The sequence below is a fragment of the Ceratotherium simum genome, chromosome 9 (assembly GCF_057802395.1).
Source record: "Ceratotherium simum simum isolate JZ-2026a chromosome 9, ASM5780239v1, whole genome shotgun sequence".
NCBI classification, from domain to species: domain Eukaryota; kingdom Metazoa; phylum Chordata; class Mammalia; order Perissodactyla; family Rhinocerotidae; genus Ceratotherium; species Ceratotherium simum.
The window spans coordinates 2,664,418-2,808,596 of record NC_141908.1 but is presented as its reverse complement, the minus strand read 5'-3'; the positions used below and the strand labels follow the sequence as shown (position 1 = coordinate 2,808,596).

The window sequence follows — 144,179 nt, the reverse complement described above, 5'->3', positions numbered from 1 at the left end:
CCTCAAAAAATTAAAAATAGAATTACCATATGATCCAGTAATTACATTTTTGGGTATACCCAAAACAATTGAAAAGAGAGTCTTGAAGTGACATCCATGTGCATGGCAGCATTAAGCATAATAGCTAAAATGTGGAAGCAATCTAAGTGTCCATTGATGGATGAGTGGATAAGCAAAATGTGGTGTATATGTACAAAAGAATATTAGCCTTAAAAAGGAAAGAAATTCTGTGATACGCTACAATACAGATAAACCTTGGGAACATTATGCTAAGTGAAATAAGCTAGTTACAGAAAGACAAATATGGTATGATTCCACTTACATGAGCTACTTAGAGTAGTCAAAATCATAGAGACAGAAAGTAGAATGGTGGTTGCCAGGGGCTGGGTGGAGGAGGGAACGGGGAGTTATTGTTTAATGAGTACAGAGTGTGAAAAATAGATAAGGAATCCTGATGTAAAATGGAGTTGAGAAGCCATTAAGGGAGAGCTCTCACACAGATACCATTCATCTCAATTTGCATAAACCAGCAGGAAGAAGGAAGATTTCCGCATCCCTCAGTAACAGCAAACTGTCTGGCACTTTGGCCAATGAGAAACCACCACAACCCTGGATTCTCTTGTTCTCCTCTAATGAACTTTTGTTCAAAACAACTGTCCCCAATTTCCTCCTAAAAACTAATAAAAGCTGACCATCACTTTGTCTCCATGGATTTACTTATGGTTTGCCATAGTTTGCTTGTTCCATATAGCAATTCCTCTGCTGTTCCCGAATAAACTCATTTTTGCTTAAATAAAATTGCTCTTTGTTCCATACAAGGTTGACATTAAATGGTGTCAAAAGTAGCATTCCAAGGAGGTGAACCATGGTGGAACTGACAACCCCCAGAACAGTGTGCAGTACCCACTTGAGCCCTTGTGCTCTCCACTTGCGTGAGTTGTCTTCTTCCTTTTGGTTCGGCAAGTCTCCTCTTGGATTTGAGATCCCTCCCTTTGGTTGAGCTCTCTGACTTTATTGGGGATCTATTTTTGTGAAGGCACCCTTCCTGATGAGTACTCTTTTGTTTACTAAACTCCAATTTTTGAGTTATGGTATCCCAATCCTCTGAGCACTCTTAACAGGGCCCTCCTTCTAGGACTCCACCTGGTTTCATGTACAAAAATTATGGTCCCTCCTCATGTGCGTTCTTAACTAAATGGACCAACCTACCATAGGTAATTGAGAACTTCACTGGCCATTATGGGGAACATTTGATCTCCCCAAACCTGTTTTTCTCAGAACTATGTTAGAAGACCACGGCACTAGAGTGAAACAAACTTAGTGGGATGCCTCTTTTAACTGGTACCTTTAGGTTTCCAAGTGCATTCAAGCTTCCAAAATTGCCTCTTTACAGAATACAATTTCTGAATTAACCAAGGCAAATAGGTAATTGAAAGAAGACAAAAAGGCATCAGAAGCCTCTTCTTCTCCTTTGCCCCCAACACTAACTTCCTCTTTCCCTACTGTGACAACCCCATGTGCTCTGTACCCCCCACTTCCTCATTCCAACCCTCTCACCTAACTTCCCTTTTTCTCTGAACCTCTCCCCACTTCCTCTTCATTCAAACCTATCAGAACCTGCCTTTTTAAAATTAGACCTTCTGAAGATCCTAACACTAAGCCCCTAAGTTCATATGTCCTCTGGACTAAGGCTGAACTGTGAGCTATAGTCAAGGACTTCCCTAAAGTAATTGAAGAACCTCATAGATTTTCCAAGGAATTTAATATAGTTGTCCAGACTTACCAACCCAGACTTACCAAAGTTTCTCAGACTCACATCAACTAGTCCATATGTTTGTTGGTGAAGGCCAAGCCCAACACTGGATGAAAACTGCCAATTGGGGATGATCCTGAAAGATCTCTAGAATTGCAGATGAGAGAGCCTGTTATATGACCATCCTCATGGAATTGCTAAATGACCCTACCAGGCAATTCCTAGAGCCTTCCCCAGACCTGTTGATTGGAATAACATCCAGGCTTGGACTCAAAAGCCACATGAGCCACTGCATGACCATTATAGTTGACTCCAGATTGTTTTTAATGAAAATTCTGGTCTTCCCATGGATGTTGAATCCACATAGGTAGCTTTTAACTCCATGTTCATTAACGGGCTAAACTGAGATCTCTCCCTTTTGGTAAAGAGAACTAGAGTAGAATGGGAAACTATGTCCACACTGGACTTAGTTAATTTAGTAAATCAATTAGCCCACAGCCTAGATGATTCTACTAGGAAAAAGACCACAAAAATCCTTAATCTCCAACTTCAGCAGATGGAGGCCCCTAAGCAAAATCCTCTTGGTCTCTATCATTATTGTAAGAAGCTGAGACTTTGGAAAAAAGACTGCTATAAACTAAAATGCTCCAAGCATCATCAGTCATCCAACTAATCCTTCCAATGTCCTCCCACTTCCCAGTGATGGGACTTGGAGGAATCACAGGGGTGTTTTGCAATTCTTCCTCTTAACCACCTTGGAGAAACAACCCTCCAGATTGGAAATAAATCTCTATTGAACCTTATTGACACCAGAGCTACACTCCCAGTGCTCAACCCCACTGCTATTAAAAAGCCCCTGCCTCGGAGTACCAAAACAGTTCAAATAGTGGAGGTCTCTAACAAACTTCAACAGCTTCCTGTTTCTGAACCATTCTTCTTTTGTCTAGGCCCTCTAAGAGATACCCATCCCTTCCTACTTAGTACCTCCACCCTTATCCATCTATTGGGTTGAGACTTCTTGGAAAAATATCATGCAGGGATTTCTTTCTCCCAAAAGGAAGAAATAATTTTAGAATTTGACAGTAACAGCCAAATAGCCAGTGCAATGAATCAAAGACTCTTTGACATCCTTTATTTGCACTGTCTCTGACAAGACTAAAGCTGATACTGAACATGCTAACCATTTGCTTCTATTGGATCAATTGCCACCATCCCGATTGGCGAAATCATCAATCAATATTGGTGGAATCCATAGTGCTCCTCCTATTAAGATCCAGATTGATCTCTCAAAGCCTCTCCCCAGACATAATCAATACTTTATAAAGAAAGAGGACTTACAGGGAATCAGACCAATCATGAAGGATTATAAGGTCCAGAGACTCATAATCCCTTGTACCAGTCTCTGCAATACCCCTATTTTACCTGTAAAGAAACCCAATGGCTGCGCATGGAGATTTGTCCAAGACCTCTGAGGCATAAACAATATTGTTATCACTCATTACCAAACCTTCATACTCTATTAGGCTCCAACCCTACCAAAAGCAAAATTTTCACCATAATTGGTTTGTGTAGCACCTTCTCTAGCATCCCTGTGGATAAGACCAGTCAATAGCTCTTTGCCTTTACTTTGGAAGGACAACAATACACCTGGACAGCAATGCTATAGGGTTTTACTGAAAGCCCTTCTTACTTTTCACAAACTTTAAAAGCTGATTTAGATGATAAAAAATTTCCTGGGGGCTCTGCCCTATTACAATATGTGGATGACTTGCTTTTCTGCTCCCCTTCCCAAGCCTCTTCACAGGAAGACAGCATCTACCTGTTAAAACTTTTAGCCTTAAAAGGACACAAAGCCTCTGAGGAAAAACTGAAGTTTGTTCTCAAGTTTGTTATTTAGGACATTTAATCTCAGAACAGGGGCTACCCCTAGATCCAGACAGGCTCCATGGCTTCCTGAACTTCCCAAAGCCCAAAACCAAACGTCAATTGTGAGGTTTTCTCGAATAGGCTGGCTATTGCTACAACTGGATTCCAAACTTTTCTCTCATGGCCCAACTCCTATACATTTTGTTAAAAAACACCAAACCTGACCCTATTATCTGAGAAGATATGGATGACATGGCCTTTCGGACCTTGAAAGAAAGTTTAATAAATTTACCAGCCCTTGGGCACCCCAATTACCAACTTCCTTTTTTCCTCTTCATATATGAAAAGAAAAGAAACGTCCTTGGGAGGCTTACTCAGAAATGTGGAGATCATCATTGACCAATAGGGTATTACAGTCAACAACTAGACCCTATGGCTTGAGGATACCCTCCTTGTCTCAGAGCCATCCCTGCTACTGCCCTCTTGGTAAAGGTCACTGAAGAAATAGTCATGGGATCCCCTCTAACTATCTTTGCTCCTCATGCTGTTGAAACTCTTCTAAATTCCTGCCATACTCAACACTTTTCTGCAAGTCATCTTACTTCCTATGAAATTCTCCTGCTGCCTGCACCTCATGTCACTCTTTCTCATTGTAATAACCTGAACCCTGCCACCCTTCTTTCTTCTTCCGTGGAAGAAACTCCACATGACTATTAAATTTTGACAGACCACCTCTTGATGCCCCGTGATTACTTACAAGAAACCCCTTTAGCTAATGTTGAGTTTTCATGGTTTACTGATGGTTCTTATTTGAAAGATGAAAATGGTAAATATAATAATAATGTGCTGGGTATGCTATTCCAACTCCTTTTGAAGTCATCAAGGTGGCATACTTGCTTTTGGCTACCTTGGCCCAACAGGCTTAATTATACACTCTTACTTAATCCTGCATTTTAGCAAAAGACAAAACTGGAAATATTTACACTGGTAGTTGGTATGCCTTTGGGATAGCACTTGATTTTAGAATGCTATGGAAACAGGAAGATTTCCTTACCTCTAGTGGAGATAGGATAAAGAATGGCCCTTATGTCCAGGAATTAGTAGATGCCATACTCCCATCAGCTGCCTTAGCTATTATTAAGGTTCCTGGGCATTCCAAACTTGACTCCCTGGAAACTAAAGGAAACCATCTTGCAAACATTTCCACCAAGAATGCTGCTCTCAAAGGAACCAACAACCAAACCTCTGTCATGATCCAAGGGGATGTTCCCCTAAATGATAGTCTAGAAAAATTGACCAGATACTGGCCTGAGAAAAGGAAAAACAATATTGGAAATCTAATAACTGTTAGTTCAATGAAAAGAGAGAACTCTGGTTTGTGCCAAATAACAATCCAGTCCTGCCAGAAACTCTAAAATTCCCATTATTGTACTGTACATGCATTGAATCATTGGTCCACTGATAAAATGGTAATCTTTGGGGCCAGCCTCGTGGCATACTGGTTAAGTTTGGTGCGCTCTGCTTTGGCAGCCTGGGTTCATGGGTTCAGATCCCGGGCATGGACCTACACCACTCATCAGCCATGCTGTGGCAGTGACCCACATACAAAATAGAGGAAGACTGGCACAGATGTTAGCTCAGGGCTAATCTTTCTCAGGCAACATACAAGGAAGGGCAACAGATGTTAGCTCAGGGCGAGTCTTCCTTAGCAAAAAAAAAAAGTATTAAAAAAATGATAATCTTTATGAAGCAATACTGGTGGGGAAATATCAATAAGGCCACCAAAAGTGCCTACTTTGTTTTCCCCACCTGCCAAAAATACAATCCAAGAGAACCTGTCCACACTGCCCTCAAACACTTCAAATTGCCCAATGGATCATCTGAGGTTTGGCAAATGGATTTTATCCAGCTCCCCCCACCTCAGGGATATTAGCACATTTTGGTGATGGGTTGTATGTTTTCTCACTGGACTGAAGCTTTCCCTTGTAGATAGTCTACTGCCTTTTCCATGACTAAAATTCTATTAGAAAAGATCATCCCTACCTGAGGAACCCCCTCGAACTTCATAGTGACTGAGGAACTCACTTCACCAGTCATATGCTTTGACTAGTCTGTGCCATTTGGCTAGTTCTACAACATTTCACTGTGCTTACCACCCTCAATCTTCAAGACTAGTTGAACGTAGTGATGGCATCATTAAGACTCAACTGGCAATATTTGTAGAAATCCTTCAAATACCCTGGCCAAAGGCATTGCCATTTGTCCTTCTAAATCTCAAATCTACCCCTTTTGAAACCCATACACTCGCACTCTTTGAGACAGTGACAGGACACCCAATGCACCTAGCTCCTGCTTCTTTTGCTCCACAGCTGATAAAAGGGGATATACATCAATATTGTAAAGGCGTAATTGCTTCTATTGAAAATAACCTTGTTGTAATAGATCAGTCTTTTCACAGAACACTCCCAGGAGACAAAAACCTTAAGCACCACACCTTACAACCCAGAGATGCTGTTTATTGGAAAAGACATCTCCAGAAAGACTCTTCAACCCAACTCTTGTGCTGAATAGACTCTTGGATCCATGTGTCACATCTAAAGAAAGCACCAAACCCTGACTGGACCTGCATGCTAACTGGTGACCTAAAAGTAAAGACTTCCAGGAATTGAAGCAGATGACAGTTGAAGGAGCCTTCAACTCGCCCTGAGCTTTCCCAGGATGACTGGACCAAGACTGTATACCCTTTTTCTATTGTTCCTCTTACTTTATTCTCTTCCTCTCTTTCTTAGAAAGACAATGCTCTTAGCTACATTTCTCAATCTACTACAAAAGGGGGAAACTTATCTAATTGTTGAGTTTGCCACCAGAAACTCTGCTCCATCCACAACAGCAGTGACCCTTTAGTCCATCCTGTAACAAGTTTTTCACTTGTCCCTAATGCCACGGCAAATTTCACCCCACTTCCCCTCAACGTTAGCTAGAGTAAAACTTCTGTCAACCTCCCTTCCCACTCCCTGTTTCTTCCTAAACATTCCCATTGACTATGGCAATGATAGCACCATCCTAGATAATCTTAAAAATACGACCGTACTGCAACCACCTTGCTCATGCCCTTACCTTTATAACCTTTGTTCAAAAAAACAACTCAAACCCAAGAAACTTATGCCGTCACATTAGAGGACAGTCTTTTTGACTTGGAGGAATCCTCTCAGAATGCTCTCAAAATATCACTGACCCCTGGTTTACTAATGCTAATAGGTCCATTCCCATAGATTCACAAATAAATAATGATACTTTAGCTGGAGTCCTCTGCACTCCACTTGGTTTCATTTTTATCTGTGGAGGATAGCACCACTCCTTGGCCTATGAATGTCTAGATAGTTGGAGAACAGGAGGACAATACTTGTTAGGAGCAACAAAATACTTGTTGCTCCACTGTCCATTCATAGCCAATCTGAAACCAACTACTGGTCTAACCCCTCAGGCCTACATCAAAAAATCAAACATGAACTGCCTGATGGGGTCCATGACTCCGGGTATGCCTCTTTAGGCAGATCCTTCCTCCTACTTTGGCTCGTAGGGGACAAAAATGAGAGCATGATTACAAACCTATTTAGTACCCTTGGTAACACAGCTGACTCCACTGCTAAAGCAATATCAGCCCACCAACAATGGGCACTAGATTCCTTAGCTAAGGTGGTATTGATAACCAAATTGCCCTTGACTATCTCCTAGCTGAACAAAGTGTTGTATGTATGGTAGCAAATATTACTTGTTGTACATGGATAAAATCCTCTGGGGAAATAGAAACCCAATTGCGCAAAATCAGGGAATAAGCGCACTTGTAACTGGTTACAAGTTTCACCTGACTCTCCATGGTCCTTTGACTTGTTCAGTTGGCTACCTTCGGGCCTAGGTTCCTAATTCAGGACAATTATGCACACTAGATTTGTCATATTACTTTTAATCCTGTTTTGCATAATCACTTTTAAACTTTGTACTGGTTGCCTATCCAGTCTCTGCAGAAATGCTGCACCAAATAGAATAATGTTAGCTCAGAGTTTTGAGATGATTTCCAATGTTTATGACCTAGACAAGATATTAAACATAAGAGCAGAAAATGCTGGAGAGACCCTCCTACCTTCTTTCTTGTTCAAATGTGGCCTCTATAGTTTCCAGTCACCACCTGCCCTCCCCCATCATGGAACATGACTCTCCAGAAAGGTCCTTCTCAACACTGAGGGACACAGATAGAGAAAAGCACTTAATAAATAAATAAATAAATAAATAAATAAATAAATAAATAAATAAATAAATAACCTGATGCTTGATCAGTGATGCTTTCAGAGAAAGATCTTGATCAATAGGTGGCAACATGAAAAATGGATAAGGAAACCTGATTTAGAATGGAGTCAGGAAGCCATAAAGGGAGAGCTCTCACGCATGTACCACTCATCTCAATTTGCATAAACCAGCAGGAAGAAGGACGATTTCCAAATGCCTCAGTAACAGCAAACTGACTGCCACAGCAGCCTATGAGAAACCACGACAACCCTGGATTCTTTTGTTCTGCTTTAAGGAAACAAAAGTTCAAAACAACGCTCCCCAATTCCCTTCTAAAAGCTAATAAAAGTTGACCATCCCTTTGTCTCCTTGGACTTGCCTATGGTTTCCCATAGTTTGCTTGTCCTGAATTGCAATTCCTCTGCTGTTCCTGAATAAACTCATTTTGGTTTAAATAAAACTGCCCTTTGCTCTGTTTAAGTTGACAAGAGTTTTAGTTTCACAAGATGAAAAGAATTATGGAGATGGATAGTGGTGATGGTTGCACAACATTATGAATGTATTTAATATCACTGAACTGTACACTTAAAAATGGTTAGGATGGTAAATTTTATGTTATGTGCATTTTGCCACAATAAAAAATTGGGAAAAAAGTAGTGACTGTAAAGGAAGGGACAAAGTTCTTTTTATTTCTGACGAAACCTGCAAGTTCTGCATGGGATCTTGGGGTTCCAGAGCTATGAGAAGCCAACACACAGCTAAGGCTGGTTCACAATAAACATAGCTGCCTGTGGGTCTCCCTAAGGCCTGAGGGACAAGAGCATGAGTGCCAGGAGAGCATGCTGAGGTCTTGGTGACACCTTTATGGGGGCACTCGCACAGTTTCAGCTTCTGCTCTGGAAAAAGTGTAGTAGAGAGACAGAATGCTCAGAGACAGGGTCTGAAAACCTTATACAACAGCCACTGAATTGGGAGTTAGTAGAATCTAGTGTTAACAAAATTTCTTAATATTAAAAATATCCTATAGTATGTCTACTGCCTTGTATTGGGCAATTCTAGGAAAAACCTGGCAAGGCTTAATATTCCTTTTCTTTTAATGTTGAAATAAAATTTTAATAGGTAAGGATTTTTATTACATTGGAGTACAATAAAATATACCATAGCCTTAAGACATTCCAGGAAAAGGGAAAAGAAAAGTCAGGGAAATTCAGTTGAACTAAACAACCACCACATTCAAAGGCAAAAGATAAAGATTCAATTGGCAAGTTACTCTGATAAAAAAAGGACAGATGGCAAAAAAAGACAAAATAAATGAAGACATTACATTCATCAAATTGGAGAGAGAGAAAAATGAGGACTCAACGTAAATTGAGTATGATAAAGAAACAATTCATTCAGCAATCCCAGGCTTTGTTATCAATAAACTGTAAATGTATTAGCATGCATCTCTGTGTTAGTGTGGTCAGCAGAATAACAGTCCCCAAAGTTGTCCACACTGTAATCCCTGGAATCTGTGAATTTATCCTTACATGGCAAAAGTGACTTTGCTGATGTGATTAAGGGTATGGAGCTTGAGATGGGGAGCTTACCCAAGAGGGCACAATCCAATCACAAGTTCTTAAAAGTGGAGAACTTTTCCAAGTTGCAGTGGGAGAGTTGCAACAACAGAAGTGTCAGAGAGATGGTAGCATGAGAAGGATTCCACACCCTGTTACTGGCTCTGAGCTGCAGGAGGCTATGTGCACGGACCAGAGAGAGGCATCTAGGAACTAAAGGCAACCCAAGATGACAGCCATCAAGGAAACAGGGACCTCAGTCCAACAACCACAGGGAATCCAACCCTGTCTGAATGAGCAAGGAAGTGATTTGTTCCCTAGAGCCTCCAGAGAGGAATGCAACTCTGCCGGCACCTTGATTTTAGCGAAGCAAGACCTGTGTCGGATTTCTGACCTATGGAATTGTAAGATAAGAAATCTGTGTTGTTTTAAGTTTGTCGTAATTTGTTACAGCAGCACAGAAAACTAATACAGGCGGGAAACCATATGCTGCATCTATTTAAAAGGTTAAAACTCCTAAACCAGTGTTTTCGCGTCTGTGGATCACAATCTGTGGGCTGCAACAGGTATTAAAAAAAGAACAGAAAATATCACAGAGCATTTCACAGATTCTTACCCCAAAACTGCACCCATTGCAACAAATATTGACACCAGTTGTGACAAATTAGTGAGTGAGACAGTGCAAGAGATGTGCATTGGCTACAAATGGTGTTTCTAACTTTTGTTTACAAAAGCTTTATTTGTTTGTCATTTAATTCACTGGTAAGTGATGATTAGTTTGACCACTGACAAGCTGGAGGGGGTGGACTTGTAGAGTTTAATTTTAATCTTAACATAAGGCACAGCTGTGAAATGCAGTAGACTCTTATCTGCAGTTAGCAAGTATGAGACTTGCCACTCTGTTTTCGTTATGGATGTTCACATTAGTCTCAACCAGATATGCACATAGTAGCCTTGTCCTTGAGTGTTCTGGGCTGGAATAAATTTGTGAACAGGCATTAAACAAAGTCATTCCTAATTTTGGTTTTTGTATTTTTTTTCTCCCAGGTTACATACATATGTGAATAGAATAATATTTGATATGAACTTTGTAACGTTTTTACATGATCAAATGTGCCAGTGTAAAGTATTGTTTCATAACATATTTTTCAGTTTTATAGCTATGTTTATGAGCATTAGGTCACAATGTGAAATGTCTTACTGTGTGTCGCAGTTTAAACACTGTTCTAGATCATTTCATTAAAATGCAGCTGCTATGGATAAATCTTATCTCGTGATCAAACATTCTGGGGTGTTGGATTTTTCTTTTTGCTACAAGACTGTTGATAAAGACAAAACATTGAGAAAAAAAGAATTCCCAGTGAGTAGAGGGCTTGTTTTCCAGTCATCCTTGAGCTATAGGCCTCAGGGGACCATGTGGGCTAAGGAGTCCTCAGAAAGCACGTAAAACCAGCATGCACTGTCCCCTCAAATCTCTATTTCTGCTCAGAGTAACGAGAATACAATTTTCAGCTGCTGCCCTTACTCCCCGCCTGGGGACCCCTTACCCATCCAACTCCGGGTCTGCCTGGGTTGGTTCACCCGCGGCCACTCTGTGTGCATTGGCACAGGGCCACATTCCTTTGTGAATAAATTTGTGAACAGGCATTAAACAAATTCATTCCTAATTTTTTGTTTTTGTATTTTATACATACATAAGTGTCTCTGTTGCTACTGCCTAGCCCAAGACAAAATATACAGTACACCTGACAATGGGAGTGAGACAGCCTGGGGATAGGCCAGTGAGATTTTCTGGGAGGCTGTCCTATTTGCTAGAAGGCATATGGATCTTCTAAGGGAACTCACTTCAGTAAGACAGCCTGTTTGCCAGCAGTTATCTTTCACCTTCCCTAAATTCTAGGAATTGGAGAGAATCTGACGCCTCAAGATCTCAGAGAGCTACAGTCCCGACCCAGTGACTCTCCATCACCCCCCATATGGATCATCTTCCCCTCTGGAGTAGCCTCTGCTTTTCATGGTTGGACAAGTTTCCCCTGGGATGGGCAGTCTGCAGAGAGTAATATTTTAGTGACCACATCACTTTTACATTATTCTGTCTCACAAACTTGGAGTGTAAGTGACAGCCTTCTAACCTATCACCTTTTTCATATGTGCAATGTGCCACTATAAACATCTGTTGACTTGTACTCCTTTCCATCTAGAAAAGAAACATTTAAAATTCAACTTTGCTTTCCACAACCAATTTCTTTGACGATCTCAGATTCTTACTGTTCCTAGCAAGTTTCATGTGATATAGTCAAGCTTATCCAAAGGCATACATAGAGCCCTCTAAGTAGTGAATCCAGTTTTCTGCAGATTGCTTTGCAGATTTTACAATACCCCCACCACCAACCTTATAAAAATCTTCTCTCGTTTGTGTAAATTGGGTTTCCCAGCTATGGCTCCCTTTAGAACCTGGTTTCTGGTTTCCCCTCTCTTTCTCTGAGCATATTCTTTTTTCCTCCTCCCTTTTCCTTTGGTCACTGGTAGTTCAAATGTTTAATTCCTTCCTCTTTTTTAACCAATTTTACACCACCCTCCAACAATTCAGTAAGATTGAGGAACCACGTGGCGCTAGATAGCAGTAGCTACACAGGTGGTAGAGACAGTAAGTGCCGAGAGTTCCGAGGACAGGTGCAGACCAGATTTCCTTAGCAGTGACCAGGCGCCTCACTGCTGGAGCACATGCACACTACAGAAATGGGCACCCACGCTCGCTCAGAGAACCAGAGGTCAGGAAAGGGTGAGGCACAAGGGCCCACAGAAGCCTGTCGTAAAGCAGACACTGCCCATCAAGTTCTCTGAAGTGATACACTCAACAACTGAAAGCTCCCAAGGAACTTCAGTTCCTTTTTATAAATAAATGGAGCCATTATGGGGCCGATCAACAAAGATGAGAATAAGATACTGGACCAAAGATGTAAAGTAAGAATTGGTTTGACAAAATAATACAGAGAGCTAAATCTCCCGGAGGAAAGATATGTAAGTGTAGTCATAGATATAACAGTGTAAAATGCTTATAGTTAGGTATTTATGGTTAACTCATATAGCTATTTTTAGATACTCTGTCTTTATTATGTTTATGAAACTACTTTTGGGCAATTTCTTTTGCCAGAAGTTTCTTCACTGGGAACTCTAGTAAGGCTTACAAGGTTGGCTTACAAGGTTGGGTGGCCTGGGTCTGACTGTTGGGTCAGCACTCCTGCAGGACTTAACTCTCCCATTGGGTCTGCCTGCTCCTGAGCCCCCTGTTAAGGGAAAAGCACAGAGTCAACAGAGGCTATAGTTTTCTGAATGACAAACAGAGTTTAAAACCTGGAGGATTCTGTGCTGTGTCTCTCCAGCAGCTGAAGGGTATTCACTGATCTCAAGGCGCATCCTTCGCCCACAAGCTAACTAAGTGAGAGCAGTGGCAAGGGTGGGGCATCTCCCGGCTGAGCGTGTCCTCATGGACGAGGAGGGTGGTGCAGCTGGAACCCAGCAGCCCTTATTGGTTGAGTACTCTCCTAGGGGCTAAGAGTGTAGCACTGAACTAGATAATGTCCCTGTCCTCATGGGGTGACATCTTACAGGGGAATGAAGACTATAAACAAACATGGAATGTAAAAAAATGTAGGTGAAGGAGCAGGAAGGTAACAGTTTAGGGGCTGGATTTTAGATGGGGGAGTCAGGAAAGGCCCTCTGAAGAGCTGATATGACAGAGACCTAAATGAAGAGTATGAGGAAACCTTGTGGGGAGAGGGGTGCCTGCATGCTCAAGCAATAGTCCTGGTGAGGGCGAGCTCAGCTTATTATTATAATTAATTTTTTGATGAGGGGTGGGGGTTAGTAGAGAGTCTGTGGCTATCGAACACTTGAAATGACCAAATTGAGATATGCTATAAATGTAAAGTGCATATTAGATGTCAAATACTTAATACTCCCCAAAAGTACAATATCTTAATAATTTTTTTATAATTACATGTTTAAATGATAATGTATTAGATATATTGCTTAAATAAAATATGTATTTAATTTCATATATTTCTTTGTACTTTTTTAATGTGGCTGCAAGAAAATTTAAAATTAGTTATGTGGTTCACATCTTATTTCTATTGGACAGCATTGGTCTAGAGACCTGGTTCTGCTCTTATAAGGTCTGAGTCTTAGACCTCTGGTTTCTGCTCTATATGGAAAGAATTTGGAAGTTGTCTTTCCTGCCCCCACAACAAGAAAAAATGGAATTAACTGAAAATCAAGGGAGAATTGAGGTCAGATGACAAACCACCGCCCCCAAAACTGGAGAGATGGGCAAATAAAAAGAACACAATTCAGCTTACCTAAGGCAGAAGCCACTGGAATCGGTAGCTGGTAGGAACACTAAACGGAGTAATTTGGGTGAATTTCTAGAGGCTGAGTCTAGACTAGTTTGAGACTTAAATACTCCTGGGGGCCCAGAGTTAGGTAGGGGGGCTCCCACACTTTTATGAGGTTTGCTTTCAGGAGCCCCACTAGGTTCTCACTGTGAATATCCTAGAAAAATCCCCTCATATTTGGCCAAGGGGAGGGGAAAAGTAACCATTTTGAAATAAGCCCAGAGAATTCTCCACAACAAAGGCCTCTCAGCAAGGAGAATGCCATTACCATAGCTTTACCTGACTTGGAGGGAGGGAAATTACCCAACTCTATTCACCTCTAGTCTTCCTGTCTCATATAAATGGGAAAAGCACTCGTGAAGGTTCCAGCCCAGGGGCAGAGTCCTATTATAAGACCAAATCCTAATTATAGGATTATAGAACACTTTCCCTCCCATCACCCTTACCACCATATCAACACAGCTCCTGTATAATAATGTAGGTTACAGCTGAAAGAACTATAATGCTCTGACTCTATTTAAGAAGCCATTTATAGAGAAACCCAAATACAAAACAGGAGACAAAAACAAGGACACTAGAGGAAATTGAGGTCTCTGCCATGTACAGCTACAGCAAACAGTGGCCTCACTCCTAACCAGGAAAATAAAACTTCACACTAAGGCCTATTTACCTCAGTTCCTTTTACCCACTACATCATGTCTCAGTTTCAAGCAAAAATTACAGGCATATTAAAAGGCAAGAAAAAATACAATCTGAAGAGATGAAGCATCCGAATCAGATTCGGATATGGCAGAGATTTGGGAATTATCAGACTGGGATTTGAAAGTAACTTTGATTAACATGCTAAAGGCTCTAATGGAAAAAGTGGAAAACATGCAAGAACAAAGTTGTAATGTAATCAGACAAATGGAAACTCTAAAAAAGAATGAAAGGGTAAACTAGAAATTAAAAACATGGTGACAGAAATGAAGAGTGTTTTTGATGGGGTCATCAGTAGATTGGAAACAGCCGAGGAAAGAATCAGTGAGCTTGAAGATATGTCAATAGGAATTTCCCAAACTGAAATGCAAAGAGAAAAAAGAATTTAAAAACTAGAACAAAATATCCAAGAACTGTGGGATAATTACAAAAGATTTAACATATGCATAATAATACCAGAAAAAGAAAGAGAGAGAGAAGCAGATGAAATATTTGAAGTAACAATGGCTATGAATTTTCCAATATTAATGAAAGAAAACAAATCGCAAATCCAGGATGCTCAGAGAACACCATGCAGCATAAATAAAAAATTTACACCTAGGCATATCATATTCGAACAGCAGAAGCCAAAGACAAAGAGAAAATTTTGAAAGAAGCCAGAAAGAAAAATCACTTTATCTATAGATGAACAATGATAAGAATTACATCGGACTACTTTTCACAAATCATGAAGGCAGGAACAGAGTGGAGTGAAATATTTCATCTTGAAAAAAAATAATCAGCAACATAGAGTTTTGTATACTGTGAAGTTATCTTTCAAAAGTGAAGGAGAAATAAAGACTTTCTCAGAGAAACAAAAACTGAGGGAATTTGTCTCCAGTAGACTTGCCTTGCAAGAAATGCTCAAAGAAATGATATAGTTCAGAAGCTTGGATCTATAGAAAGAAAGGAAGAGCATGAGAGAAAAAATAAATGAAGGTACAAAAAAATATTTATTTTTATTGTGATCTGATCTAATAAATAACTTTCTCCAGAGTAAGAACAGCAACAATGCACTGGTTGATTATAGCAAATGGATAAGTGAAATGAAGGGCAGCTATGCAGTAATGAACGGGAGGGAGGAATTGGGAATATTCTGTTGTAAGGTATTAGTACTACCTTGAACGGTACGGTGTTATTTGAAAGTGGACATGGATTACTTGTAAGTGTATATTACAAACTCTAGGGAATCCCACTAAAATTTTTTTGAAAAAGAAGTTTAATTGATATGCTAAGAAAGGACATAAAATTGAATTGTATAAAATGCTCAGTTAAAACAAGAGGTGGCAGAAAAAGTGGGGAAGATTTAAAAAAGAAACAAAGAACCAACTCAATGACTAGAAAATAATTACAAACATGAAAGGATAAACAAACTGTGCTACATCCACACAATGGAATATTATTCAGCAATAAAAAGAAATGAGTGCTCAAGCCATGAAAAAACGTGGAGGAAACATAAATGAATAAGCTTAATAAAAGAGGTCACTCTGAAGGCTACATACTGTATAATTCCAACTATTTGACATTTTGAAAAAGGCAAAACTATAGAGATGGCATCTTAGTCCATTCGGGCTGCTGTAAAGAATACTATAGTCTGAGTCGCTTTGAAACAACACAAGTTTGGGGACCAGCCCGTGGCATAGCGGTTAAGTGCACGCGCTCCGCTTCTGGTAGCCTGGGTTCAGATCCTGGGCGCGTACCAACACACCACTTGTCAGGCCATGCTGTGGCAGCATCCCACATAAAGTGGAGGAAGATTGGCACGGATGTTGGCTCGGGCCAGTCTTCCTCAGCAAAAAGAGGAGGATTGGCATGGATGTTAGCTTAGGGCTGATCTTCCTCACAAAAAAAAAAACCAAACAAAAACACAAGTTTATTTTTCACAGTTCTGGAGGCTGGGAAGTCCAAGATCAAGACTCTAGAAGATTTGATGTCTGCTGAGGGCCCACTTCCTGCTTCGTGGTCAATTGGCTGTCTTCTTTTTTTGTTTTTTTTTTTTTTTTGTGAGGAAGATCAGCCCTGAGCTAACATCCATGCCAATCCTCCTCTTCTTGCTGAGGAAGACCGGCCCTGAGCTAACGTCTATTGCCAATCCTCCTCCTTTTTTCCCCTTGTTCTCCCCAAAGCCCCAGTAGATCATTGTATGTCATAGTTGCACATCCTTCTAGTTGCTCTATGTGGGACGCCGCCTCAGCATGGCCACACAAGTGGTGCGTCGGTGCGCGCCCGGGATCCAAACCTGGGCCGCCAGTAGAGGAGCGCATGCACTTAACTGCTAAGCCACGGGGCCGGCCCCCAAAACAAGGTTATTTTTAATAGAAGCAATTAGATATTTGCAGTATTGGAGTGTATCTCCTTTTATCAGCTGTGGGTCAAAAGAGGCAGGAGCCAAGTGCATTGTGCATCCTGTGACTATCTCAAAGGTGAGAGTTTATGAGTTCCAAGCGGGGTGGATCTGAGATTTGGAAGGGCAAATGGCAATGCTTTTGGCCTAGGTATTTGGAAGGTCTCTACAAATTTTGCCAAATGAGTCTTAATAATGCTGTTAGTGCGTTCGACTAAACCAGAGGATTGAGGCTGGTAAGCACAGAGAAAGTGTTGCAAAACCAGCCAAACAGCACAGACTCGTGGAAGCACCTGACCAGTAAAATGGGTTCCTCGGTCACGATGTAGCTCGAGCAGAGTTCCCAGTAGGGATGATCCTTTCCAAAAGGACTTTAGCCGCAGAAGAGGCTGTAGCCTGTCTGCAAGGGAAGACTTCAGTCCAGTGAGAAGACACACAGACCATGACAGGCAGTTGTATGAAATCCACTTGCTGAACTTTGAATGGTCCAGTAGGCAGTTTAAAATGTCCGGGAACAGTATGAACAGGCTTCCCTGGATTGTATTTGGGACAAGTGGGACAAGTGAGGTAGGCACTTCTTGCTGCCTTGTTAACATTTCCCCACCAATATTGATCCATGAATATTTTCATGAATATTATCATTTTGTCAGTAGACCAATGGTTAAATGCATGTACAGCGGTTAGAAGTGGGAATTTTAGAGTCTCTGGTAGGACTGGATTGTTATTTGATCTGAACCAGAGCTTTCTCTTTAATCAACCCAACAATTGCTGAATTTCCAATTTTGTTTTTCCTTTTCTGAGGCCAACTTTTGGACTTTTCTAGTCACTTTTTCTAAGTTATCATTTGGGGAAATATCCCTTTGGACCATGACAGAGGCTTGGCTGCTGTTGGTTTCTTTAAGGGCTGCATTTATTGCAGAAATATCAGCAAGGTGATTTCCTTTAGCTTCCAGAGAGTCACATTTAGAATACCCCGGGATCTTGATAGTAGCTAAAGCAGCAGGTAAAATATAGCATCCAATAATTCCTGAACATAAGGGTCATTTTAAATTTATTTCTGCTGGAAGTAAGGAAGCCACATTGCTTCCACAACATTCCCAAATCATGAGCTACTCTGAAAGCAGGTCTGTCATCAGTATAAATATTGGCAGTTTTGCCCTTGGCTCAAGTACAAGCCTGTGTAAGAACATATAATTCAGCCTGTTGCACTGAAGTAGCCATAGGTAAGGCGCTGCCTCAATAATATCAAAAGGAGTTGCAATAGCATACTCAGCACGATATCTGCCATTGTCATCTTTAAAATAAGAACCATCAGTGAACCATGAGAAGTCAGTGTTACCCAAATAGTTTCCCGCAGATCATCAGGAGGAGTCAGGAGGAGATCCACCAGCATTAGGCAGGAATGAGGGACTTCATCGGTAGTGGAGGGGAGAAGAGTGGCAGGGTTGAGGTTACTACAATGTAAAAGAGTTATGTGAGGAGCAGTTAACACAAGGAGGTGAAGCAGCTGGCTGAAATATGTTGAGTGTGATGAGAATTGAGGAGGGCTTCTACTACATGTGGTAGAAAAATAGTTAAAGGAGATCCCACAACAATTTTCTTGGTGGCCTTAACCAAAAAGGCAGTGGCAGTAATGGCTCTAAGGCAAGGGGCGTATGCCCATGCCACAGAGTCCAGTTGCTAGCTATAATACCCTATATGTCAATGGTGTTCCCTGTGTTTTTGGGTGAGTATCCCAAGGGCATTCCCTTCCTTTTCATACACAAATTTGGCAACCTTAGGTCCCTTTAAGGCTAAAAGCTTTAGCAGGTGAATGCTGTCTTCCTGGGAGAGACTTGAGAGGTAGAGCAAAGATGCAATTCTTCAGCACATTGCAACAAAGCAGAACACCTAGGGAACTTTGTATCATCCAGATAAGCCTTCAAGATTTATAAAAAGTCAGAAGGGCTCTCAGTAAAACCCAGAGGCATTACTGTTCAGGTGAATTGTTTTTCTTCCCAAGTGAAGGCAAAAAGATATTGACTAGCTTCATCTACTGGAATTCTAAAGAATTTACTACATAAATCAATTATAGTAAAGAATTTGCATCCAGTGGGAATGGATGTTAGTGGCATGTGAGGGTTGGGAACAACCGAGTGTTGAGGGATAACAATGTTGTTTATTACTCAGAGGTCCTGGACAAACCTCTGCCTTTGGCCCTTGGGTTTTCTCACAGGTAGAATAAGAGTATTACAAGGACTAGTACAAGGGATAATGAGGCCCTTGAGACTTGTAATCTTCTATTATGGGCTTTATATCTTGAAAGGCTTCTTTAGTTATAGAGTATTGATTAATGCTGGAGAGAGGTTATGAGGGATCTATTTGAATCTTGATGGGAGATGCCATGTGAATTTTACCAATATCAGTTGGAGATTTTTGCCCATAAGGAGGGTGGCAGCTGATTCCATAGGGACAAATGATCAGTGTCTCCAAAATCAGCTCTAGTACCATCAGAGATGGAGCAAACAAAGATGTCAAAGGGTCATTTAATTTACCTAGTTGGCCGTTTTAAATAGCTACTGTCAAATTCTAGAATTATTTCCCCCTTTCGGGAGAAAGAAATTCTGGCATTACACCTTTCAAGAAGTCTTGGCCTAAATAAATGAATGGGGCAGAGAAACTAAGGAGAAAAGGATGTGTATCTCTCAGAGGGCCTAAACAAAGGGGAATAGGTTCAGAGGCAGGAAGCTGTTGAGGTTTATCGGAAATTCCCACTATTTGAACTATTTTAGTACTCCAAGGCAGGGGCTGCTTTACGGTAGTGGATTTGAGCACCAAAAGTGTGGCTCCGGTGTCAAATTAGGACAGAAAGAGATTCATCTCCAATCTGAAGAAATGTTTTTCCAAGCCAATTAAGAGGGAGGATTGAGAAGAGCCCCTGTAGTTCCTCAGAGCCCAGTCACTGATAATTCGGAGGACTTTGGAAAGACTGGTTAGAGGGCTGAATACGCTTGAAGTGATTAAACGTATAACAATCTCTTTTCCAATGTCCTGGATCTTTGCAATAATAACAGAAGCTAGGACTTTTTTTTTTTTTTTAAAGATTTTATTTATTTATTTATTTCCCCCCACAAAGCCCCAGTAGATAGTTGTATGTCACAGCTGCACATCCTTCCAGTTGCTGTATGTGGGACGCGGCCTCAGCATGGCTGGCGAAGCGGTGCGTCGGTGCGCGCCCGGGATCCGAACCCGGGCCGCCAGCAGCGGAGCGCGCACACTTAACCGCTAAGCCACGGGGCCGGCCCAGCTAGGACATTTTTGGTTTCATTTAGGGGCCTTCATTTGCTGGAGTTGAAGATTAAGAATTTTAGAGGTCTTTCTTTTAGGTGACTCATCTAGAATGGGAGACAGCTGGTTTGCCAGATTAACCAAATCTGGAGCGGATATAGTTTCCCATTCCATCCAGGTCCTTTCCACTAGAAGGGAAAGGTCTCAGTTCAGCCCACTAATAAACACAGAATTAAAAGCTACCTGGGTGGAATCAACATCTGAAGGAAGACTAGAATTTTCTTTAAAAACAATCTGAAGTTGATTGTAATAGTTATCAACAGGTTCATCAGGTTTTTGTGCACAGCCTGAATTTTGTTTCAATCACTAGGCTTTGGGAAAGCCCTAGGAATTGCCCGAGGACGTCACCCAGCAATTACCAGAGCCTGATCATACAATAGGTCTCCTGGTTGTAACTCTAGAGACCTTTCAGGATTTTCCCAATTAGCAGTTTCCATCCAGTGCAGGGCCTGGCCTTCACTGACAAGCACATGAACTAGCTGACATAAGTCAGAGAAACCAGGTTGCTAAGTTTGAAGGACGATATTCAATTCCTCAGCAAATCTGTGAGGATCTTCGATTACTTTGGGAAAATCTTTGACTATGGCTCACAGTTCAGCTTTAGTCTAGGGAATATAAGACACTAAGGGCTTAGGCCCTGGATCCTCAGAGGGCTTAATTTTAAAGGGACAGATTCTGATAGATTCAGAGGAAGAGGGAGTGGGGAGAGGTTCAGGAAGAAGGAGAAGTTTGGCAAGACTGTTAGTATGGGGGAACTGAGAGTACAGAGAAGATGTGGACGGTATAGAAGGGAAGGAGGAAGATGGTGCCAGAGGTGTTACTGAATCAGGTTTGTTTTGCCTGCCGCCCAGAAAGCCAATCACTGAGACCACGAGATTGCAGAGAGAGAGGGTTTAATCACAAGGCAGCCAAGTGAGGAAACGGGAGAACGAGTTTCAAACCTGCTTCCCCGAAAATAGGGACTAGGGGATATTTATGGAGTAGGGGGCAAGGTGGTCTGAAATAATTGGAGGTGAGGAGAGATGAGGTAATTGATGATCTGCGCAAGCGTAATCAGGCTTCCTGCCTCTTTGTAGGACACATGTTCACAGAATGGCGGTATTAGCATGACCTGAGGGTGGAGTTCCAACCTCTTGCAGTCAAAAGGTTGCTTATTGGACACCTGTCTGCTTATCAGACACATGTCTGCGTGGGCCCAGTTGATGGGTTTGTGGTCTCAGTATGGCCTGAAGTGGACAAGGGGTTCAGTTCCTGAGAAAAAATAGCTCAAACACCCATTACCATGGTGACCTCGGCTCCAGGGGGATGTTACCCATAGGAACCTAGTGGGAGTCAGATAGCATATTGCCTAAACAGCGCAGTTAACGCTGGGTGGGGGAACAACTGAAAGCTACAATCACTAATTGCAAGAAGGAAAAAAAAACTTTAGTTCCTAGCTACTTAATCATCAATGGCTAACTGCGGATTTCAGAGGCAGAGCCTGAGCACCGGGAGCCGGGGGAGAGGGAAATGATGGTGCTGGAGGAGAGGAACATGAGGCTTCGGAAGCCATTTTATCCTTCTTTAATTGTTTGCCTCAGTTAATCTTAAAATTTTATTTTGCAAAGAGACGATTTTAGACTCCTGGTAATGTTTGGAAGCTCAAAATTCCAATTGAAATAGGCATTCCATACAGTTTTGGAAATTACAGAGCTATGGGTGTCCAATTCCGTTTTAAGAAAAGTAAGTTTGAGGAGTTCAGAATTTCCCTGTTATGGCCATTGATTTTCTAAACTACTTTTGGTTAAACTGGTCCATTTGGTTAGAAATGTGCACGAGGAATGACCGGTGTTTTTAAACATAAAATTGGCTGGGGTCCCTGTTGGGGGGCACTCTCAAAATATTTAGATAACTGAGCTCCCATTTCTTAGAGGTTTTTCTTTAGAGCAGAAGAATAATTCTCAAACAGCCTAAACAGCTCAAATAGCTTAAATAGCCTGTAACTCAAACAGCTTGAACAGCTTAAATGGCCTGCAGGCTTAATACCAGCCAGTTCCTAAGGAAGAGTACTACTTCATTAAGATGAATGGAAGGTCAAATCAACGCAATTTCCAAAGAACAGTCCGGTTCCCAAGGGAATTGGACTGAAGGTGATTGACACAGTTCTAAGGGACAGTCTTCTCCCAAGAGAGTCAGGCTGAAGGCTGGACAAGCACAGTTCCAATGAATTGTCTGAAAATCAGACTGAAAGTTAACCAGTTTTAGTAGCAACAGTCCGGTTCCAAAAGGAATCAAACTGAAGGCTAGTGCCATTCAAAGAAACAGCCTGATTGAAAGAGTCAGGCTGGTGTGCTGAGTACTCGCAGACAAACAAGGCCTTAACCAAAAAAAGACAAAGCCTCAAAACAGATCCTGAACAAAGCCTGGAGAGCCTCAAATGCAAAGGAAGTGGAAGCTCAGATCCAGGAGAAAATACTTACCCTCAAACTCCAGGGTGGGTGAGAAAAGCTGGGAGCTCAATGGGCTCTTTCATGGGTACTGCACCTGTTTGCTCAGCAGCCTCAGAGTTGTCAGGGTTCTTCTCTGAATCTCTGTACTGGCCACCAAAATGTTGACCTTAAACAAACAGCCAGTTATCTCTCCAGCAAAAATGGGTTTATTTGGGATCAGCAAAGAATTGCAATTTGGAATCTACAACTATAGTGAGCACCGTGCAAGTCCCCCTCCCTCCCCCCAACCCCCCCCAGCCCACCTCCAAACCCCCCCCCTGCCCCCCGCAGCAAGGGAGGAGAAACTCTTTTACAGAGGGAAAGAGGAATTTGGGAGGGCTATTGTAAACCAAGAGCCCACTGGAGGAATTTGATGTGTAGCGGCTTTTCATTGGCTGAGTTGTGACAGTCTCTCACTGGCTGAGATTCTTGCTGGTCAAGAAGAGGACGTCTTTCTTCTTCCTGTTGGGCTCTGCTCCCTTTTGGCCTCCCAACTCCACTTTAATGAGGTTTCCCTTTATTAATTTGACAAATTGGTGAATCTACATTGACATATCCTTATCACCCAAAGTCCATAGTTTACGTTAGGGTTCACGCCCGCTGTTGTACATTCTATGGATTTGACAAATGTGTAACTACATGTATTCATCAGTATAATATCATACAGAATAGTTTCACTGAAGTAAAAATCCTCTGTGTGCCACCTATTTGTCCCTCCCTCCCTCTAACCTAACTGAGATCTTTGTTAGGCTAGAATAGTTTTGTATCTTGATTTTGGTGGTGGTTACACAAATTTGCACATGTGATAAAATGAAAGACCTATACACACACATTGTACCTATGTCAACTTCCTGGTTTTGCTACTGCACAAAATTGGGGTTCTCTTGCCCAGTGCACATAAAAAACGTGCCAATTATTATGGCATCAGCTTTTGGGAAAAGAAAACAGTTTTATTGCTAGATCAATCTGCAAGGAGACAGGGGCATCTTCTTTCAGACCTGTCTCCCCAATTCAGGGCTTTGGGGTAAAATTTATGGGATGAAGGGCACAGTGACCTGAAGTGTAGAGATAGATGATTGGAGGTAAGGAGAAGTGAGGTAATTGATGATCTGCACAAGCATAGTCAAGCTTCATGCCTCTTCATAGGATACATGTTCACAAAATGGTGGTGTTAGCATGATCTGAGGGTGGAGTTTTCATTCCTTTGACATCAAAAAGTTCACTTATTGGGCATTTGTACAGGCCCAGTTGATGGGTTGGGGGTCTCAACTGGTCTGAACTGGACAAGGGGTCTCAGTTCCTGAAAAACCAGTCTTACTTACTCTGTTGATGAGATTGAGTCAGTTGAACTGGTCCTAGAGTGTTGGTGCTTACAGTTTTGACATCGTACCATAGTTATTGAGATGTAATCACTGGGGAAACCTGGCGAAGGATATATGGGACTGCTCTGTACTATCTTCGCAGCTTCTTGTGATCCTGTAATTACTTCAAAATAAAAAGTTAAAAAATATTTTAAAATATGTTTTTGTTCAAATAAAATAGCTCTGAATTGTCTGAAAAAGGTTCAGAAAAAGAGAAACTCAACTTTCTTAGAAGCTTTGCACTATCTATAGTTGTATGTTGTAACTAAGCAAACACTGGTGTTGTTCACGTATCACAGAGCAGAAGACCAAGTTAAAAAAAAAAGTAAAAAACCAACTCTGCAATGCGATGAAATAAAAAACAATTACTTTTTTATGGAAGCATCACCTGAAGGGATTTAAAGAGGGGTGGAAAACACAGTGGAAAGCACTAACACAAAAGCTCCCTCAAGAAATGAATTTTAAAATGCTCATTTTCATTCCTTAAAATTATTTTAACCTCTTTTGTTCCAGCAAGGAACAGAAAACCCAACAGTCAGCAGAGGGGAAGGGGGGATGGAGAAGGGTGAAAGGGATAATTCGGCACATGTGTTTGGTGATGGGTTGTAATTAGTATTTGGGTGGTGAACATGATGTAATCTATGCAGAAATAGAAGTATAATGATGTACACCTGAAATTTATACAATGTTATAAACCAATGTTACTGCAATAAACAAAAAATTAAAAAAAAAAAAGAAGTTCTTAAACAGTGCAGATATACAGTTATTAGAGTAAGGAAAGCATTTGTAGTCCTTGTTCTGGCATTCTCAGGGGAAGGACTTTGTCAATGAAAATAATCCATAACCAATCTGTAAGCAAAATTGGGGTGAGTTTATTATGACCTAGATCTGAGGACCACATAGGCCAGGAGAGTCCTTTCACAAAGGAATGGAGCTCCCCAAAGAAGTGGGGTTGTACCAAGTGGTCATATACCATCAAAGGGCATGTATCACATATGATTGGAACGTCCCTTTTACAATAGTCACAAGATTGCTTTCCCAGCACAGCAGTTCACACAGCAATTGATGAACACAGCAGGTAGCTAAGTCTGTGGTCTTGAGCTGGGTGTTCACAGGGTGAACGCAGCAATCAATTCCCAGCCTAGGGAGAGATGCTTATCCTTAAGGGAATGCTGATGTGGCAGAAGTCACATCTTTATCTTACAGGGCATTGTTCTTGTCTTTGGGACTTAGTAACTGCTTAAAGCAGATATACAATGCATGCTTAACAGCCATGTCCTGCCCTTTTGGAAAAACAAGGTCAGGCCAAATTAGTTTTGCACCAAATGGCTCCCTCATATACTCCAATATATGCTATTGCTTGTCATTTATTTATCAACTGTTTATGTCACATAGTCAAAAGTCAGTCAATATTTTACACTTTATATGTACTTTTTGAGGTACATATTTTGGTTTTTAGTTTACTTTGACTTAGTTGAAAATATACCCTCCAAAAAGGTATTCATTTCTGGGTGGGTAAAGTAATCTGCCCAGAGTCACACATTCTAAAACAATTTTACACAGTAATTTATATTTGCCAAAAAAAAAAAAAAGAAAAATCAAAGGACAAAGTAATTCCTGCAGATTGAGTTGCTGCTGCCAGTATAAAATAAGCTAAATCATCTCACAAAATTTAAAAAGTCTTCCTTTCTCCATGCTCCCTGGAACAGACGCTATCATAGTTTAGGGTTTAAAATAAAGTCTAAGATGATCAAAAAGTTTAAGTCATTTTGCCCTTCATTGTGCAACAGTGCTTTTAATAGACGGGTTACAGGAAGCAGACTCTGAAGCGCCCGGAGTCCAAACCTTGAGAACCCTGTATCTGGCAGAGCTTTCGGGTCTCAGCTGTGCACCGCGTAAATCCCCACAACCCCGGAAGGCGCGCCCTCAATCACACTGAAGGGCGGGAGCAAGGATAGAGGCGGGGCATCCCCGGATAGAAAATGGCGGCGGCGCGACGCTCTGGGCTGCCCCGGCCACGATTCGGTAGCCGGAAGTCCTCCGGCCCTCGCCATCAGGAAGCGGAAGTAAAGGGCAGCGGCGGCTGAGCTACTGCCTTGCGACGCCGGCTCGTGAGCGGAGCGGCGGCGAAGGCGCGTGTCGGCTGCTCACTGGCGCAGCCGCTGCCGCCGCGGCCGCCGCCCCGCCCCGCCCCGGCGTTGTCGCAGGCGCCGTCGCGGACGAAGCGCGGCCCCGGCTTGGGCAGGAAGGGGGACGCGAGCGGCGCGTGTGTCGCGGCTGCGCGGCCGGTGACAGGTACCCTTGGATGGTGTGGGAGGTCTCGTGGACAGGGAGAGGGTCTGGGGCGCGAGGCGACTCTGTGCCCTGGTCACCTTGAGCTTCCGCCTCTTCCTTGACTCAGTTCCCCTTCCCATGTCCCAGCCCTCTCCCTATTTGCGAGTCCCCTGAGTTGTTCCTCGTTGGTCTTCTGGGCAAAGTATCAGTTCTGCGAGGGTGGCCGCGGGCTCTCCTTAGCCGTTCTGAGCCTTCATTGAAGAGCTTTGAGATCCACGTGGCCAAGTACAGAAGGAGGTGGGGGAAGTGCCCTAACGTGAATTTGGACCATTCCTGACCCGAAGTAGGTTGAGAACTAGCAGTTTGCAGGACTCTGATTGGAGACTGACCTGATCTTTTTCTAGATTTTCGCTAAAATGAATTCGGGTGATGCATATTGGTTGCTGAATAATACGAGGATCTGTTGGCTGGAAATTAGATGATCCAGTTTCACTTTGAGTGCCAGGACCTGCCAGAAGAATAAGATCTGTGGACAGCGCCAATTAGTTATGGATGTGAACTGTTCTTCTTCCTTGGCCAGTATCTCTAGATTGTTTTGTATTTCTTGCCAGATTTGAGAACTAGCATATTTTGTTCATTTGAAGTCTTGGGGTCTTACGCCTTACTGTGCTGCACTGTTTTGGAAACATTCATCATGAACTGCGGCCTCCCGGGTTGTCATGTGGAAGGACTGGATGGCATGGTGTAGCAAAGCACCTGACCCAATGCTTCCCCGGAGTAATTGCTCAGTAAATGCTGTCGTCACTGCCGCCTCCCTCCACTCTGCATGCAGTCAGCCTGAGGTCACTCTGCAGTGGCATCCAACTTCTCATCCGGAATCACCACTTTTGGGGGGTTACGTATCTAGGCCCCTTCAGGAAAAATCGCAAACATAGCTGTAGCATAATACTACTTGAATATACTCTGTCTCCAGCTTAGAAACTTAGTGACTTTGGGGGAGGATTTTTTGTTTTTTTTTTTTCCTCTAACCACAGAGGGTATATTTCCAAGGCATATTTTTGAGGCCATGTAATAACGATGTAATTTAGAAGATGATTTTCAGCTTCTTTTCCCTATAACATATTTCATAGAACTGATTCTGGTATAGTACTTGGCACTTTACAAAGTGACTTCATATTGCCTCTACTTTCTCACGGTCACCTGTTGTTCCTATTTCAGAGTCAGGGAGACCAAAGGCCAGAGAAGTTATTAGGTAACCTGCTTACGGTTAAACTGCTAGTAAGGAGCAAACTCTTGTTGATCACAGATCCCCAACTCTAAAAGGTTTTTTCTTTTCGCTAACCATGTTCACTGGTGTGGGGAGCAGGTTTCTGAGGCTACAGTCCATGGACCTGTAGGGAGGGTGTCTACGAATAGTCCTAAGAGGTCTTGAGTGGTCTGAAATTTTATGTAAAAGTTTGGGTCCCTGCTTGCTCCTCTGCAGGAAATGTGAGTACCTTTTGCTCGATTCCAAAAGGGGCCACATCATCTGCCCCACTCCCTGCCGCCACAAGCCAGGAATCGCTGCTAGCATGTTTCGTTGTCAGAGATGTAGTTTGGTTAACCTTAGTCTTTATAAATGTTGATTTTTCAAATACTTATTTATAAATAGGATGTTCGTATTAGTTTTTTTTTGTTTCCAAAGAAGCTAGCAGAGCCTGAACTTAAAACTCTTCTAAAACTAACTTTTCTATTTGGTATAATTTATTTTGCTTTTGACCATTGTTCTTTAGAGATACTGTGTTTTATATGGAGCAGGATGTTGGCACAGATGATAATGCTTTTTGTGAAAAGAAGATACTGACTGGTTCCCCCCAGTATGGGCTGTCTCCCCCAATAATAGATTTTATAATCAGTATTGAGGAATTGGGGTGAGCCTGACCGGACGTTAGCATTCAGAAGCACAAGTTTGGTTTAGTGTTCCCCACATATTCGCATCCCTTTTGGGTTCCCGTTCAAATGGGTGGGGCTTGGATGCCAACTTTTATATAGGCTGGGGGCAGTCTGATTAGGGTTCTGTTAGGCTGACTTCTGGGATGAAAAATCAGATCAAAAAGTCTGCAGCTGGAGACCGTTTTCTGAAATGATCTGGACACTGAGGATCTCAGCGTGCCTGGGGAGGCTGCTGCCAAGAGTTCAGGAGGCCTGCATTCTTGGGCCATGCTGATTTACTAGTGACCCCAGCTTTCTTATTTTGTAGGTGGGGACCCATTGAGTTCTTATATTTCCTTGTTCCAGAACCTGTCTTTGAGTTTACATTCGAGACCCATCGTATTAGCTTCCTAGGACTGCCATAACAAAGTACCATGAATTGGGTGGCTTAGAACAACTGGAATTTATTGTCTTACAGTTTTGGAGCCCAGAAGTTCTAAATCAAGGTGTCATAGGACCGTGTTCCCTCTGAAATCTGTAGGGGAGGATCTTTCCTTGCCTCTTTCGGCTTTTAGTAGCCCCAGGCATTCCTTGGCTTACAGTGTAATTCCAGTGTCTGCCTCCCTCTTTACATGCCATTCTCCCTGTGTCTCTGTGCATGCCTGTCTCTGTGCCCAAACTTCCCCTTTTTTATAACACTGGTCATATTGGATAAGAGCCCACCCTAGTGACCTCACTTGAACTTGATTACCTCTGTAAAGACTCTAGTTCCAATTAAGTTGACATTCTGAGGTACTGGGGGTTAGGACTTCAAGATATCTTTTTGGAGGACACAGTTCAACCTGTAACACCCATTATTTACGTTTTTGTCTGTCTCAGCTTTATTTACTCTCATGCTTCATGAAGTATGGTTGTGTGCAAACTGCTGTGCCCTCAGCTGGCTTTTATACCTGTGTGTAGTATAGACACCCCAGGAAATGAAGTGGAGCCTTTGTAGGAAGGAGTGTAATGAACTATACACCTTTCGTTATGGGTCAGTCACTTAGCAAATATCTCTCGAACTATCAAGGTGCTGTTATATTTTGGAAGCATTTCTTTTTCTATGATATTCATGTTATTTTGTGTCCCTAAGTGTTAAGATTCAGGTTTAAACATTTCCTTGTAGCGAAACAGTTTTTTTTTTTTTTTTTTTTCCTTTTTAGGGATTTGCTATAAAATGGGACTTCTGATTGTACTCACTGGACTGTGGCTGTTTTCCTCAGTAAAGGCTGATTCAAAAGCCATTACAACCTCTCTTACAACAAAATGGTTTTCCACTCCGTTGTTGTTAGAAGCCAGGTAAGAAGACATGTTTCTCTTTCATATGTTTGAGTGAAAATGTAGGCTCTGCTAGTGACTATTTTGGAGCTTTTTAGGAAGTGAGATGATCATCATCAAGTGCATTTAGTAAGAGTCTCTTTCAGTGTGCACTGTGCTATGTGCTGTTCACAGGCTGTTAGAACACAGCATCTGTCTGTCAGTAGGATAGGACTGTAATGATTCCTAGAGATACATAGGGACTTCTTTACACAAATATATTGAATTGGTTAAATTATTATGCTATCTTCCAGGAAAAGTATAAATGTGGTAATAGGGAAGAGAGAGTTGTACTTAAAGGAAATTTTCTATTTATTTGAATTAGGTTTAAGAGGTGTTTAATAAAAGGAGGAGAAGAGAGCTTGGCAAGGTGGGGGAAAGAGGATGTGTTCCTCCTAAGAACTTGGAGACCCCAAATTAAGAGAGTGCAGGGAGAAGCTGAGGAAATGACCAGATTTGTCTGTTCTCAGATGTTCACGTTCTACATTTTAACATCTCCAAAATCAGCATGCATTTTAAATGTAAAATTAAATTTCATTCTTAGTATTTCATAAAACAATGATATGTCTTAAAATTGACAGTGTCTTAAAGTTAATAAAATACAATATAGTCAATGATGTCTTGGAAATTTTGTATTCCAAGTGTACTGTTTAGTTAGTGTTTATAACATAAATATAACCAGATCCTCTCTTTCATCAATTTTTTAATGTTGACAGATGGAAACTTACTTTTATTGTATCTCAAAGAATATATAGTTAGGTATATATCTTTCTAAAGCATAAATTTAGGTAGTTGAGAGCAAGCAGTTGGTAAGTCTCAGAATTTGATAATGCTAGAAATTTGAACTGTTACATTACTTCACGTAACTTTGTGGTCTGCTTTTGTGATCCTCAACCTAGAATTTTGCCTTCTAACATTTTCCCCTTAATCCCTAGAAAAATGTGAATGAAGAGTTTTGTTATGTTGGTTGTGTATATGAATAGTTGCATCTCCTAAGGAAAAAGCCTCATTTGGTATTGATAAGAGGACCAGTGGGAAAGTGAGACACGTAGGAGCTGATCTTGACTTGCTGAGCAGCCTCACGGACTTTCTGCTGAACAGACTTTGTTCTGTCACTTCTCTGTGCCTCCCTTTTCTCAGCAATCAAATGGCAAAAAAAAAATACCCATTGCATGTATTTCATAGTGATGTTACAATGGCTAACTTGATGGATGGGTTGAGCCCCTCGCATGTCAGAACTTGATTAGATAGAAGGTAGTTGTAGAAGTGGAGTGAGTGAAGGTCTTGTGAGATCCTAGATTACCTGAGCCAGGACATTAATAACTGAACTTTTTTCCTCTTTGCTAATCTTATTTTTGATCATTTGTCTGGTGTAAATCTAGGTCATTGAGATTTACTATCACTTTCTAAATAATTTTGTACAATTAACTATAACAAATGTTTTATGATGTTCTGCTTAATATTCATAACTGAATTACTTTCCAGTACTCTCTCTTACACTAAGTAGTTTCTTGCTTTTTGTACACTGTTTTAGAAGATTCTTATGGCATATACTTATGGACTGTTGAGAATTATGCTAAAATTGTCAACCTTAATTGATCAGTTTTTTTCAGTTTCTTTGATCTCTATGAAGTGAGTATTGTGTACTGTTTCCTTCACCAATTTCTCCATCACAAACATCTCTCTCCCCTTTTCATGATCTCCTGGCCATTTGTCATTTTGGTTCACTACTTTTAGTCCTCTTCTGTGGCTACTTGCAGACAGTTTGCCAAGGTAATGGGACATGTAGGCAACTCAAAAATGAGCTGTGCTTATTTGAAACCACTCCACAGTCACCTCCAGAGGTAGCTGGGCCGCCATTCTTCCCTTCTAGGTCAATGGCAGACATTGACGGTGGATCGCAGCACTGTCTATCTCGGCGAGAGTGAAGGGACAGAATCTCTCTCCACACCTTGAGGCATGCAGTTACCACAGACCTTTTGCCTTCCTTGCATCTAGCCCTTAAAGACTAGCCCTTAAAATTCCTGTGTATATTTTTAGATTGGGCCTGATGCTAATGAAGGGGTTGTAGCTTTGTGATTGTCCATGAAGTGATATATATTTAATTGAAGTAAAACTGTAAATGTTTTTTGAGCAGCTATAGTTCCTAACAGAAATATTGTGCAAATAAAGTACTATTATTAAAATAGAAACCAATAATCATTTATTGAGAGCTAGATATTATAATGGCCCAAGAATGTAGCCTGATAGAGATATAAATCAAATAGGTTTGAGTTTATATTCCAGATTTTTCATTTACTAATTCTGTGCCCTTATGCAAGTTAATAATTTCTCTGAATTACAGTTTCTGTATTCTAAAAATGGTTATAACTCAGGGTAGCTGTGAGGATTTGAGGACATGGGTGACTGTGCCAAGCGTAGTGCCTGTCACATAGTAGATCTTCCTTAAATGTTCATTTCCTTTCCCCTTCTGGATCTGTATAGAGGGAAGACCAATTCTGATCTCTCACAATAACTTTGGAAATCTAAGAAAACAAATTTACTACCAGATTTATGCGATTTGGTGGACATTCAGGTTGTTTCTAGTGTTTCTTTGCTTCTGCCGTAGATTTAAAACTTTTTGTTATGACATTGAGAAATGTTTATAAGTGGAGAGAATGGTATAATGTGCTCTCCCTCTGCCTGTCACTCAGTTTTTACAATTATCAACTCAAGTCCAATAACCATCACCACCACCACCCTCCTGTCTTCCCCTGCTGGAATATTTTAAAGCAAATCCCAGACATCATATAATTTCATCTGTAAAACTAGATTTTTTACTCATAGAATAGGTATAAGAAGCTAAAAAACAATTTAAAACAAAAAGCAAACAAACTTAAGCGTACTGTAAACAAACGGCAGCATTCCTTTTAATAATATCTTGTATTGTTTTTATCTTCCCTGGATTAGTTCAGCAGATGTAGTAATTAATTTTATTAAGATTGTTCAGAACTTAGACGTTGTAAGACTTACGTATGCAATGAAATGGTGAAGAAAGTATGTTTCAACAAGTTTTGCTATAATTATATGAAAAGCATGTATTAATTTGCATATGGCCTTTATAGGAGGGTCTTAGCCTCAGTGAGTCCTTGTTCTCACCACTGCAACTGTTGAGTGTATTATCTTTCCCCTCTTCTGCTAGCTTATCTTGTGAATGCGCTTTTAATTCATGAATTTAGTGTTTATTTGCATATCATAATCTATCTGTCTTAGTACCTATTTTCTTAGACTATAAGCTATTATGAGGTTGGTATGATGTTTATGTCAGTTACTAGAAAGCCTAGAAAAATGCCACACTGAAGGAGGCACTAAATAATGTAATACATTATGATAATGGGTATTTTCAGAAACCTATTTTTAGAGAAGCTGTGCGTTACCAGGAAATGTTTCTTATTTTTCCCATATTTCTGTGTCTAGCTGTGGAGTAGAGTGAGAGTTGTACACCCCAGTGTTGACAAGTAATGGCAAAGTCTTCCTTTGGCTAGGTAAGCTGAGATCCAGATCTGTAGTTTGCTTTAAGACAGTGAAAGATCACCACTACGTTAGTATTATGACTTGGAGGAGAAGATAAACAGTTTACATGAATCATTCAGTTAGTACATCTATTTTCTTTTAGGGATTTTAGACTCTTGAATGAAGGGAAGTTTGGAAGAGCCATTATTTTAGGTCAGTAGTATAAAGTCAAGAAATAAAACTAAGATGGCATTAAGTTCTAAGACCTGATTTTATTAAATCAGTGCTAAACTTAAACTAAAATTTGGTGATCTTGAAAATTTGGGTATATGGATTTTAAAAGATTAAAACATGCTGTCTTTAGTCTCCTAGAAATTTTTCTAGGGTTCGTGTTTTCCTTGAGAGAACCTTAGGTAAAACATATTTTTTGTTCTTTGTAAGGTCTTCCAGAAAATAAGTGAGCAGAACTAGTACTAGAATTATCAATTCCTAATTCTGCTTCCACTACCAGTAGCATTTTCACAAATGGGGTTTCATAAGCTTTGTTTGTATTGGGACTTGCCTGTTGTTACAACATTTTTATTATTCTAGGTTTCTTAAGGAATACCTGTTAAGCTATTAAGTGAAAAAACTACTAAGCTAATTCATTATTTATAGCTAATAAGCTAGTAAGACTTGCTTATCATTAAAAAATATATATTATACGTGTTTGTGTATAATATATATTGTAAATTAAAAGCCAAACTGGACATTTGGAAACTTAAAAACCTATTTTTACTCTCTTTAGTAATACAGCTTATATTAGAGGATTTTATTAAATTATTTTATTTCTGATATTTCCCCCTTTTCTCCCAGTGAGTTTTTAGCAGAAGACAGTCAAGAGAAATTTTGGAATTTTGTAGAAGCCAGTCAAAATATTGGATCATCAGATCATCACGGTAAAATTGAAGCAAATGCTTCTTTGACTTTGGTGTCTGGGAAAATGTTAGAAAAGATGGTATCTTTCAGAGTGTGTGGCTTGGCAGTTAATGGAAAACATTTTTATCTTGAATGACTAGAGTTGTAATGGTAGCTAGCAGCACCAACACAAACGAATAATTGTTTTTGAAGTAGTTTATAACTTTGGTTATAAGCACTACCTCTGATTTTTTTTTCCCCTCTTGTTTTTGTTCTTTTGTGTTCTTTTCTCGAAAGTCCTATGTGAATATTGTGTGGAAGTCAAATTCATTTAAATTCATTTAGTATTAACTTAATAACCATCAGATTTGATTCACTCTGTTTTCTTATGAGTGAGTTACACAGCTGATCTGTTATCATTGATTTGTTATCAGTCTGATTTGTTATCACTGATCGGTTAACAAGGATCATTTGTTATCAATGATAACAGTGATTTATCATCATTAAGTTAGTGCCATTCAAAATGTTTTCCATTATACCTGCCAGCTACCCACAACTTGAGTGTTAAGGTATCAAATGAATGACAGTGTAGACTGTGTCACTTGTTTACAGTTTATGATGTACTTTCACAAACATTTTCTAGTTCAATATAAGCTAAGTAAAGTACAAACATTAGTAGTCAGAGATGCTGATATGTGAGTAGCTAAAACCTTGAATGTTAGATTGACAGGCATAAGTCCTTGCTGAAGAAGAAATGTGTGAAAATTATGTGACTGCTGTTAATATTTAGCTGAATTGATTTTTAACTTTTTGATTTTTTTTTTTTTGTGAGGAAGATCGGCCCTGAGCTAATGTCCATGCCAATCCTCCTCTTTTTGCTGAGGAAGACTGGCCCTGAGCTAACGTCCAGGCCGATCTTCCTCTACTTTATGTGGGATGCCGCCACAGCATGGCCCAACAAGCAGTGCGTCAATACCTGCCTGGGATCCGAACCTGGGCCACCAGCAGCAGAGTGCATGCACCTAACTGCTACACCATGGGTCCGGCCCCTTTAACTTTTTGATTTTTATTAAAATAATACATATTTTAAAAGTCAAGTCTGAATCTCTTTTTTGTGATATAAGTACATAAAAGTTTTGAATAAGCATCTGTAAGTTTTAGTTATGTAATTTAGAGTCAACTAGAATTGTTTGAGTTATCAAAAAAATTATTTTAGTTTGTGATTTCACAAATTGATCAAAATGTGTTTTAAAATAAAATTTGAACTCTGACATTTAAAATGAAATTTCTTCAATATAAATGATAATGTGTTCTTGGTTTAAGTTAAGGGAGTATGAATTCTTGGAAGTGATCATAAAAGTATGTTAAGCATTTTATTTGAACTATTATTCATAGTCCTACCACCCAAAGATATTCACCGGTAACATTGTGGCAACATTTTGAGGTGTTTCTTTCTGAGCTCTTTTTCTACTTAGAAGATGCTAATGCAGTATAGAACGTTTTATATTTTGCTTTTTAAAATGTTAATATTTTTCTTAAAAAGTTTTTTTTGAATGGATGTGATTTAAAAGTCAAAGCAATATAAAAGGCTATCCACAGAAAAATCTTGTACCCTTCCTGTCCCTGTTCCTTCCTTCTGTTTCTCCTCTGCTTTTTGTAACCATTTAAATTAATTTGTTTAGCCTTCAGTATTTTCGGTTTTTTTAACCAATACATACATATGTATTCTTATTTCTTATTCTATCTTACAGTAGAAAAGATAGATTACTATATACATTGTTTTGTAGCTTGTGCTTTTCATTTAGCAATATATCCTGAGGATTTTTTCATACTGGTACATGTGTTTTTTTCCCTTAGACAGTTTGTTCCAATTGTTTGTTTAAATGCTTCTCCCCAAACTACAATTTCATCAGTATCCTTTAATACCTTGTACTTCCTCCTCACACTGCTCAGTTTTGTTGGGTTATTTGAATAGATAACGTGCTTGTCAGTGGGGATACAAAGATAAATAAATCATAGCTTCTGCCTGTGGGGGCTCAAAGACTGTTTGGGGAGGGGTAGATAGTGACTATATAATTTAGTAAATGATGTGGTAAATCCAAGAGATAAGCAAAGAAATATGACGAGAGCCAAAAAGAGATGTATTTGGTCTAGTGAGGCATGGGGTAGGGAAAGGGGGTGCCTCCTGGAGTAGGTGATCCAACTGCTGAATTCTTCCTTGGGAAGTAGGTAGGAGTTAGTCATCCAGGTAAGTGGGAAAATAACAGTCCAGGGAGGGAACAGACGAAACAAAGAGAAGAAGAGAGGAAGAGTCCAATTGCATTGTGTACTCCAGGGAATTCTAAGCATTTGACAACAGTTCAAGACAATATAGTGGTAAAATTTTGTGATTGTATACCTTTGTAACACGTAGCTTTATACTTTATGAGTTATCTTTATTTGGATATCTCTAGACATATATGATTATTTTGGTTAATGTTCTTCCTTGACAGATACTGATTATTCCTATTATCATGCTATACTGGAAGCCGCGTTTCAGTTTCTGTCACCTCTACAGCAGAATTTGTTGAAGTTTTGTCTGTCTCTTCATTCCTACTCGGCTACAATTCAAGCCTTCCAGCAGGTGAGTTCAGTGCTTATAAATGACAGTATTTTAAGGGTTGTACAACACGACGATTGGATATATTGCAGTTGTCCTGGCATTGTGTTACGGAGCTGTAACTTTTATGCCTGAAATTTTCTAGGATTTATGGTTCATTTATAAAAAATAAGCAAAGTTGATGTTAAATCTTCAAATCACAGATTATAAAAAATATAATTTGCACTTATTTTTATTTAAGAAAAAAAAAAGACCGTCTACACAAAAAAGAGACTACCAGACTTCATTTGTGCAGTGCAGCCCAGGAAGTGTATGTAGTCTTGCTAAACCAATCGACTGTGAATCTGATCACAGCTTGTAGATCTACAAGCAGTTCACAGGAAGTACAGGGGAAGGGAAATGCAAAGCAGGATCACAGGGATAGTAAGAAAATCCAGTATGTGGGAAATTTTGTAGTAAAATGGTCTGATTTCTTCAACAAATAAGTTAAAAGAAGAGAGGGAAGGGGGAAACTTCGAGAGACTTAAAATATGTGTCAACTTAATGCAGTGTGTGAATCTTATTGGATTTTGAGTTGAACAAACTCACATTGTAAAAAAAGAGAGGGAGAGAATTAAAGGTATATACACCGATTGTATATTTGAGATAAGTGTTAGTTTTAAAACTTTTTTTTTTTGGTGAGGAAAATTGGTCCTGAGCTAACAACTGTTGCCAGTCTTCCTCTTTTTGCTTGAGGAATATGGTCCTTGAGCTAACATCCGTGCCAGTCCTCCTCTATTTTGTATATGGGACACCACCACAGCGTGGCTTGATGTACGGTGTGTAGGTCTGCCCCTGGGATCTGAATCTGTGAACCCTGGGCTGCAGAAGCGAAGCTCACGAACTTAACCGCTGCGCCGCTGGGCTGGCCCCTTAAAACCATTTTTTTATTATAAAACAGGTAGAGAATACCACTCACAATAAATATAAAGTATAGTGAATTATTATGAAGTGAACCCTCTTGTAATTTTCACCCAGGTCAAGAAATAGAACTGAGCCAGGCACCTGCAAGTCCTTCATGTGCTCTGTTGCCATTACAGCTGCCTCTCGCCCTCCAACCACTTTCTCAACTTCTGTTGGAATTACTTGCTGTGTTTCTTTATCATTTTATTGCCCATGAGTGGATCTCCACACAGTAGAGTTCAGTCTTGCCCAGTTTTATAAAATTTGATAATTTGGGGAGGTGGTTCTCTTAATTTACAGGTTCTCCCTCCATCACTTTCTTTTTTGTTGGATAACTGGAACTGTTGTCCTATAAATTTTTGCAGTCTGTATTTTGTTGATCACGTACTCATGATGCAGTTCAACTTCTTCCTCGGTCCTCTGTCCCCTGCAAAGTGGTGACTGGATCCAAAGGCTTGATCAGAACTGTGTTTCTTCCCTTTGGCAAGTCTGTAGGTGGTGTTCTATCTCCCATTAGGAGGCACCTAATGTGTGGTTTCTTCTCTTTTGTGTGTGTGTGTGTGTGTGTGTGTGTGTTTTGTGAGGAAGATCAGCCCTGAGCTAACATCCGATGCCAATCCTCCTCTTTTTACTGAGGAAGGTTGGCCCTGAGCTAACATTCATGCCCATCTTCCTCTACTTTCTTTTTTTTTTTTTTTTTTTTAAAGATTTTATTTATTTATTTTTCCCCCCAAAGCCCAGTAGATAGTTGTATGTCATAGCTGCACATTCTTCTAGTTGCTGTATGTGGGACGCGGCCTCAGCATGACCAGAGAAGCGGTGTGTCGGTGCGCAGCCGGGATCCGAACCCGGGCCGCCAGCAGCAGAGTGCACGCACTTAACCACTAAGCCACGGGGCCGGCTACTTTCTCTGGGACGCTGCCACAGCATGGCTTGACAAGCGGTGTGTCAGTGTGCGCCCGGGATCCGAACCTGTGAACCCTCGGACTGCGGAAGTAGAGCGCGCACACTTCACCGCTATACCACCTGGCTGGCCCCTGGTTTCTTCTCTTTTTGATTTAGCAGCCATTACTGCTCTGTGCTTAATCCATTAATTTTTGGGGGTTGTAAAGTGGTGACTCGTTCATTCTGTCGTTACTTTTCGTCTTTTCTTGGAACGTGGATGTAAGAGGCACGTACCCTCATTTGGTACTGTTTTGTGATACTGTTCACGTGGGGAAGGCAGAATACATGCTTGGTTCTTTCCTTTTATTTACCAGGTTTCTGAATGAGTTTGATTCACTAGCATCCTTTTACTTTGACCATTTAATTTTTTGTTTCAACTTTTTTTTTATTGTGGTAAATATACATAAAATAAAATTTATCATCTTTTCCATTTTTAAGTGTACAGTTCAGTGGTATTAAGTACATTCATATTGTTGTGCAGTCATCACCACCATCCATCTTCAGAACTCCTTTCGTCTTGCAAAACTGAAACTCTATACTCATCAAATAGTAACCCCCATTTTCTTCTTCTCCCCCCTAATTCCTGGCAACTACCATTCTACTTTCTATGAATTTGCCCATTCTAGATACCTCATATAAGTGGACTCATACAATGTTTATCCTTTTGCGTCTGGCTTATTTCACATAGCATAATGTTTTTAAGGTTCATCCGTGTTGTAGCTTGTATCAGAATTTTATTTCTTTTCGTGGCTGAATAGCATTCCATTGGATATATATAACACATTTTATTCCATTCCTCTGTTGATGGACATTTGGATTGTTTCTGCCTTTTGGCTGTTGTGAATAATGCTGCTGTGGAACATTAGTGTGCAAGTATCTGGTTGAATCCCTGCTTTCAGTTCTTTTGCATGTGTATATAGGAGTATAATTCATAGATCATATGGTAATTCTGTGTTTAACATTTTGAGGAACTGACAAACTCTTTTCCATAGCAGCTGCACCATTTTACATTCCCACCAGTAATGCACCAGGATTCCACTTTCTCCGCATACTTGTCAACACTTGTTATTTTCTGTTTTTTTTGATAAGGGCTAATGGGTGGGAAGGGGTATCTTGTGGTTTTGATTTTCATTTCTCTAATGACCAGTAGTGTGGAGCATCTTTTCATGTGCTTACTGGCCATCTGTGTATCTTCTTTGGAGATATGTGTATTTAAGACCTTCACCCATTTTTGAATTAGATTGTTTGTTTTTTTTTGTTGAGTTGTAGGACTTCTGTATATAATCTAGATATTAATCACTTATGGGATATATGCTTTCCAAATATTTTTCCCATTCCGTGGGTTTTCACTCTGTTGATAGTGTCCATTGATACACAAAAGTTTTTAACTTTGATGAAGTTCAATTTATCTATTTTTCTTTTGTTGCCTGCCCTTTTGGTGTCATATCCAGGAAATCGTTACCAAATTTGGTGTCATGAAGCTTTTCCCCTATGTTTTCTTCTAAGAGTTCTGTGGTTATAATATTAGCTCTTAAGTTTAGGTCTTTGATCATTTTGAATTAATATTTGAATATAGTGGAGAGTAAGAGTCCAACTTCATTCTTTTGCACGTGGATGTCCAGTTTTCTCAGCACCATTTGTTGAAAGACTGTCCTTTCTCCATTTGGTCTTGGCACCCTTGTTGAAAGTCACTTGACCATGTGTGAGGGTTTATTTCTGGGCCCTCTACTCTATTTTTTTGGTCTATCTTTCTGTCTTTGTGACAGTACCACACTGTTTTGATTGCAGTAGCTTTATACTAAGTTTGGAAATCAGAAAGAATGAGTCTTCTACCCAGTTCTTTGAGTGCCACCCTAGTAGTCTTTGATTGCTTCTTTGCTCAAGTTTCAGGTTCATTTTGTACATCTCTGGCCCCAGATTTGTGATCAACTATTTTGCTAAGAGGCTCATTAAAGTTTTTTTTTTGATGGGGAATAGTATTTTAAGAGCACAATCTAGACACTAGGGATATTCATTGCTAATGGGTTGGTCATTGTTCTTAGGCCTTTTGAGCAGGCACAGATAGGAAATAACTACATATATATCTAAAGATAAAATATATAAGGTGATGTGAAGATGAAATACTTCATGAGTTCATACTGATATTTTCAATTCAAATTAAGAACTACTTTATTACATGTATGTTTCTTTTTTCCACATTGAGAATCTTAGTTCTTAAGGATATAAGGAATGATAGAATTAGACTCTTGTGATTACCCATTTGTTTTATCCACGTTACATACACAGTTGCCTTAAAAACAGTAGTCTTACTATTGTCACAATTACATTTATTGAAAACAGTTAAAAATTTTCCTTTGGCCTAGTGATCCCCATTCTCCCTCCCCCCATTTTTAAAAGTGAGTATATTCTACCTAGAGCATAGATGTTTCATATTATCTTCTCTTTACCCTCATTTTGTCTTAGTTCTATAAATAATTTATATCTTTAATGCTCACCACCTGTCCTTTTGCCAAATGTGTCTAGTCAGTTGGCTTTTTTGACACTTGCTTGTTGGGAGATTCCTCAAAAAGGGCTCATGGGAATAATATGTCCTCAGCTTTTGACTGTTTATTTAACAGTCTGGATATAAAATCCTTCGTTGATATTTTCTTTCCTTGACTGTCTTAAACATATTATTTCATTTTCTTTCAGCATAAAGTCTCCCTGCAGAAAGTGTGATGAGGATATAATTTTCTTTCCCTTCGAAGTCTCTTGCTCTTTTTGTCTAGAGGCCGAAAGGATTTTTTTCTTTCAAGTCATAATTTACTAGAATGTAGTTTAGCGGTGATTGTTCTAGGTCAATATTTTCAGATAATACAGTATTTTGTTTTAATATAGAGTTTCAAGCCATTTTTTATTTTAAGAAAGTTGTCTTAAAAACTTACTATAGTTTGTTCTGTTCTCGTTTGGAATTTGTATCATCTATATGTTGAATTTTCTTTGCCTAGCTTCATTATTTGTCACTTTTCTCAACGTGCCTCTTGTTCAAGTTGCAGGTTGACTTGTGTCATTATGCCTTGGTGTTGATGCATTTCACTCTGAACACAAACTCACGTGTCATTCAGCCTTTCCTTTGAATGTCTTGCTGAGCTCCTTACATAATTTTGCCTTTCCATCTGTACTCTTTTTTAGGCCCAGTTGTTTTTTTGTATTCTATGTCATTCTTCCTATTTCATTGAGGAGCTTCATGTTAATTTGCACATCTTACTTAATTAGAACTGCCTCGTTATACTTAGGCACTTGAAATTGACATTTGTAAATTTAGTTTTCTACAAGGTACATACCATATTCCCTGGGTATCTTTGGATATCTTCTGAGATAGAATTTTAAAGTTCTGTTTTGGGGATAATATTAATACCTACATCATGGTGATATTAGGAGGAACTAGATGAAATAATACAAGGAAAGCAGTGACATGTAAAGCTCTTTCTTTCCATCACATGATGGGTGTTCAGTAGATGTTAATTTTTGCTTTTATTGATATTGTTGTATTATCATTTTATTACCTATTTAGAATATTCATGTCTTTATCTTGTCTTTGTTTAGAAATTATTTAAAAAATGTCTTGTGTCTTCAATGACAGATAGCAGCTGATGAACCTCCACCAGAAGGATGTAATTCATTTTTTTCAGTGCATGGAAAGAAGACTTGTGATTTTGATACCCTTGACACTCTTCTATCAACAGCGTCTGAAAGGTAGATTGTGTTTCTTTATATAAGTGTCATGCATTCATTGTGCTTGTTTCTGTATCAAGTCCACCTTCTGATTTTTCTTATGGGTTTTGTAGTTAGTAGGTTTAGTGGTTTAGAGTATGGATTCTGGAACCAGACTGACTACATTTGAATCCCAGCTCCATCACTTAAAATAGTTTTGTGAACTTAGGCAGATTACTTAACCTTTCTTTCGTGATCTCATTGCAAAATGGAGATAAGAGTACTTATTATTATACTTATTATTTACTTATACTTATTATTATTACTTATTATTTAGTAATGACCGTATCTGAGAGATTACATAGGCTTTGTCATCAGCTTAGTAAAGAAAACTCTGTGTATTAAAGCCAGTGCCTGAAGTAGTGATATTAATGATAATGATCTCTCAGGATATTATTAGTTTCAGACAAAGGAGACTATTTAAAAGATAATTGCAAGCTTAATTTGAATATTAAATTGATAATTAATGAGCTGGCTTTTTTGCCTAAAGGTAGGTTTCCTGTGGTTGACAACTATAATCGGTACCCCTTGCTGTCAGGCTGGGGCAGTACCGCTTTGTACCTCCTCTAATGCAGTTATAAATGGCATAATGGTGATCTCTCTCGGTGGTGCTCTGCTGTATCAGAAGCCCTAAGAGTGTTTCAGGTGGGGTAGTTCTTCTTTACTGAGACTATCTGCCCAGCACTTGTCCTCTGTCCCCAAATGGCATGAGTGCTTCTTACTCAGGGTGACAACCAAAAAAACGCAGTGCACATTCTAGCCATCGCAGGGTTGAGGTATGGACCTTCAAAAACGGCTGCGTGGTAAAGGAGTGCTCCCTTGAAAACAAAATTGATTGATTTAGAAAATGCTTTGTTTAATCTGTTAGAACAATTATATAGACCTTTATAAAGAAAAGAATGATAGTGTCTCCTCTTCTGAGAGGTGGTAACTTTTTAATGATTTGGTATATATCCTTTTAGACTTTTTTCTGTCGTTATAAATTTATTCAGATAAGGAGATTTATTTTACAAGAGGCGTCTTCCATGTGGTACATGTAGCTGTACCTCATTGAGAGGGGTTGCTAGGTCATAAAGTCTATGCCTTAGGATCTGTTAATATCTTGATGCCATTCTGAGAGAATTTTTAGGTGGTGGGGAGTTTTAAAATTTATGAGGAAAACTTAAATGTTAAATCTATTAGTAGGAAGATCATAGTAGTAAAAAGGAGAGAGGAGGGAGATGCTGTATTGGCAAGTTATATGCTTAAAGTCATCCTCTGCTTTTTTGCATTATTTGTACTTATGTTTTCAGATAAAAGGATAATTATATTATATTTCTATGGTAGAATAATTTACTAAAGTTTTAGTACTATAAAATCTGGATATGTATCCTTTTTCTGGCTTTTTTCCCCTTCTCCACTAATTGGTAACAATTATTAATCAAAGTCTGCATTTTATAGTTAGTATTTAATTATGTACTTTTATTGTTTTTAATTATGAATGAATAAAACTCATACCTTTATGAATTAGTTACTAGTATTCTAACTAAAAATTTTTTAAGATTGTGATACTCTTTATATTAAGATGCTTATAATCTTTACTTAAATTATCATTGCTGTAGCTACATTTTGTAGTGTTTATAATGTTTAAAAACTTTTTTAAGTTTACTGTTTTAAGCTTTTAATATTTCTTTTCAGACCAAAACCTTTATTATTCAAAGGAGATCACAGATATCCCTCATCTAATCCTGAAAGCCCAGTGGTGATTTTCTACTCTGAGATTGGCTATGAGGAATTTTATAATTTCCACCGCCAACTTATATCAAAAAGCAGTGCAGGCAAACTCAGTTACGTGTTCAGACATTATATATCTGTAAGTAGTGACTCATTGTATAACTGGTTTAAATATTGGTTTGCCCAGCATGACTGGCGCATAAGCTGATAATTTCCCCCTTTATAAAATTATATGAACTACTTTTTTGCGAAGTGTAGTACTTTCATCAAATCTGTTATTTGCACGTAGGAGGTACTTTGCTTTCCTTTCTGAAGAAATGTAAAACAATTATGCTTAAAATATGGCTTAATAAAGTTTACATTCTATTTCAAAATGAATCATGTAAATTGTGTTTAATTTGGTCTAGATTTAATATGGTCATCATCCTATGGAACTGAGTCTTGAATTCAGTTCCTTTACAACCCTTTTTTTTCTTTTTGGAATCTTTTCATTTAATGGAAGGGGGAGGATTTCTAAAGAGGTAAAATCAGGCAGAATTGATTTAAAATTAAGCTTTTAAAACCTTGTGTAACATTTAACATTTAAAATATTTATATGTAAAGATGTTTAGTGTCATAATAAAGTTTCTGTGTCATAATCAGCTTAGTAAATACTGGATCCTAAGTCCATGCAAGTAAAATAAAAATTTTAAATGAAAATTTATATGAGCAGAAACAGATTTATCAATATCCAGTTTTTGATAGCTGCTCTCCTTCCTCCTGCCCACCAGGCTCTATTGCTGGTGTTAAAGATTAAAATGTCTAAAGGGCCATCCTTATTCAGGATGGTGGTAAGTCTGTGACATTTGGTCAGCCCAAACCCTACCTGAAGACATTTAAATTCAATAAAAAATGTACACACACACACATTTACACACATGGTCCCAACAAAGCACTTCTGGATTTGAAACCTCACCAGTTTTCAACCCTGCTGTGTAGGCTCTGGAACTTCTTTTTCTCTTTTTCCATCTCTTCACATCATTTAGTTACCTTTGCCTTTTCAACTGTTCCTTCATCTGGTTTTGCTTCTATCGTGGAATGCACATTCTCATACTTGTGGCAGGATACAAACCTGAAGGAGGCTAGGATTCCTGTGGAAGTTGAAGTATATTTTGAGTGCATAATCCTAGGTGATGGCTACGTGACATCAACATGGTTGTGTTCTGTGCACCGTTATATGGTAATGGTGGTAATGGTGGAATACTTGCTCTCCTTCCAGAATCCCAGGAAGGAGCCTGTTTACCTCTCTGGCTACGGTGTGGAATTAGCCATTAAGAGCACTGAGTACAAGGCCAAGGATGATACTCAGGTGAAAGGTGAATTTGTAAATTAAGACCACTGTGTTTTCTTTTCTTTAAGTATGAGTTAAAGGGGAATCGGTTTTTTAAATAAAAACAATAGATTTAGGAGTATGATGAACCTGTGTTTGAATCCTGGTTCTGTTACATCTGAGTTGGGTAATGTTAAGCAACTTCTCCAGGTCCTAATTTTTTTCTCTGTAAGGTACAGATAGTGATATATTGCCTGTTAAAGTATTTGTGAGGAGAAAATAAAATGTGTACGTGAAGAATTTAGCACAGTTTTTTGCACAAAAAAAGTTCAGTAAGTAGTAGCTATTGTTACTGATGATATGTGGTTCACAAATAGCCATTAATTTGTGACCCAATGTGAAATCGTAAACTATTCTAAAATTAACAAACAGTTTTATATTTTTTATTATTTTCTGTACTTGGAACAGTTTACTATGGATGCTTCTTGTTGTAATACTCTAGGGTTTTGAATTCATTATTTCTACCCCAAGTTTTATAAGTTTAGTCCTTTTATTTCTTTTAAGCTCATTTTAAAGATAAAAACGATTGGTTTGGGTACATGGAAGATAGCCTAATGCCTCATCATTCTGTTCATAATATTTAGAATTAAGTTGCCTAGTTGCAGCTTCTTCAGAATTTTGATATTGAAAAATCCATTCTCCACAATTTTAAAGGTATTAATTTTGAAATTTTTAACATATAAAATTTTTCAAACTCGAAGGGAAAATTACATTCTTTATACTGGAACATAGGATATATTAAAAACATTTATTCTGTCTGTCTGTTACCATGGTGAAATGTTAGTGTGAGGTATTCAGCATTTTAAATGGCATTATAATTTCAGGTGTTTCCAATTTTTTTTACATTCAAATTTTATGAAGTTAATATTTTTATTTCTAATCTGAGTGTTTAGACATGTATTTGCTGTGCTTTTATAGGAACTGAGATAAACACCACAGTGATTGGTGAAAATGATCCTATTGATGAAGTTCAAGGATTCCTCTTTGGAAAATTAAGGTACGTATATTCTTTTGGGAAATGGTCTTATTCTCTTTACACTTTCAGGCTTCCTTGCCTTGTAAGCATTATGTTTCTTATTAATGTCTGAGTTACAGATCTCCCAACAGTACTTTATATGTGTAATCTGATATGAAGAGGTTACCACTTAATTTATAGTACATTTTGTGATTTCCGGTCATTCTGAATATTCTTAAGTGATACCATGGCTGCCTGTGTATGACTTAAATTGACTTCCTTTTCTGGACCTTGTAGTTGATGGCATAAAGTTACATGCCATTTTTTAATTCACATAATAGGAGAAATCTAATTGTTTCACTCAATTTTTTCTGGAGAAAATCAATATATTTTAAGTTAGAGAGGTCATAGCTATTTACTTAGGCTAAACATAGTCTGAAAAAATGCAAAAGAGGTATACTAGATTTTATAGACGTTTAATTGAAATACATTTTATTAGAATTTGCTTTATATGACAGAGGATAGAAAATGTTTTTTTGAAGGAAATTCCGTAACCATTTTATGAAAGCATCATAGAAAATTTTTTTTCTTTTTTCTCTTTTTACTGAGGTAACATTGGTTTATAGCATTATATAGATTTCAGGTGTACATCATTATAATTTGACTTCTGTATATGGTACATTGTGTTCCCCATCGAAAGTCTAGTTTCCATCTATTACTGTAAAAATGACCCTCTTTACCCAATTTGTCATCCCCCCCTCCTCCTTTGGTAACCACCAATCTGTTTTCTGTGTCTGTGGGCTTATTTATTTATTTTCCACATATAAGTGAAATCATATGGTGTTTGTCTTTCTCCCCCTGACTTACTTCACTTAGCATAATACCCTCAAGGTCCATTCATGTTGTTGCATATGGCATGATTTTGTCTTTTTTTTTTTATGGCTGAGTAGTATTCCATTGTGTATATGTACCACATCTTCTTTATCCATTCATCCCTTGTTGGGCACTTAGGTTGTTTCCAAGTCTTGGCTATTGTGAGTAATGCTGCAGCGAACATAGGGGTGCATATATCTTTATGCATTCGTGTTTTTCGTATTCTTTGGATAAATACCTAGAAGTGGAATAGCTGGATCATATGATATTTCTATTTTAATTTTTTGAGGACTCTCCATACTGTTTTCTGTAGTGGCTGCACCAATTTACATTCCCACCAGCAGTGTATGAGGGTTCGCTTTTCTCCACACCTTCTCCAACGCTTATTATTTTTTGTCTTTTTAATAATAACTATTCTGATGGGTGTGAGATGATATCTCATTGTGGTTTTGATTAACATTTCCCTAATAATTAGTGATGTTGAACATCTTTTCACGTGCCTGTTGGCCATCTGTGTATTTTCTTTGGAAAAATGTCTGTTCAGATCTTTTGCCCTTTTTTTTTTTGTGAGGAAGATCAGCCCTGAGCTAACATCCAATGCCAATCCTCCTCCTTTCTGCTGAGGAAGATCAGCTCTGGGCTAACATCCGTGCCCATCTTCCTCCACTTTATATGGGATGCCACCACAGCCTGGCTTGACAGCAGTATGTCAGTGTGTGCCTGGGATCTGAACTTGTAAACTCTGGACCACTGCGGTGGAGCATGCGTGCTTAACCACTGTGCCACCGGGCCGGCCCCTGCTGTGCCCTTTTTTAATTGGGTTGTTAGTTTTTTTCTTGTTGAGTTGTGTGACTTCTTTATATATTTTGGATATTAACCCCTTATCACGTATAAGGTTTGCAGATATCTTCTCCTGATTGTTAGGTTGTCGTTTCATTTTGTTGATGGTTTCCTTTGCTGTGCAGAAGCTTTTTAGTTTGATGTAGTCCCACTTGGTTTCTTTTTTCTTATGTTTCCCTTGCCTGGTCAGGCATGGTATTTGTAAATATGCTGCTGAGACTGATGTTGAAGAGCCTACTGCCTATATTTTCTTCTAGAGGTTTTTTTTTTTGTGTGTGAGGAAGATCGGCCCTGAGCTAACATCTGCAGTCCTCCTCTTTTTGCTGAGGAAGGCTGGCCCTGGACTAACATCCATGCCCATCTTCCTCCACTTTATATGGGACGCCATGACAGCATGGCTTGACAAGCGGTGTGTCGGTGCACGCCCAGGATCTGAACCGGCGAACCCCGGGCCGCCACAGCGGAACGCGCGCACTTAACCACTTGCGCCACCGGACCAGCCCCTCCACCGGATCAGCCCCTCTTCTAGGGGTTTTATGGTTTCAGGTCTTACATTCAAGCCTTTAATGCATTTTAAGTTGATTTTTGTGTATGGTGTAAGGTAATGGTCTACTGTCATTCTTTTGCATGTGGCTGTCCAGTTTTCTCAACACCATTTACTGAAGAAACTTTCCTTTCTCCATTGTATGTTCTTGGCTCCTTGGTCAAAAATTAGCTGTCCATATAGTGTGGGTTTATTTCTGGGCTTTCAGTTGTGTTCCATTGATCTGTGTGCCTGTTTTTGTACCAATACCATGCTGTTTTGATTACTATAGCTTTGTAGTATATTTTGAAATCTGGGAGTGTGATACCTCCAGCTTTGTTCTTTTTTCTCAAGATTGCTTTGGCTGTTTGTGGTCTTTTGTTGTTCCATATAAATTTTAGGATTCTTTGTTCTATATCTGTGAAAAATGTTGTTGGCATTTTGATAGGGATTGCATTAAATCTGTAGATTACTTTAGGAAGTATGGACATTTTATGTTAATTCTTCCAATTCATGAGCACGGAATAGCTTTCCATTTCTTTGTGTCTTCTTTGATTTCTTTCAATAATATCTTATAGTTTTCAATGTACAGGCCTTTCACCTCCTTGGTTAAATTTATTCTTAGGTAATTTATTCTATTTATTGCAATTACAAATGGGATTTTCTTGATTTCTCTTTCTGCTAGTTTGTTGTTAGTTTATAGAAATGCAACTGATTTTTGTAGATTCTGTATCTGGCAACTTGACTGTATTCGTTGATTATTTCTAACAGTTTTTTGGTGGATTCTTTAATGTTTTCTATATATAAAATCATGTCATCCGCAAATACTGACAGTTTTACTTCTTCCTTTCCAATTTGGATCCCTTTTATTTCTTTTTCTTACCCAATTGCTCTGGCTAAGACTTCCAATACTATGTTGAATAAGAGTGGTGAGAGTAGGCATCCTTGTCTTATTTCTGTTAGAGGAATAGTTTTCAGTTTTTCACCATTGAGTATGATGGTGGCTGTGGGTTCGTCATATATGGCCTTTATCATGTTGAGGTACTTTCCTTCTATGCCCATTTTATTCAGAGTTTTTATCATAAATGGCTGTTGAATCTTGTCAAATGCTTTAAAAGGATCATACATTATGATCAAGTGGGGTATATCCCAGGGATGCAAGGATAGTTCAGCATCCACAAATGAATCACATGATACATCACATTAACAAAATGAAGAATAAAAATCGTATGATCATCATAGAATTTTATAGCTGAAATTTTTCTTACCTGTTATTTTAAATGTTGCAGTTATTACTGATATGACTTGATAATTGTTCAGAACCCTGGATTCTGCTTTATCTTGAAATGTCAATGAGGACATGCATGATGTGCTTTTCCCTTTAAAGCAGGAGTCACAGAGACATGGCATGTCTAGGCGCAGCTTCATGCACTTCAGCTTTAGTGTCTGGCCGAGTGAAACGGCTTAACTAGACTCGCAGGTTAGCAGAGACAACTTAGGTCATGTGGAGTTACTGGGGCCTGTTGAGTTCATCGTATGCATATGTACATTTCTTTGTGTTTAATGTCAATTTTGCCCTCATTACTGTGTCATCAGGTTCCATTTTATTGGACCTGGGTTTCCAGAGTCCCTTTTCATATTCATGTTTTTTATGTTTTTTGGATAGCGTTATGAGGTCATGTATTTACAGCACAAAGGGAATACATAGAATATTGAAGATATTTTTGGGGGGGACATTCAGAATAGTTATTTAGCTATCTAAAGTAACTGGACCATTTTTTGATATTTTTTTCATGAATAAGAGTTTTAGTAACTATTAGAAATGGATTGGTTGGAAGGTGAGGGATCTGAGTAAATATTTTACTTTTTGCATGTTGCATTTAAGAAATTTTGAGTTTCTAGCACTTAAAAGAACAGAATTTCTTTACCAGCCATCTGTCTGTCTGATCTAAATGATATATCTCTGCCTCTGATAACTTCTGCTTTACTAGCTTTAGATAGAATGTACTGTATTTTAAGATAAAACTGAACAAAACCCAATAATCTTGGTTAACTTGAATTGTTTTCATGTGACTAAAGGATTTATGAGCATGTAGCTGAAAGAAATTCGTTTGGGGACTGGCAGCAATGTATTTCCAATTTTATTTTGAGAAATTAAACAGATTCAGAAAAGTGTGGAGAACAATATAACATACCAGTGTACTCACCACCCAGAATTGATTGTTGCAATTCTACTTGCTTTTTTGTACCAAAGAACTATTTATCAAGTTTTTTCCCCCCTACATATGCCTTCTTTTATTTAAAAAGTGAAAGAAACAAGGCGAATAAAATACTACAGGTAGAATGGAGGTCCACTTTGTTTCCTGCTCTCAGTCCCACTCCTCCCCCCCCCAACATAGAGAATCACTATTATAGTGATTCATTTTTTAATCTGTAAATTTTATGGTTTTTAAGTTAACTTATACTTTTATATATTATTTTTTAAGAACATAGTTATACTTTAATTTTTTTCCTATATTGTAGAAATTTTCATATTGCTAAGAGGGGAAAATCATGAAGATAAAGTTGGAGCCAACTTCTAAGTGTGCTTTGGGAAAGAAAAGACACATGACAAGGATTGATTTTCTGTTTCTTTCAGAGACCTGCACCCTGACCTGACGGGACAGTTGAAAGAACTCAGAAAGCATCTTGTGGAGAGCACCAATGAAATGGCACCTTTAAAAGTCTGGCAACTGCAAGGTAATACAAACATAGAGGAATCACTGGCCTACTCTGTTTGACTAAATTTTATAGTATTAAAAAAATGTAGAATTTGAATTTAATTGTACTTATTCACATAATTCTGAGGGTACCACAGATCTTAACGATAGAGTGATTAATTATGATTAATCAGAAAAGAAAAAAAAAAGTTATTTTGTAGACAGATAACTCTAAGCAGAAGTACTATGCATAAATGAGTGCCAGATCTTTTTATGTGTGACCAGATACATAGCTTGTAACACTAGAGACATGTTTGTCTTAGTCTTTGTGTTTCTATACGCATACATTTATTAAACAATGTATCTCTTGGATGTGAAAGGCGTGTCAGTATGGCAGGATGTATTTGTGGTTTTCTGGTCCAGAGAACTATTTATCAAGTTTTTTACCCAACATAATTTATTAAAGTCTTTTGCTGTACTTTGTGATGTGTTGGAAATTCAGAAGAAGGAAAAAGATTTGGGAGGGATTTCTCCTGTGCTAAATATATTAGTATGTACCCTAGTTTTTGATGCAGGTAGATCAAAGAAGGGTTACAGTGAACACTCTAGGGATCTATGAAGTGAATAAAACGTGAAATTAAACCATGGACACTCTCTGAAACGGCGCAATGTAAGGCATTCTTCATTACCAAGAAAATAGTGGGAAATAAATTTGTTTTTTTCTATTTCTCATTGCATTCGATTAATACACTTTAAATTATATTTGATGTTGTTGCAGATCTAAGTTTCCAGACTGCTGCCCGAATCTTGGCTGCTCCTGTTGAGTTAGCTTTGGTGGTTATGAAGGATATTAGTCAAAATTTTCCTACCAAAGCCAGGTAACATAGAGTAATAAGGCTTTGAGACGTTCTTCTCCTTAACGTATACCTAATTATCTTCATGTTTATGTGCAAAGTGAAGCAATATGAAAATGCTTAGAAAATCAAAGTTCTCTTACTACCGGCACCATACTGTTAATGGTGTTGTCTTTCTGAGAAGGCGGCAAGAGCTGGCATTGTGTGGTTGAGGGGACCATCTAGCTTGTGTTCTTGGCACTGCCACTTGATAGTTGTGTAAACTGTGCGAATAAACCACCTCTCTTTACCTCACCTTCCTTAGCAGTGAAATGGAAATAACAGCACCTACCTTTCAGGGTTGGATGAGTTAACAAAATCTAATGTATGTAGACGTAACTAATCCAGAGTCTGGTGTGGACAATAGTGTTTTTCTTCCTGAAGAGTTTCATATATATCATCTTAATTAATCTTGAAGAAATGAGTTATAGAGGTTGACTTGTTTATAGTGACAATGGTTTTTTTTTTTTTTGGTGAGGAACATCAGCCCTGAGCTAACGTTCAATGCCAATCCTCCTCTTTTTTTTTTTTTTGCTGAGGAAGATTGGCCCTGAGCTAACATCCATGCCCATCTTCCTCTGCTTTATATGGGATGCCGCCACAGCATGGCTTGACAAGCAGTGTGTTGGCGCACACCCAGGATCCAAACCTGCGAACCCCAGCCACTGAAGTGGAATGCGTGCACTTAACTACTTGCGCCACTGGGCTGGCCCTGACGATAAGATTTTAAATGCAGTTTTCCTGATAATTGCTTTCTATTGTGTAATGTTCCTCCACATCTCATAAATGCAAGGCAAAATTGTTTCACAAGCCAAACGTTTAGAAACTAATGACTGTAATGATTGTCAGTCTTTTTCTTGAGTTACTGAGTGAACTGTTTTGACTTCTGATATGAGGTGTTTTGTAAATAAATTTATTTGATGAGTCTTGGAAAATACTTCTTAGATAGGACGTGTAAATCATATATTGCATTCTCGTTTGGTCCAGCATGCTATTGAAGATGTATATGCAGGATTCTGCCTCTACTCTATGCACTTAAATAGGATGAACACTCTGTTGCTGTAATTTATTTTAACATTATCCTTTAGCCTGTAAGCTTAGAGATCATATACAGGAATAGAGTTACGTATATTCAACTAAGATCTTGGAAATAACTGTACTTGCCTTAAAATGCTGCTGTTATTGCTACTTTTCCTTGGTGTTGTATCTTGTAATAATGAAAAAATATACACATTTGAGAGGAGAAATGTGTTTATCAATTGTAAATGTTTGAGGTTTTTTCCATTTAGTTTTTTTTGTTGTTGTTGTTTATTGAGCAATGTGTTGTTTCATATGTAAATATAGGGAAATTAGAGACATTTATATGAGATATTAAACCAAGCACTAATCATGTTTTGTTTCCTTAGAGCAATAACAAAAACAGCTGTGAGTTCAAACCTTAGAACCGAAGTGGAAGAGAATCAGAAGGTAGTGACCAACGGAAAATAGTGGCCGGTCTGTTTCGTGTCGTTTAAAAGGAGGAAACCTGAGTTAAATCAGTGACATTTAACGGTTTTACTCTTCTTTTATCAAAGATGGTAGCATTTTGATTCATTTTGTAATCTTTTTTATGTTTTTAATCAAAGTTGAATATGAATATAATTCAAAGTATCAAATGGTGCCACCAGTTGGGTTAGAAAAATAGCACCCCTTTAACATGTCTCACTCCCAGTTGTGTTTCCTTCCTAGAAGCATCTGCTTCCCACTCTTCGCTGATTCTTTGGGTGTTTATCCCCAGACTTCTAGCAAGCTTAAATTGGTACTTTATTTTTCAGTTTCAGACTTATGTATTGGCCTCCTGTGACAAGGATGAGGTTCCTCTTCCTTTCACTGCCCACCGCCCCCCATGTCGACCGTTACTCCATATTGGCACTTTCCCAATTTCTACACCTTCGCTGTATTTTTATGTCGTTATTTTACCAATTTTTGATCTGCTCCACTGTGGACTGGTTGTTCTTTATGTCTAGTGCATACCAGGATAACTGGGAAAGGAAAGAGCTTCCTTTCACCTCTTTTGTTGGATCTCCTAGTTTTTGGCTTCCAAGTTGTCTTTGTTTTTGGTTTACTCCCTTATTTTGGTGCAGCAGTCATTCTTTTAAGAAAAGTTGCATGCAAAGTAAATTTCAGACTCTGAGAAATCAATTCTCCATTTCCATTTTTATTGATAGCTTGCCTGGATATAGAATTTTAGCAGAAATAGAAGTATTATTATGTACACCTGAAATTTATACAATGTTATAAACCAATGTTACCACAATAAAAAAAAAATTTTTAGATTGGAAGTCATTTAGAAATTTGAAGTAATAGCTCCTTGGGATTTTGGTTTCCATTGTGGCTATTGAGAAGTCTGAAGCATTTATATGAGATCTGATTTTTCTTTCTGGAATCATCTAGGATCTTTTCTTTGACCCCAGTAATCTGAAATTTCACAACAATATGCCTTTTTAAAAAGTCTGTATACTTTTGGGTGGTTGGTGGGCTCTTTAAATCTGGAAAATAGTTTCCTTTAATTTGGGGAAATTTTCTTGAGTTATTTCTTCCCTTTGTTTTGTCTTTTCTGTTTTCCTAGAACTCTTTTAAGATGTTGCACGTCCTTTACTAGTTTGGCCTAATTTTAAAAAATCTTTGTGTTCCTATTTTCCAACTCTTTTGTCTTTTATTTTTAAACTTTCTGGGAAGGATTTTCAATCCCTTTGTTGAGATTTTTCCTTTAGTTGTCAGGTTTTTAATTTCCAAGGGTTATTGTTGTTCTTGGATTCTTCTTTTTTGTGTGTGTGTGTGTGTGTGTGAGGAAGATCAGCCCTGAGCTAACGTGCATGCCAATCCTCCTCTTTTTTTGCTGAGGAAGACTGGCCCTGGGCTAACATCCATGCCCATCTTCCTCCACTTTATATGGGACGCCGCCACAGCATGGCCGGAGAAGCGGCGCATCGGTGTGCGCCCGGCATCCAAACCCGGGCCACCAGCAGCGGAGCTCGTGCGCTTAACCACTACGCCACGGGGCCGGCCCCTGGATTCTTCTTTTTATGGTGTTCTTGTATCTTTCTGAAGATATCAATGTGCATGTATGTGTTTTCTTCTCTCTGCATAGTCTGTTTCCTCTTAAGTTGCCTTTCTTTTTGTCTTGGTCTTTTGTCTTTAATGTTAGAGGCTTTCCTTAGATTCTAGTGATCCGTAGCCAGCTGCTCATATTGAACAGTGAGGCAGTAACAGCTGACTGGAAGCCTTAAGGATGAGGCTTTTTGACTGTAGGCTATACTGGTATGGCTGTTTCCTAGGGAACCCCAGTGACAGTGTTGTTAAATCTTTCCTCTTGAGCTGTTCAGTTCCCAGGAAAGGATCTTCTAATCTTCTGCCCGGAGGGTGAAGTCTGGCTGCCAGAGTGTAGAAGCCCAGTAGGGAAGAGCATTTGGTAACTTCCACTCAATACCCCTGTTTTCAGTATAGAGTCCCCACCCTCAGTTGTGCTTCATTTCCCATAGTTCCCAGATTTTCTGGTTTTACTCTTTCCAGGGAATGAGCCTCCATGTTTTTGGAGTAGAGGGAGTTGTGACAGCTGTCACCTGACTGTGTGAAATCAGCAGGGGAGTCTGGGGGCTCTTTTCTTAAAAAGGCTTTCTATCAGACCTCGTACTTTAGGCTAATAATTACCCCTCGTACATGTGTTCTTTGTGCTGCCAATTCCTGAGCCTTTGGGGTGTTCCACAGGCAGCTCAGGGTTCTGGTTGGCTTCTCCTGCCGTCAGCCCAGTGTCCAGCTCTCAGCGTTGCTGATGGTGGCTGCTCACACGTCTCCTTTCCAGCTTCCAAAATTAGTTGCCTTTTTTCTTTTCTGTTTTCTTTGTCATTGTGGATTTATAACTTTAAAAGAGTCCCTTTTTAAAAAACTCACATTTCAGAAGAGTTTCAGGAGGAAAAAAAAAGAAATAATTGTGTTAAATCTACTCTCTTTACCCCAGATTTTCTTCACTTTTATGCATTTTAATTAAATAGATCTGAGGAATAAGTAAATCAAATATATCTCCAATATTTACTAATTGAAGAAACTTTGACAGTTTTTATTTACTTAATTTTTAATTTCCAGAATAACAATATCAAATCTTAATTTAAGGACTCTTTTCTCCCCAAGGAAGATAAAACATTAAGTTATACAGGCTATATATTAGTGCCTCCTGGATTCTTCATTTTTTTGAATAAGATATTTTACTAAAGTATAAAGTACAAAAGTATAAAACACATACAAAAATGTGCACAAATCCTACATCTTTAGCGTGATGTATTTTCATAAAGTCAACACACCTGTGTTACCAGCATCCAGATCTAGAAATAGATATGAGCTGTGGTGAGCAGCTCAGAATCAGTCTTTCTTATAGTCAAAGATGCTGTACTCGCAGCCTGGGAGTGAGTGGACATGGAGTTTTTCTCTGCCATGTAAGAAATTCTAATTCTCATTGATGCAATTCTCCATTATCTTGCTTGCCATTTAATCCTGGCAGAGCAAAGAAACAAAAACCATGCCTTCCTCATTGTTTTGTTTTGTGTTTTTCCCATGCAATACTAGATCTTAAAGTTTATTTCTCTTAGTCCACTGACTACTGAGAGATGAAGGAGCTCAGCATTCCCTAGTAGTTCCTTCCTAGAAAGGAAGCTCAGTTCGTCCCCCAGCCCTGGGAGAACTAAAGGGTTAAGTTCTGTCCCTAGTATCTGATTAGTTTCTTCCCTTCTCTATTGTGTGGAATTGCTTCCTCTGTGGATTAGCTCCTGAATATGTGAATAACAGTACCAAATTCCTTGGAGAGAAAGAGGAATTGAATGGAGAGGATATGAGCCAATAGTAACTACAGTATGGCATCACGTGTTTCTGATGGGTCAGGCAGGTCTTGAGGGCTGCAGGTGCCGCACAGTCATGTGTGTGCCAGGGCGGCCACCGTCTCAGGGAGCAGCAGTTGGTTGAAAGGCCCCCCAGAGGCCAGGTCTTGGAGAGCTGGGTTGCGTGTAGGTGCTGTCCTCAGCACAGCAACTAGGAGTTTCTTGGTATGCCTTAGTTTGATGGTGTAAGGGAGTTGTGGGCTTTTGAAGCACTTTTAGATTAGATCCCTGGACTTCATCAAGAAGGCACCTGACCCTCAGCACTTGGCTTATTTACACGCCCCTCCCCCCCATTACACAACCTTATAGGAAACGGTTGTGTAAATCATTGTTAGAAGGAGGGAGGGAAGGAAGAAGGGAGGAGAGCTGTAGCCACATAAACCAGCAGGTTCATTACAGTGTAGTAAATGCTAATAAGGGTCTCTGGGAGTACCTAAAGGAAATCTGAACACAGTCTTAGGGTTTCCTATAGTGAATAAGAGGATGTCAATATTTGTACGTGTAATAAATCCAGAAGCGTGGAAATTTTTGTTAAACATCTTCTTCCTGCTCCTTAATACTTTTTTTTTAATATTTCAGTATTTCAAGGGTACTTTAGGATTACAGCCTGGAGAGTCAGCGCTGTTCATCAATGGACTTCATATTGATTTAGATACACAGGATATATTCAGGTATGGATAATATTTTTCATTCTCTGAAAAGTTTTTTATAATGTGTAGTTCCTTGTGCCATGTTCAGCTTGTTGTTCCTTCTTGATGTGGCTTGTTGCAAAGCCTGACGGCTTCCAGGCCCAGTGTGTGTGTGTTCAAGTTGGCCCGTGTCTCACAGGTGGACAGGAGGGTGCTTTGCCATTCTTTATCATAAAATGTACACTTAAGGCCTTGGGCATTTAAGGCCCAGTGTCTTTCAAGGACACCCTTTTAGAGCTATAGTTTTCCTGTTAACCATAGAAACAGAAAAGAGCAGGGTTTTTTGCTTCTGGGAGCAGTGTGAAGTAGGTTTGTTTGAAATGCTGTCTCTGGTGTCTCAGAAGGTGTTCTTACATATATTATTTGAATACTTACCTTTTTGTTTTGTTAAAATGTGGTTCAAGACTAAATTGCTCTAAATTGTCCTCAGGAATTTTTGTGGGAGGCAGTGGACAGTCAGCTAGAATTCAGATTTTATCCTTGTAATTAAAATGGACACAGTTGACACTATGGCTTCATAATAGTAAACACAAAAGCTATTGCTAATACTTCAGAAGGAGCAGTTTCTACAGTAAGATATTTTTTACATTAATTATTTTAATTGAACTTTTATGTCTACATATTGCTTTACAGAGCTAGTGAAAAATTAGTAAAGGACATTTTAGAAGATTGCCCATATTTTTTGTTAAAATATATATGTGTATCTTGACTACTTGCTTATTGTAAACAGTTTTAAATAATACAGAGATGAAGGAACTAAGAAGTAAAATCTTCATCCCATCTTCTTATTTCTTCCCCCTCCCCCAGCAAACCTCTAAGTGGGCTGTGAATTTCTCCAGACCTTTTTCTGTGGTCTCATGTGTGTGTGCCTGTGTAAATTGATACTGATATTGACACACATATTAAACATATGTAACCTAGTATTTCTTTTTTTGTTTGTTTTTAATAAACTGTTTATTTTCAGATATTTGTAGATTCGTATGCATTTGTGAGAAATAACAGAAAGATTACACGGAGTAACATAGAGAGTATTTTTAAAAACATGCAATGTAAAATCCAGATTTAGGATTATTTCATCCTCAAATTGTGTGTTTACATTTAGAGATAACATTTATACACAATGTATAGAAATACCTTGATAAGTGTAAGTTAACGTGAAGCAAGGAGCAAGTCTTGCCTGCTTTGTTCTGCACACATAGACAAGACGGAGTAAGAAGAGCTCCCTTGTTTTTGCTGAGGAAGATACGCCCTGAGCTAACGTCTGTGCCAGTCTTCCTTTTTTGCTGAGGAAGATATGCCCTGAGCTAACATCTGTGCCAGTCTTCCTTTTTTGCTGAGGAAGATATGCCCTGAGCTAACGTCTGTGCCAGTCTTCCTCTATTTTGTATGGGTCGCTACCACAGCATGGCCACTGAGGAGTGGTGTAGGTCCGTGCCCGGGAACTGAAGCTGAGCTGCTGAAGTGGAGTGTGCCAAACTTAAGCACTAGGCCACAGGGCTGGCCCCCAAGAGCTCCCTTTTTTGATTCCTCAACTAGTTTGATAGGGCATTGAGTTTGAAGTGATTAATCTTTTTCGTGGCGAGGAGTTTTTCTAAAGCTTTTCCTACTAAAGACCTGTTTCCTTTTCAGTCTGTTTGATGTATTGAGGAATGAAGCTCGAGTAATGGAGGGTCTGCATAGACTGGGAATAGAAGGCCTTTCTCTGCATAATGTTTTGAAACTGAACATCCAGCCCTCTGAGGCCGACTATGCCGTAGACATCAGGAATCCTGCTATTTCAGTAAGTATTCCGTTAGAGTGTCCACAGGGCATTCTGGCCAGGTATTGTATTATGGTTTTCTCATTTGTCTTTTGTGAGAAGTAGATTATTCCTACCACTCTTTTCTTGGCGTCAAACAAAGATTTACAACAATTGCTTATGTGGAGCTACGGATATATAATAAAGGAGGCTCTTAAGTGCTCCAGAAAGTTGAGTTATTATGTTCAGTGTGGTTAAGACAGTGATTTTTTTCCACTTTCATATCCCTCTAGGATTCAGCTGAGCATCTCTTGGAAAAGGAGGTTTAGTTTGTGTTTTCTCAGTTGTATACAAGTCTTGTGTGATTTTGTTTAAAAATGTCAATTTTTAGCTCCTAACCTTTAAAAGGACTTTGGTATTTTCTATGTGAAGGGTGTATGTAGATTAAAATCTGCTACCTGATGTCTGAGCCTTTGTCTCCTCATGTGCAGAAGGGGTGGAGGGAGTAGAGCCCCTGTGGGCAGGCATGGTACAAGTGAGAGCAGGCGAGCTGCGCCTGGCACACCCCGCACTCCAGTCCTTTTTCCTTGGTTTCTGTACTGTATTTATTTTAGGGAAAATTTTTGAAAGAAATGATGCAGAATGTAGATGATCACTACTTGAATTCTCACTAGGTGATATAGCTGTTATTTTGGTGGTACTGTTATGTCATTTGTTTTTCTGTTAAAAATGTTTTTAATTACAAAGAGTAAGGAGATTAACATAATTAACAACCATATGACCCATCACCATGCTTACTAAATGTTAACATTTAATCATTTTGTGTTGGATCTGTTGTTTTCTTGGAAGAAAAAAAACGTTTCAGTCAAAGCCTGCTTTATTTCCCAGTTCTTCCCCCCTCCTCCTTGCAGGTAATTTCTCTTCTGGAGTTGGTGTGCATTCCTCTTGTCCCTTATTTTATCATTTTATTACCTATTGTATCTTTTAAACATTTGAAAAATGCCATATCAGTATCCTTCATCAATTTCATTTATTACTCAACGGTTTTTTTTTTTTTTTTTGTGAGGAAGATCGGCCCTGAGCTAACATCTGCCAATCCTCCTCTTTTTGCTGAGGAAGACTGGCCCTGGGCTAACATCCATGCCCATCTTCCTCCACTTTATATGGGACGCCGCCACAGCATGGCCTGACAAGCGGTGCGTCGGTGTGTGCCTGGGATCCGAACTGGCGAACCCCGGGGTTCGCCACAGTGGAGCGTGCGCACTTACCTGCTTGCGCCACCAGGCCGACCCCTCAACAGTTTTTTCAATACTTACGTAAGTGGATACATATAGATCTAGTTTATTATATCACGTTTTGTATTTTACTTTTTTTTTTTTTTTTTTTTTTGCTGAGGAAGATTTGTTCTGAGCTGACATCTGTTGCCAATCCTTCTCTAGTTTGTGTGTGGGCCACTGCCACAGCATGGCCACTCATGAGTGGTGTAGGTCTGCGCCTGGGAACTGAACCTGGGCTGCCAAAGTGGAGTGCGCTGGACTTAACCACTAGGCCAGTGGAGCTGGCCCTGTATTTTACTTATTTTTAAAAAATCTTTTATACATGCACAGTTTAAAATTTAAGACATACAAGAGAGTATATATTGAAAAATCTCATCACCCAGCTGTCTAGTTTCTCCCCAGAAGCAACAGGCATTATCAATTACTTGTGTATCCTTCGAGAAATGCTCTGTGTTTACACCAGCAAGGTAGTACACACGTACTTTCCCACTCTGCCCTTTTTGTATGAGTGGTACACACTTTATTTATCTGTTGCTCTCTTTATGGACATGAAGTCGTTTCTGAGTTTTTGCTGTTATAAGCAGTACTGTAATGGCTCTTTCTGTGCCTCTCTCTTTGTGCATACATGTGAGAATTTATCTGGGGTAGATAACGAGTACTCAGTGGTAGGTAGCAATTGAGTCTTCAACTTTATTAAGTCGTCTTCTCTAAAGTGACTGTTCCGCACACCAGCATTGGGTGAGAGTTCCCATTGCTCTTTATCTTTGCCTGTTCTTGGATATTGACAAACTTGTAAGTTTTTTTCAGTTTAATGAGTGTGAAATTTCCTTGTGGTTTTTTAGTGTATAGTTCTCAGGTTACTAGTGAAGGTGTACATCTTTCCTTGTGTTAATTGCCCACTTGAATTTCTTATGTAAATTTCTTATTTATATTCTTGACTCATTTCTATTTCTCATGTTGCTTGTCCTTTTTTATTGATATGTTAGATTTCTATACATATTCTTGGCACTAGTCTTTTATTCGTTTTGTAGGTTGCAAATATCTTCTATTCTGTGGCTTGTGTTTTAGTCACTCATTTTTCTATTTGATCCTTATATTTTTGAAAATGGTCTTTTTCCGTGTGATTCTTCTTAAAAATATTTAGTCTTATTGCTATTTCTGCAAATTTCCCTAGTGGTGACTAAAGTGTATGCACCATGCTGTTATTTTTTTTCTAGTGGATCAACAACCTGGAGGTCGATAGCAGATATAATGCATGGCCTTCTAGTCTACAAGAGTTGCTTCGACCCACCTTTCCTGGTGTTATTCGGCAGATCAGGAAAAACTTGCATAACATGGTAAGTAACACTCCTTGTGTCTAGCTGTGAACTCTGTTTCTCCCTTGCCTTCTTCCCTACCTTTTTGTCATGTTTAGAATGTTCACTTCTCTCGTTTACTAGCTGTTTCTCCTCACTTACCACCATGAAATATGCTCTTTTTCTAGCCCATACTCAAACCAAAAGGGTTTTGAAAAGGATTGATCGTTTGTAGGGCTGTGAGATGTCCTTGTATAAGGAAATGCTCCTCTTCCTTATCCTGAAGGTTTAGACTGCGTTGTTTTAGTTTTAAGATAGTTCTTCTTTTTACTCAGATGAATATGTTGCTACTGTTTTTCTTGAGTATCTTAATCCCTAAAATTTAATTGTTCAGTTTATTCCCTTAAATAAATCTTTCCGTCAGCTCCCACTTGTTATTCTTTATTTCACAGCTTTAGGGAGAGAGAGGAAGAGCATTCTTAGTTGGCCCTTTTTTCCCCTCTCATTTCTTTCTCTTTCCTCATGTAGCTCCTAAAGAGATAGGGGGAGAGTCGGCTTCCTCAGAATTTGCAAGGGGAAGTATCCTCTGTACTTTTCTCACTCTTGAAACCACTTTTTTCCTTCCCAGTCAAAATTTCAGTCTCTTTTTCTCTTACCATATATCTGAACTTTATTAAATGAGATTATGTATATATGTGTATATAATTTTTTTTTAAAGCACATCATGAGAGTTTAATGCTGGATAGCTATTACCGTGGTCTAAAAATTGAGTTCTAAATGAATTCTTAATTCACAGATCCTTAGAAATGAATACATGAAAGCTGATCTCCATTTTCTAAGGTGGGAGAGTTAATAAAACTTGGGTTTTGTTAGGTGTAGTAAAAGAATAGGTATTAGAAATCTGGAATGTACAATTCCCATGTCATTAGCATAAGACCATGAGAAAATCACTGAGCCTTTCAGTACCACATTGTTTGCGCATAAAGGAGGGGTAACTGCTATTTGTATAACTCCTCTTTTGTGTGGTTCAAGTAGCTAGAAAAAGATTGCCGTAAAGTATAAAGACTAAGGGCATTTTTATTGGCCCAGTGACATTTGAATAAATGTCATTTCATGGGTTCCTTTCCTTTTCCCCCTGTAGGTTTTCATAGTTGATCCTGCTCATGAGACCACAGCGGAGTTGATTAACACAGCTGAGATGTTCCTCAGTAATCATATACCACTAAGGTAACACTTGTATTGATTTGGTGATGTATCTAATTTAGCTGAGGTTTTGTTTGTCATTCTTATATGCAAGTCTAGTACTACTGAATTAAAGGATGATTAATAGTGGGGATCGTTAATGGCAGTTTTATCTTTTGCTCAGTATGAAGACAGTATCTGTTGGGACAAAGAATTTGATTCTCCATGAATAGAAGCTTACTACCATTGAATTATTCATAAATAGTGTGTATAAAAATAAATTGTGGTCTCAGCGTGCTTCTGAATGAAAGGGAGTTTTCCTAGGTGAATATCCACATCACAATGCCTTTTGCACTTTCAGCAGAGCTAAAAAGCTTTGCCAACAACTTTGTTAGACTGTCAAGGACTAAATGTATACACAGCCTTTGGTAGATGCAAACAGACACGTTTATTTTGCTTGTCTTGCCAAATCTACCAACAGGGTACTTGAGTGCCTCGGTTTCCACTGTGCCTTTTAAGAACAGTGTTTTAAGGTTTTACGTATAGCTGTTAAGATATTCTCACTTAGATTCTGAATAATACCTGGTCATTTTACATGTTGATAAAATTGCAATTCTTAGAAAACATGAAAATAAAGAAAAGAACTCTTTAGCTAACAAATGTTGTTGTGTGTTCCATACCCAGCTCTGAGCTAAATGAGCCACTTTCCTACCTTCTTGGAAAAAAACACCATTCATACTCGCAGACACTTTAAGAAATATGTGATTAGGTGTTAGGTTATGTCCTACTAGTTCTAAGTGCTTTAGAATTTCAGAGAAACAAAAGATTATAGACTGAGATATTTGGGAAAGACAAAAGTTTCATGGAAAAGTTGGATTTCAGATAGACTTTGAAGAAAATAGAGGGTGGTTTTCATTGATGGAAAAGCAGGGATTTTGAGTTTAGTGAAATTTTTCATGTAAAGCATGAATACCACCTGGTTAGGTGGAGGAATAAACTGCTGGATTACAGCCAGAGCTATGTTTTGATTAAAGGAGAAATATAAGAACAAGGAAGAAGTTGGCTCATGGTGTGCAGTGGGCACTGGTTGACTATTTATTGCATTGCACCGAGGGACAAGAACAGTGGTCTTCAGATTGCAAAGGAGGGGAGAAGGTGCTTACCGTGTAGGCAGCAGAGGTGTGTTGTCAGCAGTCGGTGGAGAGACCCGAGGCAGGCTGGCTGTCGTTTCACTCGTTGTTGGAGTTGATGTGGTACACTGAGGTGTGGGTGGGCCGACGAGAGGAGGGGACAAACCTGAGAGACATGCTAGTGGCACTTGATGAGGGCCTGGGCCTGGGAGAAACAGGAGAAGCTTGAATTTTGGCTTAGCTAATAGAAAAACTCCGATGGCCTTTCTAGAAATTAGAAACTTGGGAAGGGGAATTACTTTGTGAGGAGATAATTAGGTTCTAGCCCTTATTTTTGTTTTCATAAGGCTAATATTTAGGTCATTTAAATCTGTCTGAAGCCTACTCATATGATTTCTATCATAAATGGAATTTTATTTTTTTTTTTTTATTTATTTTTTTTTTTAAAGATTTTATTTATTCAGTTTTTCCCCCCAAAGCCCCAGTAGACAGTTGTATGTCATAGGTTCACATCCCTCTAGTTGCTGTACGTGGGACTCGGCCCCGCGTTGGACAGAGAAGTGGTGCCTCGGGGCGCTCCCGGGATCCGAACCCGGGCCGCCAGCATCAGAGCGCGCGCACTTAACCGCCAAGCCACGGAGCCGGCCCTATAAATGGAATTTTAAAAAACAAAGACAATTTTCATCTAAAAACAAACCCTCTCGCCACCCCCATCCACATATACACACATTGTACACATACTTCCCAAGAGCATGATGTATATGTTTATATTTTCTTTTTCTATTTTTAGACTATACCTTTTTTTATTTTAATTAATAGGCTTTGTATTTTTTAGAGCAATATTGATTGATTAACCAGTATGATGCATTATTCTTAACTAATGTCCGTGGTTTACATTAGGGTTCATTGCTTTGTATTGTATATTCTATGGGTTTTGACAAATGTATAATAATGACATGTTTCTACCATTACAGTATCATACAGATTAGTTTCACTTCCCTAAAAATTCCCTGTGCTCCACCTTATCTGTCCCTCCATGCCTCCCTCCCAGCCCCTGGCCAGCACTGATCTTTTTACTGTCTCCGTAGTTTTGCCTTTTCCAGAATCATGACGTATGTCACTTTTTCAGATTGGCGTCTTTCACTTAGCAATATGCTTTTAAATTTTGCCGTGTCTTTTTGTGGCTTAATAGCTCATTTCTTTTTATCATTGAATAATATTCCATTATGTGGATGTACCATAGTTTTTTTAATCCATTCACCTGTTGACAAACATCTTGGTTGCTTCCAAATTTGGGCAGTTATGAATAAAGCTGCTATAAACATCTGTGTGTAGGTTTTTGTATGAATATAAGTGTTAAGCTCATTTGGGTAAATACCAAGGAGTGTGATTTCTTTATCTTATGGAAAAGTGTGTTTATTTTTATAAGAAACTGCCACACTGTCTTCCAAAGTGGTTGTACCATTTTGCATTCTCACCAGCAATGAATGAGAGTTCCTATTGTTCCACATGCTCTCTAGAATTTGGTGGTGGTAGTGTTCTGGATTTTAGCCCTTCTAATAGGTAGGTAGTGGTATCTCATTGTGGTTTTAATTTGAAATTTCCTAGATGTTGAGCATCTTTTTATATACTATTTGCCAAATGTATGTCATGTTGGGTGAGGTGCCTGTTCAGATCTTTTTCTCATTTTTAACTTTTTTTTTTAGTTGTTGAGTTTTAAGAGTTCTTTATATATTTTGGGTATCAGTCCTTTATCAGATACGTGTTTGCACAGATTTTCTGCCAGTCCGTGGCTTGTCTTCATTCCCTTAACAGTTTCTTTCACAGAGCAGAAGTTCTTAATTTAGTGAAGTCTAGCTTATCAATTCTTCTTGTCATGGGTTGTACTTTTGATGTTAGATCTAATAAGTCATTGCCAAACCTAAGATCACCTAAATTTTCTCCTCTGTTATTTTCTAGGAATTTTATAGGTTTGTGTGTCACATTTATGTCTATGATCCATTTTCAGTTAATTTTTATGAGGGGTATAAGGTCTCTAGATTCATTATTTAGCATGTGGAAGTCCAGTTGCAGCATCATTTGTTAAAAAGACTACCCTTTTTCCTTCGAATTGCTTTTGCTGCAATATGGAGGCTAGTGGCCTCTACATTGGCCAGTGCGAGGGTTTTTTTGCTGGTCTGTAGACGTGTAGTGGTATCTCTTTGTGGTTGTTTCCTTTATTTTAAATTTTAAAATGTAATAAACTTTAACCTTGGTTGTAGCTTTTTGCTGAAAAACAATAGTAAATATTTTTATGCTTTCCATTTACCTATGATTCTCATATTGCCTATGTTAAATCTCAAAATCCCCGCTTTCCATATGTTTTCACATTCTGAAAATTTTCACTTCCCTCAATTTTTATTTTAAAACAGAACAAAATCTCCATCTAACACCATAGCAATACCCTTCATGTCAGTAAAGGCCTCATTTCACGATGTGAAAACAGCTTACTTTAACAGTTGAAAAGTCTAACCCACCTTTGGGACTCTGCTTTTTTATTCTGTAAGTGATAAATGGCTTTGCCAACCATATTGGAATGTGATGTGAACTGTGTTTTTCAATAGAGGATCATTTTCCTCTATTAGCTACCGTATTTGTGGGCGTACAAGGATGCCATTCCTTTTAACTGGTTGCATTTTAACTATTGCATAAAAGAAATGTTTCTTTTTCTTCTTTTTGCCCTTTGCCCTCTCCCGTAGACTTGGTTTAATCTTTGTGGTTAATGACTCTGAAGATGTTGATGGGATGCAAGATGCTGGAGTGGCTATTCTGAGAGCATATAATTATGTTGCCCAAGAAGCAGATGATTATCATGCCTTCCAAACTCTGATACATGTATGTTTTCATCCAAAATGGCAAATATTTTTTTTAATCTAGCTTATTCTAAGAAACAATATGTGATAGGGCGATTCTATATTTCTATAAAGAGAAAAAGTAAGATAAATTATTCACACAAACTTGATGTGTTTCATATTTCAGGAGTTGCCTTTACCTTATTGATCCATCAACGTTAATAATAGATGGCTGAGGGCCGGCCCCATGGCTTAGCGGTTAAGTGCGTGCGCTCCGCTACTGGCGGCCCGGGTTCGGATCCCGGGCGCGCACTGATGCACCGCTTCTCCGGCCATGCTGAGGCCGCGTGCCACATACAGCAACTAGAAGGATGTGCAACTATGACATACAACTATCTACTGGGGCTTTGGGGAAAAAAAAGGAGGAGGATTGGCAATAGATGTTAGCTCAGAGCTGGTCTTCCTCAGCAAAAAGAGGAGGATTAGCACAGATGTTAGCTCAGGGCTGATCTTCCTCACAGAAAAAAAAAAAAAAAGCAGGTTTATAAAAAAAAAATAATACGTGGCTGAGATTTTAGCTAAGGTGAAATTCCTTGGGAGCCCTACTAATATATCTTTGTCTTGTGCCTTTTGGTGATTTGAAATCACTAATGCATGACTTTTGGTAAATGTGATGTTCTCTACTTGTTTAAAAAAATGTTTTTTTTTTTTTTTTTTTTTTTGCCCTTTAAGACCATCATGATAGTTTCATAAGGATTCAGTTTAATATTCAAACCATAAAATTCTTATTGTCTGTTTTCTCCATTTTAACTGGAAACTCTGAAATTCCCTGATTTACTATATATTTAAGATATTTGCTCAAGTTTAAACGAAGAACTCTTTTTGTTTTCTTGCTTTTTATTTTTACTTTTGAATATTAAAAACTTTATAAGTAACAGTTCCTTTGTTTACAGGTTAGTGGTAATTATTGAAAAACCATCTTCATTTTATTTATTTATTTTTTTGTGAGGAAGATCAGCCCTGAGCTAACATCCATGCTAATCCTCCTCTTTTTGCTGAGGAAGACCAGCTCTGAGCTAACATCTATTGCCAATCCTCCTCCTTTTTTTCCCCAAAGCCCCAGTAGATAGTTGTACGTCATAGTTGTACGTCCTTCTAGTTGCTGTATGTGGGACGCGGCCTCAGCATGGCCAGAGAAGAGGTACATCGGTGCGTGCCCGGGATCTGAACCCGGGCCGCCAGTAGCGGAGCGCGCACACTTAACTGCTAAGCCACGGGGCCGGCCCTGAAAAACCATCTTTAAAGCAGTTGATTTTCACCACTTTTATTTTACTTGTAAACATGTCAGTCTGCTATTTATTATGTTCGTTATGTTTATTGTTTAGAGATTCAGTCAGGGACATTTTTTATTAGTTAAAATGTTCATTTATTTATTGGCTAATATTTTTTAAAGACCCACCATTTTCCTGGCCTGGTACTAGCTGCAAGGGATACAGAGAAGAGGAAGACATCAGCCCTGTCATCAGAGAGCTTACAGTCTAGAGGGGCACACCACCACACGGATGGTTTAATGCAGTGTGGGAAGCCCAGCTGCCCGTGGCGGCACTGGGACTGCACTCTGCTGTGAGTGTCACGGCATTTTTGTGGAGTGGGCAGTTGTCCCAGCTAAGTGTAGGAGGAAAAACTGCATTAGTTGAATAATGGCTGCAAATCAGAGGTAGTAATTCCAAGTTGTTAGTATGACTTGAGCAGAGTATAGTGAGAGCAGAGTGGAGAGGGGAACCCACCTGGTCATTGAGGCCATTAGGCTAGGTAACGGGTATCCAGATTGCAGCATTAAACTCCAGTTAAAAACGTTGTCTGATGCATGTATGGAGATAGAGCTGATGAAGGGTAAAGCAAGTGGTAGGGATGCTAAGTTGATGAGCCATTGCTGTGATCCAAGAAGTGACGGTGAAGGTAGTTAGCAATGGGACTGTGGAGAATGAAATAAGTTCAAGAGAAGTTGCTGAGGATACTAAGTGTTTTAAAGTCTGCTTTTTAAAGTTTTTTCCCCCCTCATAGCTATGTGTATGAAGGAAAGGATAATATGAGTTTTCATTTGTTTTTAATTGCAAAAGTAAAAAATAATTCATTGTATGTTCATTGTAAAAAAATTTCACATAATATTAGTGTGTTGATTTTAACTCTCTGTCTCTTCCCTCCCTAATGGTGCTCCTTAAAGGCAGCAACTTTTAGAAGGTTACCTTGTAAACCATCTAGATGTTTAACTGTACATGTGAAGGCACAGTTTTGTTGTTTGTTTTATGTCTGTTTTTTAAAAATGGATTATGCCATACATGTTTTGCAACTTTTTTTCCCCTAAACATCATGCACATGAGTTCTTATTTCAAGGATTACTTATAAGTATTCAGATTTTTAAAAAATTAATACATTTTTGCATTTGGGACTTAATGTGAGTGTGAACTGATTGGGTCATTTTAAGAATGTATAGTTTCTAATGTAAGAAGGAGGTTATATGGAAAAGAGAGAATTGCCTATATGTCCCATTTCACCTTTTAAGAAAAATAGCTATGTTTTCATCTACATTCAGAAATATTTTATAGTAAACACTCTGAAATTTGAATTTAAAAGTATAGTTGGTTACCTGGTTTTTCTTTCTTCAGATGTACAACAAAGTAAGGACTGGAGAAAAAGTGCAAGTTGAACACGTGGTCAGTGTCCTGGAGAAGGAATATCCGTACGTAGAAGTAAACAGCATTTTGGGGATTGATTCTGCTTATGATCAGAATCGGAAGGTAAGAACTTCTTTGGTACTTCTCATTTGACTGCAACACTGTACTTTCCTTGCCTCTCTTTTATTGGGCTTGTTGTTAATAAAGGTGGTGGTGGTGGTTAAAGTATTTAGGTACTTAGCGTTTAAAAATTTAGCACTTTTCTGTTTGCAAATATAGTATATATTTCAGTTTTGTGAAGATACTATTGATTCGTAGCTGGCATATTAACTATTAAATTGTAAAATAATTTCCTTTTCACAGTGCAGTGTTAGTACTTGTGTTATATACGTTCCAGATAAAATCTTTTGGAAGTATATGATGTATGCTTGCCAGGATATGATGTGTAGCTTGTGTGTGTCATTATTTAGTTGTTTAGACTAAAGATGGAAATGTATTAAGAAATGTAATAAACAGAATGGCAAAGTGTGGTAATAAAGATGTGGAAAATATTTAAAATTTTTTATTTAAAGATAATATGGTTTCTTGTGAGATATTCATACAGTGAAGGGCCTTTATTGCAAGTAGTAACAAGGCGGCCAGTTTACTGAGAGTAACTGTTAAGGCAGGGAATCAAAATACATTTCTGAAATATTTTATTTCAAAACAATGAAAGACAATTTATTTACCAACTTTTTTTCTTTTTTTTGAATGAAGGACAAGGCGTTGGTGCTTCTGTTTGGAGATCTGAACTATCATTCCTTAAGAAACCATCATAATGAATTGTTTGTAATTTCTTTCATCTGAGTACAGACTTCTAGATTTTTATAATCTCCCTCCCAAGTCTTCTGTAGTTGTTTTACCCACACCTAATTCAGCGTCCGTTGTTTTAGCTTTTCACCTTTTTGAGTTTTTCTAGTCATTCATTTTGTTTCTTGGGGAGACCAACTTTTCCTTTTTGCACTCATATTTTGTTGGTTTGCATAATATTAAATTATGTGGTTTCACTAAGAAAAATAGTTGGTTTGGGAATAGACACAACTGATCTTTGGTAAACATATAGCTCAAATGAGGAAAGCAAAAGTGTGTGCATTCTCGAGAGCAGCTCACCACTGTAAGGGTTCAGCATGCTTTCGTAGCAGGCGTTCATTGCCGTTAACTTGGTTAATTGAGATTGGTTAAGAGATCTGCTACTGTTAGTTGATCCAGGTTTTAGAGGGATTAAACAAAGCACTATTTAGTAAGAACAAAACACAAGATCTTAATAACTAGACAAATTTCTGAATTATGGAATAAAGTGTTAATTTTAAACACATATGATAGTACCAAGTAACTTCTCTGTGCCAGCCCTGATTCTACAAAGTTGAACAAGAAGTGGTGCCTCCACTTGGGGCCTCACACAGACTAGTGGGGGGGTGACACACAATAAGAACAGTAAGGTTTTTGGAGATCGTGAGGTTGGTAGTATTTGCACCTTCTAGGTGGGAGACCTCAAGGAGGGAGGGGCGGCTCTGCCAGTCTGGGACAACGTGATTGCTGAAGGCTTCCTAGAAGTGGTGACACCTGCTTACCCTGCAAATGACTGTTTTTAGAGTGATAAGAGTGAAATCAAACAAAACAAAAACCAGAGGTTTATTGTATGTGTAAATTATTACATGTGTAAAAAAAAACAAAACTAATTAAAATACTGGCTGTCTACCAATACTTTTGAAAAGCTAAATTCATACCAGGAACTAGTGGATCTGTGAGGATGACATCTGTGCCTTCTTCCTCTTTCCTGTTTTTGATTATGTGCTTTAGTGTTTGTTTTTTTTTTAAAGCCAATGATAAGGAATTTTCCCCCCAGCTTTATTGAGATGTAATTGATGTGTAACATTGTGTAGGTTTGAGATGTACAGTGTGTTGATTTGATACATGATTACCACAGTAGCGTCAGTTAACACTTCCATCACCTTGCATAATTACTATTTCTTTTTTGTGGTGAGAACATTTAGGATCTAGTCTCTTAGCAATTTTTAGTATATAATATGGTATTGTTAAGTATAATCACCATGCTGTACATTAGATCCCCAGAACTTGTTCATAAGATAACTGGAAGTTTGTACCCTTTGACCAATGTCTCCCCATTTCTCCCGCCTCCCAGCTCCTAACAAGCACCATTCTACTCTCTGTTTCTATGAGCTCAGCTTTTTTAGACTCCGCATATAAGTGATACACTGTGTTTGTCTTTCTTTGTCTGACTTATTCAAATTAGCATAATGCTCTCAAGGTCCATCCATCCATGTTAGTGCAAATGGCAGGACTTACTTCTTTCTCATGGCTGAATAATAGTCCATCATGTATATATATATACAAACACACACGCCCTCGTGCACACGCACACACACACACCATATCTTCTGTATACGTTCACCTGCTGACAAGACACTTAGGTTGTTTCCATGTCTTGGCAATCGTTTTAAATAATGCTGCAATGAACGTGGGAGTGCAGCTATCTCTATGAGATCCTGACTTCATTTCCTTTAGATATATACCCAGAAGTGAGATTGCTGGATCATATGATGGTTTATTTTAAAATCTTTGAGGAACCTCCATACGGTTTTCCAGAGGGGTTGTACCAATATACATTCCCACCAACAATGCACAAGTGTTCCCTTTTCTCTATATCCTCACCAACACTTGTTGTCTCTTGTTTTTGATGATAGCCATTCTGACACGTGTAAGATGATATCTCATTGTGGTGTTTTTCCCCCTCTTCCCCAAAGCCCCCATGTGTGGTTGTATATTTTAGTTGTAAGTCCTTCTAGTTCTTCTATGTGAGCCACTGCCACAGCATGGCAACTGACAGACTGGTGGTGTGGTTCTGCAACTGGGGAGATGAACCCAGCCCGCTGAAGCAGTGGGAGTGCTGAACTTCAACTGCTAGGCCATCAGGGCTGGCTCATCGTGGTTTTGATTTGTGTTTCCCTGATGAGTAGTGACATTGAACACCTTTTCATGTACCTGTTGGCCATCTGTATGTCTTCTTTGGCAAAGCAACTCTTCAGTTTCTCTGCCTATTTTTTCATCAGACTGTTTGATTTTTTGCTATTCAGTTGTATGAGTTTCTTATATATTTTGGATATTAACCCCTTATCAGATAGATGATTTGCAAATATTTTCTTCTGTCCTGTAGGTTGCCTTTTCATTTCGTTGTCTCTTTTGCTGTACAGAAGCTTTTGATTTTCATGTAGTCCCTCTTGCTTATTTTTGCATTTGTTGCTTATGCTTTTGGTGTCATATCCAAAAAAACTGTTGCCAAGACTGATGTCAAGGAGCTTTTCCCCTATGTTTTCTTCTAGAGGTTTAATGGTTTCACGTCTTATGTTTCAGACTTTAATCCATTTTGAGTTAATTTTTTTGAGTGGTATAAGATAGAGGTTCAATTTCATTCTTCTGCATGTGATTATCCAGTTTTCTCAGCACCATTTATTGAAATGAAGAGACTGTCTTTTGCCCATTGAGTATTCTTGGCTCGCTTGTCAAACATTAGTTGACCATATATGCAAGGGTTTATTTCTAAGTTCTTGATTCTGTTCCTTTGGTCCATGTGTCTATTTTTATGCCAGTACCATGCTGTTTTGATTACTATGGTATTGTAGTATAGTTTGAAATCAGGAAGTGTGGTCCTTCCAGCTTTGTTCTTTCTCAGGATTGTTTCAGCTTTTGGGGGTCTTTTTTGGTTCCATATGAATTTTAGAATTGGTTTTTTCTATTTCTGGGAAAAATGCCGTTGGAATTTTTATAGGGATTGCATTGAATCTATAGATGGGTAGTATGGAACATTTTAACAATATTAGTTCTTCTGAATCATGAACATGGGATATCTTTTTATTTTTTGTGTCATTTTCAGTTTTTTCCATCAAAGTCTTATAGTGTTCAATGTACAAATCTTTCACCTCCTTGGTTAAATTTATTCCTAAATATTTGATTGTTTTTGATGCTATTGTGAGTGGGATTGTTTTATTTTTTTCATATATTTTGTTGTTAGTGTATAGAAAAGCAAATGATTTCTGTATGTTGATTTTGTAGCCTGCAACTTTGCCAAAATGTTGATTATTTCTAATAGTTTTTTGGTGTTGTCTTTAGGATTTTCTGTATATTAGATCATATCATCTGCAAACACAGGCACTTTTACTTCTTCCTTTCTGATATGGATGCTTTTTATTTATTTTTTCTTGCCTGATGGCTCTGGCTAGGACTTCCAGTATTATGTTGAATAGGCGTAGTGAGAGTGGGCATCCTTGTGTTGTTCCTGATCTTAGAGGAAAAGCTTTCAACCATTTACCTTTGAGTATGATGTTAGCTGTGGGCTTGTCATATATAGCCTTTATTATGTTTAGGTATGTTCCTTCTATATCCGATTTTTTGAGCATTTTTGTTGTGAAAGGATATTGTATTTTGTCACATACTTTTTCTGCATCTATTGAGATGGTCATATGATTTTTATCTTCCATTCTATTGAGTTGTGTCACATTTATTGATTTGTGTATATTGAACTGTCCTTGCATCCCAGGGATAAATCAAACTTGATTATAATGTATGATCCTTTTAATGTGCTGGTGAATTTGGTTTGTTAATATTTTGTTGAGAATTTTTACATCTATATTAGTGAGGGATATTGGCCTATAGTTTTCTTTTAGTATCCTTATCTCTCTTTGTTATCAGGGTAATGTGTTTGGGAGTGTTCTGTCTTCTTCAGTTTTTTGGAAGAGTTTGAGAAGGATAGGTGTTAATTCTTTAAATGTTTGGTAGAATTAGCCAAGGAAACCATGTGGTCCTGGGCTTTACTTTGTTGGGAGGTATTTGATTACTGATTCAAACTCCTTAGTCATTATTGGTCTGTTCAGATTTTCTGTTTCTTCATGATTCAGTCTTGGTAGATTGTATGTTTCTAGGAATTTATCCATTTCTTCTAGGTTGTCTGATTTGTGTGGTTTATAATTGTTCATAGTCTCTTATGAACATAGTCTCTTCAAGTCTCTTATGATCCTTTGTATTTCTGTGGTATAAGTTGAAATGTCTTTTCTTTCATTTTTGATTTTATTTGTTTTTTCTCTTTTCTTAGTCTAACTAAAGGTTTGTCAATTTTGTTTATCTTTTCAAAAAATAAGCTCTTAGTTTCATTGATCTTTTCTATTGTTTATCTGGTCTCTATTTCTTTTACTTTTTCACTGATCTTTATTTCCGTCCTTCTGCTAACTTTGGGCTTGGTTTCTTCTTTTGTTTCTAGTGCCTGGAAATGTAAAGTTAGGCTGTTTATTTGAGACCTTTCTTTTTTCTTAATATAGGCATTTATTGTTATAAAATTCCCTCTTAGAACTGCTTTTGCTGCATCCTGTAAGTTTTGGTATGTTTTGTTTCCATTTTCCTTTTTTTCAAGATATTTTTTGATTTCTCTTTTGATTTCTTCTTGACCCATTGGTTGTTAAGGAGTGTGTTGTTTAATTTCCACATATTTGTGAATTTTCCAGCTTTCTTCCTGTTATTGATTTCTAGAATGTTACATGTGTGCATGAGAAGAATGTGTATTCTGCTGCTGTTGGATGGAATGTTATGTATGTCTGTTAGATCTATTTGGTCTGAAGTATAGTTCAATTCCAATGTTTCCTTATTGATTTTCTTTCTGGATAATTTATCCATTGTTGACAATGAATTGAATTCCCCTACTAACATAGTGTTTTTGTCTGTTTCTCCCTTGAGATCTGTTAGTATTTAGGTGCTCCAATGTTGGGTGCATATATATTTACAATTGTTATATCTTCTCAGTGAATTGACCCATTTATATAATAGCCTTTTCTCTCTTGTTCCAGTTTTTGGCTTAAAGTCTATTTTGTCTGGTATAAGTATAGTTACCCCTGCTCTCTTTTGGTTTCCATTTGCATAGAATATCTTTTCCCATCCTTTTAATTTTGAGCCTGTGTGTGTCTGTAAAGCAGTAATGAATCTCTTTTAGGCTCATATAGTTGTGTCTTGTTTTTTCATCCATTCAGCCATTCTGTCCCTTTTGATTGGAGAATTTAATAATTACATTTAGAGTAATTATTGATAGATAAAGGATGTACTAATGCCATCTTATTAATTGTTTTATGGCTGTTTTGTATTTCCTTTGTTCCTTTCTTCCTCTTTTGTGGCCTCCCTTTGTGATTGATGATTTTCCATAATGATATGCTTTGATTCCTTTCTCTTTATCTTTTGTGACTCTACGGTAGGTTTTTGCCTTGGGGTTACTATGAGGCTTACATAAAACATCTTATAGATATAACAGTCTGTTTTACACTAACAACTTAACTTTGATCACATACAAAACTCTGCCCTTTGATTTCCTCCCCTTTTCTGTTTTTGATGTCAATTTTACCTCTTTTTATATTGTGTATTCATTAAAAAGTTATTATAGCTACAGTTATTTTTAATACTCCTGTCCTTTAGTCTTTATACTAGAGTTAAGTGGGTAACACACTACATATTACAGTTTTAGAATATTCTGATTTTTTACTTTATGCTTACCTTTACCAGTGTGTTTATGTTTTCATGTTGCTAATTAGCATTCTTTCATTTCAACTGGAAGAACTTTCAGCATTTCTTATGAGGCAGGTTTAGTGGTGATGAATTCTCTAGCTTTTGTTTGTCTGGGAAAGTGTTTCTCTCTCCTTCATTTCTAAAGGATAACTTTGCCAGGTAGAGTATTCTTGATTGGCAGTTTTTTTCTTTCAGCACTTTGAATATATCATTTTACTCTCTCCTTGCCTGTTGAGAATCCACTGGTAGCCTTTCCTGGTAAGGTACAAGCTTCTTTTCTCTTGCTGCTTTTAATATTCTTTATCTTTGATTTTTGACAGTTTTATTATAATATGACTTGGCGAGGATCTCTTTAAGTTGATTTTGTTTGGTGATCTGTGAGCTTCATGAGCTTGGATATCCAAATCTCTCCCCCGATTTGGGAAGTTCTCAGCCATTATTTCTTTAAATAAGCTTTCTGCCCCCTTCTCCATCTTGTCTCTTGAAACTCTAATAATTTGCAAATTATCCAGATACCATTTCTTTCTTTTTTCTTTGTTCTCCTCTGACTGGATAATTTCAAAGTTCCTATTTTCTAACTCAAAGATTTTTTTCTTCTGCTTGATCCATTCTGATGTTAAAACTATTTTGTTTTTCATTTCAGCTCCAGAATTTCTGTTTGGTTCTTTTTTATGATTTCTCTCTCTTTGTTAAACTTCTCATTTTGTTTGTATTTTGTTTTCATGATTTTGTTGCATTATCTTTCTGTGTTTTCTTGTAGCTCACTGAGTTTCCCTAAAATAACTATTTTGAATTCTTTATTGGGTAAATTGCGGATCTCCATGTCTTTGGGATCAGTTATTGGAAGTTTGTTATGATCCTTTTTTGATGTTATGCTTCCTTGATTTTTCATGTTCCTTGCAGCTTTCTGTTGCTTTCTTTGCATTTGAATTAGCAGTCACTTCCTGCAGTCTTTACTGAATAACTGCCTTTGGGAAAGAAATACCGTCCATCAGCCCTGCTAGGAATTCTGAGGCTTTCTCAGACTTTCTATGGATGCACCTGCTCCAGACTTGTTTCTTCTTGTACAGAATTCTGAAGCTTATGTTACTTCTCTTGATTTTACAACACTCCGGGCTGGGTGCTGATAGCCCTCCTTTTGTTTTCCCCAAGGTGGCTCTAAAGCTCAAGTTTTTTATCTCTCTTTGGTCTGCAGATTTGGGCTGGCTTTCTGTGTGTGCTCACTAGCTATTTGGCAAAGCTTAATTTTGCTGCCACTTTGGGAGCATGTACTGGGAGCTGGCCACGGTGGGGGGGTGTGTGGGTAAGATGTGTGGAGCATTGGGGATGCCTGAGCGCCATTTGGGGAGATCTGTGGATGAGGTGTCCTGGGTGGCTCGCGGGTGGGCTTCTTGATGCAGTAAGTAGGATCCCCTTCCCTTAACGTCCCTTAAATGCCCTCTGAGAACACTGTCTGTTGCCTTCCCAGCCTCTTCTTACCCTCGGTCATGCAGCTCACAATTCAGTACTCTGGATGGGGCAAGAGAGATGTGAGCCTCTGGCAGCATCCCATGTAGCTGGGGAAGTCGAGTGCTCCCTCACTCTTCGCTTCCCGCTGTAGGAGAAATCCTGGGACCAAAAGATCTCTCTTGGCCCTAGCTGTACTGTCTCAGTGGAAGGGTCTCTCAGGTGAAGTCAGTCTGTTCCTCTTGTCCTCTCCAGTGTGTCCAAACTTGTATTTTTTTGCTCCATCTGTGTCCTGGAACTTCTTTGCTGGAAACCTGGATTTCCGCAAAGGCCCTCTCATGCATGGGTGATTTCTTAAGACAGTTTTTTCCAGGAGTTACCACGCTGTGGCTGAGAGGGTCTGGAGCCAGTACGTGGGCCAGTGCAGGGTCCACAGCCAGGGTTGAAGTCTGTGTGCCTATTTCCTGAGTCACAGGTGAGCAAGACTTCTCCTGCGTCACTTGGCATGTGGTGCTGGATCCCAGCGCTCCCACAAAGGCACTTTTGTCCGTGGATGGATGCCACATTCTTGTTGTTGTGGGAGGGGACACCAACGAGAGACATCTTCTTCAGCCACGATGCTGACATCATGCCTGCTGTAGTGTTGAGTCTCCTTGTTTGAAGGCATATCAGGTCAGGTGACGCTGGAGGTGAAGCTGGTCGTGAGGAATGCTCAGCTTAGACTGGAAGTGGTTCTGTATTGTATTGCAGCCTTCTGCTCAGTCACTTTCATGTTATGACTTTTTTAAATAAAATAATATTGATATGGGCACCTGGTAATTTTTCACATTTTCATAAACAGCAAGAGTAGTACTCTGTGGAAAAGAGTAGGTGAAATAAAAGAAAAAAAAGGCCACTTGGGGAATACCAAAGATTTGAGGAAATTAATGGAATTTTCTCATGTTTCACTTTTAGAAAATGTTTAACTCTAATTTTCTCTCATCCTATTGAAGAAAAAGTACATTACCTTTTTTATTGTGGATGATTGCTATATCACAAATATTTGCTTGAAAAATGCTGAATTTGGTGGATAAATTGAGAAAAAGGGTATTTTTACATATTGTCTTTTATGTGTTGACATCTTGATTTTGCTGAAGGATCAAATGGGAGCATCACTGACCTCACTCCTCAGTAGTTTCCTAGACTTGACTGCCTTCCTCCTCTGTACTGAAGAGAGGCCCTTCCCATATAAACAGACCATAGTATTTGTATTTTTGCCACTTAATTTCCTACCTATTTGAGTAGACATATACTCTCAAGAGAAGGATGTTCTGAGATTCCCAGGGGTCCTAAGAATCTAATGATTAATAAGATTTTTTAAATTGCAGGAGCTGTATCCTCACAGAAAAAAGCCCAAGGAGATAGATTTTTTTTTTTTTTTTAATGAGGAAGATCAGCCCTGAGCTAACATCCATGCTAATCCTCCTCTTTTTGCTGAGGAAGACCGGCTTGGAGCTAACATCTGTTGCCAATCCTGCTCCTTTTTTTTTTTTTTAACCCCCAAAGCCCCAGTAGATAGTTGTATGTCATAGTTGCACATCCTTCTAGTTGCTGTATGTGGCACGCGGCCTCAGCATGGCTGGAGAAGCGGCGTGTCGGGGCGCACCCGGGATCCGAACCCGGGCCGCCAGTAGCGGAGCGCGCGCACTTAACCGCTAAGCCATGGGGCCGGCCCTAGATTTTTTTTTGAAAAGGAGGAATGAGTACATTTAGCAAATGTTATTACATTTATAAGTATCTGTACTTTTTGTTATAAATCTGAAGCTGTGATATCTTCTATGGCTGTTTGAAAGAAGTAATTATTTCTAAAACTCAGCGGTACAGTTAAATTAGAACTTTTAAACTGAAGGTAATGGTACTTAAGAAAAGTTCTAACTTTTACAGGCAAACCTTTAGCATTAGGCATATTAACTCTGAGTCTTTATTAATCTCAGTTACCATTTGTGAGTGGCTCATTTACAAGACTTCGCCTGTAATTAATGTTTTTAAATTATTTATAGTTAATGTTTTTAGTGATCAGTTGATAGAAATTCTCATATGTAATTTTTAAGCTTGGCTCTTTGATAATTGGGTTGCATTCTGTTATTTGTTCTGGTAAACTATTTTCAGGTTGTAAAAATGGAAGATATATTGTCAAAACATCTCCCTCCCACTCCTGACTTTCACTCAGGTGCCATTTCCAGGGAAATCCAGTGTTACTTACTTCATATTGTCACTTAGAGTTATAATGTGGGTTTTGTTTTGTGTAGTGGGGGAATGGTTTTCAAAGCTCAAAATATGTTAAAATTGAGTTTTTATGAACTTCTTTGAAAAAGTTAAGATGTCAAAGAACAGAATTAACATGGTAGAAATTTTGGGAGTGTAAATTTTAAAAGTTTAAACAATGATATAGAGAGGTGGCAGAAATCAACCAGCAGGCCTTTCTGCCTGTGCCATGTTACAGCCCCATCAGTAAGTCTTTCCCGTCAGCCACTACTGTGGCCAGATCTGGTCAGAATCTAAGCAGTCTGTTGCTGAGGACTGGTATTAGTTACCCAATTGAAGTATTTTTCTATTTGTGCTATCTAAAAAGGTTATGTATAAACAAATTCTGCTATTTTCGGAAAATATCAGTTAGAAGATGTTTAACAAGAATGTTTTAAGGAACTCTTTTTACATCTTGAGTAGTAATATAGTTTTTACTTTGAAGAGTTAGTCTTGGGTCTATGGTTGATATCTGGGGGAATGTACCTATGTTGACAGTCAGGGAAAAGTGTCCATCTCAGATATATTTGCCATTTTGTTGTCTTGGCATTTCCCTGGCGAGGAACCTCTTTTGTCCTGGAGAAGGAAAAGATTGAGCTTAGTATATTGTAGAGCAAGTTTTGAGCACTGTTTTCCCAACAACCTTGTTTTGTTTTGTATAGGTGTAATTGCTTTTTTAGTGACATGGACTCTTTTTAATGTAGAACTGGGTATAAATATTTCATCTCAGGCTATCCGCCCAGGAGCACTAATAATTTATGGCAGTCTATAGTTTATACCCATTATGGTAGCCTCTAGCCTGATGTGGCTTTTTTTTTTTTTTTTGCTGAGGAAGATTTGCCCTGAGCTAACATCTGTGGCAAATCTTCCTCTGTTTTGTATGTGGGTCGCCACCACAGCATGGCCACCAACCAGCGGTGCAGGTCCATGCCCAGGAACCAAACCTGGGTCGCTGAGTGGAGCGTGCCAAACCCGAGCACTAGGCCACTGGGGCTGGCCCTACATCTGGCTTTTTTAATTTTTATTTTTTTCATTTAAAAGTAACTTTTTAAAAAAAATTGAGGTAACATTGGTTTATAACATTATATAAATTTCAGGTGTACATTATATTTTGATTTCTGTGTAGACTACATCATGTTCACCACCCAAAGACTAATTACCATCCATCACCACACGCATGTGCCTAATCATCCCTTTCACCCTCCTCCCTCCCCTCTTCCCCTCTGGTAACTACCAGTCCAATCTCTGTCTCTATGTGTTTGTTTCTTGTTTTTATCTTCTATGTACGAGTGAGATCATATGGTATTTGACTTTCTCTCTCTGACTTATTTCACTTAGTATAACACCCTCAAGGTCCATCCATGTTGTCACACATGTCAAGATTTCATCCTTTTTTATGGCTGAGTAGTATTCCATTGTGTGTGTGTGTAAGTGTATATATATATATATATATATATATACACTTACACACACACACACATGTGTCTGTGTACACACACACACACACACACACACAACACATCTTCTTTATCCATTCGTCCCTTGATGGGGCACCTAGGTTGTTTCCAAGTCTTGGCTATTGTGAATAATGCTGCAGTGAATACAGGGGTGCATGTATCTTTATGCAAGCGTGTTTTTATGTTCTTTGGGTAAACACCCAGCAGTGGAATAGCTGGATCGTATGGTAGTTCTATTCTTAATTTTATGTTTTTGTTTTTGTGAGGAAGATCAGCCCTGAACTAACATCCATGGCAATCCTCCTCTTTTTGCTGAGGAAGGGTGGCCCTGAGCTAACATCCCTGCCGATCTTCCTCCACTTTATGTGGGATGCTGCCACAGCATGGCCTAACAAGCGGTGCGTTTGTGTGCGCCCAGGATCCGAACCCGGGCCGCCAGCAGCGGAGTGCACGCACTTAACCACTACGCCACGGGGCCAGCCCCTATTCTTAATTTTTTGAGGAATCTCCATTCTGTTTTCCATAGTGGCTGCACAGTTTGCATTCCCACCAGCAGTGTATGCCAGTTCCCTTTTCTCCACATCCTCTCCAACGCTTGTTATTTCTTGTCTTGTTAATTATAGCCATTCTTATGGGTGTGAGGTGATATCTCATTGTAGTTTTCATTTGCATTTCCCTAATAAATTAGTGATGTTGAACATCTTTTCATGTGCCCGTTGCCATCTGTATATCTTCTTTGGAAAAATGTCTGTTCAGATCTTTTGCCCATTTTTTGAGGAGTTAGTTTTTTTGTTGTTGAGATATATGAATTCTTTATATATTTTGGATATTAACTCCTTATCAGATATATGGTTTGCAAATATCTTCTCCCAATTGGTAGGCTGTCTTTTCATTTTGTTGATGGTTTCCTTTGCTGTGCAGAAGCTTTTTAGTGTGTTGTAGTCCCATTTGTTTATTTTTTCTATTGTTTCCCTTGCCTGGTCCGACATGTTACTTGAAAATATGCTGCTAAGACTGACGTCGAAGAGCATACTGCCTGTGTTTTCTTCTAGAAGTTTTATGGGTTCAGGTTTTACATTCAAGTCTTTAATCCATTTTGAGTTAATTTTTGTGTATGGTGCAAGGTAATGGTCTACTTTCATTCTTTTGCATGTGGCTGTCCAGTGTTCCCAACACCATTTATTGAAGAGACTTTCCTTTCTGCATTGTGTGTTCTTGGCTCATTTGTCAAAAATTAGCTGTCCATATAGTGTGGGTTTATTTCTGGGCTCTTGAATCTGTTCCGTTGATCTGTGTGTCTGTTTTTGTGCCAGTTCTGTGCAGTTTTGATTACTATAGCTTTGTAGTATATTTTGAAATCAGGGAGTGTGATACCTCCAGCTTTGTTCTTTTTTCTCAGACTTGCTTTGGCTGTTTGGGGTCTTTTGTTATTGCATATAAATTTTAGGAGAGTTTGTTCTATTTCTGTGAAAAATGTCATTGGAACTTTGATAGGGATTGCATTGAATCTATAGATTGCTTTAGGTAGTTTGGACATTTTAACTATGTTAATTCTTCCAGTCCAAGAGCACGGAATATCTTTCCATTTCTTTGTGTCTTCTTCAATTTCTTTTAACAGGGTTTTATAGTTTTCAGTGTACAGATCTTTCACCTCTTTAGTTAAATTTATTCCTAGGTATTTTATTCTTTTTGTTACAACTGTAAATGGGATTGTATTTTTAATTTCTCTTTCTGCTACTTTGTTGTTGGTCCACATGTGGCTTTTAAAATGGAAATTAATTAATTTCAGGTGCTCAATAGCCACATGTGGTTAGTGGCTACTGCATTGGACAGCAAAGATAGACTATCTCCATCATTACAGAAAGGTCTGTTGTATAGTTTTGGCTGTAGTATGTGTAATTCAGGTTTGGTATCCTGGGCTGCTTAAACTTACCCCCACCCCCAAACCACTTCCTAATTTGTAAGGTTTTACGGTTTTATAAAAACTTGATAATTTAATCTCAAATTTACCCAGTAGGATATTAACTATGATGTTATGTGGTTTTTTTTGGTGAGGAACATTGGCCCTAAGCTAACATCTGTTGCCAATCTTCCTCTTTTTGCTTTAGGAAGATTGTCTTTGAAGTAACATCTGTGCCAGTCTTCCTCTATTTTGTATGTGGGATGCCGCCACAGCATGGCTGACGAGTGATGTGCAGGCTCCTGAAGCCGAGCACACGAACTTAACCATTAACTACTACGTCACCGGGCTGGCCCCCACTGTATTACTTTTGATACTTTTTTTAAAGAAATTTCTTTAGTTATTTCTTGGTGATCATATTTGTGTTTTTTTTTTTTTTTTTTTTCTTGTTAGAACATGTATGTATGAAGAATATGCTTTGTCCCATTGTCTCATGAAGGACAAAAATGTGCTATTTGTGGTCCATTGTGTTTCAGGAAGCGAGAGGCTACTATGAGCAGACTGGAATCGGTCCACTGCCTGTCGTTCTGTTCAATGGAATGCCCTTTGAAAAGGAACAGCTAGATCCTGATGAGTTGGAAACTGTCACAATGCACAGAATCCTGGAGACCACAAGCTTCTTCCAAAGAGCGGTGTACTTGGTGAGTGGTCTTTCAAGGCTGATTTTGAAGGAGAATGGTTTGCGTACCTTTTTGTAGTCTCTGTAGTAGGCAATAAATTTCTTTAAGTATCTGTTTTCTATACACCACTCATAATTGGTTTGCATACTCCCAGCAAGTTCTGCTCTAATGCAAATATTTATGAGACTTTGTGTACATTGTTTTTGAAATAGCTAATTTTATTGCTTTTAAGATTAAAAAAAAATTCTTAAGAACTTAGCAATTATAAAAGACATTTTTTCTACCTGTAAGGAATTTTGACTTAGTAAAGATTCAGATATTTTATATACATAGTTCTTCTTGAGATATAACTCACATGTCATAAAACTTAACCTTTTAAAGTGGACTATTCAGTAGTTTTTAGTATGTACTCAGAGTTTTGCAATTATTACTTGTGTCTAATTTCAGAGCATTGTCAACACCCCCACAATAAACCTGACACCCAGTAGCAGTCACTCCTTTTCCCCTACCCTGCCCCCTTGGCAAGCACAGATCTGTTTGCTATCTCTGTAGATTTGCCTGTTTGGGACATTTTATATACATGGATTTATATGATATGTGGTCTTTTGTGACTGATTTTTTTACTTTCCTTAATGTTTTCAAGGTTTATCCTTGTTGGAGCATGTGTCAGTACTTTATTCCTTTTTATGGTCAAATAATAGTCCCTTCAATGGATATATACCAGTTTTGTTTATCCATTCATCAGTTGATGCATATTTGGGTTGTTTCCACTTTTTGGCTACTTGGATAATGCTGCTGTGAACAATCATGTTCAAGTTTTTGTGTAAATATATGTTCTCAGTTGTCTTGAATATATACCTGGGAGTGGAATTGCCTGTAGAATTATGTAGTAATTCTGTTTTTAACAGTTTGAGGAACTGTCAGATTGTTTTCCAAAGTGGCTGCACCATTGAACATTTCTACCAGCAACATATAGAGGTTCCCCTTTCTCCACATTCTAGCCAACACTTGATGTTGGTGTTGTCTGTCTCTTTGGTTATAGCCTAGTGGGTGTGAAGTGGTGTCTCATTGTGGTTTTGATTTGCATAACTCAAACAGGAATGACGTTGAGCATTGTTTCCTGTGCTTATTGACCATTTATATCTTCTTTGGAGAGATGTCTATTCAAATTACTTGCCCATGTTTATTTGGGTTATTTGTTTTGTTATTGTTGTACAAGTTCTTTATGATTCTAGATACTAATCCCTTATTGTATGTATAGTTTTCAAATATTTTCTCTCATTTTATGGTTTGTCTTTTCACTTTCTATTGGTGTCCTTTAAAACACAAATGTTTTTGGTTTTGATTGAGTCCAATTTACTTTTTTTCTTTTGTTGCTTGTGCTATTTGTATTGTAAGAAACTGTTGCTTAATCCTAAGTCATGAAGATTTATAGCTATGTTTTCTTCTGAGTATTTTATAGTTTTTTCTCTTAATATTCAGTTATTTGATCCATTTTCAGTTAATTTTTGCATATGGTGTGAGGTAGGAGTCCACCTTTTTTTCCATATCCAATTTGACATGCAACTGGATATCTTTTGGAGCATTCACTTGTCCCAGCACCATTTATTGAAAAGAATACTCTTTTCCCATTAAATTGTCATGGCACCTTTGTCAGAAATAAATTGCCCATTAATGTATAGGTTTATTTTTAGATTGTTTGTTGTTTTCCATTGACCTATATATCTTTTCTTTGTAAGTACCTCACAATCTTGATTACTGTTGTAATCAAGTGTGAGTTTTCCAACTTTTGGTTTTTCTTTTTCTTTTTTTTTTTTTTAAGATTGGCTCTTCTGTGTCCCTTTCATTTCTATATGAATCTTAATAAGATCAGCTTGTCAGTTTCTGCCAAAAAGTGCCATTGGGATTTTGATAGGAATTGCATTGAATCTGTAGATCAATTTGGGGCATATTGACATCTTAACCACATTGAATCTCAATTGAATTCTCAATTTTTAAAGATAGCTCTATAGTACTCTATTACATTAGTAGGTTTCAATGAGAAGGAGCAATTGTGCCCCACTTTGCACATTTGGCAATGTCTAGAGACATTTTGAGGGGGGATTGCTACTGGCATCTGGTCAGTAGGAGCCAGGAATGCTGCTAAACATCTTACAATGTGCAGGACAGTCACTCCCCTTCCAAAGAATTATCAGGTCCAAAATGTCAATAGTGCTGAGTTTGAAAAACTCTGTATTATGTGGATGTACGCTCATTACATTTCTTAGATACGTAAATTAATGTTTTCCCATCAAATTTGGGAACTTTTCAGCCATTATTTCTTGTAGTAGTCTTTCTGCCTGTGATGACTTCTGACACCACACTACTCAGAGTTAGGCCAAATTTTTCTTTTTTTTTTTGAGGAAGATCAGCCCTGAGCTAACATCCATGCCAGTCCTCCTCTTTTTTTGCTGAGGAAGACCGGCCCTGAGCTAACATCCACCGCCAATCCTCCTTCTTTTTTTTTGCCCCCTTTATCCCCAAAGCCCCAGTAGATAGTTATATGTCATAGTTGCACATCTTTCTGGTTGCTGTATGTGGGATGCCACCCCAACATGGCCAGACAAGCAGTGCATCGGTAAACACCCGGGATCCGAACCCATGCCGCCAGTAGCGGAGCGCATGCCCAACTGCTAAGCCATGGGGCCGGCCCCTAGAGTTAGGCCAAATTTGATAGGTTAGGGAAATACTTCTCCATGAGATTGCCTTCACTTCAGACACCAGCCACAAGTTCAGGGGTCCCCAGGCCACCTTCATTTATGGTTAACTGGCTGCAAATGCAGGGGTTCCTAATACCCCCCTGAATTTTGATAATCTGCCAGAATGGCTTACAGAACTCAGGATAGTGCTATCCTTAAAATTAGTTTTTATTATAGTGAAAGAATACATATCAGAACCAGCCAAATGGTGAGATGCACAGGGAAAGGTTTGAGAAGGTTCCAAATGTAAACATTTTGTGTCTTCTTCTTGTGAAGTCAGGGTACGTTACCCCCTGGCCCATTGTTGTGTAATAAATGTCGGGTATTGCCAACCAGGGAAGCTCAGCCAAGTTTTGGTGTCCAGAGTTTTTATTGGGGCTTCATTATGTAATCACGATTGATTGAATCATTGGCCATGTGATCAGTCTCCAGTCCCTCTACTGTTTCTGGAGGTTGGACAGATATCATGTTGTTCAAAATCCCAACCCTCTAATCACATGGTTGGTCTTTCTGGCTTAGGCAGCCTCCATTCTGAGTTGTCTTATTAATGTAAACTGTGGAAGGGTCCACCATGAGTTGTCTCATTAGTATAAACTATCAATTCTGGTCTGAGGGGCCCTTGATAAATAACAAAGACACCACTCCTATCACTCAAGAAATTCCAGTATTAAGAGGTGACCTCCCAGGAAACAAGAGAGCCAGACAAATTCTTTGTTACAGACTGTCCCTTTTTTCCTCTCCTCTCCCTCTGGATATATGTATATATTAATACGGTATAGTGTCCCACAGATCTCTCTTTTTCTGTTCCTTAGACTGGATAATCTCAATTGATGTGGCTTTTTACTGTCAGCTAAAATCTGCTATTAAGCCCTTCCAGTGAATATTTCATTTCAGTTATTATACTTCAGTTTTTCTATTTGATTCTTTTCCATAATTTTTTTCTCTTTATTGAAATTGTCTCTTTGGTGAGACATAGGTCTCAAACTTTTCCTTAGTTTGCTATCCAGGGTTTCCTTTAGTTTTTTGAATATATTTAAGTAGCTGATTTAAAATCTTTGTCTAGTAAGTCCAACGCTTGGGCTGTCTCAGGAACAGTGTGTACTACTGCTTCTTTTCCTGAGTATGGGCCATACATTTTTGATTCTTTGCATGCTTTTTAAATTTTTTGTTGCTAATGACATGTTAATTACTATAACGTGACACCTCTAGAAATCATAGTCTTTGCCCTACCAGAGTTTGTTGTTGCAACTGTTGTTTAGTGACTTTCCTGTACTAATTCTGTAAAGTCTGTATTCTTTGTTATGTGTAGCCTCCTGAGTCTCTGCTTCTTAGCTTATTGGTCAGCTAATGAAAAAATAGATTTTCTTAAATGCATGAATCCAAAAAAGTCTCCCAGTTTTTCCCAAGGGTGTCTGTGTACGTGCTGGGGCACATCTTTAACACTCAGCCAGGCACTGTACGACTCTGCCTTGGCCTTCCGTTCTTGCTTGCACTGTGTCAAGATTAGTCAGAGGTAAGACCTTAGGGCCTTCAAAGATTTTCCTGGGCATGCACACACCCCTGGGCACCATGCATGTGGCCTTTTAGATTCCAAGGAATATGTGAGAGCTTTTCAAAACCCCTTTGGACATCTCATTCCCCAGCTTTTTCTTTTACATTTTTGGCCAGCTTCATGTTAACCCAACTGTGATCACCACTTCAGGCAACTGAGACATTAAACAATTGCCCCTGATTGCTTTGGACAAACACCCCCAGGAAAAAAGTTCTCAGCACTGAGTAAGGTCTGATTTAGCTCAAGTAGAGAGAATGCCTGGGAATTTTCCTAGTCTGCTGGTTTTCACCTTAATTGCAGGGCTGTTGGTTTTCAAGGCTCCTGCGTAGCTGAGGAGGGGTAGATAGTAATAGGGCAAGTTGAAATTTTTAAAAGTTAAAAAATCACAAAGGTTACTTTTCCTACCAAGATTCAGCCTTTTTCTTGAATAAAAGTCCTGGAATTTTGCAAGCCTTCAGTTAATTTCCAGAGTTGTTTCTTCTTCTTTTTTTTTTTTTTTGGTGAGGAAGATTTGCCCTGAACTAACATCCATTGCCAATCTTGCTCTTTTTTCGCTTGAGGAAGATTAGCCCTGAGCTAACATCTGTGCCAACCTCCTCTGTTTTGTATGTGGTCGCCGCCACAGTATGGCTGACAAGTTGTGTAGGTCCGTGCCCGGGATCTGAACCCGTGAATGCCGGGCTGCTGAAGGGGAGCAAGCCAAACCTAACCACCACACCACAGGGCCAGCCCCTGATTTCCAGAGTGTTGACAGTTTGATTTGACATTTTTTTCTAGTGTTCTTGATGTTTTTTTTGGAAGGGAGGCTTTTTAAAAGTCTTTACTCTGTTATTTCTGTTGAGCATCACTCTCAAATACTATTTTAAATATCAAATAACATTGATATAATATTAACTCTAAGCAGAAATATATTTTAAAAAATTTTCTTGTAGCAAAATATACAAAAGTAAAATTTTGCCATTTTGACCATTTTTTTTTTAATTGATGTTTTATTAGTTTTTAACATTGTGAAATTTTGGGTTGTACATTTTTTGTTTGTCCATCACCATATATATGTCTCCCTTCACCCCTTGTGCCCAACCCCCACCCCCATTGCCCCTGGTAACCACAATACAGTTTTCTCTGTCCATGTGTTAGTTTATATTCCACATATGACATTTTGACCCTTTTTAAGTGCAGAATTCAGCAACATTAAGTACATTCACAATATTGTACAGCCATTACCACTGTCCATCTCCAGAACATTTTCATCATCCCAAACAGCAGCTGTCTACCCATTAAACAGTAACTCCTCATTGCCTTCTCCCCCCAGCCGCTGGTAACCACTATTCTACTTTCTGTGTCTATGAGTTTGCCTGTTCTAGGTACTTCATATAAGTGGCATCATACAATATTTGTCATTTTTGTATCTTGTGTATTTTAAGGTTCACACATGTTATAGCATTATTAGAATGTCCTTCCTGTTAAGACTGAATGGTATGTATATACCACATTTTGTTTATTCATTCATGTGTTGATGAGCACTCCGGTTGTTTCACCTTCTGTCTATTGTGAATAATGCTGCTGTGAACATTGGTGTACAAATATCTGTTCAGGTCCTTGCTTTCAGTTCTTTTGGATATATACCTAGCAGTGGAATTGCTGGATCATATGATAAGTCTATGTTTAACATTTTGACGAACTACTAGAGTGTTTTCCATAGCAGCTGCACCATTTTACATTCCCATCAGCAAATGTACAAAAATTCCAATTTCTCCACATCCTCACCAACACCTGTTAGTTTCTCTTATTTTAATTATAGCTATTCTAGTTGGTGTGAAGTGGTATCCCATTGTGGTTTTGATTTGCATTTCCCTAAGAACAAATGAGACTGAGCATCTTTTCATGTGCTTATTGACCATTTATATATCTTCTTTGGAGAACTGTCTATTCAAGTAATTTACCCATTTTTTAATTGGGTTGGTTTTTTTGTTGAAGTGTAGAAATTCTTTATATATTTTGGATATTTATCCCTTATCAGGCTTATGATTTGCAAACATTTTCTTCCATTCTGTTGATTTTCTTTTCACTTTCTTGATAGTGTCCTTTGATACACAAAAGTTTTTGGTGTTGATGAAGTCCAACTTATCTGTTTTTTCTTTTTTGCCTGTGATTTTGGTGTCATATCGAAGAAATCATTGTCAGATCCAGTGTCGTGAAGATTTTCCCTAGTGTTTTCTTCTAAGAATTGAATAGTTTTAGCTCTTATGTTTATGTCTTTGATCTGTTGTGGGTTAATCTTTGTGTGTGGTGTGAGGTAAGGGTCCCATTCCATTCTTTTGTGTGTGGATATCTCGTTTTCCCAGCACCATTTGTTGGAAAGACCAGAAATATGTTTTTTATTAAAGAAGGTATTTATTGTGCTGATTGTTAATGCATTCATACAAAAAAATATTGTTGCTCAATTTTTTGTATGGCTCCCCATGAATAAGGATAGATCCTAGTAGTTTTATTAAGGAATTTGTTCTTCCTGGAGCTACTGGAATGAAACATGAAAACAGAATTTTTGTTTGAATGAGTTTGGCTTACTTTCCAAACTTAAAAATAGCCTAGAAGGAATGGTAATTATTTTATTTCTTTGTTTAATGAAAAGGTAAAAGATAATTCAGACATTTTGGCTTTCTAGCCTCCATTTAAAACATTTCTTCTTCAGCATCATTGGATGTAAAAATTTACAAGTTTTTCTGCTTTTCAAATACTAACATATCTGTTGTTTACAAGAATGCTCATTTTCAAATATCATTCCCTCTTTGAATGCTGGTTTTCCTCTGCTTCCCTTTGTGTTGCTAGTGAGAAGTTTGGTTTGATCTAGGTAAGAAAAGTTTTATTTTAAATATGGAAAAATAATATGTGCTCCTATACATATTTAGAAAATACTAAATTTGGGAAATATTAAAATATATAAAGTAAAAATTAAAATTCTTCCCTTCATCTCGATCCCTAGAGAAATATTTATGTGTCTCCATGTATATTGAGTTGTATGTACTTACATGAGCATTTTTTATCTTACCTTTCTAATTAGCTTTGCGTTTCTGAAGATACAACTCCATCTCAATACTTTTAGATTGCTGCATAGAATTCCATTTTTAAGAATGAACAATCATTTAATCCTGCAATGTTGGACATTGCTTATAGATTTTCTGTTATAAATAGTGCTCAATGAATAATCTAATATGTATATCTTTGTACCTTATTTTTTTTTTAAGAAATACCAATTATTGGAATTGTGTCAAAGAGTAATATACATTTTAAATTTAGAACTAAATTCATTATAAATTTCATATAAAGAGATGATATGCAGGTGATGTGAAGTTCAAAATGTGTATAGAGATATAAATGAAGAGAAACTTGCACCCATTCACTCCTGTTCCTCTGCTACTCATCTTCTCTTTCTGGAAACAACCAATGTGTGTGTGTGTAGACGAGCTGCATCAAAAGATATGTACATTTAAAATTTTGATAGATGTTGCTAAATTGCCCTCCTTGAGCTGGTAAAGCTTTTAATTGGGATCACTTGAGCTTCATGATGAGACCAAAGTTTTATGCATGGGCTTACATCTGTACTGAGTGATCTAGTACCTTTGTGAGTCTTCTGAGTTGTGTGGTTGGTTCATATGCTCATGGTTAGCTTACAGTTTGAGAATTTGCATATGAGTTATCTCTCTTGAGATAAGTAGCCACAGTCGATGTCTAATTGGAATTTTTTAGACTTGACTGTGTATATTTGATTCACGTCTATCCCTCCTGAAAATCACTTTATGACGAAATATTTTAAGTGTGAAAAACTTGCAAGTTTCCATAGTCACTTACACTTGCCTCTCAGATCACCTTCATGAAGTACAAGTATTTCTGTAATATGAGGCGTGTAAAAGGGAAGAATAAATGATAAATGATTTTTCCTCCCCCTAGTAGTTGAGACTCTGGAAATGTAGGGTTACTTAGATGCCTGAGATTGAAAAAAGCTTGGGGTGATTTTTATTACAAAGTATATTAACTGCTTAAGAGAAGGCATTTGGCTTTCTTCGTTTAGAGAGACGCTCACTCTGAGCAGATCTCAGAATGGATTTCTGCTTGTGTTAACTCTTAACTAATTTGTAGAGCTTACTTATTTCTTGGGAAGCACTGTGGTGTGCATTTCGTATTTACTTCTCATTAGCTCTGTGACTTGGGGTAAGTTATTTACCCTTTCTGTGCCACAGCTTCCTCATCTTTAAAATGGATGTCAATAACATCTGCCTCACATTGTTGAAAGAGTGAAAGATGCCGTACATAACACGCCAAGCCATGCTTGGCAATGACAGGAACCTGTAACATGGTAACTTCTGTTTTTAGCTGTTACCAGTACATAAGAAGATATTATAAAGTTAATGACGTGTAAGTTCCTAATAAATTATTATTGGTGAAATTTGTTTACCATCCACCCTGCCCCCACCCTGTCCCTCTTTGCCTGCAGGGTGAGCTGCCCCATGATCAAGATGTGGTGGAGCACATCATGAATCAGCCAAACGTCGTTCCACGAATCAACGCCAGGATTCTGACAGCTGAGCGGGAGTACCTGGATTTAACAGCAACCAGTAAGGAGCATTTCAGGAAAAACTTTGGCCTTTTTCTGGTTTGTCCTTCAGAATCTTTGCATTTATTGGATTGTAATGTTCAGAAGATAACCCAAGATAGTGACGCAATTTTGTGTTGAAACTCATTGCACCTTGAGTTCATAATATTAGCTTCTAAATTCACAGGAGTTTCCTCCAAAAGGAGAGAAATTCTTCCTGGATAATTCCTTTTAAACTTTGAAAAATATTCAGTGCCTTTTAAATGCCAACTGAACAGGCATTAGATGACAAGAATAGACCTATATTCTTGACTTTCTTACAGTCATAAAGGTCTTAAGCAGCTACCTTTTCTTCATCCTCATTCTGGAATCAGTCAGCAATAATGTTGACAAATATCTCAGGTAGTTTTACTCTTGAGAACATAAGAATGCCTTTTAAAAAAATAAAGCTTCATTGAGAAATAGTGTACATGCCATAAAACTCAACCTTTTAAAGTATACAATTTTTAGTATATCCTCAAAATTATGCAGTCATCACCACTATCTAATTTTAGAGCATTTTCATCACCCCAAAAAGAAATGATGTACCCATTAGTAGTCACTCTCCCTTTTCCCCTTCTATCCTCCAGCAACCACTAACCTAGTTTCTGTTTCTATGGATTTTTCTATTGTGGATATTTCATTTAATTGGAAATTCTTTGTGACTGGCTTCTTTCACTTAGTATAATGTTTTTAATGTTCATCCCTATTGTAGCCTATCTCAGTACTTCATTCCTTTTTTATGGCTGATTAATATTCCATTGTATGGGTAGTGCACACTTTGCTTATCTGTTCCTCAGCTGATGAATGTTTAGGTTGTTTCCACAAGAATACCTTTTAAGAGGTAGAGAGTTTAAGCCCAGGTGCAATTTGTTCCTTTTGCCTTCCCTTGAGACTCCAAAGGCCACTTTAGCAAACAGCTGGAAGTAGGATGGAATTGTCATCAATTTCCCAGGAAATCTCACTGGGGAAGAAAAGATACGTGTAATGGTGAAGTCAAAAAAAAGTGTATTTGTTGTTGTAGTTGTGTAAAATGAATATATAGAGCTATTTATTGTTGTTCCTTTATGGCAGCTATCTCTAATCTACACGAGGCTGAATTCCTTTTCTTTTAGGCAGAGGAAAATGCACATGTATGCTTATATTTCAGAAAGAAAGTAGTCAGAAAGTGGGCTAAATTGTTTCTTCATAGCTGGGTTTTAGCTGTTTACGAGAAGTTTTAGTAGAGCAAGGCAAGCAGTATTATGAGTCTTTGTCCTGAGTTTTTGTTGTTTCCATCATTAAACCGTAAAGAGTTATCTTTGGAGTACTTATGAATAAGGAGCATAAAAATAGTTGCATGTTTCTGGATATCTTTCTTCTCCGTGTGTTGTAGTAATCAGCTGTGAGGCGATGCTAGTCCATAGCAGCAGAGATGCAGTCTGCCTGGGGAGCATTTGGAGCTATCAGTGAAGGAGCTGCTGTCCTCTCCTAACACAGCGGTCAGAGCGCCATCATCTACACTGCTCTTGGCTTTTGCTGTCCTGGGGCCTTTTTAGAAGGACACGATGTGCTTTCTCTCCTCTCTACATGCTGTCATGGCCCTGTCTGTCTTGTTTACCTTTGTTTTCCTTCTCTAGAATATTGACTGAATGGATAGTAGGCCCCCAGTGTGCTGTGTTGACCGAGAGGGTAGATGGATGAGTGGGTGAACAGATGAATAGGTAGGAGGGTGGGAGGAGGTGCTTGAAGGACAGTAGAGAAGAATGGCATTTATATTGGGGTGTAATAATGCATAAGACTGGGGAGATGGCTGGAGATAGAGTTTATGAGATCAGGGTGGAGACTATTTTGTAGGTAGGAAGAAATTACCGGGAAGTTTAGAGCAAGGGAATGACTTGATGATACTGGAGTTTTAGCAAGGGTAATCAACGTGGGAAATGATTGATAAGAGCATTGCCCATGGGCACTAATAGGAGAGGATATGTATCTGAAAATGACCTTTTGTTTTTGTTAAGGTTAAAAATGTATTATTTTGTTAGACATGAAAAAATTAAAATCAGAGTTTTCTTCTGTTTTCTCTCCCATTTACCCCTCCCTCACAACAGGATAGAGAAGACCTTACTATGGTGGGTAAACTAAGCAGGGGAGAAATGGAGTTTGGGTGTCTCTTTGAGAGATCATTCTCCAGGTGTAAAGTGATTGGAGTGGGAATAGAATAAATTTAAACCATTAAACTGACAAAAACATATATTAGAATTATGTGAGATGCATACATTTTTTATTTATTTTATTTTATTAACTATTTATTAACTTTATTAACTGTCTTAAAATGTGATTAATGGGATAGGGGTCATGTGAACTTGTTCAACAAACATGAAACTTAATATATTTCACTCATGCATTTTTATAAGTCTAGTATTATGGTCAAATCAGATTATCAGTTGAAGATTAACATTAGATTGAATTTAGGCGTATTAATTATAAATCTATTTCATTTTTTCTTCAGATAACTTTTTTGTGGATGATTATGCTAGATTTACTGTCTTGGATTCTCAAGGCAAGACTGCTGCTATAGCCAATAGTATGAACTATCTGACAAAGAAAGGTAATCCATTTTAGACTTATCTTGGATTCAACATTTTTTTTTTAGTATTTGCAAAAATAATTCAGTTTTTAGTGTCTGTTGGGAAAGAGATTCCGTAATTTATTTTATTAATTATTTCTTATAATGATTTGAATCTAGAAAATACTTGTTTAATATTTAATTCTTTATGTATTTTTGAAAATTCAAATGTTATCTTTATAAATTTTATATTAGATATTAAAGTCAAAAGGAAAAATTTTTCATGATTCAAAATAGAAAAACATTTATGATGTAAAAATGTGTTAATGGATTGAAAATTGATTTGACTTGCCTCTTCAACGACAACATTTGGTTAATTCTTTTTAGGGTTTATAAGATAAACTTGGTTCTAGGAATCCTTGTGTAAGTTTTTAAACTGCTTTTTATGTAGAGCTATTCATTTAGGCTAAAATTGTGTGAAATGATATCCTTTTAATGGCAGACAGAAGCTTTTCCCCTCTGGTAACACTTATTACCCTCTCAAAGCGCTGACTGTCGTTTTAGGCAGGTGTACATTTTATCCCACTATAGTCTTCTCTCAGAGAGAATTTCTGGTTTCCCAGATGTATGCAAGTACAGGCAGTTGCTCCATTTGGTTCCTCAGAGAGATTGGTTCTGAGGGGTGCTGGCACAGTGCTGTATCACTAATGGGACTAAGGAGCAGAGGATCATGTTAGACATTATTTTAAAATTTTGACTCTTACAGTAGACGTGAATTATAGAAATGACATTTTCTTTTCTTCTACTCTTTTTCCTTTACCTTTGTCCAGGAATGTCCTCCAAGGAAATCTATGGTAACTTGAAACTTCAGAATGTTCTATTCCTTTTCTTAATTATCTTATGTGGTTTCAGGCACCATTGTGATTTAGAATTTATTGACACTTTATTGTGATGTTTCTAGAACCTGTGGGTAACAGTAGATAATTTATCAATGCAGATAAACTTTGTATAAATGTTTGCAAAGAATTATATTTCAGAAAGTTACAAATTAATATGATTAAAGACTGTGATGTTACCCACATGTTCAAAGGCTGTTTTTCATTTTGTGTGCTAGCAGTTGCCCAAACCGTGGTAGAATTAATAAGTGCATGTTCTTAGGTTATAATTAAGCCACGTGGAATGTTACCTTGCTTTTATTCCGATATAGAAGTTGCACTACTTTTGCTTTGTATCTTTTTTAAACTTGTCATTTTATTATTTTTTGCATGGTTTTCAGAAATTATTTGGCTTAATAATAATATTGAAACATAGAATGTACTTCTTCTCTCCAACTCATTAAGTTGTTTTTGTTTTTCTACAGATGATTCTTTTATTAGGCCAGTAACTTTTTGGATTGTTGGGGATTTTGATAGCCCTTCTGGAAGGCAGTTATTGTATGATGCTATTAAACATCAGGCAAGTGTCTACAACTTATTCTGTATCTTTGTTCAAGGCTGCTGTTGTCCTCCTAGGCATCTGTGTGCTGACATTACTGTTCTGGTGGGGAGGCAGGAGTCCTGCTTTCTTAGTGCTTGAGGGAGAGGAGCACTGTTTCTTCAGAGGTCTGCCAGCTAGGAAGAAAAGAGAGAAGACTGCTGTATTCTGGCTTTATTTAAGGGAATAGATTCTTTTAGAGAAAAAAATAATGAGATCCTCATCACAGACAAGGTGTTTTGTTTTGGTTTTTTTTTTTTTTTGGTTGTACAGTTTGCTTTTATTTATTTATTTTTCTTTATTGTGAAATTTTTGTTGTACATTATTGTTTGTCAGTCATCATATAAATGTGTCCCTTCACCCCTTGTGTCCATCCCCCACTCCCCTTGCTCCTGGTAACCACCAGAGAGTTCTCTCTGTCCGTGTGTTAGTCTGTCTTCCACTTATGAGTGAAATCATGAGGTGTTTCAGTCAAGTTTTTATTGCATGACTGTTCATGTTCTTGCTGCAGAGATGCCGCAAAGATCATGTATATTTTATGGAAGAGGCATGGTCTTTACACAGAGAGAGCCCTGGATGTGGGGGAAATACCGTGCAGACACGTTAGTGTGCATATAATAGATGTAGATCTAGGCACATAGAGGGATGCACACACAGAAGATTGGAAAGATATGCAGCACATAAATCATAGAACTTGAGTGAATGGCACTGGCGAATGGTTGAGAAGAAGTTAACTCTTCTGAAGAGCATCATTGTCAGAGAATGAGATTTTACTATTCGTTTTCTTGGACACTTTTAGATGGGATCTTCATCCACATTTTACACCCCTCCTATGTCCCCTTGACACCCCGTGTCCCAAGGAGGCTTACTAAAATACTAAAATAGTCAGGTGATTTCAGCTTCACTAATGTGCTGAGTGCGTTTATTGTCTAAGGGAACAGACTAGATGCTGTGGTCAATTCAGGCTTAATTCAAGGTGAAGGAAAGTAGGTACATATGAGGCACTGGGACTCAGATTTATAAATGCTTGAGTGGTGGTCGAGTGGGAGAACAAGGAGGGAGAGTTGAATTTTTTTGAATAAGTATTTTAATTGAAGTAAAATATAGGTTCAAAATAAGTGCACAAATCATAGGATACACAGTGTCACAAAATGAAAACACCTGTGTGACCACCACCCAGGTCAAGAAGTAGAGAATGATCAGTTTCCTGAAAGCCCTCCCCTGCTTGTGGCCCCATCACCGCCCCCTCCCTGTTCCCCCTTCTCACATTGTAGAATAGGTTTGCCTGTTTTTTTACTTTATTTAAATGGAACCTTATAATATATATTTGTTTGTGTTTGGTTTCGTAATCAACATTTTTGAGATTTATCCATGCTTTTACAAGTAGTGATAGTTCTTTTTCATTGTGTGGTATTGTATCACACAAAGTTTTGTTTGTTTAATCTATTTCATGGACAGTCACTGTTGTTGTTTCTGGTTTGGGGCTTCTGAAGAATGCATCTATGAATATTCTCATACGTGTCTGTGGATACACATTAATATGAATTTCTGTTGCTTATGTTCTTCATATAAGCTGTTTTTGGGGTTTGTGGGTCCCAGATATCTTCTCCCACATGGATTCTTGTCTTTTTACCCAGGGAAAGATTAATTTTTACTAGAAATTTGGAAAGGCCATGTAAACGAAGAGAGCTTTGAGCAAAGACCTGAAGAATGGTTGGGACTTAAGGAAGTAAAGATGGGATATAGTGGGGCTCGCCTGCCAGTGTGAGACATGATGAGTATTAGAAGAATGACAAATGCACTGGGGAAATACAGGGCTCTGTATTGGATGGATACTGTGTTTACAGGGGTAGTGAGAACGGAGTTGGAAAGTAGGCTGGGGGCCAGTTCATGGCGGGGTTCGAATGCCTGGCTGTGGCATTTTAATTTATTCTCTATGCAGAGGAGAACTACTGAAGAACTTGTAAGAGAAGTGTTATTTGCTGCTTATGGAGTATGACTGGTGTTAGTGCCACTTATTAAGTTTGTAATATCTACCATGTAACTCTTATTTCTATTTTGTAAATAGAAGTCCAGTAACAATGTTAGAATAAGCATGATCAATAATCCTAGCAACGATGTAAATTATGAGAACACTCAGATCTTCAGAGCAATCTGGGCAGCTCTCCAAACGCAGACCTCCAACTCTGCTAAGAACTTTATCACAAAAATGGCCAAGGAGGAGACTGCAGAGGCCCTGGCTGCAGGGGCTGACATTGGGGAGTTCTCCGTCGGGGTAAGTATGTGCGTTGCATGAGGCTGCCTCGTTCTGTTCTTTACCACAGAAGTTTGCTCCCATATGGTGATGTGTCCTGTTCATGATCAGGTTTTGTGATTTTAGTACTCAGAGATTTTTTTTCAAGTTGGAAGAATCTTTCCAAGAAATAATAATTCTGCCACATTCCCTTTATTATTTTTAAACTTGCTAGGTTTCAGGATGTGCATGATATAAATTTATGTATGTTTTAAGCACAAAGCCGTTTGTTTTGTATAGTTTTTAAAAGATAGACAATATTTGATTTGTTTATAGAGCAAAAAACTGAGATTTAAGCCACTTAATGAGTTAGAGGCTTCTGTGTTCTTGATGTGTTTTTAATGTTTATTCATTTATATGTTAAAATACTTTTGACTAAGTATTTTGTAGTTTTGAAATTTCTTATAAAATGATGAATATACTTGATGTTTCAGTTAGAAAAAAGGCTCTCGCTTGAAATTAGCAAGACTTTAAAATGCAGAAGAAAGGTATCATGAACAATAGTTTGCCAATTGAACAATCACATAAAAAAACTAAGAAAAGGAAATAAACATTACTTGATAAGTGAGAGGGTAGGGGAAAAAATGGGAGGGAGAGTGGAGAATGGAGACATCATAATGTTAATTATTAAAATTAGTTATTACTTTCTACTAAAAGAGCATTTTATGATTTATTCATTATGAGTATACATTTTTATGGTTTGCTTAATAACAATTACTTTTCCTTAATAACAATTACTTTCCTAGGGCATGGATTTCAGTCTTTTTAAAGAGGTCTTTGAGTCTTCCAAAATGGATTTCATTTTGTCTCATGCCATGTACTGCAGGGATGTTCTGAAGCTGAAGAAGGGACAGAGGGCCGTGATCAGCAATGGAAGGGTGAGGATTTTGTCCTGAGACAAGCTTGACTTCCAGTTAGATCAGTGGACAGTCTTGGCAGCATTCTCCTCTGAAGCTAGCGCACTCTTCAGACAGAGCCTCTCTTTCTCCAAAGGTGACTAGGGCTCATGCAGTGGTGATGATCATTTCTACTCCCTTTATTTCAGAGGAAGTGTGCTCATTTTGACACAAATGTCCTGTGTGAAACCTTCCTGCTGTTTAGTTTTGTCCTGCCATTGTGTAAGGTGGTGAGAGGGTGGTGGCTCTCAGAACGTAGATTAATAAGGCCTTTGATACATGAAGTATTCATTCCCTGTGGGGACCGTGTTCAAGTTTGTGCAGTCTATATGAACTTAATGGGTTTAGGTTTAGAATATGTCATGAATATCTGCAGCCACTGAAATGAGACTTGGTGGACATATCAAACTTGAAACCCTTAGCATTTAGGGTAAAATCTCTGATATCTACCACTACATCTCTATTTTGGCTTTATTATTTATATTCGGTGAGAATTAATGAAAACTATATTGTTGTGTTGTTTTACTTCAGAGTTTGCTTACTGTAAAAATATTGTCAATTATATAAGTTTACACTCTGTAGTTGAGGAATTGATAAGTAAATAAATAACTGGATGAATTGATTGGGTTTTATTTTTACTTTTTTCATTGATTTTATTTAGACATAAACATGCTGGGTCTTTAAAGTGACTTAGTTTATAAGACAGTCTGAGAACAGCAGAGGGCTTCTTTACAGCCTGCTGATTCCAGCGCTGACCCCGTGCTCTTCTTCACAGATCATTGGGCCACTGGAGGAGAGTGAACTCTTTAATCAAGATGATTTTCACCTCCTAGAAAATATCATCTTAAAAACTTCAGGACAGAAAATCAAATCACATATTCAGCAGCTTCGGGTAGAAGAAGATGTGTAAGTTTTGCCACAGATGAAATGAATTATGTCAGAGTTCTTGTCATAGGGGCTATATTAATTGGACTTTGCTCATGCAGCCTACTCCAAGATATTTTATTTCCAGCTTTAAAATATAATAATGCTCTTTAATTCAAGTGTTTATTTATGCTTGTGTTGAAACAAGTTAATTTATTTTGTAGCCAGCTATTTAAAGAACTGAATTAGTTCTATTTTTTTTTTTTTAACTTTTGATTGTGGAAAATTTCAAACATATGCAAAAGTAAGAAGGGTAAGTTTATCTATCACCTTGGAGTACTTACGTAAGCTCATTATCTCTTTAATTACCCTTCAGTTTTATTTTGTTCGGGGAGGGAAAGGCAGGTCAGATGCTCCTCTCCTTTATTTACTAGTTTGGAATAATGAGTTGTTCTTGCATCTCCAAAGGTGATGATGAGTTAGTTATTGTTGGTTTTTTATTTTTATTCTTTCAGTGTTATTATTAACTAATGTATTTTAATAAGGAATTTCTCAGTGGAAGACAATAGATTATGTGACTTGTCCGTGTACCTGCTGTGTAATGGAATGGAGCCCATGGCCGCACACACGTGCTTTCTGCATTGACTGGCAAATGCGTGTGTAGTTGGAAGGTGTATTTTTGTTTAAATTTTTGAGGAACCATCATACCTTTTTCCACAGAGATTGTACAGTTTTACTTCCCCACGAGTAATGCATAAGGGTCCCGATTTCTCTACACCCTCAACACTTGCCATTTTCTGTTTTTTGAAAATACCCATTCTAATGGGTGTGAAGTGGTCTCTCCTTGTGGTTTGATTTGTACTTCCCTAATGATTAGTGATGTTGAGCATCTTTTCATGTGCTTATTGGTCATTTGTATATCTTTGGAAAAATATCTATCCAAGTCCTTTGCTCATTTTTAATTGTTTATTTTGTTGTTGTTGAGTTGTAGAAGTTCTTTATATATTCTGGTTATCAGTCCCTTACAGATATATAATGTGCAAATTTTTTTTTCCAATCCGTGGATTGCCTTTTAACTCTCTTGGTAGTGTCCTTTGATGCATAGTTGGAGGATATAAATTTTAAAATTTTAAAGTTCTTCTGGTTTTCTCCTTCATCTTTTTCATATACCACCATGCTGCAGAGTTCAAGATGCATGTCTTAGGGAAGTGTTGACTTCGATAGCTGCTGAAGTATTTCTTTTGCTAAGTCTTGTGTGATATGGGAAGGAATCTTTTTTCATCTCAGCCAATACTGGGGCTATGGATAAAGAGGTTCCCTCCTACCTCAGTGACTCTTGAGCAGTGCCCCTTGTCTCGGCCTTTGAAACACTTCCCTGATGCAGGGCAGGAGGTGCTCCGTGACTTGAAGCCACCATGTCACAGGCACAGGCTTGGTGGGTGTGCCCTTGGACCACTCCTCTCTGTGGAGGCTTTGGGGGAGCCCCTTGGAGTCTTCGTGGACTGTATAATTGCCAGATTATGCACAAAAGACTTGCCTTTCAACATCCAGAGATGGCTCTGGGCCTCTCCTGGGTGAATTTAGGGAAATGAGGTAGTCATGGGGCTGTCAAAAGATTAATAGTAAAACTGTTAGGGTTCTCAGAGTTCCCTTGCCTGCCTAGGGTTTCCATTAGTGCCAGAGCTGCTCCACCGTGGAGGAGCCTCCTGTGACAGCCACAGTGTTCGTTCCTGACCTAGACCTCAGCCAGGGGGCCGTCCTCAGCTTCCTGAAGCGCAGCTGTGGGCTCTCTGATCATGAGCCTCTAGGGAGTTCCTTGTTTGCCTGCTTTCCCCAGTCCACATGACCAAGTGTCCCTTGACATGTTTTGTGACAGTGTTGACACATCACAGGAAGTAAATGGCCTGTATTACATGTGTTCAGAGTTAATATTGAGAAGTACCAAAAGAGCTAATTTGATAGAGTTGTTGCTTCAGTGAGAAAGTGTATATGCTTGATTCCAGTTCACATATGTTCACAAGTGCTCTTTTAGACTTCTTAGAATTTAGTCTTCGGTTCAACGGATTAGAGCATTGCTTTCAGTCTCATGATTTAGTTTAAGATCTTCTTTGGTTAGAAATCTACTTCAGAAGAGGTGGGGAAAGCAGAAATGCTTTGCTAAGTTGTTTTCTGCAGTGCTGTTGTAACAGTGCAATAGGAGACAACCTAGACGTCTGTTCAGTATGTGTCCGTAATATAATATTATGCCGTGGTTGACAATATTGAAGTGCCCCTAAATTTATTAACCAACAAAAGGATGTTTATAATATATTGTTAAATGAAAAAGCAGATTACCAAATAATATAATCCCACTTTTATTTGTATGTATATATTTATTTATTTATTTATTCTTTTTTGTTTGTTTGTTTATTGCGGTAACATTGGTTTATAACATTGTATAAATTTCAGGTATACCTTATACTTCTATTTCTGCGTGGATTACCTTGTGTTCTCATGTTCACCACCTAAATACTAATTACAATCCATCACCACACATGTGCCTAATTATCCCTTTCGCCCTCTTCCCTCCCCCCTTCCTGTCTGGTAACCACCAATCCAATCTCTGTCTCTGTGTGTTTGTTTGTTGTTGTCATTATCTACTACTTAATGAGTGAGATCATACGGTATTTGACCTTCTCCCTCTGACTTATTTCACTTAGCATAATACCTTCAATGTCCATCCATGTTGTCACAAATGCTGGATTTCATCGTTCCTTATGGCTTAGTAGTATACCATTGTGTATATATACCACATCTTCTTTATCCATTTATGGGCACTTAGGTTGCTTCCAAGTCTTGGCTATTGTGAATAACGCTGCAATGAACACAGGGGTGTATGTATCTTTACGCATTGGTGTTTTCATGTTCTTTGAATAAATACCCAGCAGTGGAATAGCTGGATCGTACGGTAGGTAGTTCTACCCTTAATTTTTTGAGGAATCTCCATAGTGTTTTCCATAGTGGCTGCACCAGTTTGCACTCCCACCAGCAGTGTATGAGAGTTCCCTTCTCTCCACATCCTCTCCAACACTTGTTGTTTCCTGTCTTGTTAATTATAGCCATTCTGACGGGTGTGAGGTGATATCTCATTGTAGTTTTGATTTGCATTTCCCTGATAGTTAATGATGTTGAACATCTTTTCATGTGCCTGTTGGCCATCTGTATATCTTCTTTGGAGAAATGTCTGTTCAGTGTATGTATATATTTAAAATTATAGAAGAATTATGAGCCAAAATGTTATCAGTGCTTATTTCTTAATAATGGTACTGTATATATCTCCACTTTCTCCTTATAGTTTTTTTCTGGATATTTTTCCAGTGAGTTATTCTAATAATCATAAGAAGTAGTAAAGTTATTTAGTAGAGGATGAGGGAGAATGTAAATAACACTAACTGGCCATGTGTTATATGCCAGGCCCTGAGCCAGGTCCTTTATGTGTTGAGCCAGTGCAGTATTTACAAGAGCCACGCAAAGTAAGTGTTATCTCCATTTCACTGAAAAGTCAGTACCTTCCCCAAGTTATAAGACTAATCTGTTACAAAATCAGTACTTTTTCTCATGCCTGTTGGTAAAAAGTTCATACTTTCTTTAAACCATCTTGTTGGTGTTCAGTACTTAGGCTGATTACATTATGTTCAGCAATTATTGGAAAAACCTTCAGTTAGAGATGCTAGATTTTCACCAACCATGTCTTTCAGGGCAAGTGACTTGGTAATGAAGGTGGATGCTCTCCTGTCCGCTCAACCAAAAGGAGATGCAAGAATCGAGTACCAGTTTTTTGAAGACAGACACAGGTATAGAATTAATGTTGAATTTGTGCATATTCTTAGACATTAAACTCTTAAGATTGCCTTTAAGTCAGATCCTTTATTTTTGCATATGAATTGTGTATATAAGTTCTTATAGGAATAGAAAATTTGATGTGCAGTTTTTATGTATATGTTCGTATTCATATGTAAAATTCATATACAGATCTCAATGGCATAAAAGTTGACATTTCTAAATAAATCTGAAGTAGTTATGAATGCCCCCTTTTAGAAAGCAGCATTTAATGAAACAGATTACTTGTAATTTTCTGATATTCAAGAATAAACAGAGGTTGTCAGAGTGCTTGTCTCATTCAACTTTTATTGAAAACTATTTTGTTTTCAATAAAATAAAAATTTTAGCATTAGGAGGAAGTCCTTGCCTTTTGTTTTCCAGTTTTTATATTTTGAAAAGTTTTAAACCTAGAGAATAGTTGAAAGACTATTAAGTAAACACTCAAATATCTGTAACTAGATTCACCAGTTGTTAGCATTATGCCAGATTTATCTGTCACCCGTGTGTGTGTGTACGAACGTGTGTGTGTGTATGTATGGTATGTATGATGTATATTGGTATGTTTTGTATGAACATACATGCACTCGGATTTTTTCTGAACCATTTGAAGGTGCGTTGCAGACATCATTACACGTCACACCTAAGTCTTTCTGCATGTGTCTCCTGAGCACTGAGAGCTCCTCCACAGGGCTGTTAGCATACCTCAGCAATTTAACCTTCATACAGTGTATTGAGTAGTACACAGTCCATGTTCGGTTTCTCTACTACCCTTTTTACAACTGTTTTTTGTTGGTCCAGATCACACATTGCAGTTAGTTGTTGTGTCTCTTTAGTTACAGTTCCCTGCCTTTTTTTTTTTTTGTCTTATATGACATTGGCTTTTTAAGAGTCCAGGCCAGTTGTCTTGGGAAAGTCACACAGTCAGAGTTGTTTCCTCATGATTAGACTTAAGATTAGTTTGTTTTTAGAAAGAGCCCTGCAGTTGATGGGTGTAGCCCCTGCCTTACCAGGCAGGTATACATCTTGATTGCACCTTGGAAGCACCGGGGCAGCTTTAGATACGGAAGCCTGCACCCTGCTTCTCTGTGGTTCTGATTTAATTGGTCTGGGGTCGGTTGCACTTTGCTTTAGATGACCTGTGCTTTCTCACAGCCAGTCCTTGAGTGGGGATCAAATTTGAACAGACTGATGATTCCAGGCTGAAATGGAGACCCTCTCCTTTCTCACTGGCTGTCTCTCCTAATTTCTTATGTTGCCAGAGGGAGAAGATTTCTGTGGCTCTTTGCTGATAACCGTAATTGGATTTTGCCCATTAGCACCCATCTTCTCATCACTCTGTATACTTTCAGGAAGTAACTCATTATCTGGTTATGACTGTAGGAAATGTATTTCCTAATTGACCTGCTATCTTCTTTGCCTTTCATGGCCAGGATAGTGAGTCCTGAGCAAGAACTCTTCCCTTTTCAGAACATTTGCCCCATGAGTCTTATATAATTGAAATGCCCTAATTATAAATTCTATTATGATACAAATTATAATTAGAGAAATTCTTCTCATTGGGGTTATGTTAGTTAAATGAGTGTTTGTTCCATGTTTAAATCAGCAGTTTCTTATTTATGCAAGAAGCAAAAAGGTCTGAATTACTGGTTATGTATACCCTTGCCCTAAAAATGTGGTCCATGGACCAGCAGCAGGGCATCATTTGGGAGCTTGTTGGAAATGCAGTCTCTGGCCCCAACCTAGACCTCCTGATTCAGCATCTACATTGTAAAAGGATCCCCCAGGTGACTCCTGTGTACATGAAGATTGGTGAAGCGCTGCATTCTTTGACATTTGCTCTACTCACCTCACAAAAATGTGCGTGATCCCCAAATCTTGTTCCTGTGTCTGTCACTTTTGGCCTTATTCTGGTCTCGTTTCTGACCAATACAGTGAGTATATTTAAACCTGATATTCTTAGTTTATACTGTGCTCCATTTCCACACCAATACAGTCATGTGCTGTGTAGAGACGTTTGAGTCAATGACAGACCATGAATACAGTGGTGGTCCCATAAGATTAGTACCATATAGCCTCGGTGTGTAGTTGGCTATACCATCTAGGTTTGTGTAAGTGCAGTCTATGGTGTTCACACAATGACGAGATCACCTGACGATGCATTTCTCTGAACATACCCCATTGTTAAGCAACACATGACTGTATTGCTCTTTTTTTTGTTTTTGTCTTGAGCCCTTTTTTGTTGTAAAGATGTGGAGGTGGTTAAAAGACCTCACAGGGTTAGTTTCTGGGTATGCTTGTGGCCCACCTGGAACACTGGCTCACAACACAAACGTGTTGTGCAGAACTCTATCCCAAGTAGTCCCTGGGGTTACAGGTTTTGGCCTGGGCAGGCCTGACTCAGGTGCTGTTCTCCAGAGGACTGTTGGGTCTCCTCTCCTTGTTCCCTTTGTGAGAGTTTGTATAATGCTGTTCTCTAATGAGCTTTTCCTTCTAGCATTCTAGAGGAGCACAGAGGTCCACATTATCTGATGGTGGTGGGTCTCCTACTTTGGCTTTTAGTTAGAGAATTTGGTAAAATGCAGATTGCTTGCAGTTTCTGATTCAGTAGGTCTGGGTTGGGGCCTGACAATTTATTTATTTATTTATTTATTTATTTATTTATTTATTCATTCATTCATTCATTCATTTATTTATTTATTTATTTATTTATTTATTTATTTTTTTCACCCCAAAGCCCCAGTAGATAGTTGTATGTCATAGTCGCACAGCCTTCTAGTTGCTGTATGTGGGACACAGCCTCAGCATGGCCGGAGAAGCGGTGTGTCGGTGCACGCCTGGGATCTGAACCCGGGCTGCCAGCAGTGGAGTGCGCGCACTTAACTGCTAAGCCACGGGGCCGGCCCCTGACAATTTGTTTTTAACAAATTCCCAGGTGAAGCTGATACTGCTCGTCTGGAGCCACGCTTTGAGAACAGCTGTATTAGAGTAAAAAAAATTTGTTTTGGAACAATTATTGGTACCTGGAATTGTTAATATCAAAAATTGAAAGCCTCTGCTGCATACAGTCACAAAGCTGTTCCAATGGTTGTTTCCAAAGCAGTTAACTAGATTTGAAATAGCCGTTGTCACCATTTAGGTTATAGTTACCCAGTTTTATTAGTTACGTGCTGTTTTGCACTTTTGTTTTCATCCTGCTGGGTAAATGTTCTTGCATAAAAGTAGTGGCTAGCATTGAAGCCACATTAAAATATTGTCCAGAGCAAACAAAAGTAAGCATTGCTTTAAGCAATTAATATTTTTGGAAAATTGGATGTATTTTTAAATCCTTTCAAGTTTATTCCTTTTTGAAATGTCTCAAAGGCTCCTGCTCCTCTTAAGTCACATAAGTCAATGTGACTTCAGAAGGAAGCCGTGCAACTGGAAACTACGTATGGGAAAATGCAGTACTCCCCAGAAATCCTAGAGGTACAAAGTGAAACCTAACCGGTTAGCTATCATTTTTCACTTATTCAGAACAGGTGAAATATGTATAACTTAATGCTGACAAGATGTGGTGAAGTTCATTTCTTGGCCTTATAAATTTGTTTAGTTCTTGAGGAAATGTGGTTGACAATACATATTAGCCACAAAAATATTTGTATCCTGTGACTCAGTAATCTCATGTCTAGGACTTTGTTGACTCTAAAGAAATTTCCAAGTCTGAGAAAAGCTGGATGTACAAGGTTATTTACAGGTTGAAAGCCATCCAAATGTCCAGCAATAAGAAATAGCTTAAGTAAACTATGGCGGATTCACTTGGTAAATAGAAGATTATTTTTTACTCAGGATTTTTGATACGTAACAATATGGAAAAATTTTTATGATAAGGTAGTGGGAGAAGGAAGGAAAATTATAAAATTGCTAATATTCTATAGATACAGCTGATCTTTATATAGGCATTTAAGAAGGACTACATAAAAATATGCGACAAAGTGGTTAGGTTGGGATGGTGAGATCTTATGATTGTTTATTTCCTTTTTCTCTCTTTTTCAAGTTTTTTGTAATGTTCTAATGTTTCTTTTATTATTTAAAAAAATCAGTTTATTTCTTCTCTCCTCATAGCCTTATTGCCAAGAAATAAAAATTGACGTAATTTTCTGTAATTGTCAAATATCATAAGCTTTTAGCAGTTTTTTGTTAAATACAATTTCAAGCTGGTTTTCTTCTCTTAAAACAAATCTTTCAATCCATTTTGAGTTAATCTGAGTCATTAGAGGGTTTTGCAGACTTTGAGGTAGACATAATCACAGTTGACCACCATGTATCCTTGTTGTCCTAGATCTAAAATTTTTTCTGAAATGCTAAGAGGGCTGATAGGTTATGTTGGACCAAAAAAAAAAAAAAAATTAACTTTGTTTCCTGTTTTCCTCCAGATTAATGTTTTATCTTTTTGATCTCTGTAGTGCGATTAAACTGAGGCCGAAGGAAGGGGAGACGTACTTTGATGTCGTGGCTGTCATTGACCCTGTCACCAGAGAAGCACAGAGACTTGCACCCTTGCTTTTGGTAGGGACAGCTGCAGAGCAGTTCCCGTCATTCTTCCCTGTGGTGGCCACACGCCCTGTGCCTCTCTGAGAGCCTCGTTGTTCCCTTAGTCATCTTCAAAGGGCATTGGAAATGCTGCAGGGCATCTGGGGCAGAGCAAACATCTTCATAAAGATTGGTGATGGCTCTGAAAACAGCTTCATAACCTTAGAAAGTTGGCGCGAGTTTGGTGGGTTATTTCATGTATTTAAGAAAAACAATTATCATCCTTATTCAGAGCAAAATGTCTTTGAATTAAATTGATTTGTGCCGTATTTTAGTTTATAATAGTCAAGAGGTACAAAGGTAAAAGAATTCTGCTTTATCATTTTCCTTTTTTATAAGGAGCGTTTTTTTTTTTGTAGCATGTCCTTTAGATACGTATATTATAATTTTAAGAAAATTTAAAAGAGCTCTGCCAAAAACGTAGTTGCCTCCACCTTTTCTTTTTGAGTTGTGTTTTTTTTAAAGGTAGAGTTTTATCAAATTGTAATCAATGAACCTTTTTTGTGGGTGCTTCTACATGTATGTTCTTTTCATGCTGTAGTATATAAGCTGCACTGATGAACCTTTGAAATTTCCCTCGTGTGGACAGCTGCCCATCTGCATCTGCTGCACCACACATGGGAGCAGTGATTTTCGATAGCCCACTTCTCATGTGTTTGTCCAAGTGATGCATATTGTGCACTGGAGTTGTGATTTCCAGAAACTTCTCCAGTGCAGACTTTATGGCATTTATTATCTGTGTATCTTCTCTTGAGATATCAAGAAATGTTCTCTGTCTTAACTCAGTGTCAAATGATAAATTTCTAAAGAGAAAACGTAAATATTTTGCTTCAAATATTAGTCACTTTCTCTATAGGAAAAATTTTGTGTTGTCATCTGGTTTGCTCTTTTAGGTTTTAACTCAGCTGATCAACGTGAATCTAAGAGTATTTATGAACTGCCAATCTAAACTTTCCGACATGCCTTTAAAAAGGTAAGACAAGCTATTTAAGAAATCACCAATTGAAAAAATGATAATAAATCTGAAAGCTGATATTGAATGTTAAGGATCAAATGGGTTTATAGATGGGTGTCATGTTTGAAAAAATCATTTACTGAATGTACATTTTTGTTAAGTTTCTGCTCTAATTTCTAAAAACTTCTTGTGGGCCTGGGAGCATTTAGGTGGCATTGAACTCAGGCTACTTGCACTTGTGCTTACCCCTACCCGCCCCCTGTCAGAATTATATAATTGTCTAATTTTAAAACTAATTTTGAATTTGAATCGATTTAGCTATTAATTTACCTAGTTAAAATGTGTTGTGGTGCAGAAAGACACCTGTCTCTACTTTTTCATCTTAGAAGAGCAGGCATTTTGAGGGGAATATATATGTCAGTGGAAGCTTGCTGAGGCTCATTTGCATGTTTCTTAAAAAGGAGGACGGGGCCGGCCCGGTGGCGCAAGCGGTTAAGTGTGCGCGCTCCGCTGCGGCGGCCCGGGGTTCGCTGGTTCGGATCCCGGGCGCGCACCGACGCACTGCTTGGCAAGCCATGCTGTGGCGGCGTCCCATATAAAGTGGAGGAAGATGGGCACAGATGTTAGCCCAGGGCCAGTCTTCCTCAGCAAAAAAAGAGGATTGGCAGATGTTAGCACAGGGCTGATCTCCTCACAAAAAAAAAAAAAAAAAAAAAGGAGGGCAAGCTTAGCTGTATACTCTCTGAGCTTTGGAGTGGTCATTTATGAAAAAGGTTATATAAAAAGCAGTTAATAGTAATAGTGTAGCACATGTTGGGGCTGTGAGAAATTCCTAACTTGGAAATGTGCTGTGTTCTGTGAATTGAAACAGTGTTTGAAAGTGACAGAAGGGTTCCCAGCTTTCACCATTGTCTTCGTATAAGAGAAATGTTTAAATTATTACCTATGGTGTTTTCAGGGCTCACCTGAGAACCCAATCACCATTTAGGACTTTGTTTTTAAGAGAAAAGTGAGCTTTTCTCACCAAAGGGAGGCAAGTGGTCAGGAAATGCTTGCGACCCCTGCAGCAGCCACCGATAACAGTACAGGGAGGAGCCATCTCGCCTCTCCGTCCCATCCTTCTTGCTCTTCTCCTGCATCAGCAACAACCGCAGGAGGTCTAATTAGATCAAGAGATCGTTTTGGAAACACTTCTCCCAATCTGGAAGGATACCCTTCCAAATCAAGTTTGTTTTAAGCCAGTTGTTTATCTGTGTGGATACCTGTAAACTGAAGGACTGTGGTTGCATTAAAAAAAAAAGTAACATTTTTCTTTTCAATTTCAGCTTTTACCGTTATGTCTTGGAACCAGAGATTTCTTTCACTTCATACAATAGCTTTGCTAAGGGTCCAATAGCAAAATTTTTGGATATGCCACAGTCTCCTCTGTTCACTCTGAATTTGAACACCCCTGAGAGTTGGATGGTAGAGTCCGTCAGAACACCATATGATCTTGATAATATTTATTTAGAAGAGGTAAGAGTGTCATTCTTCCAAGTATCTAATCGTGTGTGAAGCCTGTTAAAGATGTAGTGATGGTAGTCTGTTACTGAGCAGACTGGACCACAGTCTGGATGGGCTTCTGAGACGTCACTGCTCAGGTATCATTGTATTTTAAAATAACAGCTTCACTGAGATCTAATTCACATACCATAAAATTCATCCTTTTAAAGTGTACAGTTCAGTAGTTTTAGTATATTCATTGAGTTGTGCAACCATCACCACTATCTAATTTTAGAATGTTTTTATCACCCCTAAAAGAAACTCCATACCCATTAGCAGTCACTCCCCATTCTCCTTGGCCCCTGGCCACCACTAATCTACTTTCTGTCTCTATGGATTTGCCTATTCTAATGTTTCATCTAAATAGAATCATATGTTTTTGTGACTGGCTTCTTTCACTTAAATTATTTTCGGGGTTCATCCATGTTGTAGCATATATTAGTACTTCATTCCTTTTTATCACCAGGTAATATTCCACTGTGTGGATATTCCGGCTTTTATTTCTCCATTCATCACTAGACATTTGGGTTGTTTCTACTTTTTGGCTGTTATGAATAATGCTGCTATGAACGTTGTGTACAAGTTTTTGTAGATATGCTTTTATTTCTTTTGGGTATATACTTAGGACTGGAACTACTGGATCATATGGTAATTCTATGTTTAACCTTTTGAGGGATCGCCAAGCTATTTTCCAGAGTGACTGCACCATTTTCCATTCCTGCCCTAATGACAAATGATGTTGAACAATTTTTCATGTGTTTATTGGCCATTTGTGTATCTTTGGAGAGATGTCTATTGAAATCCTTTGCCTATTTTTTAAAATTGGTTTATCTTTTTTTGTTGAATTGTAAGAGTTCTTTATGTATTCTGGATATAAGTCCCTTATCAGATATATGATTGGCAGATAGTTTCTTCCATTCTAGAGTTGTCTAGAGTTGTTGTCTTTTTACTTTCTGGATAATGTCCTTCATCCAGATGTCCTTTAACCCTGTCCCACAAAAGTTTGTAATCTTGATGAAGTGTAATTTACTTATTTTTTTCTTTTGTTGTTTGTGCCTTTGGTGTTATATCTAAGAAATCTTTGTTTAATCTCAGGTCACAAAGATTTAGTCCAATGTTTTCTTGTAAGACTTTTCAAAATTTTAAACTCTTACATTTAGGCCTTAGATTAATTTTTAGTTAATCTTTGTATGTGGTGTAAGGTAGGGTTTCAGCTTTATTTTTCGTTTGTGGATGTCCAGTTGTCCCAGCACCATTTGTTGATAAGACTGTTTGTTCCCAATTGGATGGTCTTGGTGCTTTTGTCGAAGTTCAATTAGCCCTAAATGCAAAGGTTTAATTCTGGACTCTCAGTTCTGTTCCACTGATCTATGTGTCTGTCCTTAGGCCAGTACCACACTGTCTTGTTTACTGTAACTTTGTAGTAAGTTTTGAAATCGGTAAGTGAGTTTTCCAATTTTGTTCTTCTTTTTCAAGATAGTTTTGGCTATTCTGGGTTCTTTGCATTTTGGAATCAACTTGTTAATATCTGAAGAAAAGGCTGTTGGGATTTTGATAGGGATTGCATTAAATCCCTAAATCAATACCATCTTAACAATATTACATATTCTGATCCATGAATATGGGATGTCCTTCCATTTATTTAGGTCTTTAATTTCTTTCAACAATGTTTTGTAGTTCTTAGTATACAGGCCTATATAAGATCATGTCATCTGCAAATAGAGGTAGGTTTACTTCTTTCTTTCCAATCTGGATGCCTTTTATATAATCTTCTTGGCTAATTGGGAAATTTTAAAATTAGTAATTCAGTCTCTTGTTATAGATCTATTTAGATTTTCTCTCTCATCTCGATTCAGTTTCTGGAGTTTGATAAATTCATAAATTTATCCATTCTATCTGAGTTATCTAATTTTTTCACTTACAGTTATTGATAGCATTTTCTTAGGGTCTTTTTTAGTTACACTTAATAGTGATGTCTCCTTTTTCCTTGCTGATTTCAGTAAGTTGGCTCTTCTCTCTTTCTTTCCTGATCAGTCTAACTAAAAGTTTGTCAATTTGTTGATATTTTCAAAGAACCAGCTTTTGGTTTCACTGCTTTTTCTCTGTGGTTTTTCTGTTCTCGATTTCATTTATTTTGATATAACTGTATTTTGAGTCTTTAAGGTAAGTGATCCTTTTCCCCTAATGTGTCTTCAAAGATAGAGAGCTCACAAGTGTAATTTCACTGCTGTCTCTCCCTAGCCCTCACTCTGTGTGCCTAGCTCAGGGTCTTTACTTTCAAGGAGCTTACAGTGTCTCAGAGCCTCCTTCCTTGTTAAGACATTTGTCTCTGTATCTGCCCTAAATATCTCTTGCTACAATTGAAGCCTGTTTCCTGGTTCTGTCTTCTTGGGAATTGGGAGGCCGGAAACTTGAAGATAGTTACCAAAGGACTTCTTAGCCTTCTTTTCATTAGGTTAGGTAACTCAAGTTTCTTTAAGAAGAATACCTTAGGTGCTAAGTTAGGGGAGACAGGGAGAGAGAGAGTATGTGTGTGTGTGTTTGTGTATGCGTGTGTCTGTGTACACACTTGCCTTATTCCCACCCCAGTCCTATCCATCCTATTTTTAATAAATAGGAAATATAGTCTTTACCCTTAAGAAACAAACTTTTGTTGAAGAGATTATAAAATGGCCACAAAAAGCACTAAAGAATAGTGCAAGGAAGTATAGAATTGAATGCAAAGCAGGTTTTTTCCATATCTTCAGAGTTTTTGCTGCTCTCTCCTCCAGTTTCTCTGCATTCTGCTGAAAGTACAGAGCCCGAGACTTGGTGAGCATGTGGAGGTTTACTTCTTAGGTCTTATTATTAGACTTATGGAATTTAGTATTGCAGTAACATGTTCAGCTTCAAGTAGTACATTATTAGCAGTGGATAGGGTTACAAAACCAAGTCTGAACGAGCCTGGGGTAGAAACTCTTTAATTAGCTAAAACCAGGCTGCCCTAAGACCCTACAGTTCTGTCATCTGTTCTGCAAGGAATTAGCAATAATTTAGGCAACTGGTGCAGAACATGAATGGTTGTATGCCATTATGGAGCCATTAAGTACCTTTTGGAGTTTTGCATTTAGAACAACAGTATATTCAGCTATATTCTAAAGGCCAAGATGATTTTGCATTTTTTTCTCTGATCTTTCTCATTGTTTCTCTGTTTCTCATGTAAGTTAATCCTTGTGGGATTGTCTTACCTATCTTCTCCATTATTTAGCTCTGAGATCTGTACATTCCTTCGGCAGTTTATTTGACATGCTTTTCTCTATATCACTTTCCCAGATTGGACTCATATCCTCTCATCTGTACTTTTGGAATAACCTCCTTAATGTTTTTTCTGTGTCCTTTTTCCTGACTCTCCTTCCAACCCACCTGAGTTTTAAAATGATATGCAATTGTTAACCACCAGTACAGTCAAGATGCAGATCATTTCCATCACTCCAGAAAGTTCTCTTGTTCCTCTTTGCAGGCAAGCCCCTTCCCCTCCCTTTAGCCCCAGGCAACAGCTGATCTGTTTTCTGTCACTATAGTTTTGCCTTTTCTTGAATTTCTTATAAGTGTGATCATATGGTTTGTAGCCCTTTGTGTCTGGCTTCATTTGCTTTGTGTAATGCATTTGAGATTCACCTGTGTTGTTGCATGTCTCAGTATGTTTCTTTTCATTGCTGAGTAGTCTTCAAGTGATTTGATTTTGGTGTTGCAGGTGGACAGTGTGGTGGCTGCGGAGTATGAGCTGGAGTACCTCTTATTGGAAGGTCACTGCTATGACATCACCACAGGCCAGCCCCCGAGAGGTCTGCAGTTCACGCTGGGAACTTCAGCCAACCCAGTCATCGTGGACACCATTGTGATGGCCAATCTGGTAAATCCGCAGTCCATCAGAAGGGGAGACTGAGTCATATTCATTTGGGCACTATAATTTATGATGGAGGAGTTAGCATCCTGAACATGAGTGAGATTAAAATTCATGATTGACTGAATTGGTCAATATAAAAACTAGTTAAACTTGTAGACTAGAATTACATGTCAACTTAAAAGATAATATATTACAATATTCTGCTGTACCCAAATTGGCCCCTGAAAATGCATTGCTTATGAGCGGACAGCATTTTTCTTTCCTTTGGAGGTTTGCAGCTTATTCAAATGTCGCACGCTGATTTTTCACTGAAATACAGCTAAAGGGCAGGCTTCTTGCTTGACTGGCCTGTATTCACTAGTGTTTCTAATGTGGAGATTTTTTTTTTTAAGAATTGCACTGATTTGTTAAGTACCTTATTTAAAATATAGGTGACTGATATTTCAGACAAAGAAATAACTGTTCCTCAGAAACAGCGTTTGATGTTTCAAAGAGAACTGAAGTTTGTCTTTTCTTCTTGTCCTAGGGCTACTTTCAGTTAAAAGCCAACCCAGGAGCTTGGATTCTCAGACTAAGAAAAGGACGTTCTGAGGATATTTATAGGATCTACAGGTAGGAGTAAGTGCTGCAGAGGCATTTTTCCAGAACATTCTGCAATGAGAATCAGCTCAAATTGAATCCTATGCTGATGGTTAGCCAGGCAGAAAGAATTCAATTTACAGCTGTTGGTGTGATGAAGCAATGCTTTTCCAGGAAGTTAAATATGAAAGAATTGTCAGGGGATAATTGGATATTAAGTGGTGTAAATACTAATAAGTGTAGTCACATTTCCCTCTTCAGTCATTCTTTTGTGCTAACAGTATCCCAGAGTCAAATCATTCTGTGTCACTGTGATGAAAACCATAGGCAGATGAGAAGTGGAGTCATTTCAAGAAAGGAGAAAAGAAATGAAGAGCAGTCAAACTTTTCTACCCAGCTAGAGTATTTCTGGACCCTGAGTGAGTTGCAGATGCACTGTACACTGTAAGCTTTGGCCATGAAACCTTGGTGCTGGTGCTTGGTCTTTTCTGTCTGTGGTCATATGGAAGTACTCCCAGAGCATTCCGTCAGTAGCCAGGGTTTTGCTTTAAAGTTTGCTACAGGTGACTGTTAGTTTAAAAAAATTAGACTGCCTTGTAAAAAGTTGTGGTTTAAATTCTGTTGAACACAATTTAAATTAGGTTAAGCTATGTGAAAAGACTGTTATGTCAGTTTATTTAGGGAATGATTTCCATTAGAGTTTAAAACATCCTCCTGCTGAGTCCTCATCTTAGCTCCATGGAATCTTACCTGACACATGTGAAAGCAATGTGGATTTCTGCATATTTCTTACGGAAGAAATAGAAGACTTTTGGATTATAATAACATCTCTATTATAAATAGTAGATTTTCCTCTGAATAATGTTTTCCCCAAATACGGTTTTACAGATTTTTAATTTGTCATAAGAAGTTTATCTGTTGTCCTTCTAAACCACGTCCCTTTCGTCTGCCCTTTCCCTGTCCACTCTTCATCCCTGACTCCTCTCTTCCTAGCTGTCTAGGGCCCGCTTCCTTCTGTGCTTGCTCTTGGATATTTCCAGTCTCTAGTGTTCATGCTATCAGAATTGTACCTTTGCCTGAGAAGTCTGCTCTCTGCTGGATGACAGTGATTCCGTGAATTCATATTTTATCGTGGCTTTCTGCAGTTAACACCTTGAAAATTGATGACTGGAAATTTTAGGCGTTATAGTTAGTAGGGAAATATTATTTTAAATTTTTCCTCCTCTGCCCCGTCTGCCTGCAAATAGAGCTGGTTATAGTTCTTCCTTCAGAATATGGGCACCAGACTCAGTACCTCAGGGCCTAGACTCAGCTGATTCTGGCTCCAGACAGAAGGAGAGAGTAGATGCCTTTACAAAACTCTGCAGCAGAGCCATGTTTTGCTACTTGCCCGTTGAAGAGTAGAAGCGATGGGTTTTGATGATGGTGCAGAGTGGCCCATGCCGTCAGGCACTCTTTTATTGAAGGCTCTGTGCTTGGCTCAGACCTTGTGAATACAGACGGTAGTTAAGATCTCATCTCATCGCCAGCTTGCAGCCCTGAGAGCTTCTCTATGAAAGGTAATTTGAAGGGGGACTCAAGGAGGGAGTTTGGGCTTTGACTGATTGGCTCACTCAGTGTGAAGGATAAAGATTTCGACAAGTGCTGCTGTGTAGCTTGAAGGGGCTTCCTGCAGGTTGTGAGAAAATAATTTATTCTGAAAACTTCTTTATGATAAGGATTGTGGACAAATATGGCGGATTGTTGTCACCCCATTGACTGCATTTTGAGGTTTGTGATCTGTAATATCTGTCTTTCGTTCTCCTTTCTGTTCTCTAAGCCACGACGGTACAGATTCTCCACCTGATGCTGATGAAGTTGTTGTCGTCCTCAACAACTTCAAGAGCAAAATTATTAAAGTGAAGGTGAGTTTGGTATATTAAGGCAGGTACTCTATTTTAGTAGAAGCAACAGTAAACTATTATGTAAAAATATGTATCTGGAAACCAGCCCCAAACTGTATGAGGTGATGAATGTGTTAACTGCAATAGTAATACTATTATTATGGTAATAATTTCTCAATATTTACCTATACCAAATCATCACATTGCACACTTAAATTTACACGATGTTATTTGTCACATATATCTCAGTAAAGGTAAGGGGAAAAAAAGGAAACCTGCCCAAGACTTTAATTCACCTTTGGAATTTTACTGTAGGGTATAGGAATGCTGCTTTAAATGCAGAATGTCTTTTGTAGGTGAGTCTGTGGCTTTCTTCAGCTGAGAGCTGGCCCCTTCTGGGTGATCTCAGCGAGCAGCGCAAGTCTCATTTTACATGAAATGCATTCATAGATACTGTGTGGCTGACATAGCTACAATTCACATTATTAGTGATGATTTTATTCTCAGAAAATTGGGGAGAATGCCAGTGAAAATTTCAGCAGTAATACGTGGTAGCTTTATTTAATTTCTTCTTACTTCTACTCTCTATTCTTGGAATTTTGAGGTTCTTAGTGCCTTAAATTCAAGTAAAAGGTATTATGGAATAAATAATCATTGCACATGGTAAATATAATACATCTAGTGAAATCTAAAGCAGGCCACACACACATGATTGAGCAGAAAAATGATCCCTGTGCTGTAGGGAAGATTCAACCTGTTCTCGTGCTAGTAAATCCTGAAAAACGGCTATGGCGTGAAATGTCTCCTTCTGACGGTCAGAGCTCATATGGGCTGCACTCTTCCCCTAGAACGAGCTGTTAGCTTGGGCATTGTGCTTCTGTTTTTACTCAGACTGTATTTCCTACACAGTTGAATTTGAGGTTCTTTGCCCATTTTTCAAGCTGGAAACAGTTATTGTCTAGTTAAAAGAGATTGCTCTCTCCTCACTTAAGGTTTTAACGTGAGATGGTGAAGATACTTCTCTTGAATACATCTAGACTCTGGGTGGGTTGTACCTGCTTGTGGAAGAATTAATTCCCTAATGTTGACAATACTTTCATCGTACATCTAGTGAAAATCAGTTTAATGCCTATTAAACCCAATGGGAGGAATAAGATCCATCACATATGATTGCAGGTTCAGAAGAAGGCAGACATGGTGAATGAAGACTTGCTGAGTGATGGAACTAATGAGAATGAATCTGGATTTTGGGACTCCTTCAAATGGTAAATTGGCATCAGAAGCAAAGTAGTATTTTAAAGGAAAAACTGAGATACAGGCACCATCCCTCGCTTCAGTGTAATAATGCTGTCTGGGCCTTTCTGATTCTGCTCTGTGCAGCCAATGATGCACTTATATTTAGAGAAGATGAGTATTTTCCTCTTGACTCAAAAAGGGTAATGTCATCTCATGGTGAAGTTACTTCTGTTCCATACTCTTAACTCTCGTTGGGTTGTGCCTACTCTTTGGAGAGTTGGTTGATAATTACTCGGTTTACTTCCCGTTGTATGGATTGCATGGAGTAGCCAGTGTTCGGTCCATTCCTGAAGCTACATGGTGCCTTGTAGGCAGCATCCTTCTCAGTATCTGTCCTGTGAGGTGGTTTTGCTGGCCTTGTGCTCTCTGCCTCGTGTCTGCTCCCTCTGCATTGCCCTCCAGCAAAGGAAAAGGAATCTGTACCAGCATTTCAAGTGTTCTTGTTTTTACCTTTGTTATTGTAGGGGCTTTACGGGAGGACAGAAGACTGAGGAAGTGAAACAAGATAAAGATGACATAATTAATATTTTCTCCGTTGCATCTGGTCATCTCTACGAGAGATTTCTTCGGTTAGTTATGTTGATTATTCAGTATATATGAATGAATTTATCATACTCTTCTTATTTAGCGAGTACAAGTGTTATGGGCTTCTGCATATTGTACGTCTGTGTATTGGAAGCACTCTGAGGTTTGTGAATAGATTATCATTTATAATTGTTTTGATCTGGTTAACCTCATGAAGTCGAGCTATGTAGTATAAGCATCTTATGGATATTATAAGGCTATAAACATTTAATATCACTGTGAAGACATTATGATAATGGTGTTTAATTGGCTATCAAACATTGCTTAAACCAGAAATTAGGAAGTTAACATAGAGACTAGAAGTAGAACAGGGCCATGGACCTGCCTCCTAGAGATCCATAGGATTTTAGAGCTGGGAGGGATCTTAGTTCTCACAAAAGAACACCTGTGTTTTATAGACACACTGAGAGTCAGAGGTGAAGGGACTCACCTGAGGTCACACAGCCAGAGCCAAGAGAGGCCACAGGCTTGGGCTGGTTGACGCAGTGGTCGCCAGGGGGAAGGCCCTCAGAACACCTTGTGGTCAGTGATCAGGAAGGCTGTGAAGATGTGCCTTTGCCTGAGAGTGACTTTCCTGATGCCGGGGTTCTTTTTACTTTTAATTATCCACTACAAATCTGGTACAGTCATGTGCCGCATAACGATGTTTTGGTAAATGATGGACCGCATATACGACAGAGGTCCCATAAGATTAGTACCATATAGCCTAGGTGTGTAGCAGGCTATACCATCTAGGTTTGTATAAGTGCACTCTATGATGTTCACACAACAACCAAATCACGTAATGACGCGTTTCTCGGAACATATCTCCATCGTTGAGTGTTGCATGACTGTATAGCAAGTACCCCAAATGTCATTTTACTTGTGGCTAGCCCTCCTATTTCCAAGAAGTAGTATCTCACCTAAGATGGTAGCGTCAGGTGTTAGTAATAACTGAATTTAATTAAATTCCTTGACTCAAAATTTGTTTTTGTTTTTGTTTGTTTTCAAAGTAGGAATCCTGAAGCTGTAACCATTTGCCACCCGCTTACCTCTCCCTGCTCTCCTCCTGGCAGGATTGTCTAGTGTAGGCTGTGGGAGGCAGTGCAGTTACACAGAGCTGCTGTGGCTTTACAGGTTTTCCTTTTAGAGTGATGTAGTCGGTTAACCATAACCTCCTTTATTCATTGTACTATAATTAATGTATCAGTTCATGAAGCAGTTTATTTAAAGATGTTACATGGTTAAAACATTTGCCTTTATCGGTTAGGTGCATGTTTATAGGTGAGAAACACTCCTTCCGTCCCACTCAGTGATCACTTTATGAGAAGGAATAAGTGAGTTTTCCGTCACTTAGGGTCTCTCTTTGCCTAATTGAACCACCAGTTAGCTCTGCCTTGAAGAACATTTAGCAGTCTCGTGATTGACTCTACTTGATTTTCTTGAGATTGAAAGGCATTGGAAGATGATTATTATTATTTGCTTTGTTTGACAGCATAATGATGCTATCAGTACTGAAGAATACCAAGACTCGTGTGAAATTCTGGTTCTTGAAGAATTATTTGTCCCCCACATTTAAGGTTTGTTCCTCAGGGAAAAGGAAAACCTTCTTACCAAGGAGATATGTGCAGTATAGTGTACTTTTTACTACCTCTATTTTATCTGTATAATTTTTAAATTTTCCTTTTATTAGGTTACCCTAATTCAGTTGCATATGTCTGTGTTGATTATTCTTCCAAACTGGCCTGTTTTGGGGGAACAGTTGTTATAAAACCAAACACAAAATTATGACCTGTTTGAAGCGTGGATAACTAGGAGGAGAGTCTGTATCTTTTGTTTTGATGAAATAACATTCTCTTCCTCTGAGCGTGCATGTCCTAGTTTAATTTAGAAAGCACAGTTTCCAGGGAGGAGGAGGATTAGTTTTGTCACGAACAGCTACTCAGTGATCCAAGGAAGTAATACTTATCTGCAAAACACAGAACACACTTGAAAGTTTTCTGCTTTATTTGTATCAGTATTTGACATCTAAACTGATTTATTTGCACCTTTTTTGTTGTTGTTCTGTAGAATTTACTAAATAACTTTTAATATATTCAGTAATATCTCCCTGAGGTAAGAAATTCACTTCTGATCCCCTGAAGGTACTTGTATTTAGAATCTGAAAGACAATGGCAACAAATGTGTTGAGATATTTGGGTTTGCCACATCATTCCCTTGGTTAGACCTAGCCGTGAGAAAGGCTTACAATCAAGCTCAAAAAATGTTTTACTGAAATCAAGTTTAGAAAAATAAACTTAAAGTTCATTTCCCTTAAACACACATACACACACAAACGCACCAATGTAGATTAGGTAAAGCCCTCACTTAGAGACGTCTGTCGTTTCACGTGCTGTCAGAAGTCATAGAAATGGGGATTGACGACAGTTTGTACGTGTCTTTTTCTGTAGTCACAGGTGAGTTGGGTCACGTTTCTTCATTAGACCACTGTCACGGTGAGGGTGTTTGACTTGTGCCGTATCATGGTGGTCGACGTACATCAGGAAGTTGGTTTTCTTAATCAAAATAAATGATTGTTTGCTCTTCCCTGTGTCTAAAAATAGGAGTTTATACCTTACATGGCGAATGAGTACAATTTCCAGTATGAGCTTGTTCAGTACAAATGGCCGCGGTGGCTTCATCAGCAGACTGAGAAGCAGCGCATCATCTGGGGTTACAAGATCCTCTTCTTGGATGTGCTCTTCCCGCTAGTTGTTGACAAGTTCCTGTTTGTAGATGCTGACCAGGTAAGCTCTTAAAGGCCAGATTTAAACAGTTCGTTTTAAAGGCCTTAGACTTCCTTTTCCTTTGTAAATGATTTTATTTTTTCACTTATGGAAAAATACATGCTTATTTTACATTATTTAGAAAATATGGAAAGGTATCACCCAGATATGATCACTTTTAAAATTTTACATTTGATGTATTTCATTTTCATCTTTTTTTCTGTGCCTTTTTTACATAGTCTTGATTACATCATGTATGCAGTTTTGTATCTTATTTAATTCATTTAACATATGAACTAAAAATTGGAAAACTGAGGTTGAACCGTGCTTGTCCTCCTCTCCAATTATTTGTCCAAAAGCTAGGAGTTCCTGACATGGGTAAGAGGGAAGAAGCTCAAGTAGATGGAACCCCAGCCCTGAGAGTGTGGAGCTCTGCAGATATTCTTCCTGCGGTCAGGATTTGACTTAATTAAAAGGAACACACTGTGATTTTAGAGCATACAGACTCAAAAAGTGTAAATACAGTTCTGCCCTACAGCCTTCTCCCTGACTGAGCTGGCTGAAACCTAGGTTAATCATCTGAGTGGAAGTGATGTAATGTGTGCAAATCATTTGGACAAAGGCTTCTTCCCCCTCTTTGGGCTTCCTTGCCTCATCTAGCTCACTTAGGTCACAGCTGGCTCACCCTGAAGCATGCTTTCTGATTCTAACAAAACCACACTTAACCCTGTGCCAGGCATCCTTCCATGTCCATCCGTATATTAATTCACTTAATACTCCCAACAACCCTATGAGATAGATACTATCATCATCTCCATTTTACAGATGAGAAAACTGAGTCACAGAGAGGCTAAGCAATGTAAATTTGTTTTATTTCTACCCTTTGAAAACTTAGAATACTGTGTGCCAAGCACTAAACTCAATGTTTTACCTGTTAGTGAGGGCAGTCAGCTAGTGAGTGAGGGAGTCCAGGCTCAGACTGAGTCTGCTGCTAGGGCTGTGCCGTTACCACCGGCTGCCCTCTCTGACGCCTGCAGTGAGCCCTCTGTTTTAAGGAAGCTCTGTCTGCCTGGTGGTTTAAACAGTGACTTGTGATCTTCTTTTCTGCAGATTGTACGAACAGATCTGAAAGAGTTGAGAGATTTCAATTTGAACGGTGCCCCTTATGGTTATACTCCTTTCTGTGATAGCCGACGAGAAATGGATGGCTACAGGTTCTGGAAATCAGGATACTGGGCCAGTCATTTAGCTGGGCGAAAGTATCATATCAGGTACTGAAAAAGGGACACTCCTAACTCTGTTGTTTGGTTTTGTTTTCATTAAAAGTAATTTTGTATATTTAAAATTGCGAATAAGTAATACATTAATATGGTTCAAAAGCAAAAATTGTAAAAAATATCCAGTGAAAAAAAATCTTCCCAGTTTTGTCTCTCTTCTCCCCAGTTCTCACTCCCACAACAGATAATCCTCTATTAAATTACTGTATGTCCCTCCAGAGTTTTTTAATTCTTACATAAACGTCTATGACTTCTTTTTTACACAAAACATGAATTCTTTTTTACACAAACTATACCATCCTATTTACAGTTTTGTGCCTTGCTTTTTTTACTTAACGTCTGTAGTAGATCTTATCAATATGTAGAGAAAGAGCTTATCTTTTTTCACACCTACATATTATTCCAATATATATGTTATTTATGGTCTTTTGTTATGACATAAAATGTTGCAGCGAATAATTAAGTACATTATTTTGTATATTTCAAGTATATCTGTAGGATAAATTCCTAGAAGTAGAACCCCTATGTCAAACAGTGTCTGCATTTGTTGCTTTTCTGGTGAACACTACATTATCTTCTCTGGGCCATGTGTGATTTGAAAGATTGGGAGAGTGGGGGACCTACAGGAAGCGGCACAAACAGAGATAAACGTTGGGCTACAGTGATTGCAGTGCTACGCTTTGTGTTCTTAGTCCACAAGAACTCCAACACTGTGAGGTTTTTTCCCCTGCAGCGTTTAAGACATCATCAGGATGTCTTTGATTAATGGTTATTTATCAGTTACTATAGCTTTTATTACCTAATCTGCTGACGTTTGCTAGAAATATTCTTTTGTCAGAGGTTGTTTCCTTTGGAAGGCAATTAAATAAGGAAGAGTGATAAAGTGAGCTTGTGGTGGCAGAATATGGGTTTTGTAATAATTCCCTTAGCCATCTTCAAAGTAGCATGTACTGACCCTGAGCTCCACTGTAGGGCTTCAACTTGCCTTTTCAAAGAGAGGCCAGAATGTTTGCCTAGTGACCTGTTCCCTTATTCAGTGGGGTTACTGTTTCTGCCATAATCCATGGTTATAACAAATGGATCTTCTCTCCCCAGTGCATTGTATGTCGTGGATCTGAAAAAGTTCAGGAAAATAGCTGCTGGTGACAGACTCAGGGGACAGTACCAAGGTCTGAGTCAGGATCCCAACAGCCTTTCAAATCTTGATCAAGTAAGTGGCTATTTCTTTGGTTAACACTTTCAGGGGATGGTATACAATGTTGTGTCAGAAAATGAAGTATTTTTTACTTCTCAGTTCTCTCCTCTGTTGGGACAGTGTTTTGTTTCTTCATGGAAAGGAATTTTGTGTATGTGTGTGTATGACATTTTGATCTCAACAGAAGACTTAGTGAAAAGGGTTGTAGGCCTAATGTTGGTTTGGGAAGGGAGATGAAAGGAGGATGCTGCCTCTTTGAACCATTACCATATCTTCTCATTTGGTACCCAAGCTAATCTGATAAATTTGTTTCTTTGCCTGCTAGGGTCAATTTGTTTCTCTTTTTTAGGAACTAACTAGCTCAGGATTCACAGTATAGAATATAGTATTACAATTTCCCTGTTTCCTCTGGGAAACCATGGTATTTTTTAAGAAGTTAAGCTGAATCAGTGTTTATTAATGCTAAACATTTTTCATAGGTAAGATTATAGTTTAAGGGTTTTAGGTACATATTTCACATATTTTGTTTTGCTTAAGTCTACCTTAAACATTTTTAAACTTTTATTGTGATATATGGCACCTGTAAAGAGAAATGTACAACATAAAAATATGCAAATATATATTCATATGGGTCAGTGAATTACCAAAAGCAAATGCCCATATACCCCCACCTGGTTCATGAAATAGAACATAACTAACATCCCAGAAGCCACCCTTTTCTCTAATAAAAGTACCTGACTTTCGTGGTAATCTCCCCATTGCTTTTCTTTATAGAGTTACTACTTGAACATGTGTCCTTAAACACTATAGTTTAGTTTTGCCTGTTTTTTTCTCCCTATCTCAGTGGGATCATAAAAGATGTACTCTTTTGAGTCTAACTTCTTTTGCTCAAGGTTGTGTTTGTGAGATTCATCCTTGTTGTTGTGTGTAGTGGGACTACATTCTGTTTCTCTCTCCTACATTTGGGTTGTTTTCTGTTTTTGTCTCCTGTGGGTAATGCTGCTGTGATCATTCATGCACATGTCTTGGTGCACATGTATACATGTTTCAGTTGTGTGTACAACTACAAGTGGAATTGCTGTGTCATCAGATTTGTGTATCTTTATCTTTACTAGATAATTCCAAACAGTTTTCTAAAGTAGTTCTAATTTATACTCCCATCAGCAGTGTAGGAATTCCTGTTGCTCCATGTTTTGACCAATACTTATTGTCAGTCTGTTAATTTGGTAGATGTGAGCTGACATCCCAGGTAGCTTTCACTTGGAGAGGGCCTTCTGGTCTCCATGGTTTCTCATGAGAAATCAGCTGTTAATCTTGAGAATCCCTTGTCTGACAAGTCACTATCTCTTTTGCTGGTTTCAAGGTTCTCTGTCTTTTGACAATTTGCTTATGATATGTCTAGGTGTGGATCTCTTTTGAGTTTATCCCACTTGGAGTTCCTTGAGCTTCTTGGATGTGTAAATTAATGTTTTTCATCAAATGTGGGAAGTTTTATTTCTTCAAATATTCTTTCTGTCCCTTTCTCTCTCTCTCAGACCCTCTTGGGACAACCATTATGTGTATGTTGGCATATTTGATGATGTCCCACAGGTCTCTGAGCTTCTGTTTATTTTTCTTCCTTCTTCTTTCTGTTCCTCAGACTAGTTCATCTCAATTGACTCATCTTCAGTTGACCTGATTCTTTTTTCTGCCTGCTCGAATCTGGTTGAATCCTTCTAGTAAATTTTCATTTCAGTTATTGTATTTTTTAACTCTAGATTTTCTGTTTGGTTCTTTGGTATAGTTTCTATTTATTAATATTCTCTAATTTTTGAAACATCATTCTCATACTTTCCTTTAGTTCTGTTAGACATGGTTTCCTTTGGCTATTTGGACATATTTAAGACGCCTTAAAGTCTTTGTCTTGTAAGTCCAATGTCTGGACCACCACAAGTATAGTTTCTCTTGGTTGTTTTTTTCCTTTATACGGGTCATACTTTCTTGGTTTTTTTTTTTTTTTAAAGAATCGCTCTGAGCTAACATCTGTTGCCAATCTTCCTGTTGTTTTTGTTTTCTCCTCCCCACAGCCCCAGTACGTAGTTGTAGATTCTAGTTGTCCTTCTAGTTCTTCTACGTGAGCCACCACCGCAGCATGGGAATTGAACCCAGGCTGTAAAGCAGTGAAGGTGCTGAACTTTAACTGCTAGGCCATCAGGGCTGGCTCACTTTCTTGGTTTTTTTGCGTCTCTCTTCATTTTTGTTGAAAACTGAATATTTCAAATAGTGTAGTATGGCAACTCTGGAAATCAGATTTTCCCTCCTCTCTGGGGTTTGTTGTTGCTGCTTCTTGTACTAGTTGTTGTTTGCTTGTTTTGTGACTGGTTCTGTGAAGTCTGCATTTTTTGCCTGCCTGATTAGCTTAGTGGTTAGCTAAAAGTGGACAGAGATTTCCTTAAGTGCTCAGAACCACTGACTCTCCCAATCTTTGCCAAAGGCCCCTGATGCTCAACAGTCAGCCAGGCAGTTTACGACTCTACCATAGCCTTCACTTCCTCCTTGCGTAGAGCCTCAAAATCAGCCAGAGGTGAGAGCTTAGAACTTGCTTACGTCTTTCTTGATTATGCACACCACCCTGAGCATGCTCGGAGTCTTACACATGTACACGGCCTTCTATATTCCCAGGAATATGTCTTTTTTTTCAAAGCTTCCTGTGGACATCTCAGTCTTCAGCTTCTCCTTTTAAGATTCTTGGTTAGTCTAGTCTTTGCTCCACCTCAGGCAGCCTCAGGGAGCTTAATACACTCAAGTGCTGCCAAGGAGTAGCTTTCAGCATTGGGAAGTTCAAGTGAGAGTGAGTAAAGACGAGCCTTTACAGTAAGTCTCCTAGGGAACCACTGGTCAGGTCAGGTAATGACTCCGTTTTGGGAATGAAGCTTTGAAGACCTCCAGCCTTGTTCTCCTTACTCCAGTATGGGAATGCAGGCTGGTATTTTTTTAGGCTCGGGGGAGCAGGAGAATGGGAGTAGAGTACGTTAAAATGCCACAAAGCTCATTGTTCTTACCAAAACTTAACCATTTTTGTTGACTTTTAGATGCTCCTTGGGTTTCTGTAAGCCTTTGGTTAATTTCCAGAGTTCTGCAAATGTTGATTCTGACTATTTTTGCCAATTTTTGATTGCTTTTATGGAGGGATGAACTTTCAGAGCTCCTTAATCTGCAGTTTTGCTGATGTCACTCCCCGTTGTGGTTTTATATTGCATTTTCATAATTGATAATGAAGTTGAGTACCATTTTGTATGTTTATGGCTATTTAGGTATTCTCTTTTGTGAAGTGCTTATGTATTTGGGTTGTTTGGTTTTTTTCTTCTTGGTTTATGGACATTCTTTATATGTACTGATAGTATATCCTTTGTTAGTTATATATGTTGCAAAATTTCTCACTTTGACTCTCTTAATGGTATCTTTTGTAGTCAGGCTGATTGGTATTTTCCTTATGGTTAATGTTTTTTGACCCTGATTAAGGTCATGAAGATGCTTTTTTATATGAGCTTTATTGTTTTTTCTTTCATATTTTGATCTATATTCCAGTAGGAATTTGTTTTATGTATGGTTTGAGATGAGTTCAACTTTCATTTTTTATGTGCATTATAGTTATGTCAGTATGATTTTTGTTTTTTAATGAAACACACTGGTCTACAGTGCCATCTTTGTCAGATATGAAGTCCCCATATATGCATGGCTCTGTTTCTGGCCCCTCTGTTTTATTCCGTTGGTCTGTTTGTCATCATACCTGTACTACAAATATTTCATTGACTGTAGCTTTATAATAAGTCTTGATACCCAGTAAATCAAATCCTCCCACTTCATTCTTCTTCAAGAGTGTCTTAGGGTATTCTTTGTCCTTCGTTTTCCTATATACATTTTAAAATCAGCTTGTCAAGTTCAGGAGGGAAAAACACTTGCTAGGATTTTATATTTGGCCTGTATTTAATTAATTCTCTCAATAATGTAGGTAACTTTCTTCTTAGAGATGTTGTACATCTTTGTTAGAGTTATTTTTAAAAACGTTTGTTTCTGTTTGTTGCTGGTATCTAGAATTGCAGTTAATTTTTGTTCATTGTTGTATTCAGCTACCTTGCTAACCTGTGTACGCTTTTGGATTTTCTATATACATAATCATATCATCTACAAATAAAAACAATTTTACTTTTTCTTTTCCAATCTTATGTTTTTAAAAATGTCTTTTTCTTGCTTTCTGTGTTTGCTAGGGCTTCCACATTGTTGAGCAAAAATGTTGATAGTAGACATTCTTGACTCAAAAGGAAGGTTTTCAGCATTTCACCACTAAGTATGATGTTTGTTGTAGATGTTTTATAGATACCTCTCATTCAGATTAAAGAAGTTCGTTTTATTCCTAGTATGCTACTTAATAAAAATCTTTTGTATTAAATTTTATACATTTTTGACATCTGCTGAGATATGATTTTTCTCTTTTATTCTGTAAAATATAGTTAATTATATACCTAAGTATAATTTCTGAATTATACTATCTAATGTATTCCAACTTAGTCATGATTTATTATCCTTTTCCCAGATTCTTTGTGCTAGTATTTGTTTAAGAATTTTTCATTTATGTTTTTGTGTGACATTGGCTTATAATATCCCTGTTGGGTTTGGGTATCAAGGCTGTGGTGGCTTAATAAAATGAGTTGGGTTTTGTTCTTTTTCATTTACCTGTAGTTGATTTGTGTTAAGATTGACCTTATTTCTTTCTTAAATGTTTGGTTGAATTCACTAGTGAAGCCACATAGTGATTTCTTTGTGTTTAAATTATGGCTCCAATTTCTTTAATAGTTGTGGGGCTGTTGACATTTTCTATTACTTATATGACTTTCTATTACTATCAATGTTTTGTTAAGTTGTATCTGAATTTTCTAACATATTGTCATTGTTTGTGCTATCCTCTCATTTTCTTCCTTTCTTCCTCCCTCCCTCCTTTCCTCCCTTCCTTCTTTCACATTGGTTTATAACATTGTATAAATTTCAGGTCCTCCCTCCCTCCCTTCCTTCACATTGGTTTATAACATTGTATAACTTTCAGGTGTACATCATTATACTTCTATTTCTGCATGGATTACATCATGTTCTCATGTTCACCAACCAAATACTAATTATAATCCATCACCACACACATGTGCCTAATTATCCCTTTTGCCCTCCTTCCCCTCTGGTAACCACCAATCTAATCTCTGTCTCTATATGTTTGTTTGTTGTTGTTATTATCTACTACTTAATGAGTGAGATCATACGGTATTTGACCTTCTCCCTCTGACTTATTTCACTTAGCATAATACCCTCAGTGTCCATCCATGTTGTCACAAATGGCTGGATTTTTATACACAATGGAATACTACTCAGCCATAAGAAACAATGAAATCCAGTCATTTTCATTTTTTATTGAAGATATAATTTATATACTGTGATATGCTCAGATGTTAATTGCAGTGTTAATCAGTTTTGAGAAATGTATATCAAGAGCTGGAATGCTTCCATCAAATTAGTTATCTTGCTAAAGTCTGTAGGATCTGTACTGATGTCTTCACTGTCTTTTTTTTATATTTAAATTTATGACATTGTTTTTTTGTGCTTTCTCTTTTTTTCCTTGATCAGCTCACCAGGAATTAATCAGTTTTATTAGTCTTTTCAAAGAACCAGCTTTTAGCGTTTTTATGTACTCTATATATGTTTCTTTTCTATTTCAGTAATTTCTGTTCTTTACTATTTCTTACCTTTCACTTTTTTAATTTGTTGATTTTTTTTTCTAATTTCTTGAGATAGATGTGTAGTTCATGATTTTTAGTCTTTTCTAATATATGCATTTAAAATTATCAAAGTCTATCTTAGCATGACTTTGGCGACATTCCACATGTTTCATATGTAGCATTTTCTTTACCATTTGGTTCAATATATTTCTAGTTTCCATTGTGACTTTTTCTTTGATTCATAAGTTATTTAGAAGTGATTCCAAATACATGGGGATTTTCCAGTTATATTTTTTTTATTAATTTCTAGCTCAGTTGTTCTATGGTCTGAGAATGTATTCTGTGCAATTTCAGGTGTTTGAAGTTTGTTAAGATTTATTTTTTGACCAAGATATGATCCGTTTTGGTAAACATTTCATCTGCTTTTATATTCGGCAGATGTTAGGTGTAGTATTTTTCTATATATGTCCCTTGTGTCAAGTTTAGCAATGTGTTTTTATGTGTTTGTGTATTTTTTCAATTAGTTACTGAGAGGATGGTGTTAAAAATCTTTTTTTCCATATTGTGAAATCTTTCATGTCTTTGATTTTGTCAAATTCTGCTTTATGTATTTGAGACTACATCAAGTGCCAAAAAATTTAGAAGTCCTATATATGTCTGACAAATTAACTTTTTATTATTTCTGGTAATGTATTTTTTTTTCCTTTTTGGGCCTTAAAGTGTGCTTCATCTTATATTAGTGGGGCTACCCCAGTTTTCCTTTCAGTTAGTATTACATGGTATATTTCTTTTATCCTTCTATTTTCAGTCTTTCTCTGTCCATATGTTTTAGTTCTGTTTCTTATAAATAGTTTATATCTGTTTGTTTTTTCATTTGGTGTGACAATCATTTAATTCAAACATTTAGTCCATTTGTGGTTAATATAATCACCAATAAGTTGGGCTTTTCTACTGTGTTCCTATTTGTTCCATGTGTTCTTTGTTTCTGTTTTTTCTCCTTAGTTTCTTTCAGATTGAGAGTTTTTTATAATTCTATTTTCCTTCTATTAGCTTAAACTATACACCTTTTTACAGTTCTTTTAGTGATTATCATAGAGATTACAGTATGAATTTTTGACTTTGCAAAGGCTAATATTAGTCGGTATATTTTACCCACCTATCAGACAGTGCAAAAACATCAGAACAGTGCCTCTCAAATTTTAGCGTATATAAAAGAATCACCTGGAGAACTTAGTAAAGCGTCAATTCCTGGGCCCCATCCCCACAGGCTGATTCAGTAGGTATACAGTTGGGCCTAAGAATCTGTATTCCTAACAGCCTCCTTGCTGCACGTCCACATACCACATTTTAGGTAGCACCGCCTTAGAACTCGTTAACTCTGTTTATCCTCAACCCAACCTAAATGCCTTGTTGCCATGTATTTTAGATGTCTCTGTATTTTAAACCCCAGGAGAAGTTATTATTCTTGTTTAATACGGTCCGTATCTGTTTAGATTTACTCACATAGTTACCCTTTTGGTTACTCTGCATTCTTCCCTGCATTTCTGGGCTTCCATATAGGATCATTTTCCTTCTGCCTGAAGAATATCTGTTAATTTTCCTTAGTGTGAGTTCACTGGTAACAGATTTTTTCAGTTTTTGTTGTCTGAAAGTGTCTTTATTTTACCTTTAATATCTGGTAAAATATACATAACATAAAATTTACCATTTTAGCCATTTTTAAGTGTACAGTTCAGTGGCATTAAGTATATTCACAAGGTTGTGCAACTGTCCATCTCCAGAACTTTTTCATCATTCCAAACAGAAATGCTGTACCATTAAACAATAACTTCCCCTTCTCTCCTCCCCCCAGCCCATGGTAACCTCTATACTATTTTCTGTCTGTATGAATTTACTTATTCTAGTTATTTTTAGAACCATACAATATTTTTCCTTTTGTGTCTGGCTTATTTCACTTAGCATAGTTTTTTCAAGTTTCATCCATGTTACAGCATGTATCAGAATTTCCTTCCTATTAACATCGAATAATATTCCATTGTATGTATATACCCTATTTTGTTCATCCATTCATCTGTTGATGGACATTTGGCTTATTTCCATCTTTTGAACTGTTGTGAATAATGCCTCTATGAACACTGGTGTACAAGTATCTGTGTGAGATCCTTCTCTCAATTCTTTTGTGTATATACCCAGGAGTGGAATTGCTGTATGATACTGGTTGGTTGTGTCTTAGGACGATGGAACTTTTTATTGTGTCATACTCAAAAGTTTTCCTGAGAAAAAAGCTTCAAGGCATGGAGTACGGTTGGCTAGAAAGCATGTGGGCTTCATCCACTTGGGATCAAGCCTCAGTAGACAAGGTGGATTCAGAGCTTCCTTCGAGCAAAACTGTAAATTGTAAGAACCACACTCTATGCTTAGTTTGACTTTCAAAAGGTAGTATTTTTCTTAGAATTGCCATCATAGAGAGAAGTCTGGGTGCAGGCTGTTTGTGAGTTTTAAGCTAAACTTTTTCAGGTGCCTATTCATAGATTTTTTATGGATCCTCTAAACTTTGTGGTTTTTAAAAACACCATAAATAAATATTTTAACTTCTCTAAGGTTTTTGGTCAAGACCCTTTTAGTTCTAAAAATTTGTGATTGGCATGTGATCTGTAATATACAGCTAACATCACTAATTTGCTTTGCATTTATTTAAATTTCCCCCAGAACTTTAGATTGTTGTATTTTATTTTCTTTACCAAACAGGATTTGCCCAATAACATGATCCATCAGGTGCCAATTAAATCGCTCCCTCAAGAATGGCTTTGGTGTGAAACGTGGTGTGATGATGCCTCTAAGAAAAGGGCAAAAACAATTGATTTGGTAAGCCACCTGTGGTTCTTTTCTGCATCATAGTCTAGTGTGGTGTATGACTAGATGGGTCTTAATGCACAGACTCTCGTTTAGTCTTTCTCTGCACTTGTACAGTGTAGGGACTGCAGAACATCTTACAGTTAACTCCAGCAGATCTCTTTTCTGCTTGCAGCGGGAAGCCAGATTCTCCAGTGTCTGGTGATGCTGTTGTCACTGGTTACAGTCAGTGAAGTTACTCCTTGTCTTCCAGATCATCTCTGTGCTTCGTAATTCTCCCGAGTGGACTTTCTTTCCTGCTCTCCAGTAGCTCCCCACAGCTTCTCTGCAGAAGCTGTATATAACCCTCTGCCGCGTTGCTTCTGCTAAACTGTCATTTGGTTCCTCAGTGCTGTTATTTTGGTCCAGTTAGGACTGTAACGCAAGTACAGAAACACCTTTGAATTTGCTATAATGGACCCTTTCTTCAGCTCAGCTGAAGTATGTTATTTTGGTTTTCACAGTGTAATAATCCAATGACCAAAGAGCCCAAGCTGGAAGCAGCTGTTCGAATTGTCCCCGAGTGGCAGGACTACGACCAGGAGATCAAGCAGCTGCAGACTCGCTTTCAGAAGGAGAAGGAAATGGGAGCACTGCGTAAGGAGACGACGACACAGGAGCCGAGCAGAGAGGGTGAGTGCAGACCTTTGGCTTTAGGTTGGTAGTTCTTCCCGTTCCTCATTTCTGTTTGTTGCAAAACAACAGGATAATGAATATAAGAGAAAGAAAAATCACTTATCAGTCCTTCCATCCTGACCTCAACCAGTGTTTTTCACTTTCCTTTTTCAATTGGCTTTCTAAACAGTATTTATTAATGCAATTGCTGCCCTTTTTTTCTTTTTCTTTTTTTAGGAGAAAGGGTGCTTTAATTATTATTATTCTTATTTAGGTTCATGAGTTTTGTGATGCATGAGCCAAACCTGACATTATTTGGGGGATCTCTTGTCAGATTCCTTGGTTTTTCATTACATCTGTCCAGGCACTAGTGAATGAACACATTTAGAATCAAGACAAAGTACATGTTGATAAGAAAAAAAATATTCTTTCGAACAAGCATATTGGGGTGGGGATGGAGTGTTTGTATTTAAATGCAAAGTCTTCATGTAATGGTTTTCCTATTATGTGTACATCTTGAATGGTAGCCAGTTGGAAACAGTCAATAGAATACGAAAGTGACCTTTTGTAAACTATTAACAAGATGGGTTCTGGATTTTAACATTTATTCAGCTCAAAACTAATTCTAAACAGGCAAGTACAGAATGGAGATCTTGAGTGATTCACCTGAAGACTATACCATGATATTAAATATCACAGCTTAAAGGTTCGATATTCACCATAAAATTAATTAATTCAAATTCATTAGTAAATCCTCAAGGATTTCCATAGATAAATGGGCAAAGAATGTAGACATACTGTTCAAATAAGAAGAAAACACAGATATTAAATGAATACTAGAAAACAGTAATCAGATTAAAGGAATCTATCATTAATATATACTACATAGAAAAATAAACATATTGATAATGCCATTTGTTGGGGAGATGGTGATGAAACTGTTCTGGGTCTACCTTGCTGAAACTTTGTGTATTAGAACATTCCTTGTTGAGAAGCAGTAAATCAGTCATCAGGAGCCATTAAGATGTTTATGCCCTCGGGCCGGCCCCGTGGCTTGGCGGTTAAGTGCGTGCGCTCCGCTGCCGGCGGCCCGGGTTCAGATCCTGGGTGCGCACCGAGGCACCACTCCTCCAGCCATGCTGAGGCCGCGTCCCACATACAGCAACTAGAAGGATGTGCAGCTATGACAGACAACTATGTACTGGGGCTTTGGGGGAAAAATAAATAAATAAAATCTTTAAAAAAAAAAAAAAAATGTTTATGCCCTCAATAATTCCTCCCTTGAGAGTTTACCTTAAAGAAATAATTCAACGCAAGAAAAAAGTTACATACACGGAGAAATTTCGTTTACTATTTTTATAAACCAAAGGCGTTAAAAACAGCTTAAACATTCAAGAATAGAGAATAGTAAATGAGCTACACTGCTGTGTATGGAAATGTTTACGTTATCATGTGAGAAAAGAAGAATCTTGACTAAAAATGTGTGCATTTTTACTGGAAGTAAATATTGTACTTGTGAAAACGATTCAGATGGAGTGGGGGTATACAGGTAGTTTCAGTGTTTTTTAAAAATAGAAATATCTTTATTTCGCTTTTGCTTTCAAAATATAATACAAACGTATCAAACCAAACCTCCTAAAAATTTTAAAAGAGATAAAATGGAAGTGAGGGCACAAATAATAGGTTACAGTACCAGAAAATGCCCCATCTGTATTTGTATATCTTGAGGATAATTCATTTTATTTTTACTTGTTCTCCTTTTCCACAGGACCTCGGAAACGTGAAGAATTATGATCTCCAGAGGAGGATAGGAAATTACACCATTTGAAAAACACTTTTTATATTAAATGCTAGTTTTTTCTGATCTGTCTATACAACTGCTGATAAACTGGCTGGGCAGGTGTGCCACACCTTTTGATTCTGGGCGTTTGATTTTGACTTCTGTACATCGGCGGGCTCTGGTCTTTGGAGTTAAGGCTCTCTTGGATTTGTACCTCAGAGGAAGACAAGCAGCTGATCTTTTAGCACTCTGTCAAGAGCAATCTTCTAACGAGAAGGGAAAATGGCAAAGGCAACTGGAAGAAAACAAGTGCTGTGGGGCCCACACCCAGGAGCACACACTTGCTGCACCGTCATGGAAAGTCAACCAACCAGAGCCGCCATGTTCTTCCTTACCTCAGTTTACCTGCAGTGGAGCTCAGTCTGCAGCCTGCGCTGTGGTGCAGGTGCCGTCCTGAGTCGGATCGGCAGAAGCTTTGTTCCAGGGTCCACACACCTTGAGGTTATGCCAGCGTGCGTGCTCCTGTGCCCTTCCTGCGTTCTCTTCCCCAACGTTAGGTTCATTGTTGAATTGAAACCCAACCAACAATCATGTGTCTTCAGGGTTGGCTCGGGGCATATTAATTTTGGGACGGGATGGGGGTGGGTTGGGGGAAGGGTAGGAAAAGTGTCAGGAGTTGCAGGGCTCTGGGGTGTTGTGGGGAGGTGAGGAAGACCAGAAATTGGCCATCCTCTTTTATAAAACCATCAGTATCATTGTGACTAATTTGAAATGAAAACGTTATTCTTATTCCCCACCCAACCCCAGTGAACTTTCTAGGTAATTGTTTTATAAACAATTTTTGTATTTGTGAAAGTCTTTGCTTTTTCTTCCCACTTTCTAACGATATTGTCTGTTACTGATTTCCTTACTGGATACAGCCATAGTAAGTTTCTCTAGGGATCCACGTTGGAGGGCTCAGGGCCCCTCAGGAAGGGCACTGCATCATTTGCCCTCTCCTCTGGAGGATTTTTCTCTCTCAGACCCAGGACAGTTGGCTTTGACTTTTCTCTGCAAAAGACCCCCAGCTCTGAGACCAGGAGATAGGTGACTGTGTGATTCCTGTTTTCTGTACCCTGTTCCGTAGTCCTGTTAGTTGAGTGCTGTGGGTGGCAGAAATTGCCAGTGCTCCGCCCCTTCTGACTCTGCATAGTTGATCTTAAAGCAGTGTTAGCCTTTTGGTCACTGCTTTTTGTGTCTTTCCTTCAGCAGCCCAGCACGGCCCTTCTGGAGCAGCCTTTCCTGGTGAGTGGGCAGTGCTGGGAGGCACCCACAAGGAGAAGAAGTCTTCCGGAGTGTTGTTGGCCTGCATGGGTGTGCAGCTCCAGGCCCTTCCCTCCGTCTGCCAGGCTGCAGGGACAGCAGCAAGAGCGCTCCCATGGAGGGCTCCTCCTTCCAGCGCAAGCAGTTTTTGCCTCTCATATTTTGCCTGCTTTTTAAAAATATGAGGAGGGGGATACAAATGGATAGCTAAGTCCTCACTGTTCTCAGCCAGGTCACCTATTGATTTGCAGTCTTTTTAAAAAATCAGTCTTACGACAAATATCAAGTCACTTATTTTCTCCATATTCACGTACAAAAGTTAGCTTAGGAGTCTCTCAGTCAGTCTGAAGGAGCTTTTGAGTTTGCTTTTATATTCCGTTAAAAATTGAGGAGGGGCGGCTCAAAAGATTTTGAGATAAATTGATCCAAGCCTGTAAAGGTCCCTCGGAGTCGTTGCTGTTGACAAAGGCTGTAGCAGGAGTCCCCCCTGCCCTGCCCTTCAGCTGGTCAGAGCAGCTAAAGGGATGGAATCAGTGGGAGTAAAAACATTGGTTCAGCATCATCTGAGATTTAATTAAGACTTCCAAGAGGCCTGTGCTGCTGCTGCTCTGTCTACAACCATAGGCAGAACTGTGCATTTTCCTAGTTTATTTTCTGGGAGATTGAGCAGGAAATACTAAAGTCACTGGGATATGCTTTTTAAACGTTGGTTCCCTTGGGACATGGAACAAGCCAGTTTCTCCGTGTCTTTCTACCAGGTCTCTTATGCATATTCCATATGAGGAAGGTGCAGTGTGAAATCTATTCTCTGTGTAGTGTGTGTCCTCATTTCCCTTTATTCATCCCACCCTAAACATAAATCTTATTAATAGTTGAATCTAAATATGCAAGACCCAGCTTGCTTCTGAAATTTCTGAAATGGTCTAGGGCCCTCCTCTCCTGCCAGTAAGTCTGGGTTTATGTGGCATAAGCATCTTTTACAGTGAACCTCTTATGCCCTAGGAAATGATGTTACCACAAAAATCTGGTCTCTGTCAGCATTGTCTGTTGTCTCTACTGTATGAAAGCAAATGGTGACTGAAAAGATAGGTAGGAGAGATTTTTTTCCTAAGAAGGAAGAATTGATTGCACTGAAACATTCAAGCTTCTGGAAACTGTTCAGTGTGTTGTTTTTAGCCATGTAGTGGATTTTTTCTCTAAATACGCCATAATAGAACATTTTCCTTCTGAAGCAGTGCCAGAGTGATATGAAGTAATGTGACGTGTCAGAATGACATGCAGCAGTGTGAGTTGTTATGTTCTGTGAACAGTGGTATTTGACTGACATCAAAACCCATGCACACAGCCTGCTGCTGGGGCTGTGGGGGCATACCTGTGTTTAGTTTTAAAATTGTGCTCAATGCCTACCACATTGAGAATGATGACATGTTAGTTTCCATAAGATTGGTGAAGTGTTGAATCCATCAAAATGTGGCATTTCAAATCGAAACATACAGATGTTTACCTACCTACTAAGTGCATACGTGTCATGGTAGGCCCGTGTATTGTGTGAACTCAGCTCTTGGGAGAGCAAAGGTTTTACATATATTAAGAAATAGTTTCCAAGAATGGAGCTTAGTTTACTCTGCTGTCCTTAAGTCCTCATATTATGAACATTGTTAAGGCTCTGCATGAAGGAACAACTTTTATCTGGTTGCAGGGACTGAGAGTCCCTGAATGAAGGGCTGAAAGCTGGGAATGCGTGCAGTTGTCAGAAGAGACTGCCCAGGTGAGAGGGAGGAAGGAATCCCAGTTTCCTTTCCTGGGAATTATCCTTGACTGACACCATGGTTTGGAAGAGGTCAGATACCACCCTCATAGCAGTGAGTATAAATGATTCCTCTTCCCCTACATCTCCCGTGGGAGTGAATTTGGGTACTTGAAAGCAGTCCTTTTCTAAAATTGCCATGAATGATTAAAAGAAATAATTCAACTCAAGAGTTGCTGGGAAGTATCTTGTGCATTTTCTGAATAAAATGTTAGTACTATGGTATGAGATTTCATGGAAATAGAAATGTTTTGGTAAAGCCACCTAATGGAAACTTTCCCTGGGTAACAAACAAATGGAGAGTGATTGTTTGCAAAGTTACTTAATATATATATTCCATTGTGTAATTTTAATAGATTTTAAGTATTTGATTTTATGGGGACATTTTTGTGGGATGGTTAATCAACTTAAATATAGCTGTCATGTGTCTAGTTGGGTGGGATGATATTTTTTATTTAAGTTCATGTATTCCCTGCCTTGATGTAGTGAGGAAAGATCTTAATCAGGACTTTGGTAATTACCTGATTGAATTCAAGCAAATTAGACTTCGTTAACTCAGGTCGGTATTGATATTTCAAAGTATCGGGAGGATACCAATTTCTCTTTCATTATTTGGTCTTTGATTTCTCGATCTAATACAGAAATGACACTTGTGAGTTGCAGTGAGTCAGTGCACTGAGTAGAGGATCTCTCTCCCTCAGGGTGTCATTGAGTATTGACAATTTATAAAAACAAACCACAAAATCAGCTTCAAGAAGCTGCATGCTCCCCAGAAGTAGTCCATTATACTCCGTGGTAATGATTTTGCAAGCAAGAGGCCATCTCCTGAGCCTTTCTCAATTGCCTAGCAACATGGAGGCCAAATGTGGAAGATTTAATTAGGACACAAGTTAGGGTATGAGCTGAGACCTTCATCCTACCTATAATTTATACATTGCCTTACTTGTCACTATGTAGATTTCCAGAGAAATGGGCATAATTCCTCTCTAAAATAAAAGTAGAAAATACATTAACCTGAGGTCAACAATTTGAGAAAAAGATTATCAAGTACCATGTTTTCCAACCAGTTATTCTTAGTAATAACAAGGTAAACTTGGAAAAATGTTAGAATTTTTTAAAAACTATGTACTTTAAAAGCCTTCTTTATAACTATTCTATTTTACTGCAATCCTGTTCCATTAAATGCAGCATAGGTCCAGGTGCTGCCTCTTGCTTGGGAACAAGCTTTGGGGCTTTTAATGTCCGTAGAACCCTCTGCACCTGAGGTGAACTGAGAATGAATTTCTGGGTACTGTAATGAAAATAAGGTCTGCTCAACACAATAAACTTTTCCTTCTCTTCTTTAAAACTGTCTGGTCAGTCATTCAGCTTTTACGTTTAGGAAGGGCGGATTGTTAGAGCACAAAGTTCCACCCCTTCATCTGACAGAAGAATCAGGCCTGGACAGGAAGGAGAGCTTTACCTGAACATCTTATCTGGTGATGGAGCTGGGTCCAGTTGAAGCCAATTCCCTGGATTCTCAGGATAGCACCCATGCCTCTTCTAGGTCCTTAACCTTGGAGAACTGCCCCGGGCAAAATCTGGCAAGCAGGCTGCCCCAGAAGTGCTAACCATAACAGGAAGGATGGCATGAACTTTGTTCACTTTGCAAATTCTATGAACTCCTACCCTGGAGCTAGATTTGAAGTTGAAGATATGTTTCCTGCTGCTCAGGTGCTCACTGGACACTGCAAGCTAGTGTGATGTGCACTTGCTGAGGTGGAGGTTGGGGAGGGGGACTTGTGGCTGTGAGAACACAACAGAGGGCACCTAGGGTGGAGGAGAGGAGGGATTTGGTGGTCAGGAAAAGCTTGTACAAGGAGATGATTGAAGCCTGAGGAATAAGTAGGAGTCATCCATGTAGGAGGAGGGAGGCAGAGATGGATGGAGGACAAGAGCCAGTGTCTCATTTAGGGAGTGCAAGTGAACCTGTGTGGCTGGAGTCGTAGCCGGGACAGGTTCTAGAAGGAGGGTTTGAGTGTGGTCCTGGGGCCGCAAGAGAGCCCCTGAGGTGTTTTAAACTTGGTGCTGACATGAAATTGGGTTTTTCTTGTAACAGTCTTCTTATTGATGTATAGCACATGTAGACACAAGTACACAAACCATACACCTTGATATATTTTCAAAGTGAACATACTTCTGTAACCATCACCCAGATAAAGAAATAAAAGGAAGTTGGATTTTATTTCAAGTTAACATTTAAATATCTGATTACATTCTGGCTTCCAGTTATGGCAAGAGCATCAGACTAACCCTCCTACCGATAATTATACACACTTGAAATGTACTGGAAAGTGACTAGAGACAGGCAAAAACTGGAGGGGACTCAGCCACTGAAAGAAGAGAAACACATGGGATGAGATCCACATTTAAGTGACTATTCCTCACGTGGCCCACAGGGAATTAAAAAAAGTGGCAGTCTTACTACGGTGAAGAGCCAAGTCAGAGTTCAGGGCTGTCTGAGCAGCTGGAAATTGAAGGGAGAAATCCCAGAAAGCAAGCCACAGAGCCTTGAATTTGCTTTACATACTTCCCTCAAATCCTTGGCTGACTCCTAAATTTTGTATGAACAGGGTAGGAGTCCAACAGGCCCAATGGAAAGCAACAGCTGGAAGGCTGGAGAAGCTCAGCAGAGATTTCAGCAGATGTCTGGTGCTGGGGGGGCACAGTTTGAGATTTATGTCTCACCAAGCTTTCCATTGAAAACCTAGAGGGTCATACCTTAGGATTACAACCGCTCTCAGAACTCAGGTCTAGGGCCTAGGACTAAGTCGAAACTAAAACAGACCCACTCTAAATAAAGCCTAAAATCAAGTCTTGAAAGAATTGAGGTGATCTACTAGTAACTTAACTGCCTACTAAAATGAAACTCAACAGTTTTCGTGGAAAAAATAACTGATTATATCATTTGGAATGTCCAGTAAACAATCACAAATCAGGAGACATAAGAAAAACAAATGTATGATGCATAACCAAGAAAGAAAGACAAAAGAAACATACCCACAGACAACTAAGATGTTGAAATTATTTAATAAGAATTTAAAAATAATTATAAATGTTAAAGAATCTATAGGAAATGATAGATACAAAGGATGAAGATGAGGGGAATTTTAGGAAAGAGATGAAATTAAAAACTAATTTTGTGGGTGGACTTAAAAGAAGATTAAACACTGCAGAAGAAAGGATCAGTGAACTTGACAGGTTAATAGAAATTACTCAAAGAGCAAAGAGGAAACAAAAAAATTAAAAAAATAAAGAAATGTAATAACCTGTGAGACAATATCAAGCAGTATAACAAATATGTTAAGTGGAGTCATAGAAAAAGAGGAGAAAATATTAGGAGGAAAAAAAATATTTGGAGAAAATATTGGCCAAAAATTTTCAAAGTGTGATTAAAATATCAACTCATGGATTCAAGGACCTCAGTTGACCCCCTGTAATATAATTTCTAAAGAATGCCATCATGACCCAGTTTTGAGGCCCTGGCTAGAGACCAGTCAGTTATCTTGAGCAGCCCATTAAGTCTATACCCTCAACCACCTCATTTATTGGACTCTGACACTCTGGGCCACTATACAGCCACCCTAATCACTCAAGATAGCAGACAACCAGGGACAGCTCCTGTGCCCCAGAGCCACTGAAATTATTCAAATTAGTCAGTCTTGCCAGTCTTAAGCCTTCTTATCCTGCCTTGCCCATTCTTTTCTGGGGAAACAAAAAAGGCTTTTGCCCACAGTTCCTACCTCACCTCCTTCCTTGTGACCAACTCTACTGGTTCCCCTGAGTGGTCCTGCATGGTGTGTATAACAAAACTATAAGAGTATAACAAAACTATAAAACTCTTTTGGTTTCTCTCTCTCAATCTGTGTCTGGCCTTTCCATCTGTCACCCTACCCCAAAAAAGCAGGAAAAATATAAAGAAGTCTACACCTAGACACATCATCATCAAAAGTTGAAAACCAAACGTAAAGAAATCTTTTAAAAAGTATCCAGGAAAACAAAAAAGACACACATGATACACAGGAACAATAATAAGAATGATAGGTGACTTTTCATCAGGAAGAAAGAGAACAGATGACAGTGGAATAACATTTTTTAAGTGCTGAAAGAAGGAAAAGCTGTCTTAACATTCTATATTCAGGGGAAATATTCTTCAAAAATGAAGATTAAATAAAATCGTTTCAGAGTAACTGAATGCTGAGAGAATTCATTGCCAGTAGACCTGGACTATAAAAAGTGGTAAACGTTCTTCAGGCTAAAAGGGAAATGATGCCAGATTTCTATCTGGCATCCAGATCTACAGGAAGGAATAAAGAGCACCAGAAATAGTAAATATTTAGGTAAATGTACTGTTTTTTTATTTGAGACTTTTGATTACTTAAAGCAAAAATGATACCTGTATATTGTGGAGTTTATAACATATGTAGA

General features: G+C 38.4%; 1 protein-coding gene across 4 annotated transcripts; it reads left to right on the top strand.

Moving 5' to 3' along the window:
* Nucleotides 1-26,226: 26,226 nt before the first annotated feature.
* On the top strand, nt 26,227-141,060 carry UGGT1 (UDP-glucose glycoprotein glucosyltransferase 1). Of its 4 annotated transcripts, XM_087434998.1 has the most exons (42): nt 26,240-26,386; nt 26,770-26,940; nt 29,479-29,614; nt 33,980-34,062; nt 36,514-36,644; nt 42,130-42,242; nt 43,938-44,112; nt 45,232-45,328; nt 46,261-46,339; nt 51,172-51,272; nt 52,011-52,110; nt 53,532-53,592; nt 57,612-57,703; nt 59,351-59,501; nt 61,954-62,073; nt 63,173-63,258; nt 67,082-67,217; nt 69,841-69,972; nt 84,069-84,233; nt 92,995-93,115; nt 95,621-95,719; nt 96,508-96,531; nt 97,038-97,132; nt 99,219-99,425; nt 100,190-100,321; nt 101,115-101,245; nt 104,941-105,036; nt 109,507-109,609; nt 110,527-110,606; nt 111,914-112,103; nt 115,864-116,022; nt 116,543-116,628; nt 118,415-118,499; nt 119,655-119,743; nt 120,239-120,343; nt 121,834-121,918; nt 122,942-123,124; nt 124,214-124,374; nt 125,476-125,590; nt 134,065-134,181; nt 134,673-134,841; nt 136,592-141,060. In XM_087434998.1, exons 3-42 carry the CDS (start codon nt 29,493-29,495, stop codon nt 136,615-136,617), a joined length of 4,602 nt encoding a protein of 1,533 aa, XP_087291124.1. In that variant the 5' UTR covers nt 26,240-26,386; nt 26,770-26,940; nt 29,479-29,492; the 3' UTR covers nt 136,618-141,060. The 4 variants fall into 4 exon arrangements, with proteins under 4 accessions (XP_004423997.1, XP_087291124.1, XP_087291122.1 ...); XM_004423940.3 differs by lacking the exon at nt 26,770-26,940 and having other exon boundaries at nt 26,227-26,386; XM_087434996.1 differs by lacking the exons at nt 26,240-26,386; nt 26,770-26,940 and adding an exon at nt 26,947-27,259.
* Nucleotides 141,061-144,179: the final 3,119 nt, after the last annotated feature.

What these genes read in the sequence shown, in the direction of transcription:
- UGGT1 (XM_087434996.1), top strand. Translation starts at nt 27,085, where the DNA reads ATGTGGAAGGACTGGATGGCATGGTGTAGCAAAGCACCTGACCCAATG. An exon ending in GGATGATACTCAGGTGAAAG is followed by an intron (nt 45,329 to 46,260) that starts GTGAATTTGTAA and finishes GTGCTTTTATAG; the next exon opens with GAACTGAGATAAACACCACA. An exon ending in ATTTGTCCCCCACATTTAAG is followed by an intron (nt 121,919 to 122,941) that starts GTTTGTTCCTCA and finishes GTCTAAAAATAG; the next exon opens with GAGTTTATACCTTACATGGC.